Raw genomic sequence first — 122,094 nt, 5'->3', positions numbered from 1 at the left:
AAGGAGTGCCTGCAGGAGGTGACACCTTGGAGATCCCCGAGGAGGGAAGAAACCAGGAAGACTGGAATGCTAGAAGTGCTGAGGAGAAAAATGAGGCCAGCAGGGGGTCGTATGATACCACAGTGAAGCTACAGCTGCTCAGAGGCATGGGAGGCAGCCCTGGGCTCAGGCAGACACACATCAACTGATTTCAAGACAGCAATTCAGCTCCGAGGTCCTGGGTCTGATTTCTCAAGTGCTGTCCCTCTTCCTCCGTTGGCTTCTTCATGACATCTTGATCAAGACATCAGCCTGAGAAAAGAAATCAAGAAAAGGACTGGGAATACTATTAATTGTCGCTTTTCACTGTTCTCTGCAGTTTGTCTTTTAAAATCCAGGTGCACTGAATTGTCTTGTGACTTTTGTTCCTGTCAGGAGCCACACGTGAAATCCTGTCCACTCCCCCATGTACTGGAGTGGTGGACAGGGAACCTCTGGGTCTGGCAGAAATGCTCTGGGTGTAACTCGTCTGTGTGTGAAAATCAGCAGCTGGAAGTTCCTCAGCCTGGTTTGGCAGGAGGGGTGTGGAGGGCTGTCCATGATGAGCTGTTCTTTTCTCAGTCACGGAATGCTGTTACCTTACCTCCAGCTTGGACAGTGGTGCTTACAAAGAAGAGACCTTCGACCAAAGCCCCCAGCAAAAGCAATGCTGAGTAGATTGGTCCCTGCAGGCAACAGATGGCCTTGCTTCTAATGAGACTGGAACAAGACTTGGGGAATCTTATTTCATCTTTGCTGCATATATCTTATGTGATATCTGAGAGAATTTTCTATGCAAACTGAAGCCCTGAACTGTATGTCCTCTAGGTGATGTTTTCAGATTTAATCATTTGACTCAAAAAGAGCAAAACCATTTGTTTGTAAGGTCTTTGACTGGCTGCGTACTGGTAGACAATGAAAATTTAATGAGGTTTTTTGCAAATTTTAATGTGGAAACATGAAATTATTTCATTAAGAGAAACAATTTTCAGCACTACTGCAGAGAAATGCCACCTATCAAGACTGGAAACAGTCACTCTAAAGCAAATGCCAGCAAGACCTAATGTGACAGCAAAGAAAGAAAAAACAACCCAGACCATACATAAGTAAATAAATAAAAAGAATCATCACGGTTTGCTGTTCCCATAGCTCAGCTGCTTTAGAAATAAGAAAGAAGACTTTCTGAACCACAGCTCTCTAAGTACTCAAGTGTTGTGGTCAGGAAAAGCTCACTGTTATTGCTGAAGTATTGAGAAGTATGTAAAATCACAAAGAAGCAACTTCTGTTTCAGAAGGGAGGAAATGGCCATGGTCTAAAACTGTGTTATTGTATTGTTTCTATATTCTGAGCAGCTTGTCTTGCAGGCAGGACTTCAGCTATAGAGACACAGAAAATTCCAGGCACACTGGCAATGTTCCAGACCCACTAATAGCCCCCCTTAGTCATGAGCAGCAGCAACACATAGTAAATCATGCTGAGGACCAACAAAAGGTTTCTAACAGCTTTGTTAATGAGCTGGAGGTAAGAGCATGTCATTGACATCAGCAGATAATGTTAAATTTGGATCTGATGCAGGCAAAAATTGCTCCAAGACAAATGTGAAGATTAAAATGATCTGGGCAGAACTGACAGTAAATGAGTCCATTTCAGGAACTCCAGCTGTTGAAAAGAAGGTCAAAGATATTGCTCTAGGTTTCAGGTGCAGTCCAAACCGTGTGGTCTGTCTAGAGATCCAGAGGAACTTACCTCTTGTGAAAACAGAGGCCCAGCAGGTGTGTGTGACAGTGACATCATCTGCTGGCAAGTGACAGCTGGTACTGTCCCAGTGGCCTCAAACAGAGCTATTGATGGGAGAAGGTACAAAGAGAGAGAAAGAAACTAAATTAATCCAAATTAAAAGACTGTCTGACATGGTCTACTGCTGCAGTAAGATACTGCTAAGTAAACAAGGCACATGTTTGTTCCCAAGCTGTCTTGAGAATTTTGTGGAAAAATCCCTAGATGCAGAATTTCATGGGAGACTGAAACAGCAGAGGAATGAAATGGGTATGGATGTAGATGTGTGCTTTGTCAAAGACAAGGAGAATCAGAGTCTGCTGCTGGGATAAACCACAGAAGTGTCTTGTCCTTCCCACAGGGAAAGTTCTGTTGCTGAGGGAGAAACTCTGACTTTATGAAGGAGGAGTTATGAGTGGTGGTGTAGATAGGAGTGCAGCTGGGGTTTTGTATACAGCAAAACAGCCCTGGGTGGAGGCAGCCACATATGGCTCTTCCTCTGGGAGATCCACCAGTGACACCAGGGCCCAGTTTTTTGGACCAGGTTCATATTACTGAATTGCTTTAATCACACAATACGTAGCGGGGAACAAGGTTTATTATCTGTTTTTAAGGAACCCTGGCCTACCAAACTAATATTCAAGAAGCTTTCCTCAACTACCAAAAAAAAAAAAAAAAAAAAAAAAGGAAGAAAAAATTGCATGACTGTGAAAATGCATTCTTTTTATTTTCTTCCAAGTTCATTTTCAGCACTGAACTTGAACCGGACTCATCAAGACTAGGAAAAAAGGAAGATAAATCTGGACTGGGCCAAAAGAAACATAGTCCAAAGGAGCAAAGGTTTCAGTGTTGCATCTCAGAACCACTGACAGAGCTGTGTTGGTCATAGCCCCCAGTGACATGTCTTAAAATCTCAAATAAGTATCTGCATCAGGATTCTCCTAAGTGTGGTCCAGACCAAGTTTTGGTTTGCAAGTGAGGTGAAGTGTGATGTTTGAAGATAAAAGTGCCTGGTAAAATGCAGGAGTCTGGAAGGAGGTGAGTGAGGAGGAATTCAGAGGAATGGAGGAACCTTTAGAGGAGACTGATGCTTAAGGGCCATCACCTCAGTGAATAGAACAAACAGTTGCTTTTCTGATATTCCTTGGGGCAAAGGAAGGAGCTAATGTTACTTTTCCTAGAGTGTGAAGAGCTCCAGTTTCTATGTGTGTGTTTGTTTGGAAATATTTAAGACAAGGAAAAAATTGTTTCAGAAGATTAGTTTTTCCACTTTATAATATGGAGGCTATATATAAAGTATTTAATAATGTTTGGAACACCTTCAGAGCAAGCCATTTTGATATGTTCCACTGAAACTACTTTTCAATGGGAAAACAAATACATAAAGAAGAATAGAGGATGTTTTTCAAAGTCTCCAGAAGATGTTTTTGGCTTTAGTACACTTCCTTCCAAGCCCACTAAATACACTTTCCAAAAGTCAAAGCACTTCTTTTGCTGCAGCAGGCTAAATGAGTCCAGAAAAGCAGCCAGTCCTGAGTTCTCAGTGCCATTTCTGACCCTTTTACAATATTTTAGATATCTCAGATATTTCTTCTTCAAGCTTTCTGAAGGCAAAGACTGTTAAATCACATCTGTAAACTGAAGCATGGAGAATTCTTTACATGTGTAAAATTCCTTCTCATTATATAGAGAGAAACAGTTTACAGACTGCTCTAAGTACAAGGCAAATAATTCACCAGAACAACACGAGCCTCTTAGCCTTGATGATCTTGTTAGGCTACAAATGTCTGAATGGCTTGCCTGGTTTACTTAAAAGTGACTAAATTAAATGCTGTCTTTTGTTCATTAGCTGGGACATTTTTTCCTAAGCACTTTACTCTAATTCTGAAACATCTGCACATAAATGAGAAAAAGAAAAGAGGGCAAAACAGCATATAAAGGGGATTTAATTCTCTCTTAAACAGAAATGCAAATTAAGGAATTCTGGCTAGTCTGGGAGATCCCTACTCAGGGATGCTGGATATTGGATGGGAACAATATGAACATACATTTCTCAGAGCATTCATGTTACCCAGAGCTCCAAAACTGGGATTCATCCGTGGTCATATTCACAAGACATGATAAATTACTGTTCAATACTTACATTGGGAAATGTCAAGAGATCACACCAGAATCTATATTTCACTGGTCTAGACTGAATTTGCACTCATGAAGATGTTTGTCTGGAAGGTTACTATGCTCCCCAGAGCTTGAATTCCCCTGAGCTGTGCTTCAGATACATGAAGCATGCTGAGTTGCATACATCCATCAGCACAAGGGTTTCAGTGCCATCTGACATATTTTCAAACATATCAAGCTCCATGTATTCTTTGTGCACTCCTGCTGAGACTGCAAATCCCCAGATAAATGCCTGTACCACAACACTGAGGGGAAGGCTTTCATATTTTATTTCCTTCAGTGCTCACTGTGTCAGCACTGTACCCTGGCTGGAGGCAGTGGTTGCCTGGTCCGTGGTCTCTGCAGCTCAGCAATAGAAAATTTGGATCCAGGGAACAACCTAAGTGCTGTGTTGCAGCCATAGGGTGAACCTTACAAGGTTCTTTTCCTGGGCAGTTTCTCGTTTTCCACCTGGAAGTTTTGCTCAGGTGGCTTTTGCGAGCTCCACATAAGGTCCATGGATGTCCCGATGTCCCTGTGAGCAGGGAGGCTGGATCATGGTGTGCCTTCACAGGCTGCTCCATGGCACTGGAGTGCTCTGCTGCTGCAGGGCAGTCAGTGCAGATGTGCAGCACCATCCCATGGGATGTGCTTCCTGACAGCACAGCCAGGCCTGTGCTGGGGGGGCTGTGGCAGAGTGCCCTCCCTGCTGCTGCTGAGTGTCCCTGCTTTCCCAGGCACATGGTCCCACCTGCCAGCACTGACACCCATCGCAGGACCCCAGGCACACCAGGTTCTTGCATGCTCAGATGTTGAAAGATGTGTTTTTAGAGTTGCTAGCCATTTTTGTCTGAAGCATCTGCTCTACTGCATGCTTTCTTGCTGTCTCTTATTCTCTCAAAAAAGGAAGAAGGCAAGGTTGTGGGAGCCAAGTCTAATCCTGTTTACATGATGCTTTTAACTCCTGTATTACTAGTTCAAAGCATGTGTCCAAATTTAGAAGCAAGACTAATACAACCTCAGGCTTAGCACTCATCAGATCTCACTAATTAAGCATGTTCAGGCCTGGTCAGTACTAGATGGAAAGTTGTCAAAAAATTGTATGCCTTATCTAGGAGTGGTGTCAGAGGCTGCAGGTGATGCAATTCTGTCAGTAATCAGCCACTCTCCCAGCCACACTTAGCCTGGCAGTCCAGAACATCCGGAGCAAAGTTTGATTTCACTACAGGCATAGCACTTCACACCCATTTTTCCATGAGGAGAGAGACAACCAGCCTGATTTTGAAGACCAGCACAGAACTACTTGACATTTAAATCCTGAAATTCCTATTCAGAGAACAAAGAGGCACTTTGATGCTGCAGAACACGTGTGCTGGCCATTGGCATGGCGCTATCTCCTAGTGCCATCCCCTGAGTGTGTGTAATCAAAATGAGGGTGGTTTGGTCTGGAGTCCTGCAGGTGCTCATTTATCATCAGTAAAATACTAAACTTTTTCTTTTTGCTGGAGGAAGGATGTTGATTGAGTATCAAGTTCCAAAGAGGAGAACGAATCTCTCCTTTCCTTCATTCTTTGTCCTGCTTATCCATCTGATTTCTACATTCATCTGGCCATGCTGCTGTTATACACTTTTCACATACGAGTGAAACTCATTCAGTTTAAATGTCTATCATGGGACTTTGTAAGGCTTCAGTATCAACCAGATTTATCATTATATGCCTGAGAGCTGAGTGTAGCCCTAAAGAAGGCTTTGTAAAAGCCTAAGGATGGTCATTATGACACAAGTGTTTGTAATAAACCACTTTACATAGAAGACACAATTTTGCCAGTGGCAAATGCTCTACAACCTGAGAGCTACTAGATATACATGCAAAGCTTCACAGCAGACTTTCTCCTGCAAACTCTTTAACTCCACAGCTATATTGTAAAAACAAAGCTCAGCCCATAAGGTGACAGAAGTGCCCACAAGGTTCATCATATTTGCCACAAAACTCATGTGTGTTCCAAAGCAAGCTGGGATCAATACTTTGAAGTGATGGTGTCTTTCTGATTTCACATGAATTGTCAAGAAGAGATAGAAGATAAAAGGGCAATTTACAGATTTAAACATAAGGCAGATTCCTGCCTACAACATAGTACGATCTTTTAACTCTTTGTTTAGAAACATTCTCACATTCATCATGCATTTTGAAAGTGTAAACCAGCTTGGCCTTTCAATAGCCAGCAAACAGCAAAAAATACAAGTGAAAATCAAGGGTTTTTGCAAACAATGTCTAATTCTGTTTATACAATGCTGTCAGGTTTAGAAATACCACTGCTTCCCTTGCAGCCCATCTCTGTGGGATGCCACCAGCACCGTGGGATTCCCCCAGCTCCATGGAATGCCCCTGGCACCCTTTTGACCCACAGGAGGTGCACGCATGGAAAGGTCCCTGCGTCCCAGTCCTTGCCCAATCCCCTCACCCCTCAGGTGGACTCCCCTGGCCTCTCAAGCAGCCACACATGCTGTCTCCTTTTGTAGAGCCGTCAGTCAGGATAACGTCCTTGACCAGGCAAATCACAGCCACTTTTCAGCTGGAAACAATGCTGGAGCCACAACACGGCATTGTGCTCAAAGCGGATTACACAGGCAGGGCTGTCTGCCTGGCATGATATTATTATATCAATAGGACTTTTCTTTCTCCCGGAAAACGTAAGCTCTGTTATCTTCTAACAAAGAAACCCAATGCCAACCTGCTGCCAGTCGGCACATTTAGCACAACGCTGCTGCTTTTCTTGGAAAGCGCTAACAGCTATGGCTTTTTGTGACAAAAGAGTCAGGGGCTCCAAAGGGGAGAGAGGGGAGAACTTCATCAGTGGTCTAGATTCCTATTTTCAAATCTAGCAGTGAGCAAACCATAAAACGGAGGTCACACCATTAAAGCTCTGCCCTGATGCAAAATCCTGCTCCAATGCAAAGCCTCTGTGTGTCAGTGGAAAGCCCCCAGCAAGTGGGTGCATGCAGTGGAGACAGCCTGTGGATGGATGATGGGGTCATGTCCCTGTGGCATCTGGAGCTGATGGTGAGGCAGGAGGAGGAAGAGTAGGCCAGTGGAGGTAGCAGTGGAAAGGTGGCACTTGCCAAGAAAACCTTTTTCCTGTGTTTTTCACTGCTCCTGAATGATGTGGAGACTTCATCGCTGACCTATGAAGAGTCAGTGACAGCTGAAACATTCCCTCAGATCAGCTGATTCCTCTCAGTCCTTGGGTTTGTTACATTCAATGATTTCTGGATGCATTTTTCCCCTTAAGCAATTTTGCACCCCCATTGCCTTACACTCTGTGTTATCTCTGGCTCCAGCTGGGCTATTTATTTCTCATGATGTAATTCCAGTCAAGTTTCAGAGCACTTGATTCCTGTAAAGCAGCATTAAAAGGCTGTCACTGCTGTGCCCACTGATTGTGGATAAAAACAAACATTATTCCATCTGCCTACATCAATCTGTCATGTTCACCCATCTGTGGTTTTTGCCTTAAATTAACTTATCATTAGAATAAATCCCTTTCAAAAAAAAAGGGAAAGGAAAAGTAAGGCCATGTGTTGGGTTGAGTTTAGTTTAATTTGAGATGTCTGCTTGAAATCTACCAAAGGAAATTTGTGAATAGCATTCCCAGTCCATGCTGGGAAATATGCCTGTCTTCACATATACTGGACATGTCTGTTTGCAAAGAAGGGCTGGAAGACAAGCCAGATATGTGCCCAGTTATCACAGGAACATTGTCCAAGGTATGGTTTGGTCATATTTGTCTCTGTGCATGCCAAAAGGAACCCTACAAAATCTGTGCAGGGCTTTGGCACAAATCTAGCATTAAAAGGTGACCCAGTAGAAGACACCAGTTTACTGGTGCCTGTCAGCCTCTGTGAATACATAGGTTTGTGACGTAGAATCCATGCTCTTTAGCACAGGTTTTCCCCATCCTTCTCTATTGTTCATCTGTGGGTTGTATTTCCAGAGAATAATCTTCTTTCCAGTTTGAAATTATCTAATCCCAAATTGTTCCATCCCTGCTGGCTTGGCAATCATTCCAACTCCTTCATCAGCTTCAGTCTTCACTGCACTGCTTCTTGTACAAGATGAAATTCTTCCTAATTTAATGCTCAGTCTCCTTCTTCCCATAAGTATCTACCTGCCTGGGTCAGTATTTGAAGAGCTGCTTGTGCACCTTGCCTTGCAGCTGGGAAGGGGCTTGGAGCCCTCACACAAGCCAGAAGTCCTGGTTGCCTTGAGATGGAGCGTGTGTGGAATGCAAACGAGCAAAGCCACCCCAGTGGGTCCCCATTCCCTGCAGTGCCTGTAGCACCCTGAGGCACACACCACCTTCCACACAGGAAAAGGTGACCCAGAACTGGGTCAGAGATGCTGAATGTACACTGGAATAAATAAATCCCTGAGCCTCTGAACATGAATGAGCCAGTCAGCTGTTAGTTCATTACCACCTTAGTCATTACTTTGCAAATATTTGGACTTCTGCCAGAATTCATCAACATATTTCTGGATTCCAGGAGTGTCAGGAATTCATACCAGCTGTTCATTAGTCACTGCTAACCACTCAACTTACTCATGCTAGGGAATGTCGGTGTTTGCTTAGAGAATTAGAAACCATACTGGCTCATCCACAAGGCAATCCCACTCACAGGGTTCATTAGTGTAGCGTGCTAGTCAACTTTTGTAGGACATCCATAGGCGGAAAATTATTCGCCCAGACAGTCAGCTAATGTTTAAAAAAAATACCCCAAATGCTTCAGATTCATTTCCCAAAACTTCATACTCCCTGCTGCGTGACTGCCCTGAGTGGCTCTGACCAGGGGATCTACAGGGGGCTGGTGCTAGGCTTCTGCCTGTCACTTAATTGCTGCTCAAAGCTTTTTTGAGTGTCTGCTTGTCATTTCAGGGGTACTTCAGGCCTAAAGTCCACATTGCACAAGGCCCTGGAGCGGAGCCCAGAATCATCTCCTGCCTCACTGCACTGCTGCATGCAGCTCTGTCTCATGAGGTGACCAGACAGCCTCACTCAGGTCACTTGTCCCTCCTGGAGGTGAAGCTCAAACACTGAGGTGGCTCTGGGCAGGATCCAGCTGCTTCTCCATGAGGACGGGCTCCCCAGGGAAGTGTCACAGCACAAGTCTGACAGAGTTCAAGAAGCTTTTGGATAATGCTCTCAGGCATGTGGTGAGGCTCTTGGGGATGGTACTGCTCAGGGGCTGGAGTAGGTGGTCCTTGTGGGTCCCTTCCAGCTGGGCATATTCCGTGATTCTGTGGCTCCCATTTTATGGGAGCAGCCTCAAAGCTTACCATCACCCAGTGGTGGGGCCAGTGCTCTTTGAAAGGAGAAGGGAGAAGAGGTGAAGCAACATGATCAGAACAGGGTCCTCAGTTCACCACAGAAATACGTCCAAGTTCCCAGTGTGGGACTCAACGTGCAAGCTTTGCACAGACATATTTCTCAAAGACTTGCACACCCTGCAAGGCTTCTTTTGGAACTGAAGAGGTTGAAGCAGCTGCTCCTTTCATGATTTGGTCTGAAACAATTAAGTGGCAATATCTCAGTGACTCTGCTCCATGCAGCTTAGCCAAAGCTGCTGCCTGAGTGACAGAAGGGTGGGAATGTCAGCTCCCAGGGACACGGCCTCTCCCATCAGCTGGTCCTAGATGGGTTCCCTCATCAAAGACAGCCCTTTGCTGGCTGTGTTAAGTGCCAGCATCATCTTTCATCTGTTTGCTCCCTCAGGATGAAAGTGCACAGCCCTGGCTTACCAATGAGCACTGCCCAGGGGAATAAACCTTTAAAATGGGCATGGGGCCCAACTCAGCTTCCCTGCCTTTGCTCTGGACATCCTGGTGCCAGTGGAAGAGCATCTTCTGCCCTGGGCCTGCTAAGGATATGCAAGGAGAGTGACATTCAGGAGATCTCTTCATGTTAGGAGTATCTGCTCCAGCAGGCAGCATTACCCAGTTATGGTATTTGGGGCTGGATGATTGTAGGTGTTGCTCATTTACAAGAGATGGGTTTGGCTCTAAACCAAATGTTCCCAGAATGTAGAAGTCTTTCTCATAAACTCACTTATGTCCATCTTTGTTAAAAGTTCTCAAGTGGAAAATTACTGAGGAGAAACTAAATGGTGAATGTGGAGTCCAGTGTACCAAATATTTGTGCAGATGAAAGGAAATTGCCTCTATTACAGGGAGATAAAGAAGGTACAAACACAGAACTTAACTAAATGGTTGATTTTCTCCAGTTAGTCCAAAGGAAAGCTCTAATTTCCCTAGAAAGGACAAAAGAAAGAAAAAAGCACAGCCCAAGGGAAGGGAGGAAAAAAAGACATTAAAAAGCATAAGACTGTATTTCCCATTATGAAAGGGGCTTTTTGGAGACATAATGCTCAGACCTACATTATTACAAGATTTTTTGTGATTTATGACAAATCTTATAGCTGACAGAAAATACTTGACATAATTCAGTTAATATTACAAAAGGTCTTTGGAACAAGCTAGCACAAGCTTTAAACTTTCAACTTTGGATAAATTAAAATTCTTACACGAAGAGCCCATAAAGACAGCACGTGTCCCAGCAACACCATGAATGTTATGGTTGTTATGTGGACATACACAAAAGAGTTGCTGGGTTTGGGAGATTGTCCTTTAGTCTACTCTTTCAGAATAATCTTGAAAATTAACTGAGGGGAATAAACCCAAAATTTGTACGTATTCTTACTTTCAAAAATATAAGCAATTGTGGCTGCTCACTGAACACTAAAATCTGCAGTCAGACAATTCAGTGTCAATCCCACTGGACATTGCTTTTCTCAAAATACAGAGTTTCTGTGCGTAGGAGGCCACAAACAAACCCACACAGTTACTCACCAAACAAAAGCATTGTCCCAAGATAGAAAATATAGATTACTGTCCCTTTGCAACTGTGACCTGAGTCAGTGCTGGCTTTTCTCCAAGCTGTTTTGAACGTGTGCTTTTGGGTCGGTCCCTGTCTTCCTTGGCAGGCTGGGATAGTTTGATTACTTTCTTTATGTCTCTATTCCTGATCAACAAATATATTAAAAAAATGTGTTCCACATCTCCTTGTCTTTCAAAGAATAGTGAAGTTTGCTTGGATTTAGTGATGTGCTGCTGCAGCAATGAGGAACATACTGTATGTTGAATAAAGCAGGAGACTAAAATGAGTATTACTTTCTGTGAAACATTTTAGAACAGAATTTTTAGTGGAATGACTTTTAAAAAGTGGTTTCATAATAGTATAAAAATTCTTTTATTTAATCCCTGATAGAAAAACCCCAAGCCGCTTACATTTTTGCTTTTTTTCTTTTCTCTGGCCTTTCTACACTCGAAAGGAGAAATAAAGCCCACAGGGTAAGGGAGAAACTTCAGTTTAGATCAGCGAACATGAATGCAATACTGCTTTATACATTGGAGGATGGGCAGAGAAAGAAAGATTACCCCTGTAATTAATTTTAAACCATATCAAATCCCAGAACTTGTTCTGTATCCATCCAGTCTGGAAAGAGAATTCATGTCTTGAAATGTGCTTAGAAATCAGAAGTTGTTTTCTTAGTTAAGTAAGAGACATTTCAAACACATCAACAGGATTTTTATGGAACCAAATATCCCTTGTTAGCTGACCTCACTAGACACTTGTGCTTACATGGCAGACCTCTGCTAGATACACATATTGAGCTGGTGGCTTCATGCTTTTTTCCATTCCTACTTCTGTCCCTTGTTCTTCAGTCACTTTCTGAATGGCAGCTTGTTTTTCTTGGCTGCCTCTCAAGAACATCAGTCGACGTTGGATCAATGGATCTCATCTTCTTTGATTTCAAACCAATTTTAAACCTATTAAAAATCTGAGGCATTTGTCCTGTTGTGTTCCCACTCCTGCTTGGCCTCCAGAAGCTCAGATGTCTTACCTAGGCAAGGGCAGTAAGGTGCCAAAACACCTCCCAGTCTGTGGTGTGAGCTTTGTCCTGGCTGTCCCCTCTGTGGCAGGGCACGGTGCTGCAGTGCTCTGGTTACACAAGGATGCTGCAGCCCATGGCCTGACCCTGCCGTGGAAAAGGGACCTGGGGGCAGCCCATGTCCCTGCCAGTGTTCTCAGAAACCCTCTCCCCAAAGCAGCATTTTTCTGTGGTGCATTGGAGGTGGGTGGGATTCAGACCACAGATTCCAGATTTCAGACTGTAACCTTGTCCTGGCTTGTAAAATAAGCATGTATTCTATTTTGCCATCTGTTGGGGGTTAGGCAGTTTTTTCTTATCTCTTTCAGGAACAATGACACTGCCCGGAAGACAATGTCCTGCTAATGGGCTATATAATGTCCTGGCTTGTAAAATAAGCATGTATTCTTTTTTTGCCATCTGTTGGGGGTTGGGCAGTTTTTCTTATCTCTTTCAAGAACAATGACACTGCCAGGAAGACAATGTCCTGATGATGGGCTATTGAATTACTCACTGTGGCTGGTAAGATTAGTTACATCATCCCATTGGGAGATGCTCCACCCAGAGGGAGGAGCCAAGCATCCCTGCCACCATAAAACAAGCATTTCTGAGACCACAGACAGCCTTCTTCGCTGGATTTCCGAGAGGAATCAGGAACCAAGGCCCAGCTGCTCCTTCGCCGCATTTTCGGAAGGGATCTACACCCTTCTGCAGATCGCCGCTCCAGGAGGAGCAGCCACCATTTGGCTGGACTGCTATCAGCACCCTGACTTCTCAGGGTGCCAGGTTTTTCTCACTCTGCCAGTGGTTGTTTTGCTTGTGTTAAATTACATTGTTATTTAGTTGTTTTTTTTTTTTCTTCCAGTAAAGAACTGTTATTCCCGTTTCCCATATCTTTGCCTGAGAGCCTTTTTTTTTAATTCTGAAGTTGTGATAATTCGGAGGGAGGGGGTTTACCTTCTCCATTTCACAGGAGGCTTTTGCCTTCCTTCACAGGCTCCTGTCTTTTCAACCCAAGACAAACCTCCTGCAGACATTTCTGAGCCAGGGATCTGTAGTGGGGATTAGGATGTCCCTGACCTACAGAAGCAGTAGAAGTTCATTCCCACCACCCAGATCTGCAGTGGTCTCTTCAGGACATAAGGAAAATTTTGTTACCTCCTCAAATCCCCTTGCACTTGGAAAATCCTGCCCATGCCAATGATGAAGTGAAGCCCTGTTCTTCAGCCTGACTGTCAGTCTGTTTCCTTGCTGAACTGGGAGTTTGCATCCATGGCCCTGCCCAAGTCTCACAGTCACTCCAGCTGTTAGAAATGTCTAAATTTATCCTGTATGAAATGTAAGTGGCTTTGTATCAGCTCATATCTCTCCAGATGTTTCAGTGTCTCATCTGTCAGGAATGTATTTAAAATTTTGTCCAATGCCAAAATCACAAAGCTATAAAAATATTTCTATCCTAAATGACTCCTGAATCTTTCTGAAATTTCCTCTTAAGCCTTGCTTATCTCTCTTTATCCTTTTCCAGTGACTTCTTCTTTCAAACCATGGAGAATATTATCTCAGTCATAATTCAATCATTCAATGTCCCATCTCTGAGAATGGCCAAGATCTGGTGAAGAGCCAAGTAAGCTCAGAATGGAAAACTATGAAATTAAATTATTTGACCATAATTAGAGATATTCCCCAGAGTTTAGTGTCTGCCATGTGTCTTAAAAATGTTTTTGGTCCTGTCTATTGCTACAGACTCTTCATTCATATGCAGCTATGTACGTGTTTATTTGCTTCTCTTAAAAATCTTTGCTCTGCAGGGCAGCACATTCTGTTTTATGGTCTGTAAAGATATAGAAACTGGACATGGGAAAAGAAATCTTTCATACGTCTCACTCTTGCAGTGCTGTGATATCCTTGTATTATCCATTATTATGTTTTTAATGGAGTTGGAAATCCCCTAAACTTCTTTACTTTGTTCTTTAATTCAATATTTAATTTAATTTTTCCTGGCATTCAGTTATGATTTTCTTTTCTGTGCACAGCTGCACACTATACTGCCTTGAACAACCATACCATGATTCATTTACTATCAGGATTTCTCTCCAGTCCTTGTTCAGCCAGATGAGGCTTCACTGTCTGTGCTTCTAGCAGAGGTCTGTCCTCCCTCTTTGTTTCCTCCTGATGAATCCCATCAGCACATCAGCATCTTTCCAACAGTGGGGTTCCCAAGATGGTGAACAGACCTCTAGGCCCTTTCTAAGGAGTTTTTCTGTTTTCTGAAGAGGTCACAGGGCAAAAGGAACATTAATTCATTGCCTGGGTTATTGGAGGGCAGTCAGCCTAATCCCCCTTGCGTCACAAAACTCAAGCTAAAGGACTGGGGTTGACCACGGTTTAGTGGTGCCTAAATAAGTAGGAATGCAGTTTCCACTGGGACTGAAGCCATAAGCAGTCAGAAGTTTTGGAAATCAAAGTACCCTGTCATCTTCCTTTTAGGCATCCTGCCATCTTCTTGTCCACATTTTTTACTGAGTGAGCTGTCTGTGCACACTGTAAGGAGATGGAGAAAGCTGGGTGCCCAGGAATGGGACTACAGAGGTCAGGACATTGGAGGTCCAGGCTATGAGTAGGTAATTCATCATGCTGGATGGATGTCTATGTCAAATCAGCATCAACCATATCTGTCCAAGGGGTTTTCTTTGGCCTGTAATGTCCCTATCATGCATAAGGCTTACAAGACCCTAGTGGCCTGACCTGAAGGAGAGGTCACTCGTGTGATCCTGTAGGTGCCCCTGGGTGCTGCAGTGCTGCTGATGCTCACCTGGAGCAGAGCTCCTGTTTAGTGACTTCCTTCACTGAAGGAAATCCCATTCTCATGTGCCAGAACCACTCTGTAAATCCAACCAGTAAGCAAGATTGGAGATAAGTGGAGATTATCAGGGAATTTGTTGACAAACTGCACTTCTGCTCCTACAAAGCCAAGACTACTCCCATGTTTGTCTGTCAGAGATTTTATGGCCATGACAGTGGAAACATGCCACTGCACTGCTGGACTTTGCTGTTTTCAGATGCTAACACAATGGTCACTTTGTCACTGCAGTCACTGTGCTTGCCCTGGGAAGGAGGGGTTTCAAGGCTCTCAATGGACACTTTCTAAGAAGTCTAGACTTATTTTATAAAGGCAGGAAACACAAAGAGTGATTGTCTCATATTTTTTCATTCTGCAGATGACTTGGCTTTTTGGACTCCTGTTTTGTAGCACAAAAGGGTACTATAATGACCCGGAAGAGTGGACTCTGTCATGCTTAAGCATTTCCTTTATTGTCTAGTATTCTTTAGGGATAATTTCTTACACACAATCTTATACTAGTTTTGTAAAAAAAGATATCAGCAGAAGGGGAATGAGAGAAGTGGGTGGGTACGAATGACAGATCAGGGAAGGAAAGACAGACATCAGGTACAGGCCACAAGGGTAGGATTGGTTTTTTTAACAGGAGGGAATTAAAGGTCATGGTAGCAGGAAATAAAGGATGGATCTGAGCTGCAACATGGAAAAGCAGAGCAAATTTGAGACTCAAGAAGAACTTAGAGTAAGGAAGAAAACAACAAGATAAAGAAAGAAACAATAGGAGTGAAATCTCATTAATTTTATTTTCCAGCCTAAATAGAGTATTTTTTCTCCTTAAAGTATACAGTATGTGTTTCAACTGATAAATTCATGACAAGGAGCGAAAAACATCCCTGTCAAAGCTTTCATAGACTGAGAGGTACAGGTTGGAGTAGCAGAAAATATTTTTGGGTTAAGGACATAGGTTTAGCTATTACAAGAAACAATGATCTGGAAATGCTAGGATAAATCTTTTCATAATGTTCACAGCAATTTTTAGAACACGTTTGTGTTAGCAGCAAAAGTTTAAATTCAAGCAGCAATGGTATCAACACTGACTGATGCTGCTGTCATCCCAGTTGAAATGCCAGTGCATCCAGATGCATCAGTTCAAGCCCCTTCACTACCTGCAGACATTTAGACCTCTGAATCCTGCCACACTGCTTTGGGTCGTGGTGGGTGTTTTGGGATGTGCTGCTTTTCCTTGCTTCTGCTGACACTACTTCTTTGCAGACACATTCTCTTGGCACTTGGATGTGTGTCAGTGTAAAGGTGATTCATTCCTCCTGACGTGGTGCCCAGAGCAGCAGGTGATAAAGCCATCCTCTCTTGCACAATTGCTGTGCAGCAGCAGCCTGTGAAACTTGTTAAAGAAACCTAAATGAGCAAGAAAAAACACTGAGGGTAATTCAGCCTACAAGAGCTGGTTGGTTAGGATGTGTTCCCAAGAAGGAGGTTTAACCCTGCCCAGGACTCAAACCAATACTTTGCTGTTCATTAGTGAGGCCTTCTTTCACTCCTTTAGCTCCTTTGGGGGCTTGGCATTTCATCATTCTGAACATGGCAAATAGGAAAGTTTTCAGGCACTGTTGTCAATAACAACATCTAAGAAAAGTTGTTCAAAAAAATCAATGATGTTCAGAGTTTAATTTCAGGAATAAGAATATTATTAGTGTTGATTTACTGAGAAGTCTTCCAAAAAGAGAACAATCACATTTCTGATCAGGTGATGAACTGAAAAAATAGCTACTAATCCAGTCCTCAGTACTGATTTTGTTTGTCTTTAAAACTGTGCTTCCGTGGCCTAGAAATGTTACAGAGGCACCCAAGCTCTCCGTTGTTTCAGAGGCCCACCACTGAGACAGCTTGGAAATCCAGGAGGATTGACATCTAATGTGTGCAGGGAACTTCAGCAGCCTCAGTCTCCAATGAACAAGCTGAGTCTCCCCAGTGTAAGCATCAGAAGGAATCAAACTTTGAGGAGCAGCTGTGCCAGCTGACCCCAAGCAGCAATCCCATCTGACCAAGCAGAGATCCCATCTAACGCTTAACAGCAAACCTGGGCAGGGAACCAGGTCAAGAGCAACAGCAAAAAGAGAGAAAATCCCCTCATTCTCTGCATATCCTAGTCTAAGCATGCAAACTCCTCCAAAAATACTGTAAAAGAGTTCCAATTCCCCACTGAATTAGCATACTCATCTTATGAGCAAGATGGTCAGGGCTGTTGATAGAATGGTCTTATTCATACAAACTGAGCATCTGGCTGGTGTCTGTCCCTGTTTGTGAGCTTTTTTCTCCCCTTCCAAGCACAGTCACAGCACTGACTCATGGCACTTGAAGGAGTTGCCTGTTGGCCAGCAAAAGTGATTTTAAACCACCATATACCAAAGTTACCCTTCAGGAGTTTAAAGCAATCACCTGAGGAAGTCTTGCCTGCTGAAATGTTTTCCTAGGAGTGCACAAGCCTTTGCTAAAAGATGTAGATGAACAAATGGATCTGGAACAGCAGCCCCTTCCACTCCCCCTTACCTCCCAGGGCCCAAAGCCCACTTGCAGAAGTGCTTTGGGCATTTAAGGGCTCACAGCTCTATAGCAGCTGTATTTTCTGGTTTTCCTGTGAATTTACCAGATCAGCCAGTGAGAAGGGGCTGTGCAGACTGAAGCTGCCTCAACTTCGTCTTCTCTGAGAGTTCCCCCCAAAACTCTGGTACAGGTACACAGCTAACATGTCCTGGGGTAAAAATCTGTCACTTTGCTACTATCTAGTGAAAAATGTCTCTAGATCCCCATGTTCCTGCTGCATGTTGTGGGATCAGAGGCATACACACCAGGGCCTGGAAACCTGAGCTGCTTTGAGGGGGATGGAGAATCCCCAGAGGACTCTCTCCAAGATGATCAGCCTTTGTTCTGGCCATGCTGATATTTCACGTCTTCACTGCTGCCGGCAGCATGGTTTAAAGGTACCAAAGCTGGCTGTAAGCAAGAGCTTAATAGAGGCTAATTTAGCTTAATTGCTCTATTTTCAACCAGAGCAAAAGTCATGAGGCCCCTGGCATCTTTAACATATGCAGGAACAAGGCAGCTGGGAATAGTGTTACTTAGGCTGGTCCCCTGGCCATCTTCCCACTCTGTACGTGTTCTACGTCCAGACACACTGAACAACCAGGGCTGTTGTATTTAACTACCCATAAAAAAATGATGTTTAAAAGTTCCCTAGTGATCCAAGCTTGAAAGCAGCCAAAGGGTGACTGGAGTAAATGCACAAGTCACATGAATCCATAGCTCTGCTATGTTATGGTGCTACAACAGTACAGACACAGCACGTTCCACATTTATGGAGCTCTTTCTGTTTAAAAAGAGAAGTGCCCTTCCATTTCCACTTCCACTGAAGCTAATTCATTTGACTACATTATATACTCTGCTGGAAGCGTGTTAGACATACAGAAGTAATTCTCTTTTGAAGGTGTGTTTTCCACCAGCCAGCACTCTGATGCTCACACCCAGTAACCTGCATCATGAAGTCTGACTGCAATGAAAGTATCTATTTCTAGCATTAGATCTTTCCACTGCACCCCATGGTGCATGGCCAGTATTTTCCTCTGACCAGGATTGTGTCTTCCTTTGGTCATTCCTGATGTTCCTTTGTTTTCCAAAGAAAGGAGAGAAAACAGACCTTCTGCAACACACCTCTTTGTCAAGAAAGCTTTCCATCCGTGCAGGACAGGCATCATTCCTGTCATATTTGTATGGAGTCTCTGCTACACAGAGGGGGAAGGAGGAGGACAGGCAGCCATGTCCCTGCCCTGCCCAGCTGTGCTGTCACAGCTCAGGACTGTGGCTCCTTCCATCTTTGCCACTGGCTCATGGGTACAAACTCCCCATCGTTTCTGCATGGGGCTCTGCCTGCCTTTGGAGGCTGCACTGCATGTCCTGCAGCGAGCAGGGTGGCAGCCCTTGCACTGCTGCCCAGAGGGGACCAGTGCTCACAGTACCTCTTAGACCCCGGGAAGAACTTTTTATTCCAACAGCTCATTCAATCAAGTGAAATCATTTAACCAATGTTTTTTCACATGTTGTCTGACAGTCATTTCTGTTTCTTTTTCAATGGAGTCCAATGGGATCTTGAAACAGTAATGTGCTTTCTCTAAATGCTACCTGTATTACTATGTTCGATAAATGGTCATTATTTAAATTGATCTGGAATGCCTGAAGGGGGTGATTTAAAACCACCTAACCCTCTCTGTTTGCCATGAAACCACTGCCAAATGGTTATTTGAGCATTTCTAAACTGAGTTTGTCAGGTTTTCCTTGCTCATCCTGGTGATCAGGCAGACAGAGGCATGTTTTTCCCGTCTTGCTTTCTATTAATACCATCTTTCCTCCGCATGAGTAGTGATTGTAACTGAAGGCTATTAAACCTCATTTAATTCAAATGCAGCGCAGTTCTTGAACAGTCCCACTGGGCAAGCAGGTTCAGCAACAAGTCACTGTCCTGGAGGAAGCCCTGATCATCCAGTGCCTACTCCTGGCTCTCTTAGTTAGATTTTAAGCTGGTTTTCTAAATTAATTCTGTGTTTGCAACTGGAAATCCCTGCAGCTGTCTCTGCTGAATTACCTTTCTGTAAGGTGCAGTGCAATAGGCTTGTTCCTGCACTTCAGTACCAAATTCCCATTGACAAGGACACCAGGGAAGAGCTGGATGCTTTGAGAGTCCCCAGGATGCCTGGGTTGCTCAGCACCGTAGAGAAGGATCACAGAAGGATGATGCCCATAGTTTGAAGCAAAAAGGAAAGAGCAGATGCCAAAGAGGGTGGCATGGCCTCACTAACATCTGTATCCCATACATCCAATGTCCCACAAACGGGTGCCCCTGACAGATGTCCTGTTTGAGAGCTGGGAGCAAACACAGCTGTGTTGCCCTCCTTTTTCACTGGGAAATGCACAGAGGGAAGCACAGCATGATGGGTTCTGTGTCCACACACATAATAACACCCGCTGGCAGAGGACCCTCCCTCAGTCACCCTGAACCCCAGCTTTGGGGGTTTGGCTCACCTTACACCAGGGATGAGGTACAGCAATGCCAAGGGTCTTTCCCAGATCAGGAATTGAGAAACAGGCTGTGGTATTCCATGGCCAGCCAGGTGTTTCCTGGAGGTGAAAGATGTGCCAACTCTTACCCTTGAAGGCTTTCCAGCACAAGGCAAAGGTCCAGACCCAGTTGTGGCTTGGAAGGTAGTGGAGAGGTGACAGAATATTTCCTCAGCTAATCCTCTTTGCGCTGTATCACCAGCCCACTCCTCCAGCCCCTCATCCCACTGCTGTGGCTACGGCTGGCTGCTGGGCTCTCCTCTGGCACTCTGCTCCCAGCTTTGGGATTGAGTGCCAGGGCTGAAACAACGGCAGGGTGAGGGCCTGGGAGGGCTGTGCCCGTCTGGTCCCACCAGCAGCCCCATCGCCGCTGGCTCACCACCACAGCCACCTCTCACCACCACGGCCGCTCTCCCTGGCTGCCAGGAGTGTTTCTGCTGACTGGATGCTGAAGTTGGCAGAGGTGGCATTCAGGAAGCAGCCAGCAGGTTAATCCTCCTAATAATTTGTAGCCTGAAGGACACAGAGAGAACTGACATAGAAAGTGTTGATGCTGTGGGTTTCTATGGCATTTAAATTTCATCCTGGTCTTGATATTTGCATATCAATTACCCAGGAAAGAAGGGGAGGAGGAAGGGCAGAGGTTATGTGGGAGCTAAGAAAACACTGAGAGCAATAGTCCAGCAAGCACAGGTCTTATTGCAAAAAATTATGCTGACTGCCTACCAACACTTTTCTTTCTTTAGCAAGTCTTCCGCATCTCTTTCTGTCTTTTACTTTGCTTTTTTTCCTCCTGAATCGCCTGTAAATGGAGCATGGGCAGATTAGCTGGTTCCCCTTCATTCCTGCTTGTCCAAAATGGACAGTAAAAAGAGAAGGAGAGAGAAAAGGAAAAAAAAAAAAAAACCCAACCAAACTCAAAATGCCTGGAGCCATGGCTTGTGGATAAAAAACAGCTGCACATGAAAAACAATTGATGTGGGGTTTGAGCTATTATGGCTTGGAGAATGAAACACCAACTCGCCCTTCCAGAAAGATGGTAAAACCTTTAAAAAGTATTATTGAAAATAGGGTTTGAGGTTGGGTTTTCATAGCAGTGGATGTGGAGAATTTAATGCACTTGGATCCAGCCCTGTGCACTGCCAGGCAATTCCCTGCGGCAGTGGACTTGGGACTGACCTTTCTTCCTAAAACAAATCCCTGTCAGAAGGCATTTTGGTGCTGCTAGTCAGAGAAGTGTAGCAGCTATTGGACCTCCTGGACACCTGAAACAGCCTTAACCCTCTCTTCCCTCCCTTGAATCCCACAAGAGAACTGTGAGTAGAAGCAATTCCTGCTTTCATGACCAACACTTACTGGGGAGACCCATTCCCACACTAAAAGGACCAGTGCTGCACACAGAGTGACAAGGATTCAAATCTTTACCAGACTACACAGTAAACAGGTTTTTCTGTGATTAATGAACAGGTTTGGCATTATGTGCCAGGTGCAGAAGTCTTCTCAAGAGACTGTCATGGTCCCAGTTTTGCCCCCTCATATAATGTGAAGTGTAGTGAGTAACTCCAGAATTTCTTCTTCCTCTCTTTTTCAGGTTCCTGACTGACCCTTTGCATGGCAGAAATAGGGTGTTTTCCATCCACATTACATCTTCTATCTGAAGAATAGCACTATCACTGTATAATCCTTCTGTGACTTGACTTCCAATTACATTGAATACCATAAATCCCACTAAAGTTCTCCCATTCTTATATACACACTGGTCAAGCATGCAAAATACTTGGCTGCAAAAAGCTAAGTCAGTCACTGGCTAAAGGGCAAGGTAAGGGTACTTTGGCTCCCTCATTTTCTCCAGATGTTTATAGGGTGTTTTCATGTATCATAATTCAGCTTTAACAGGAATTTGCCTATCACAGAGCACGTGAACAGATTGCCCAGAGAGGCTTTGGAGTCGCCCTCATTGGAGATATTCAAGAACTGTCTGGACTCAATCCTGTGCAATCTGCTCTAGGATGACCCTGCTTGAGGGAGGGTGGACCATATGACCCACTGTGGTCCCTTCCAGTCTTACCCAGTCTGTGACTCTGTGACACTGTGAATATGGAGCTTTACTCAGTAATGTTTGCTCTGGGTTTTCCTTTGGTTTACTTTCCAACAGAAACTTGGGAATCAAGTTGTTTCAAAATCTCATGAGTCAGTGAAAGGTTTTGGTTGCACACTGGATGATGGTTGGAAGATTTTCAGTGATTTGCAAAAAAAAAAATTGAGAAGTACAAGAGTTAACAAGGTGTTTTAATAGGAAGGATTAAAGATGTAGTACCACAACAGAGTGGAGGGAAGTGACTTCAGACCCCATCCAAAATCCACTTATCAGCTGTCAACTTCCATTGACTTCCATGGGCTTTGAATCAAAACCATATTTTTTATTGAAACAAATTTCTGTTCCTTTCTACAAAGCTCTTCTAACATGTTTCAATGTGTGCATGGTACATCAGCCTCCATTCATGGCTAGAGGAGCGGATCATCTCCTAAAAATTACAACAGCCACAAGATCTGGATCAGCCAAATTTTCTCTGTAGGACTGCTAATTCAGTAGACCCTTCATAGAAACAGTAACATCACCAAATCCTGCACAGTAAAGGACCAGTTCTACTGCTGGGCAGAGTGAGATACATCCAGTCCTGCCCAGAGGACACTGAAAGGGCCCCTCTACGAGAACTAATTAACAAAAATAAGCATCTCTAGAGCTAAAACACATAGGTAATTGTTCAGCTGGGATTGCTGCCCTGCAGTTATACTGCTTGGCAGAGACTGCTCCAATCCAGCCTCTCATCTTCCCACCAAACTGTGATGCTCTGTTTGGGTAGCACCTCCACCCGTGCCCAGCACTGAGCAGGCCCTGCCCAGCTGCTGGAGGAGCAGTGAATGAACCAGCAGGCTCAAGCAGCACACGTCACACCACTTAAAATAGCCAGGCATGTCTGAAAGACTGCATCGACCCCAAGGGCCTCCAGTTAAACTGTAACAGGAGTTCTGCATACTTCCACAGATGCCAACAGAGAAAATGCTGATCTTTGAACAAGCCTCTAGTTAAAAATAAGTTTGATATTTTGAATTTTTGAGATTTTTTTAATGACAAAAGTCTAAACCAGGTGGCTCTAACTGGGTGAGGTATTTCTCCACCCCCTCCCTGCCATGGTCTGTTTCTAAATTTATCTTCGTACAGTGACTCAAAAGTGTTACTCCCAGCTCATCCTTACCCTTGGCAGGGTGCTTGGGGAGGACATCCACTGAGGATCATCTCTCCTCACACGATTCAGGGACCAGGATTTTGCACTGACAGATAAGGCCAAAAGGCTTCTGCTCCCACTCCCCAGGGACAGCATCATGCCTTTGGGGACCTCTGCCAAAGCAGCAGGCTCCTTCCTTCAGGTCACCTCCTCAGCATCTCTGAGAAGGCAGAGGCCATGCCCCCAGGCCTGTCATCCCTGATTATTTCCTTCACACTTACTGTGACACGTCTGTTGAGGGAACATCATTACTCTTTAAAGACTTCTTAAGTATAATTGAGAAATGCATACACCAGACAGGTGATCTTCACATTCTGAGCCTTTCCATCTACCTGTCTACCTACAGCCATACTGCAGGAATCATGGAATCACAGAATGGTTTGGGTTGGAAGGGGACAGATACCATCCAGCATCTGCCCACTGCCATGGGGAGGAACACCTTCCACAAGCCCAGGTTGTTCAAAGCTGTCCTGGCCTGGAACACTTCCAGCAATGGGGCATCCACAACTTCTCAGAGCCATTCTGTTCCAGCACCTCACCACCCTCACAGTGAAAGGTGATGATGAGCTATCAAATGACAGCTGTAAACAGCTCTTGCTCTTCTTTAACTAGTAGTACAGTATGAACCCAAAAGCTTATGATCCTGAAGAAATTTGGTGAGAGGTGTACATTGCAAATATGTGGTTTTTCTTCCTCTGGCAACTCAAGAGGCAACACCGACTGACAAAGGAAATAAAACTGTGCTGAAACACCTCTGTGCCCTTCTAACCTTCTGGTGAACTCCCAGCAGCCCTGTGAAGCAGCAGACAGCAACATCTGTCCTGGGAAGATGCCCACAGTTTGTGGCGATGCACAGCTCCCCAAGACGTATTCAGTGAGCCACTGGCTTGGGTGCATTCATGGCTGAGGTGTGTGCAGGTCCCATGCAGCCTCCAGGAGCCAGGAAAGGGGTGCAGGAAGATACGAGCTCCCCCTGGCCCAAGTTGCAGACTGTGAGGCCTCCAAGAAGTAAAACAAATTCCTCTAGGAAGAGCAGAGCTGATAGGCAAGAAAGTGCAGCTGAGTTATTTGGCTTAAGAGGACTGAGGCACATGAGGCAGGCAGCATCTAAAAGGAGTGGGATCATGCTATAAAGCTCTGCAATGTATAGATACCTAAGATGACTTTGGGATGCCATCTCTGAGGTTATCTGGAAATTGTCCTTTATTCTCTCCAGTTTTCTGTTCCATTAATCTGTTTCAGCAATATTCGACCTCCTGCCTCTGACAGTGCTGTGAGTTTGTCCTGAGCACACACTCTCTCCCTCTCCCATCCTCACAATTACACACCCACTGTGTAACCCCTCTCCTCATTTCCATTCACTGGGCACTGCTCTTCCCTCTTCCAAGTTAAGCCTGAGCCTGTTCACACTCTGTTTGCAGCTTGTGATAGCACCATTCACCTCCTTCAAAATGTTTTTTTCTGCAGTTTTTCAGTCCAGATTATTTCCTTCCCTCCTTATTCAGGGATTTCTGCAGAGCCACCCTCTGCTCCTGTCAGGTCTCATCTTCTGCCCTATCAAGGAAACTACTCCTGCTGCTTATGGACCTCAACCTGCTCTCTGCTCCTCATGCCAAATGGGTTGACACAGCAGCGTGAGCTCTTGCTCAGATCCACCCAGACTTATCACCCTACAGCAGACTTATCACCTGGCACTGTTGACGTAGAAGGATCTATGAGTTATGAGTTGCAATGGAGATAAATTCCCCACCTGTGGCTTGCACTTTTTATTTCCCAGCCCTGCAGAACTTGACTGCTCAACCTGTCTGCAACAACACAAACCCCTGTGTGATTCCTTGGCAATACATCACCGTTTTGAAAGATGCAAGGCAGAAAGCCCCTGGAACATCCTTTACCTCCACGGTCCCTGCTATAAGGAGGCTCTGACGTGTGGGAGCATCCCCCACCATGACAGTCAGGATGCAGGAAAAGCCCCTGAGTAGCTCACAAGGAGCCATGGGGACTCAACAGGTGCCTGGGGACTAGAAGTCCCTGTCTAGAAGCTCTCACCTGGAGGGCAGAGAAAATGACAGTGGCCAGGTGAGCAAAATGCTTCCCTGTGGCATGTAAGTCAGCACTGAAAAATTAGAAAGATGGCAAAGATCAACCTTCCTCTACCTTTTAAGGTAAAGACATAGAGATAGCACTGTCCAGCCAGATGATTGTGCACTAAATACTTCTCAGTGAGCATTTTGGTGATGATATAATCCTAGCAGCTTAAAATGTGCGTTTGAAATGCATTACAGGAGGCAGTGTGGTAGTCTTAAGATACTGTTATGCTGATTTTTAAATCGGAATTGTTCTTAAGCTGTCCAAGTTCAAAGTGCACAGAATGACATATTGTAGCATTTTGTAGCTCTTGCAACATGCTCGCCTCCCAGATTAGATTCAGGTAAGTAAAAAAAAAAAAGACTGCTCAGAAGTGCTCCACCCTTGATGGTCCTTCGCTGAGACCTAGAAAGGTAATGGTCGGGTGGCGAGCAGCAGATGTAACTGTGTCTTTTCCTATTTTCAGAGCTCAAAACTGCTGTTGCAGTAGGGTGACCAGTGCCATCGAACCCATCAGACCATATGGGAGCCAAGCCATAGATTGCCAATTCCCAGGAGTGAAGGGAAAACCTCTCACGTTTACGTGGCTCCATCGCTCAGTTACCCGAAGAGCGATAAAACAAGTAACGTCTTCAAAGCTGAGCGACCCGGGGTTACTTGTGGCAAACTAAGTCCCTCGTTTGAAACCGAGCTGGGCCGGAGGAAGGCTGCCCTTTGCAGCTTCACTTCCACCCTCTGTGCCCCGACAGCGCGCCCGGGCTCGGAAGCCGAAGCCCCCGGGCACTGGCTTGGGGCAGCCCCGGGGGATCGCGGATCTCTCTGTGTCTCCGGGCTCCAGCCCGCCCGCCTCGGGCTGCCGCGGCGGAACCGGCGCGGGGCGGGCGGTGCGTGTTTGTGTGTTTGTGCGTGTGTGCGTGTGTGTTTGTGTATGTGTGTTTGTGTGTTTGTGTGTGTGTGCGCGTGTGTGTGTGTATGTGTGTGTGCGTGTGTGTGTGTGTATGTATGTGTGTATGTATGTGTGTGTGTGTGTGTATGTATGTATGTGTGCGTGTGTGCGTGTGCGTGTGCGTGTGTGTGTGTGTGTGTGTGTATGTGTGTGTGTGTGTGTGTGTGTGTGTGTGTGTGTGTGTGTGTGTGTGTGTGTGCGGGCGGACGGGCTCTCTCCGCTGCAGTACCGCTCCCGGCCGCGCACCGGCACAGCCCCGCGGCCGGCGGCCGGGCGGAGGGCCGGGCCGGGCCGGGCGGCGCGGGGCGGGGCGGGGGCGGTGCGGGCGCTGCGCGGCGGGCGGCGGGCGGCGCGGGGCGGCGCGGGCGCGGCGGGCGGCGGAGCCGCGCGGGGCGCTGATGCCGCGCGGGGCCGGGCGCGCCGCGGGGCGGCGGGGCGCGCAGGGCGGGCGGCCACGGGGCGCTCGGCCATGGGGCGCGGGATGCGGCTGGCGCTGCTGCTGCTGCTGGGCGCCGCCGCCGCCGCTGCAGGTGGGTCGCGACCGGCCGCGCTCGGCGCTCTCCGTCCTCCGCGGGCGTGCGAGGTAGATACGCGCCGCGTGTGCGTGTGCGGGTACGCGCGTGTGCCGGAGCGTCCGCGCCCGTGTGCGCGGGGTGCGCGGGCGAGCGCACGCACCGGGAACCGCACGGGCGTGTGCGCACCGCGCTCACACCGTCGGTCCCTGTACGCACGTGTCCGCACACACGCGTCTAGGCACGCATGCATGTGCGCGCAGGCCGGGTGCGCGGGTGTCCGCACATGCGGTGCTGTCGGTACGCGGCGTGCGCGGGCGGGCGTGCAGAGGCAGGGGCCGGGATGCGCGTCCCCCCTGCCGCAGACAAAGAGGGGTCCGGCCGCGCCGCACCGCGCTGTGCTGCGCGGGGCCGCCCCTGCCCGCGGAGCCTCCGGCTGGGCTCGGGCCGGGGTTTCGGGGGTGCCGCGGGAGCGGGGCCCGGCTGCGGAGCGCTGCGGGTGGCAGTGGCGGGGCGCTGCGGGCTCCGCAGGCGCTGCGGGCGGCGGTGCCCCGAGACGTCGGGGTGCGGAGAGGGGCGGGCAGGGTTTCCAGAGCCCCTTCCCGCAGCGAAAACACTTCGCGCTCAGAGCTGCCCGCAGCGGGGTCCCGCAGCAGACACACTCGGGCATAAACAGTTTGCGTAACGCTTCCTCGGCCGGCTGCAAGCCGAGTGCCAAATTTCTTTTTTAAAAAGAAGAAAAAAAACTCTGATGGGAAACAAACATTTAAGCAGGCACAAGATATAAACGAAACATCACAAGGCATGTGTTGCTAAAATGCTTAAGCAGGAAGCATATGATTTTCCATGGATGTTTTCCCAGGTGAGTCATGGTACTTGCTGCACGCTCTTACTCATTACTGAAGATCCCAGTCCGGTGGCATGTACAGTAGATAGAATGGGAAGATTTAGTTGGGCAGATGCATTAAGTGCAATAGGGAAAAGCACCTTTTCCAGTGCTGTGGCAGACCGGTTGTGAACTTGTGACTGCCAGCATAGAAACCTCTATGCTCTCAGTTTGTCCTTTTACTGAATTGCTGTGGCAGCCAGTGTTGCACTAGAAAGCTGTCACTTTTCATAACATGAAGTGCCCTGCATCGGTCATGCAACTCTTTTCCAATTCAAGTGAAAACAAACACCCTTTCAAAGGGGGTTTCCTCTCCCCCCTTTCTGCCCCTGGGACCCATGTTCATGTGCCAGCAGCATTTCTCAAACCCTGCTGAAGCCAAGGTCCCTTGCCCCAGATCTGATCCCGGGTGAGGAAAGGATCCGTAATGCCCGAAGACAACTGCGGTCAGTGACCGTGCATGACCAGGGCTGGAGCATACCCCGAACTGGGAGCAATCAAATACTCGCAGCTCCCGGGGTCTGACATGGGATTTTGTAGCCAAGCTCTCGCAGCTGGGCTCAGGCAGAGCCTTGTCCCTGCCCTGGGGCCATCTACCACAGCCCTACCACCAACTGCAGTCACAGGGAAACCTCCCATTGACCAGGTCCTCCTCCACTGCATTCCTGGAGGCAGCAGTCTGGTGTGCAAAAAACAAAAGGACTTGATGAGCACAAACAGTGATCTCAACCTGTCTGATGGTGCTGACTGAGCCCTGCTCTTCCTACCGCTTCCCAAATCTGCTTTGCAATCCCACAACTGAGGGAACCGCAGTAAATGTTCATCTGTTTGTGTTGCGGCCAACTGCACTGTGTTACACGTAAGCCAAAGAATCCAGGAAAGCAGCCAAAGACATAAATTAGGCCAATACTGGCTAGCCTAACTGATAATATGATAATAGCACTCAACTTACCTACCCCTCAGGAGAGCTACGTAGGTTAGTTAATGTTTATACAGCGCTTTGGAAAGGATGTTCAGGAGTTGTAGGTGATATTACAGTGACCTTACAGTTCTATTTGTTTACTTTTCTGGAAAAATATATATTCTGCACAGTTACTATAGGTAATCTCCACCACAGCTTTACCAGCACACTGTAGGAAGCTAACTTGACTGAGCATTTCTTATTCACTAAAATTTTCCCAAGACTGCTTACCCAGTGAAATCCAGAGACTGGATTCAGAAGTGCCTTATACTGGGTGTGTAGCAAGCAGTGCTCCTCAGCTGTTCTGAGGAAATGCTATAGGAAATCCATATAGAACTTCTGTGGTAAAAATGGTTTTTATCCAGGGTGCTTCTTGAGGAGTGGGAGAAGTGGGGGTTGCTGTCAGGCTTGGAAGGCTTAGCACTGCTAGTGCATAACACAGCTTAATTGCAACTATGACACTAGGCAAAAGCTGAATAAGCCCCAGATAAAGGATTTATTGGATGCTAAACTGAAATGACCTTCAGACATAACAAAAATGCCAAGAAGAAGACATTAATTGGTGCACAAAGCTGACTGTGTATGACGGGCTTGGTGATAAAGAAGACATTATGCACCTCAGATGCTTTGACCTCCACACATATAAGTCAACAGAGATTTTTTTTATATTAAACAATTCCCCAAATACTGCTTTGACCTACTCTGAAATTTATTAATAAAAAAGTTGGAGAGCCCCTAATCAAGCATTGCTGCACCAAGAGTTACATTGATTACATGTGAGAGTTACATGGTTTAACATTAAAGCCCATGGTGATTTTATTTTTCTTTGACTCTGTAACTGTGGATTTTAAAATTGACAGGACTTCCAGAAAAGCTTGGACAAAAACCACAGAGCCTCAGCTGTGTGGCAGCTTGCCAGCATAATTTCAACCAAAACTTTTTTTTTCTTCCACTTACCAGCAACAGCCTTTCCAAACTTAAGCCATGCTACAATTAAACACTGGTGTCAGCAGCAGTTTCTGATTGTGGGAAAATTTGCGGCAGGGATGGAGTGGTGGGAAAGGGGGTGAAGACTTGAGGTCCTTGCTGGCAGGTGATGTTCCTGTGGGCTCTCACAGCCCCGACACCTGGTGTGCTGCACGGTGGGCTGGGTCACACAGTGCTGTTCCCCATGGCAGTGTCCTGGCCTCGTGGCAGCATGCTGCCTTGGCGGCGGCTTCCCTTTCTTCTGCTGTTCTCCACTTGCCCCGGGCCCCCGGATCCCTGTGGAGACCTCGGGGCAGGGGGAGCATGGCCCTGAAGCCTCAGGGCGGGAGGGGAGGGCGTACTCCTGTCCCTCTCTCTGCTGCCTGCTCTGCATCTCCTGATAGGTAGGAATCTTCCCAAGCGCAGGGAAACCCTGAAAGGTTTTGGGGTGGCTTTTTTTGCTTCCATAGACACACTGAGCTCCGCAGAGGGGAGAGCCGAGCGCCACACCGTCCCACGGCCCCCGCAGGGCCCGGTGGGTGCCATCGGCACACGGCTGCGGCGGGGCAGCATCCCGCCAGCCGCGGGCCGCCTCTGCTCGGACGGGCTGAGGCGCTGCCGCCTCAGGAGCCGCCTGCAGCCCCGCTCTCTGCCCCGCAGGTCTGGGCGGCGCGGCGGCAGCGAGCAGCCCCTGCGAGAAGGCCTGCAACCCTCGCATGGGCAACCTGGCGCACGGGCGGGCGCTGCGCACCGACACCTCCTGCGGCCGCCGCGCCGCCGAGCGCTTCTGCAGCTACAGCGAGGACGCGGAGCGGCGCTGCCGCCGGCCCCGCTGCGGGCGCTGCAGCGGCAGCCACGGCGGGCTGGCGCACCCCCCCGCCGCCATGGCCGACTCGCCGTTCCGCCGGCCCCGCACCTGGTGGCAGGCGGCCCAGGATGCCCCCCGGGAGACCATCCGCCTGGACCTGGAAACCGCCTTCTACTTCACTCACCTCATCATGGTCTTCAAGTCGCCCAGGCCGGCTGCCATGGTGCTGGAGCGCTCCCAGGACTTCGGCGAGACGTGGAAGCCTTACAAATACTTTGCTGCTAACTGTTCGGCCACCTTCGGGCTGGAGGATGATGTGAGGCAGAGAGGAGCCATTTGCACTTCCAGATATTCGAGCCCCTTCCCCTGCACTGGAGGAGAGGTAAGTGTGCCTGGGCTGGGACCAGGGAGCCGCTGCTCCAGCTCCCTTTCTCTCTGCACCGTGTTTACACTTCGTATTTCACTACACCGGCATCTCTTTTATTCAATTTCACAAGGTGAAGTAACGTAATTCATTCCTAGGTGATGTAGGCACCGCCCTGCCTCTTGCTTTGCTGCGTTCGCAGTCCCTCTCATTTCCAAAAAACTCCTTTCCTTCCACCCGGTGAACCCCGCTACACAACTGCAACCTGGGCACGTGCTGCTGATTCCTCAGGAGCGCCAAAGGGAAGGAACGTCGCTCTGGACAGCTTTCTCCAGATCTTGCAGTCCTGTGGTTTTAGGGTGATGCAAATCAGTCTGGCCAAAACGCAGCTATGTTAAAATGAATAATCACCAGACTGACTTTTAACAGTGACTGCCTTCGCTGAGAAGGAGGCACGTAACCAAAGTAGCTGCTACTCACCACACACTGAAGTATGGCTCCCATAAACAAGGTTAGCCAGGTAATTCTAAAACTAATACCTTGTCTTTTTCCCTGTGCACACAAATACACGTGAAATTCGGACGATTTTCAGTATCAGAAACAGCAGATAGCAAGTGATGCCTTTGCAGGCGCTACCAGTAGTACTCTCCCCAAGGTGCAGTTCCATCCCCCCGGGCTGGGATCTTCCCCTGGAGCCGCGGCCACGGGGCCGCCCTCCTGTGTCCCCCACTCGTGGGGACGTATCCCCGGTCACCAGCTCCGGACTTTAAAGGCTGCTCCCTCTAGTGGCCTAATTTATTGAACTTGCGTGAAAGCTTAATCAAACTTTAAATTTCTCTCTGGCCTAACACAGAGAAAAGATAAAATCTGGTTGGTGAATCAGGACATCACCTATGTCATTGCAGTTTCTGCTGAGAACTGGTTTTGAGGTGAAAGCCCGATCCTTGGAGACCAGCATTCATTGAGAAAAATCATGTATTCAGACCCCTTTGCAATCACTTGTGATCATCTCTAGCCATGCTCTGGCTAGGAAGGCACTCTCTGGGAGGTGCTTTTTCACTAAAGTGCATCTGTTAGCTGAGTCTCAGGAGGCAGCCAGTATCTTGCTGTGGGAGAAGCCACTCCATGCCCTCATCAGCTGAGAAACAAGGATCTCCAGACCTGTCAGACAGATCCAGGGTGACTATTCCATTACATTCTAAATCAAATGGTGAGAAAAAGTGCTGCCTTTCTTTTCTCGCCGTCCTTTGCTTGTGCTCCCAAAAAGCTGCCTAATCTTCCTTTCAGGGTGCAATATATAGAGGGGCTTACGAGAAAGGTGGAAAAAGACTTTTCAACATGGCCTTTTCTGATAGGACAAGGGGCAAGAGTTTTATACTGAAATCAATTTAGATGGGACATAAGACTTTTTTTGATTATAAGGGTCATGAGGTACTGAAACAGGTTGCCCAGAGAAGCTGTGGAAGGCTCATCCCTGGAAGTGTTCAAGGCCAGGTTGGATGGGACTTTGAGCAACCTGATCTACTGAAATACGTCCCTACCCATGGCAGGGATGTTGGACTCAATTCTTTGAAGGTCTTTTCCCAGCCAAATAATTCTGTGGTTCTGAATCAGGGCTAACTACAAAGTAACACCTACAAAAGAAAGGATGTATGTACACCACTGAGCATTTCTCAGTCCCTCTGTACTCGTGCCAGCCTCTGTGTCCCACCACCTGAATCATAAAGTTATGCCAGCCTGTGATGGATGGAGAAATCTACAGTTCTTAGGCCAGCCAGTGGGGTATATGACTTGCATGCTCCTTTTTTAGCTTTCCAGGGATTTTCACTCAGGACCAAGAAACCCAGGGCATCTTACAAGGCAGTATTTGCCTCACTGGTATTGGGTGCCCTGTTGCTGGCATCCTGGTGCACTTTTCATTGTGGTCACTGCACACCAGGATGGTGCTGTCCCTGCACACGGGATGGGAGCTCTGCCAGGAGAGAACCTGTACAAATCCCGACCTCAGGCTAGCTCCTCTCTGGGCTGGTGCAATCTGGGGACAGTACAATGAAGGTCTTGTGTGTAGAAACCAATGCCTGTCTCAAGAAGAAAAGTAATTTGGTGCTGTTTGGTGCATCTGCAGTAGCATGCTGCAAAGAGAGGCTATGTACTGAGCTTGCTCCTGTGGGACCTCTTCTTTTGGCATCCCTTTAGTCTGTGTTATTGCAAAGAAGCTATAAAAGTCAAGAGCATTTAATTGTTCCAAGATTTAAACAAATACTGCATCCAAGGGGCTGGAGCTTAGAAGATTTTGCTCACATGGTACACTTCAGTTTCCTGCACTTAACACCACTTTTTACCTGCAAAGTAATAGCAGCAGCTCTCCAGATGGCAAGCCTGCATGCTTAGCAAATATCACATTTAATTTATTACAGTGTGCTGCATTCCAGCAATTACTAGTAGCTGCCAATAGCAACATGTATCTGACCTGAAGAAACATCAGAATTTTTTGTTCTGTTTGGAGTTATGTTGTGCTTTACTCCCACTTTGGTAGCACCTAATTTCAGACATATGCAAACAGTAATTTCACTTGAAACAGTGGTTTCAAATATGCAGTCATCCAAAATGTCCATGTCTGAAGGGTATTGCTCATTACTCTGAAGGGTATTACTCATCTTCCTTAAAGCACAACTACAAATTCTGTGAGTGCCACTGGGTTTCTTTTGCAACTTTTTAGATTTGTTTTTTAACTGGGATATAACAACTGTAACCCATGATCCAAACCATGTGTCACGTTGTGTGCTGCTTTCTCACACTTCAGACATTTCAATGCCACATGTGCATTTCTGGGCACAGCATTAAGGGCTTGCAGGATTTTGCAGGATGTTGCAGGATGTTGGGGTCTCTCTGCATGGTGCTGGCAGCTCACTCACTGCTGTCTGTCCCCTTGGATGAGCAGTTTGTCTCACGTGATTCACCCCAAATGTCACTGGAGTTTGGCACAGAGACAGCAGCTTGTTGAGCTGGTGGCTTCTGGGTTTACCCTCTGTAAAGAACAGGCAGTGCTGATCCACCTGCATTTCTGCTGATTGTTATGGTGCCTACCAACCCTGACTCAAGGCAGAATCCCACAGTTCTGGGGCTTAGGGCCTGTTTTCAATATATCACCCGTCTTAATTTGGGTCAAAGGTGTATCTGCTTCACTTTTTATTAAAAAAGATCAGACTTCTTGCATTCTGCCCTCATCATCATGAGTCATTCCTTAGATGCCTGCTTCAACTCTTATGACAGAAATCCTCCCTCATTAGAATTTGCCATGATGTTGATCTTGAGGAGATTTATGATAGTGTAGAAAACAAGCTGCCAAGTCTCTAGGTTCATTTCAAAGACCCAGACCTCAGAAATGCTGAAATGGCTCTGGGAGATGCCTTTCATCCTTCTGTAGCAGTGTGACTCTGGGCTTGCCTATGCAGTGGTGGGACTGGGGTGCTGGAGAGCTCTGGGAGAGTGCTGCTTTTGGAAGGCTGCAGTCACCTCAGCTGGGTGCCACCTCAGCAGTGGGAGCCACACAAGGCAATTATGTCACACGCCATGCGTGGCACTTGGATGGTCTATTGATGGGTAGAATCACCCCATCAGGGGATTGCTAGGTCCCTGCTCTTCTTTGCTACCTGTCCCTAATGCTGCAAGTCCACCAGACTTGGCTACCTCTGATGTGGATGCAGTTCCAGCCTGAGGCAGCAAGAGATGGAGGATCAACAGCCCAGGGGTGGGAGTAGGAAGGAAAGGACAAATCTGGACAGAAGTGCCAAGCAAAGAGGTTGAAGGCTGTACTGATGTCAGGAGCACTGCGCTAAAATGCCCTGGGTTTGGTCTAAATAGTTTTCTTGGTGGAAGTAAGCCTGAGTTCACAGGTCAGCATGTGCCCAGACACCTCAGGGGCTCTGCTGAGCTGAGCCCCATGCCAGGGCAGCCTGGCTGCAGTCTGACCTCACGCAAGGAAGAACCACTGTTTCAGCAACCAGCAAAGTAGTCAGTGATTTCTCTGCAGCTACACAGAAGCCAAACAAACCAACGGAGCCTCTCCTCAGTAGGGAACAGAAAGGAGGCAGATGGTGGGTGCCCACCTCCTGCCCTGGCATCCCAACCTTGGTACAGCCAGCCTGGGTTTCCAGCAAGCTTCAAGCATCTGCCTGTTTGAGGAGTTGGATTTGCAACATTGTGAAGGGGACCCATTCCCATGTCAGGGAATAATTTCGGATCAGCTGCACGCAGAGAGGTCATTATAGACTTCCCCTATGTTTAATACAGTGAATGAATTGTTTCACAACAGCAGTTTGTTAAGCATAGGCAGAAACCTCATATACAGTTAGCCTTGTATCACCAGTGTTTTAAGAGAAAGGCTGTGGCCAAGTTTTAGCCTGAATCATACAAAAATGCTACAAATGCTGAGTATTTTCATTGTTTTTCAGGGTGTAACCCTTCAGCCACATTATTGCAAGGGAAATCAGAACTGGATCCACCAGCCAAACATAATCTGATCTCAGTAAACAAGATGCAGAAATAAACTCTTTCAGCTTCATGCTCAGACAGGAATACTAATTTTACTAGTATGCAAAAAAGGCTATCTTCCCTCCCATAGTTCAGATTATATTAATATTTCCTTTTCAACACACTAATCTTAAAATTATCCTTGGCTAGGGATCATTGTTGAGGGCTCAAGGGGCCCTTAGCAGATGTTAATTCTTTAACTGTGAGCGAGAGTGACTGTCCACTCTGCAATGCAATTATCTCATTTACTTTACATTCCCATCTGTGGTCAATTCAGATTAGCTCGCCTGAGTGTCCCCATTTAGACAAGCTCCAGGATAAAAGGGCTTACTGAAGCAGAGTCTCCTTGACAAGATTTTAGTAAATTAGTAACTTATTTTAGTGTTCATCTATGCAGAATACTGCTAATAAATCACTTGGAGACCTCAGCTATTGTTGCTGTTTGCTATTTATAGAAGAGGCATATTTGCAGTTTGACTATATTCCAGCAACAAATTCTAACATGCTTTTAACTTTTGAAGCATCACATTTCCACTGTTTTGCTGTGGGATGCGTGTCTTACTGAGCATTTTATTGATCTCGTGCCTTCCGTAGCGGAAAAACCTCCCTATGTTTTGCCTTTCTCTGTTACTGCATGCAGCCTGACTTCTTCCATGAGGATTTGGACACCAGTCCTACTGGTTTTACCTGAAATTAGCTGTGTAGAGCAGAAGTAAACTGTGTATTTCTACTCAGAAGTCTGACCATGACAGTGAGTGGTTGTAACACTCGCTGCTGAAACTAAGAGGAGGTAAAGACAGTCAGTAACTTTTATATTTGAGTCCTGATTTTGGGTTGTAGAAACTTCAGCCTGGTTGGCCTTTTTCACCTTGTAGGCCAGAAAAGGCTTGGTTTCCAAGCTTATCATTGTTGTCCTTAACTTAAACTACATTTTAATTGTGCTGAGGTTCTTCAAGGATCTTGTGGGTAACAGGAGATTTGAGTTCAGTCACTTGCAGGGCTCCACAAAGAACCTGGGCAAATATGCAAAAATAATCTCAAAACAGCCAGGGATGTCAACCCATTAGGCTGCAAACACCTTTTTAAATTGTCCTGTGCCACTGGCATCTGCACAGAGAGAAAGCAAAGGCCCAAACTGATGAGAAGGAAAGAGGAATCCTGGCAGGCGTTCAGCAGTGCTCAGGACATGTGAGGACACAGCTAGGGAAGTATGTTTTTAAGTCCCATCTCTACACTTTGTAGAACTTCGCTTTGTAGGAAAAACACTTCTTTAAGAGTGTCTTCCTGATCCTCCTATCTTTGGGAAAACAAACAAAATTGTTGGTCTGTTCAGAAATGCCATGTGCAAAGGAGAGTCTGTTCAGCTAGGCGTGGCTGGGGAGATGGCCAAATCTTGTCCAGCTGATTTATCATTAAATCCAGGAAGACATGGGAGCTGTTGTTTCACAAGCACAAGAATAATGATTCATAGGGGAATAGTCAATGAGATGAAGTAAATGAGGCTGGGCTGGAGTCAATAAAATTATCTAGGAGGCTTGAAATCTCAGGCTGTGGCATCTGGCAATAGCAGCACACTGGCAGGACACCATCTCACACCAGCCACCTTGCTGATGGCTGTGGTGAAGTGCATCTCTTGGTTTGGTCCTCAAGCTTTCCCTCCTGCATGGGAAAGCACTGTGCGGGGTTTCCAAGCTGGTGCAAGTTTCCAACAGGGGAGGAGGGGAGATTTTCCCTTTAAATAATGTGGCAGCAAAAAGCCAATCAGAGGAAAATGGGAAACTTTAGCTTAGTTTTCACCTGGTTGTGACAAATCCCACCCCCTCTCCCACTGGCCATCCTAGAGGAGTGGCATGTCTCCTTATGAGGCCTCCTGGATGCTCAGCATCTCTGAAGGACAAGGGCATGTGAAGAGCAACATGCTTCTCCAACCTGCCCCATGATCCTTTGCATGATTTCTCCCGTTACAAGTAGCCCATAGGATCGTCTCCTTTTCTTCCTGGATTTCCCAGTGCTTTGGCACTTGGGGTTGGATTGGCCAGGCCTTGATATGCAGCCGCCTCTGGGATGGAGCACAGCCAGTGTTTAACAGTGCATATCAGCAGTCCCCTACTTGGAACAGCAAGTTTCTAACAACTGCTTCTGGATCGACCTCCAATTATGGCTAAAACAAATTATTCTTTGGAGGCAGCTTGGCCAGTCTGTGAAAGGGGGGATATTGTAGGCTGCCAACAGCAGGAGGGAATGGGTCCCAGGGCTCCAGGAGACCCTTTCCAAACTTCTTATGTAGGATGTGGAGAGCACTGTACCCACAAAAAACAAGAGGAGTTTGGGTAGGCAGAATTTAATTCTCTAAATTGGCATCTGGCCTTGTTAGCGGGACTATTGCTTCCCTTGAGAAAAGTGCCACGGGATTTTAACGGTGCCTCCGGAGCCTCTCTTCAGGCACTGCACCCCACTGCTTCATTTCACAGTTCATTTTTGGCATGAAGAGAAGGCTAGCTCACTTATTCAGCTCCCAGTTCTCTGGCTGGAAAGTAGACTGCCATGTTTCTCATTGGGATTCCTGGATACAGATGGTTACATGGGAAGCATGTAACCTAAAGCAATGTATTGACATGTCTCAGAAGTTTTGGATCAAAAGCTCGTTTGAGATTAATTGCCACGCAACAGTGGGTGTCAGTGTGAGATACCCAGTCTAACATTCAAAATCCTACACAAATGGTGAAGTTCTCAAATTCTCCATGGGTAACATTTTACAGGAAGAAAAGAAGTTGATGTCCAGAGCCCAGTTTACTCGCTGCATAAGCTTTGAGTCTTTTATCACCAGTCTCTCTGCGGCATCCCTCATTCCAGTAATCAAAATCTATAGCTATGGCTTGAAAGAGGGGTGCTGCTTCTTGTGGCCTTTTTGACAGTGTGCAGTTACATATAATTCCAACAAGTGTTCTTTTTCCTAGAATTAAGTGTATCTCATGGTAGTTCAAGCAGACAGTCCTATAGACACAAAGCCTTTTCATTATAAACAAGAGCAGTTGAAAAATATTCATGGAATTGTGTTACTCACAGGCTGAAAGAAAATCCCCTTGATCCTTAGTACCACTGCAGTTACTGAAACACTAACCTGCTGCCTTTCAGGCTTTTGCAGTGGTGTGTTGTGCTCAGAAGCTGTCAAAGAGGTTATTCTGCAGCTCTGGGGAGTGAGCCAGCTTTTCTTACAGCCCTGCCAATGAAGAAGCAAGTCCAGTCCTTTGTCTGGCTCTTTGGAGGTAGCTCCAGGTTTTTTTTGGTCCTCCATATGCACAACAGGTACTGCCGGCCGGCCAAGGCTGAGAACATAAATCTTTTATGGGGATGGGGAAAGGAGGGGAATTGCTGGAGGGATGAGTATTTAAATACCATCTTTCTTGCTGATGGCTCAAAGGACTTCATATCATCAGCTGAGATGCGCTGGCGCATTTTCCTGACTGGGCCAGCACAGCCCTGGAAACAGTGATTCTAAAGATGAGAAAAAGCAATAATTTTATTAATTTTCCTTGATAGTCCATAGCCAATGATATCATGCATCTGGAGGGTTTTGTGAGCCAAGAAACTGAGTGTTTCTATCTGATGAGCGAAAGTAGTGGTTAAACAAAACAGAGCCATTGTGGAATAAATTATGAATTATTGGAGAACTATTAACTGGAGATGACAAAATCCAAGAGGTTTGAGCTGTAGTGAGATTTTCCTGATAAGAACATTACTTTTGTGATCATTGATTGCATGAAGACAGGAATGACCTAGTAGTGTTTCATTTTCATCTAATGAAATTGTGTAGTTGAATGTTGAAGAAAAGCTGAGAAGATGTCTCTCATCTGGCTGATTATTGTCAAAGATTTCAAGGATCCTGGAGAAATTCCAAGGGTCTTCCCTAGTTCTCCTTCTGCCTTTTCCAGCCCCTCACTGGTCAGCTGCCACATGTGAGTTGGAGCATTTCTTGGATAGGTTCTCACTTTTGAGAATGGCAGAAGAATGCTTTGAGATGCCCAAAAGACAAAAGTTACCTTGGTAAAAATTAAGGGATGATTATTTGAAATAGTTGGATTTTCCTCCTTGAAGTCTTTGTAAGATTGTATAATTTTTGGATGCTGAGGCAAGAGATTATTTGTCTTGATTTATGTGCTGTAAAAGGCTGCAGAAAGACTGGAGGCATGGGTCAAATTCTGTCTTATGTCAAATTATATGAAGGGTCCTTGTTAAGGCTGCTGCAGGAATGCCATTTCTCCAGCATCTCAAGGAGCTCAGGGACTGCTGGTGGTGGTACACAGTGGCTTACTGTCGTGGTTGCTCGGGGATGTGATTGAGTGCCAAACACTATGGCCTGCAAGATTGCAATGCCCACTGTGATGTTAGTGTCTTTGATGTTGGCAATGCAGGTTTTCCAACTTCTATTGCTGTTTCACCTCATCCAGGTGATGCTGAAGTGCACACCATGGGGCAGTCAGACCTCTCCACAAACACAAGAGGCTCTTCTTCCCTGCAGTCCACTTGGTCTGACAGACAGAAAAAACAAAGAAGTGTTTTAGAGGAGCTGGTGGGTAATACCTGCCCAGCTTAGGCTGATGAACTTTCCACACCATGTGATTTATTTGCAGCGTCTGCCAAAAGCAAATCTGTCTTTTTTTAGCCTAGGGTCATTGCAATGAACACAGCACAGGGATGCACATTGGCTTCTCTCCTAAAATCTTATTGCTCAGTGTGGTAATATATTAAATAAGCCTGTCTTGTCAGTAGGAAGTATCAGCACTGCAGCCCTATCAGCCTTCTCCACAGGAGTAGTAGTCCAGCAGGCTTAAATTTGTGAAGCAATGAGATTGTTTTCTTAAAACTTTCAGGAGCTTAACATTTAAGGTGTATCTCCAAAAGGTGGTTGAAGTTAGTGGTTTCAGAGTTTTTAGAGTGGACTGATGGACAGGGACATGGATACACATGGAGTGTATTGGCACAGGGCCCATTCCTGTAACAAAATATTCCTCTGCAGACACAGCCGTGCCCTCCAGGAAGAGCCAAGGTTAGCCTGGCAGACTTTGACCACACTGATGCAGAAAATCCCAGAAACTAAAATACTGACCATCAGGGTAAATGAGCACAGAGCTGCACCCTCAATACTGAAAGTGGGAGACAAAAGAAGATACCTGCAGAGTATATGTCTGTCTCAGAAGGTGTATGAGGACACAGAATCTGCTGGCTGTTGCCAGCACTAGGTCTGGTGTTTAGACTGTGCATCTGACAGCAGGTGTGCCTGAGCTGCTTCTGTTAAACAAACCAGGCAGCTCCTGTGTCTGAGGCTTCCCATTGTATTAAGAAAAAAAGATCCCCGAAGGTGTCAGGGCAAGTAGGACTGTCCACGTTCCCCAAAGGTACCAAATTAGATTCATTGCGCCAGCTTGAGTCTTGCACAGCAAACCTTGAAAATCAAACCATCCTCAAATGAACAGTAAGACAGGCTCACATCAGTCTTCCCTGCACGGGTTGTGGTGTGAGAAGTGTAATTACTCTTTTCTGGGAAGGCACAGGGGGACAGCTTTAGCTCCAAGGTTCCTCTGCAGCACTGAAGGTGACTAAGCAGGGATGTGGGAAAGAGGTGTGAGAATGCTCTCTTTGAAGGGGGAGCACCTCACTGGCATTGCATTTCTGCAGCTAAATTTACATCCAGCTCCATCAACCAGGCCTTTGTGGCTCTGATGAGCTTATTGCTTCTAGTACATTTCTTGGGTGGAAGCCGAAAGCAGACACTGTGGCAGGCTGACAGTTGGCACACATATCGTGTCATTATTAATATTTTTGGTTACACATTTCCACAAATGAAATTGCTCTGGGATCTTTCCATAATGTTTACCAAGAGAATTGACTACCTATAACTTTTCCATCTAGTGAGCAGGAAAGTGCCACAATAAAATATCCCTATTAAGCCTCTCTGAACAAGAACCAGCCAAGGCTGAAAGCAGTTGCCACCTTTGGGTAGTGCCTTCAGGAGAGTTCCTGGGCTCTTGGATGGCTGGGCTGGCTGGAGGGAGGCGCAGGGGGTGGGGTGCAGGCAGGCAGTGGCTGGGGGATGACAGAGGTGTACCATGCAGTGGATAGAGCATGGACTACCTCAGCTTGTGCCATCGTTTGAAGTGAAAGCCAAAACCTGTGAGCACAAGCAGATGTGAGGCAATGCTGGGCACACAGCTGGGAATCCCAGGGCCAGGATATCAGAGATAAGGGCTCACTTTCACCTCAACCCCAGCACCAGGCAAGTAGTGCCTAACCTCAGCTGCTTGTTGTGCTTGAGGTAAATTTTTTGGGAGGCAAAGGGCTGAGGTCCTGGGTGTGCTGGCAGAGCTCCACCACTGCATTTACTGCCTACATTTTCAGAGGCTTTCAGAGTCCAAGCACTAAATAAATCAGATCACTTCCAGTGACGTGGATATTCCACAGGGCCCCAGAATACAAGCCAATTAAGCACCTTTATTTAGTGTCTACATACCAAGAATCACTGCAGACTCCTAATGCAAACCTTAACTTTTCAGTTAAACACTTACTTAGACATCATACGCCCTTTTGTAAAGTGGTGCACATTCCTCATTTTTTTGCTGTCTATCTGGATAAGACAGCAAACTTTGCATTCTTTTTATTAATACTATTTTTTTCATTTGTTCCTGTAAAATGCATTGAAAGGGAAAAATCTACCAGCAAAAATCAAATAAATCAGTACTGAATTTATCTAATGCCCCTGAGCTAATTACATGAATCACTAATATGGATGTGTCATTGTTGTAGAGTAATTATAGATATATTTTCATGCATCGAGGTCAGACAATACAGGGTAGAGTTCATCAGTCTCTTTTAGAAAGAAACCACACATCTCTTCATGCAATGTTACCACCCTGGTTTTCATTTACAATCGAGTAAAAATGTGGTTATGTTTTTAATACTTGTTAATTGCTTTTATTTCTGCCGTATTCCTGTTTGTTGACTTGTTCCCATGAGTATATGCGTCTTGAATCTTCTATCCATTTGTTCTCCCTGTTTGTAATTTATTGATGTTGCCATGAACCGTCTCCTGCTGCCGTCCTGGCTGAGGCCAGGCTCTCAGTTGGAGGTTGGAGCATGGCACCTCTGTCCAGGTGCAGGGACCCAGGGAACAGGCACAAGCATGGCAGCTGCAAGACTCTGTGCAAAGCCTCTGTGCCTGTTTCTGAAGGTCTGTGAGGAAGAACCTTTTTGTGGATCACCCGTTCTCTTCAGTGTCACAGGCATTTGTACCCCCAGGGTCCCATTCCATTGCTCTGGACACTTGCATCTTGACGAAGGTCCAGGCCCTTGCAGCTGCACTCAGTGGAGGTGGGCCTGTGACTCATTGAGAAACCTTTGCTCTTGGCAAGTCTTTCATTGGTTTTCTTGACTTCAGCAGTCTATTTTGACTTCACAGTCTATTTTGTTGCAGTCAGAATCATTCATTAGCATTTTCCTTCCCACTGTGGAGATATATATAAAGATGTCCTTTTATTCCCTTTCACACATAAACATATTAGGGTACTTCTTGCAAAGGGACTTGATGTATTTATATATCAAGGTCATTGTGGTGCAAGTGGTTACTTGAGTGCACCACGTCCATGGCTGCTGCTTTATTTATATACAGGGCTACATTACTGCATCTGCAGAAGGGTGAGGAGCTCAGGCTTCTTCTGCCACTAGAACTTGTGAAATAATCAGCAGAGCAAGAGTTGCTCATGACAACCTATAAGCAAATCAAAACCCCGTGGGAATTTATTAGAGGCTGTCTATGTAATGATGTGACCAAACTGCAGACAGCTGCAGTGGTCTGGCTGAAGAAGAGAGTATTTTTACTCCATGGCATGTGCAAGGTGCTGTGGGACAGCTTATCCAGTTCTGCTCCCTTGGAGTGGAGTGCGCTTCCCTTGGGAGTGGAGTGGGCTTCCTCCTACCACCAACATGCATCGTACTAAGAGGGTCAGGTGAACCCAATCCTCCTGAGGCACAGCACTGACTTTCCTCACTCAGAGACTGCAGACTACAGCTCCTATTTGGCTGTGTAGAGAGACCACCACCATGCCAAAAAAAAAAAATCTCTGTGCAACTTTTAAATCACTCCTCAATTGATGTTCCTTCATGCAAAGGTTGCTTTTATAGCACATGGGATCCAATAGCATCATTCCACATGTCACAGAAGGATCATTACCCCAAGGACTAGTTATTTTGTTTCTTAGAAGTTCAATTTGCCTCCTGGTTTGTGACATGAGTTATTGCTAGATACTTAATTTTAAATGGAAGCTGAGATAAAGATTCAGTTCCTGGGATTGTATTTAAGAATAATTCCAAATATCATAAATGTTTTTGTGAGCTAGCAACCCGGGGAATGAAAACATCTTTCTGATAGAATATAATATGGATGTAAAGCACAGAAATACTGTGTTGCTTCAATGTCTTACTTCTAACTTGTTTTACAAAATATAATATTTTAATTAGTGCATACATTTCAGAGCTGCTGGTATAAAGATCAGGGGCTCCCACACTGTGCTATCCTACATGGGGCTATCATACTGCATAAGTCACATTGTCTGCCTAATGTTGTGATGCCAGGTTTTGATGTTTTGTTAGAAGGCCTTGTACACAGAGATGGAGACTTGAGTGGAAAGACAGAAGCCTGGTCACCCTGGGTGCTTACTGTTGAGGCTTGCTGCCTGCAGAGCGGCTGGGGACCACTGCCCAACAGAGTCCTGGCTGGACAGTGGCACCAGGGAGACAATGGGCTTGTAAAACCACATCATCAGATGCACACACATGTTGACAAAGTGTTCTCTTCCATTTTTCCTACACCCTTCCTCTACACTGCTAAAACTGAACAATATTTTGGTTTGAGGAGACCCCTGATTGCTGTAGCTGGGAGTTGTCAGAAGAACCAGAGGTGTGAAAACCATGGTTCATTAGTAGAGAGGATGCTGAAACCCTGTGCCCATCCTATTGGTGGGACAATTGCATGGAAAAGCGCAAGAAGAGGTAAAAGCAGGAAATCTGGGACTGCCTATGTGTGTGTGTGTGGCTGGGCTGCTGGAAAGCACAGGGGTGCAAAGCCATGATAGCTGTGTAAGACCAGTGTGGCCCCAGTGATGTGCAGACTCCTGAGACCAGCTGGGATAAATTATGTTAATGACTGAACAGGAAAGTCTTGCTGGGAAACACATCCTTATCCTTATTATGCAGTGTCTGAGGGCTTGTAGAATCCCAGCTGAATCTGCTGTGTCAGAGCAGAAGATTGCTATTTGTATAATGTCCTACATATTATAATGACCAGTTAGTATTTGGTTACAGGGGGGCTGCTGGGGTCTGGGATGGAGGCATGGGGATGTTTACTGTCCTGGCAGCACTGAGACCAGGCTCACTCTGTTACAGGGCTGCAGGGCACAGCCAGAGCAGCACAGGACAGCCAGCAGGGAGCAACTGAGAGCCCACAGCCCCTGGGAATTAGATAGAGTTCATGTTTAGCATCACTGTTTTCATGTAGCCATAAAAAGAAATGTTTGTAGCATTTTAGGGTCTGAGCAGGAATACTGACTCCCTTGAAATCAGCAGCATAACTCCCTCTGAATTCCACACAGAGAAGATTTAACTCTGTCAGTGCAGAGGCACTCAGGGTTATTGATTTCCTTGCTATGATTGTCTTTACTAGAACCACAAACATCAGTCACATGCATTAAACAGGGATAGATAAACAAGGAAAACTGAAAACATGAGAGGAAGGTCTGCAGCTCCATCTAGCATAAATTGTTCCCATTTATATAGTTTCTCCCCTGCTCTCATCTGAATTAGGACAAAGAAAGAATTCTCTGAGATGCAATTTATGTAATATCAAGAAACCCAAAATACTAGTTTTTACTGAAAGTTCTTCAACCAGCATTTTCTGTCATGTCCATTAAAAGGAAATCAATGTCTTCAGTTTGGATTTTTCCCAAGGATTTTCCCCTTCTGTACCTGAAAGCATCTTGTGTTCACAAAACCACTAGCAAGTAAATGTGATCAGAATGGCACTGATCTAAATTTGGGTAAATAACAAGCCTTGGGTTGAGGTGCAAGACTTGTTGTAATTGGGGTTCACTGGGATTTCTATTGATATCTGGTTTATATTTTTATTTTAGGAAAGAAGAAAAAACTCCGTATAGCTGTGAAAGAGAGGGGGGGAAAAGACCTCTTTTGAAGTGTGTTACTGTTTATTAATACCCGTCATCGGACTCAACATTTCTGCACAAGGAGCATGCTCACCAGCCTTGTCCTCTGACCACCCCTCCCAGTTAACCTTCTCCTTTAGCTGTGTCTTTCTGGCAGAAGATGCTCAGACACCTTTGGGAGGGAGTGTTTGCAGCAGGGCAGTGCAGAACTGCAGCCATGATGCGTTTGCCAGCATGCAATGCCCAGCTGCAGCACGGCCGAGCCCCGCTGTCACCAGCATGCTGGTGGCACCACCCACGCAAAAGCATGCTGCCACCATCCAGCTCCAAAACAAGGGCCAAATCTCCTTCCAGGCTGACACAAAGCTTCCTCTGGCTGGATTCAGGCAGCCCTGGAGAAAAGCCAGGCCTCAGCCAGGAGCAGTGCCAGCAGCAGTGGGGCTGATGGAGGCAGCAGCTGGTAGGCAAAGCCTGCGAGCAGGCCAGCTGGCAGTACTATGGTCATTATTTCCAGGATCTGTGGATCCTGGTCAAATAAAAGGGAAGCCTTCATCAGCTAAAGCATATCAGCTGCTTTCTGTGGAAGGCGTGGATTTAGGGGTAGGAGGCTGTGATCCCTGATAGCAGCAGCAGCAAGTTGATGCCCTGCCTCTCACTGGGCAGGAAACAATGGTCACCTCCTTGCTGCCTGCAAGAGGCTGGCCAGCAGTTTGGGTGGCATGGATGGTTTCAGTGGGGCAGCACTGTAGTTTAAGGAGAATTTAACTCAGTGCTGGGAGTAGTGCATGGAGCCATTCGGCTGCATTACACCCTCAAACACTCAAGTGATTTGATCAAATGTTGTTTATAATTATCATAGTTCATCAAGCTGTCGATGACTGTTCAGTGAAAAACTACTTAACTATTCAGAAAGTGTCACTGTAAGTTGAATGTTCCAATAGCTAATATGTGTTTTAGATATGTTGTTTAATGTCAGTGGTAGTCATATAAAGTATATGCTGTTTCTGATTCCTCATTGTAGGCAGCTAGACTAAAAACTTTAAAATAAGCCTTTTCAAGAAAATTGGCTATTTTTATCTAGTGCTCTCAATATTCAGCTTGAGCCAATATTTACCTATTCAATCAGACTGAAGTTAAAATAAATAATGGATGATAAGTATTTGTTTAAACTTTGGAAGCCCCCCTCTTTCCGCTCTTTCTTATCTCGGTTTGCTTGATTATCAGCTTGCTGTCACTAATTGCCACACCTAATCACTTTTCCACTAGGAAGCAGCCTGGGACTGATAGGAACCAAATATTTGGAAAAGTGAGCTATATTTGTTAAAAAATAGCTCATATTTCTCCATTCTCGGAGAGGGAATGTTAATGAAGAGTCCCCTACTTGCGCGTCACCCGGCAAGGTTCTGGTCCCTGTGCTGGGCCACACCACATTGCAGGGGCACCCACCTCTGATTTGAGTTAATGGCAAAATGTCACTTGACACCCATAAGGTCCTTACTTCTTGTGGAGAGCAACATAAGGGATCATGGGGCGGTCACCCTGTGGGCACTGATTTGGAGGTGGATTCACTGTAGAAGGGGAAGAGCATCATGAGAGCCTGGTGCACACTCCCAGAGAATGCTGTCATTGCCATTTCACCCACAGCCCGCCCTGGGGCTGGCTGACCCCCTCCTTTCTGCTTCACCCGCTGTGTTTCTCTGCCCAGGTGATCTTCCGAGCCCTGTCCCCTCCTTACGGCGCGGAGGACCCGTACAGCGCGGCGGCCCAGGCGCAGCTGAAGATCACCAACCTGCGGGTGCGGCTGCTGCAGCGGCAGGGCTGCCCCTGCCTGCCGGCCAGCCCGGCCCCACAGCCCCCTCCAGCCCTGCACTACGCCATCTACGACTTCATCGTGAAGGGCAGCTGCTTCTGCAATGGCCACGCTGACCACTGTGTCCCCGTCGCTGGATTCAGGCCCAGCAAGGCCGCTGGGGTTTTCCATGTGGTACGTACGCGCACCCAACAATGTCTGCACTGCAGGAAAGCAGAATTTTCAAAATAGTAAGGGACTGTATACAGTGTGGTGTAGGTCCATATCAGTATGCAATATTTGACATGGGATGCCCTGGACTCCAAGCACAGTGAGCAGAAGTGGTCTTTACAAAGGGAGTGGTCTCCATGTGGGGCTGAAGTTCCTTTGTGTCTTGGTGTGGGACTCTCATCCTTCAAAAGTGCTCCACAGTAATTTATTTATTTCAGGTAAATATTTAAAAATAATTAAATTGTTGACACCCACCTTTCCCCAAATACTAACTTGCAATAACACAATATCTAAAGGATAAAAAATGCAGGGCGTTTTGGTAACAAAGAAGGAGGAGAGCTTCTCTGAAGATACAAGGCATCATGTAACTACCGTTGCTTCTGGAGGATTCAAGGATATTGGGTTGAATGAAGGGGTAGAGATGGGTTTTGACTCTCCCTCACAGGCTTTCTATTGCACTTTGCAATACCTTTCTCTGGATAAAAGCTCTGTGCTCTGGTTTCAAGGGGATTCCCATCACAAGAGCTCTGAGCTCAAATTCCTAAGGAACCACCAAGACCTAAACTCCAGGGAAATAAGAGCCACTAACCCATAGGGCAGGTGATGGGCACAGCATTGGCCAACATGTTGGATGCCTGTGGCATGGCATGCCTGCACCCAGCCAGTCCAGGGACACTCACTGCCACCAGCTCATCTTATCCTTTCAGAGCTCATCCGGGCTGGCTCTGAAAACTCTGGCTTTGCTGGAGGAGGAGCAGTGGGGAAAGACAGAGCAGCCAAACATACTGTGCTGAATAATGTTAGACAGAGAAAGATAGATAATTAAAAAAAAATAAAGAGGGCAGTTAGTCTAGGTAAAGAGTCCAGCTCTTTGGGGAGCTCTCATTTCACCTAAATTAGTCTCAGACATGGAGCAGACAGCACGTTTCCCTTCTACTAGAGCTAGCCTTGCAACACCTTGAAAATATACCTGTTTGAAAGCATGCAGCTCTGTGATTGATAAGACTGTTTCAAGTAGCACTGCTCTGCTTTCCGCAGATGTCCCCTGAGTGAAAGTCCTTGAAAGAAGCTGTTTGCTCAGGATTTTTTTTGTGGGATACAATTGCATGGGAGCGTGCCCTGGAGCACCACTGAGAGTTGTAGCAGAGCCTGCAGCCAAACAGGGCTCCAGTATGGCTACAGGCTATGGCAACCACAGTGTGCAGGTAACAGGCAGGGCTGGGCCAAGGAAGCAAGTGCCAAAATCACACTGAAAACAGAGCAAGAAATAGCAACAAACCCCTGTGCTGGCCCCGAGGGGAAAATTCAACTCTGGTTATAAATGTTTATGTGGCAGGAGTCCCAAAGGTGACGTTTGTGCAGTGAGGCTGACTCATTTTGCTGTGTCATACTGTGTTTTACTTGCACCTCATCCTGCATGTCCCGTGAGGGGTGTGCCAGTGCAGGGGTGACATAGCCCCATGGTCTGCAGGGAGAGTCAAGGTGTGGTAAGAGCTTTCCTCTCCCAATACCACCTTTTCCATCATAGAGCTGGGGCAGTTTTGGCTGAGCCTAGTCCGTGCCAGGCTTCTGTGGCATGAGGCTACTGCTGTTTGGGGACTGCAGTGGCACTCACCTTGTGCAACCCAGCCTGGGGTTTGCCAGTGCATTGCACCAAGATTGGAAGAGAGAATTATTTCCAAGGTGATAGGAAGAATTCATCACACACGTGAATGAACAGAAGAAGGACGAAAGACTGCGATGTCTGTGGCTGTTTAGATGGTAGAAGTCAAAATACTTCTGAAAAGAGAGTAGGATTTCAAAGACGGGGCATTTTTATACATTTCAGCTGCAAAATTCACAGAAAATATAATTCTGAAGAATTATGACCAGTCAAGAGGTAGATGGAGACGTCAGTATAGTCTTCATGAACCTCTACCTACCAAGGGTTTTATCAGAACCATCAGTGTAAAACTGAGGACAACAAAAGCAGGGAAGCACAGTATCATGTCACAATATGATTATAACATCTGGCTCTCTTTTTATTCTTGTTTAGACAAGAGCACTCCTGAAGAGTATGCTCTAAGTTAGAGAGCTAACATCAAAATTTAAGCAAGTTTAAGATAATTTAATTAAAAAACCAAACTTTTCCAAAAAATCTGTGTGCAAGTTTTCTTAATCCCCAACTTGTTCTCAGCCTACAGGCAAAATCCTAACCACGGCCTCAGTTGCAGTCCCTGCTCGGTCAGCAAAAGACGCAGATGTGAAATACTTATTTTTCTCCTGGGCTGCTCTGGGTGGTGAGCTGGGGTATCCCAGCAGCACTGGGCACAGCTGCCAGGTCTCAGTCAGATCTCACAAAGTGACCAGAAGCATTTCAGCCACCTAACCCAGAGACCATCTGAGAAAAGAGCGTGGGTATGTAAGAATGCTGGGGGCTGCTGCTCTGGCAGGTTTGATACAGGATCCTGACCCAAGGGGCCAGGAAGGTCAGCCTGGGACATGGGCCCATCTTGCTGCCACAGGATTCCTCCCATTGGATGTATTTTTTTCTTGAGATCTTGGCAATTTTGTTGAGAAGGTGACGGTTTTGAAGGTAAATATTGTGAGTGGCTGAAGTGAGCCACAAATCCACCTGGCCATGAGAAAATACTTACCTGGGACACCCTCAGGGTGTGGGCTTGGGATGCAAACAGGGTGGCTTCATGAACAAAGAGGGGCTCCTTCCCTGGCAGAAGCAGCTCTAGCTTCATTTTCCGGGCTGGGGAAACCTCCATCTGCAATCTGAGTCAAGTCAAAGCAAAGTTCAACTTGACAGAGTCTGATAAGTGATTTGTTTCTGTGCTCTCATCACCGTCTAGCTGCAAAACTGTCCATGATGCTCCTCTCCTCCTGGCAATTCCCTCACTTACCCTTTCTCCTAAAAGAGAATGAAATTTGTGTAGGAAAACTCTGGTTTTGCTTGAGTGTCAGAAATGCCATGTCAGCCTTCAGGTGAATTCTGAATATACAGGTGGAACTTCTGCTCTAGCAGAAGGTATACTTCCATGAGCTCCCCAGAGAAGACCTGGCTGCCTAGGATGGCAAGGGCTGTTCCTCATGGGTAGTATGATCCTGTCCATCCCTTGTTGGACACTTGCGTGCAACAGGCAACTGTCAGGTTGATACAGATACACTTTCTCTTTTTCCTACCTCTCCCAAATTTATTCCAACGGTCACTACTCAAATCTCATCAGCAAAAGCCCAAGGCATACCCAGGAAAAGATAAGCATGTACAGACAGACCTCCTACCATACCATGCTAAGCAGCTGATCACTTCTTGAGCTGCATTACATGGCAAACCACAAATATGAGCAAACAAATGAATTGCCATAAATAGCAGATCCCTCCTGATCTTCAGTGGACATGAGAAAAATGTTTTTTTTTCTCTGATCTGTGGCACAGGAGCTTCTGACCCTTTGCCAGTACCTCTGCACATGGAGCCATTGCCCTGTGTGCTTGCATGCACTACATGCCTCTTACCAGCTAAAGCATCCCTGTGGCCTCCTTGCAGCAAGTGGCATGCAAGAGGAGAGGCAAGCATGGAGGCAAGCACAGAGATAAGTAGGACCTTGCAATTTAGGGCTTCAAAGTGGAGAAAGCAAACCCAGAGATACCTCACCTGGGCTCTGCAGCTCTGTCTCAAGGTGAGAGCTGGAGTTCATCCATCTCAGAGACTCCTTGGCCCTCCCTGAATGTGCACTCCTGCAGCTTAGCCAGCTGATCTCTCCAAGCTTCTTCCATAGTTATGAAGGTTGGGATCCTGGGTGAACAAGATACTCTGCTAAGGCACTTCTGTGTAGTCAGGCAGGGTGAATATTCCCCCCCACTTCGCATGTGGCCAACTCAGTGTCTGTTTTAAATTGTTATCATGCTACTGACATCAAAAGATGTTCAAGGTCTTCCAGAGCAACGCTGACAGAAGCCTATTGTACAAGGAATTAAAAAAACCCCTACTGCACAGCCCCCACACCCTGGACAAGAAGCTTTGTATTCTTTCACAAGAACAAGATAGGATATGAGAATTTTCTCATGCATAAATTTGGTTGTCTGGTGCTTTGGGAAAAGAATACCTCTCCATGTGCTGACAGCCATCAGTAGGAATTGGTTCTAAAACTGGCACAGCAGTTGAAGCACAACACAGTTTAAAAGCTATGGTTAGAGACTCAGTGTGAATGCTGCCATTTTCCTTTGGGCTAGAATCATGCCCATTTCCCATGAAAGCTAAAAAAAAAGAGAGAGAAAGAAAAAAATTACAGTTTTAGCAGTTCCAAAAAGGAAATTCTATTAAAAGCCATTGCCCCTCCCAGCTATTTAGACTGTTTACGCTATCAGGTCTTTGGGACATTGATTTTCTTTTAGTATACATTTGTGTTGGACTCCATATAGTGGGTGAATTCTTACAATATAAATCAATTCATAACAGGTGACTGAAAGCATTTTTCCCTCAGTGCAGCAGTCTTTGTCACTGCCTAACATTTTGGAACATGATAAATATGGGGAAAAGGATTTTATAGGATTCAACTAAAGAAAAAGCCCTACGTATTTGCAATCTGAAAGGAAGCGCTGGAAGGTTATAATTTGGCAACAAAAGACTCTGGAAGGAAGCATGCCCTAGCAACTGTCTTTGTATAGAGAAATCAGTCGCTCGTTTATCTTACAGAAGGCAACTTTTGTAACACTGTTTGCATTGTGCCCTCTAATGACTGACGTTGCGAAGGGGCTGTCAAGCTAAGAAGGGGAACAGTGTGAAAGTGAACTGGGATATAAAGACCCCATGACAAAATGAAAAATGTTATAGGAAGGCCTTGCTGCTTAAATGAGTCAGGAGCTGTGTGAATGCTTAAAGGAGTGAGACATAGTGGCAATTGTGTTTGTGTACTTAGTGATGCTCCATAATGACCCTAGTGGGTACGCCTTACAGCTAGCTGTAAGTTGAGGTGAATGAAAAGGGAAGAAAAGATGTGCTTTTCCCCCCTGTCAATGCACAGGGATCAGATTCTGCCTTCAGAAAGGTGCTGAGATGCTGGAGAAATGCTGAAGGCCAGGTATGTATTTTCCCATCTACCTTGTGTCCCAGCAGAGCTGCTGGGCTGGTTTCTCAGCCCTGTCTCCCAGCTGCTCTGTGGCATGACAGGGTATTTGCGTGGCAGAGCAGTCTTGCAAGTGGCCCTCCTACAGCTCCTACAGACATTAATTTTGCCCAGTGTAGACAGTCCGTTGGCTCTTTTCACCTGCTGCCTCTTCTCCTTGTGTTACCCCTTCTTGACCTTTCTCGTATTTCTAGCTCTCATAGTATTTCTTTATAACTAAAAAAAATACATGTCTACCTATGGGCTGCAAGAAAGGGCTTGCTAGTATCCACCTTTTTTGTTGTTTCCAATGCATAAAAATGTTTGCTGTCATGCTGGAATTATGTAAAAGAAAGAAGATATTTTCTTCAGTGGGATAAAGCTAGGTTGGAGAGATATTTTAATGCAGAGCTGTTTTGGCTGGTAGTAATTGTAATGCTGTTTTAAGAGAACAAATACATCAGCTTGAGGCAAGGTTTTTGAATCACTTAGGTCTGACTTTTCATTAAACTTCTGTGAAAAAGGAATATGGAAAAGAAGGCACTAACTAAGTGGTTGCTCTGAGAAGCAAGCTATTAAGGACTCTGTTTCCCTCTGCTCCCTTGCTTTGACTGTCCCTTTAGCTCTTTAGCTTCTTCCTGAGTCGGTCTGCACCCCACACTCTGCCTGGCTGAGAGGGCTTGAGGCCACCATGAAAGCTGAGGGGACCTTGGAGAGGCAAAGTTTGCTCAGCCCATTTAAGTAGCAGGGCTGTAAAGGCACGGCAGTGTCGGAATTGGGAAACCTGCTGCCTTTTCCAAAGCTTACTCCCAAAGATTGAGGTCTGGGTAGCTGCTTCTGATACAGAAGCAGGGTCAGCCAGGCCATTGCATCCCATGCCTCTGCAGGTGTTCACCCAAACATGAACCCCACTGAGATTACGAGTGCCCAGCCCTGCAGCAAGCAGAGCACACGGGAGTGCAAAGTGTGCATTGCAGGCTGGGCTGCTGAGCAGCCATGCCAGACCCTGCCCAGGTCAGCAGAGCGCATGTGGGATCCACAGGGGGGTCTGAGCTTGGGAGGGAGCAGCTGATGGAGGCAGGTGATGATAAACCCTGGGGAAAGGGAACTGCATTCTTGTCCTATGATAAGAATGGGGAACATGCTCCTCCTGGCCCAGCCTGACAGCACCCACTGAGTCAGGGGGGAGCCCAAGCCCACAGGCCTCTGTGCTGGTCCTATGCTTGCCTTTGTGCAGATGGCAGAATTGTGCCGTTCTGTTATTTTTTATGCTTTTCAGCCAGACCATTTGTTTCCTTTTGCCCAGGTGCATGGCACCTTTACAATCAATACCAGGAGTGCCATGCCATGCTCTGCCTCTGAGTCTATCTAGATAAACACCAGCTGCTTGATTTGCATCATCTCCAACTTGGCTCTTTTGCAGCTGTCCTTGCCACAGCATGAGAGACCACAAGCCTTCCATTGCTGCAACAGTTTTTTAATTATATACAACCTCTTTCCTTAGAGTTCACATACAGATTAATATTAATATGTTGGTGCAGAGCTATTCAGTGGTTTAGTTATTAGCTCTGCATGCCAAATTAATGGTGGGACAGCAAACTCTTTGCATACCCATCCTATTTTGTTTTATTTTCACCCACCTTCCTTTATTTCAGCAATGTTCTATTATACAGTACTTGGGCTTTCAGAAAATCCAAGCTCTTACTCTTTAGAACCATGAGTGCTCCTTGGTGGGACATTTTGCCTTGCTCTCTGCTGGTGTCTTGGGATGCTTAATCCTTTGAGGGTTTCTGAGGTGCTCCTGAGTTTTGGATGAATTTTTGGATTATTAATGCTGAGCAGCCTCTGGATGATTGATTGGACCCCCGCTGATTCTTTGTGTCTCTTTGGCAGGGAGCAGACTGAATTTGGAGGGTGAGACTACAGGCTGTGGGGGCAGAAAGGGAAAGCACACATCCCCACAGTAATCCCAAGTGTTCCCATGTCTGAGACAATTTCTGGTTGCAATTCTTCTCCCATGTCCTTCTCACTTTGGCATCATGATTGCAAAAGCACCAAAGGACTCCCTGATTTTGACCATGGCACCCTCTGACTCCTTCTGGTCACCTTTGCTTCTTGATCATGTGTGTCCTGTGTCTGGTGGGTCCCTCTACCCTTACAGCTGGGACAGTCCTGTGAGAAAGGATTTCTGGAGGATGTCTCTGGCCACAGATGTGGTTCAGCCTAGTACAACATGTCTAGCTCTAACCACTCAGTAGCCAAAGGGCTTACAAAAACTCCTACCAAAAGTGGCATCAAAGAGTTAGGACACCATCAAAGCCACCAGAAGATGACCAGTATAAGTTTAGTCATCTTCTGTTTCCATGCAGGTGTGTATGTTTTTAAATGTGTGTAAAGAGATTCTGTAACATTGGTTTGGGTGTGCACCTTGCCTAAAAAATATGAGACAAAAATTTATCAATGGGTGGTGATTTAGACATCTGAGAGCTTGAAGAACATTTTTTTGGTGGTAGCAAAAATTAAATTATGAAAACACGAGACACACTTTGAGAACTAATATACCCTCCACAAATTTCTTGTTTCTTTTCTATATTTACTTCTCATTCTTTTCAAATGTTAGCACACATTTAAGTTTACATCGATACAGTAAGCCAGGCAGACCAAGTAGTATCTGCAGTGAGACCAACTAATACCTGTGATGAGGCCAGATAGCACAGAAAACAACATTAGCTTAGTATTTTCACTTTAACTTATATGCTTGTGCATTCTGACTCAATCTGTACCTATCCACTGCTTACAAAGCCCAGTTGGTGTTCTGTATTTTTTGATGATCTGACATTTTAATAGGATGGGAATGAATTCAAGAAGTTTTTGAAAGATCTTGCTATTTTAATTTCTGCTTAAAAATCTTGGAAGGACTTTCCAGGTCAGTTTTGAAATTTTATCTGTACTGGTTACATTTGAGTCCTGTGAGACAGCAGCTGAAATCTATTCATTACAAAGGAATGAATCAGAAAGTCACCATAAGCCAGGAGTGTGTGTGGTGTGTGTGTGCGCACACCTATGCAATAAGCAGGAGCTGTTTACAACATGTTCAAGGTCCTCTTCTGTTTTGTTTACTGTTCAAGCTTTTCACGGGAACCTTTTTGTGTGGCAGTCTCGACAGCAAGTCATGCAGTTAGGAACAGCACACTTGTAAAACCACAAGTTAAAAACTCTGTGGAAGGCAGAATTTTCCAGTAGCAGTTAAAGCCATGCCCCAGCTCCAGACTGGATCACCAGGCACCCCAACCACCCTGTGCTCCCCTCTATGCCAAAACTGCCGGCAGCTGGTGCAGCTCTGTTGGTTTTATGGCCAGCCCGTGGCATGAGCACAGGGCCATGCTGGCAGCGCAGACTGCTCGATCACGAGCAGCAGGAGAAGCCAAACCCTGCATTTAAAAGCCAAATGTGGAGCAGAGTAAAGCTGCTAACACAGGCTCATATCAAAATAGCGACAGTAGGTAGCTATCTGCCATGCTCCATGGAAAAAGGCAGGGCCTTCAGTGTTGCCAGCAGAGCCATGCTGCTGCAGAGCTTGGTCTTGTTGCGCCCAGGCGCTGCCGGCCGCTCGTGCCCTCTGGCTACATCCTGTTTTCTTTGCACTTGCCAACAGGGTGAGTAATGCCAGCTGACTGACAGGGCAGCTGGCACCAAGTGTGCTGTGCTGGCTTTTCATCTCTAATTACCCCCTTACAGTGGGCTGTCTAGCTATTAAACTATCTGTCATGAACATGTCTGAGTATAGTCAGTCATGGGCCTTGTGCTATCCTTGATTCTTCCTTTGTGGGGCAAAAGTTCTGCCTAGGATGAGTAGATATTTATGTTTCAGGGCTTTGATTTTCTTTTTTCTCATACTTATTTGTGCTGGAGATAGTTGGGCACACAGAGCTAGGTGCTATTCCTGCCGTGCTGCAAAGGTGTATTCATGTGTATGAGTGAGAAAAAGAGAAAGGATTTACAGTGTTTCCCAAGAATTCTTTGAATCCTGGCATTTTTTAAATCTCTCCTGGAAATTCATGCTGCATCTGCAAATGGCTAAAGATGCTTCTAGATCTCCAAAAAAAAGAGTAAGATTATACAATACCATGGCATGCAGATCTACACATACTAACCTAACTGAAAGTGTAACTACAGACTATTTGCCCTTGGCTGAACTGGACACCATGCTATATCCCTCCGTCTAGTCAATGCAATAGCACGTGGCTGGCAAGCTATTTCCTGTGTGTGGGCATTGCCTGAGCCCCAGAGACTCTGGCCTTTGCTGTGGGTGATCCTTGCTCTCTTTCCCCTAGGTCCATGGGAAATGTATGTGCAAGCACAACACTGCAGGGTCCCACTGCCAGCACTGCGCCCCGCTCTACAACGACCAGCCTTGGCAGGCTGCCGACGGCAAAACCGGAGCCCCCAGGGAGTGTCAGTGTAAGTAGCCAGCTAGGAACAGTGTCTCCAGATCCTCTGCCAGAGTGAAATGCTTCCTCCATGAGGGCCTTTCTCCCGTGTGTCCGAGAGACAGCACATCCTGAGGCGGTGGGGAGGTGCTTTCCAAGCAGCTCAGTGAGTGAAGAGGCACTGCCACCCTCCTGCCCAGCACCTACCACGTGTTTGTGTGGCAAGGACAGCCCTGTTTGCACAGCCCCTCGCTTGGCAATCCTCATGAGACCATGATGTCTGTTGGTTTGGCCTTGCTCTGGGACCCAAGGGCAGCTCCTGGGGACAAGGTGTGCTGCTGTGGGCAGTCTGCAACCTACCAAGGTACCTTGGAGGTGACAAGGGACCAGATTTGTCCTCTCCATGGACACCTTTGCAGGAGGTATGACTTTCTCCTGCTGAGTGTGGGCTCTGCTCACCCCTGAGGGCAGGAGGAGCCATGGGCTCTGGAGGTTTGAAGATCAGTTCTGCAGTGCCAGAGAGGATGCTTAGGGTAAGTGCTAGAGGCAGGGGAATGCAGAGGTCATGGGGCCATCTGCTTCAGTAAGAGCAGCAGTCTAGCCAGAAGGGTGCCAAGGACTACCCACACCACCCCAGGAAGGCTTGCAGGCCTGCTGAGTGCCAGCCTGCCCTGGTTACAATGCTATCCATACATAAGTAACCATCAGCCTGCCTGTGTGGGCTATGGTCATGCTCACTGCAGTATGGATAATCCCTGAGGGAATGACAGTGAATTCTTACTTACACCAGCAGCATTGATGAGCAGGCATTGGAATAGGTCTCACTTGACCCTTGACTTCGGTCGTGTGGACATGCAGATTTCCTCTACTGCACAGGGTAAGGAGGATGCTTGTATTCTCTCACACACCTTTCCTCCACCTGCCTTTTTCCTCCATCAGCTGCAGGAAACATCCTAACAGCACCCTCATGGCAGATGTTGCATAGGCAGTGCTGATTTCTAAAGATGGGAGGGAAGGATCATTCCTCGGCAGGACCAGTGAATGTGGGTCTCTCTGTTCTGGCCTGACCACCTGTGGCTGTCCTGGTACTGGAAAACCTGTATTGGAAATAAGAGTTAAAGAAAATACTTTTTTATCTCCAGAGGTTGGGAAGTGTAGATGAAAATGTAGTGCTACTTCATGCATTCAAATGAATAACAAGTTCATAGGTCAAGTCCCCATTCCAAAACGTGGTTTGAGTTTTTGTATCTCTTTTCTATAAACCAGTATCTTTCACTGCCTTAATGAGTCTTTCTGTTCCCTTTGGCTTCACCCCAGCCTGCAAGTGCAATGGGCACGCTGACACTTGTCATTTTGACATGGATGCGTGGCTGGCGTCGGGCAATCGCAGTGGCGGCGTCTGTGACAACTGCCAGCACAACACGGAAGGGCAGCACTGCCAGCGCTGCAAGCTGGGCTTCTACCGCGACCTCAGGAAGCCCTTCTCTGCCCCAGACGCCTGCAAACGTAAGTCAGCGACCACGGACTAGTGAAGGGCTTCTCAAGTGGGAAAGGGTGAAATGAAAAGTGAGATCTTCTTGCCCCTCCTTGGAGCAATCTTCTTGCTTCAGTGAAGGACAGGGAGATTGTTGAATCCTCTTTGTGATACTACTTGCAAAAAGCAGTGGTGGTATTTGCAGGGTGAAAGTCTGCAGATGCTGTTGACAAATCTGTCCCGAGGATCCCTGTAGCCTGAGGGCAGGGGAAGAGAGATGATTCATTTACTTTCTCCTATTGCTATTTTTGGAAAGGAAAAGCTGCATCTTGTTTTCATGTTCTCCTTGTTTGGCGATTGTTGCAACCCCAGAATGGGGTTCCTCAGCCAGCAGGGGTGCAGCCGATAAATAGCATCGCCCACCAGTTCGTGTTCCCAGCAGCAGCAGGTGGGTATGGAAGGACAGACAGGAACACAAGGTAACTGATATTCCAGAAGGTAGGACACTGAGGAGGCAAGACTGAAAGCAATGATTCAGGCACATATGAAATTAAATCTTTCCCAAGCAAAGAAGCAATCCAAAAGCCACACTCCCCAGGAACCACTGTCAGGATGGTGACTCATCAGGGGGGACTCCAGATCCCCAAATTATGCTGAGAACATTATCCTGGTCAGCAAAATCCAGGGTGAAGGCATGCCCTCCTCTCTGAGCCTACAGCCACCCACTGGCTTCATCACATTTCTCCTTGCTGACTCACTTACTATGAGGGGGACCTGCACAAGTGACAGAAAGAAATCCAACTGACACCCTGCCTGTGTCTTTTGAGGAGACACTGAGCACGTCTCTCCTCTCAAGAAGAAGTACCTGCATGTAAAGGAAGAGGGAAGTACCTGAGCACATCTCTCTCCTCTTAAGAAGTACCTGCATGTAAAGGAAGAGCTCCCCTGTGGTGGGGAGCTGCACCCCAGGCTGGGAGGATGTGGGAGGTTTCAGTTGTTCATTGAGGTCTGTGGGGGAACAGCTGCTTTTGTCCTGCTCCCTTGCTGCATATAATCCTCATGAGATTCCTGGCAGCCCCAGCAGTCTGTTGCAGAGGTCCTCCTTTTCTCCACCTTTCACTCATTGCAAGGAGGGGCAGCAACAGCTGAACTGCCTGTTTTACAGCCGTAGCTCTCTTTATGGAAATGGAATTGACCACAGCTCATTGCTTGTGTAAATAATTACTTCACTGCCGTAGTATGTACACAATAATTTTTTTAAACAGTGAATTTAATGACTTTGAAATGTTTCATTACCTACTTGTATACATCAAAGTTGTAAGTCTCCTCTGTAACATCAGATACTTTCCCTCCTTAATTATAGCCAGAACTTAGGCAATGAACTTTTGTTTTGGAGTCTCATTAGGAAAAAAACAGGCTTAAGTCTTGCATTTACAGTCAGAGCAGAGGCTGTATGTTTTTTTCTAACTTGTGGATTCATCCTTGCTGATTAAAAAAAGAACAAATAGTATGAATTGACTGCTGATAGATAGTGCAGGAATGAAGACTGAAATAAATGCTGCGTGGGACCCTCAAGCTCTGAAACATCATTGCTCTGTGCTTCTGGTACCTTTGCTAGGGCTGTAATTCCTGATATTCTTTACATGCCAGCTCCGATCAGGGAAGATTATGCACTTTTCTGAGGCCACTGAAGACAAGTGAAGCTTTGGCCTGAGCTGAGTGTGGTTTTCTGGACACCTGAAGACACCACCCTTTACTTTGGAAGCAGTAAAAGTGGCTCTCTCTCCTTTGTCACCTCACTCAGTCCATTGAGGGAGGGGAGTTTCATGAGGGACTCATTGCAGGCTTGTCCTTGTGCCAGACTTCCCAGTCCATAATCTGTGAGTGTTTGCAGGGTCCAAGAAGTCAAATGGCAATTCCTGGGCTGGCCAGCACAGAGCCTCCTCCTTGCAAAGTCAAATGGAAACAAGAGGTCTCAGGACATATTGCTGCAAAGCAGCCCCAGCTCAAAGGGAGGGCTGCCAACCCTTCCCTGTGCACGTGCAATGGTGGAGTCAGGCAGTACATCACATCATTAACTATGTGTTAGCCAAATTCCAGGGTTCTTGATTAAAAAGTTTCTCCCCACCTTTATGAGCCAGAGGAAGTTGTGGATATTAGATGATTAGTAAGTATTTTTGTTAACATATGCAAGTGCTTGGTTCTCTTGGCTTTCTGCATTCAACTCTGAATCCCTGGCCCATGGAATTCCACTTTCCACATTAAAAAAATGTGCCTCCATTACTCTTTAAAGCAGCAACTCAGTTTTATGGACCACTAGACATTCATGAACTCCGGTATTTAAAAGCCAAAGATAACATATATTTAACAACTGAAAGATACTCCTGAGTATAGTGAGAAAAAGTTTACATTTATTTCCCTTCTGCAGAAGCACATCTACTTCATCATTCTTTCTTTTTCTGCATTTATGAATTGCAGAGCATGATACTCCCTCAAGTATCTGAGGAAGACAACTTTTCCTAGCACAAACTGAATCCCACAAATATAGGGATTATCTGAATGCTTTCTTTTCAGAGGCTCTGTTACTACAAACTCCCAGATGATTTCTCTCTGGGCTTTTCAAACTTTCACAAATGCACTCCTCCCTAAGACCCCTTCACCTCTTCCCTTCTGGTCTCCTGCTGCCAGGAATGTTCCCTGCACCCAGGGACTCAGCATCTCACAGGGGAGATGGCAGCTGCAGGGCTGTAGAAAATGACTAATGACTGTTAAATTGAATAATATAAGATCAATTACAGCCTATGCCTGGAACATTTCCAAGCACCATGCCATGGTCTGCAATAACAAGGGATGTGCGTGGAGCCCTATTATTCTTTCGTGGGAAGGCCGTGGCACTGCCTGCTTGTTTCTGGCTCAAGACACCATTATTGTTCAACCATTGAAAATTTAAAAATACCTAGGTCAAAGTAAATAAAGGAGTTGTTAAGCCATAATCTTTAAGGATACTTTAAAGATTCTTGTAGGTAAAGAGTGCATATAATATTTGCTCAGGAGTAGGAGTGTACCTGATAAAATGAAACATTCTGATGTTTAAAACACCAATCTGATGACTCTTTCCCTCTGTCATACCTATGAGTTCTTTTCTTTCCATCCTCAGGAGATTTTAAGCCTCAGTTACAGTACAATTGCAGACAATAAAATCGAGTTTTATAATTGCCAAGTTTATTTTGCTTTTCAGCTGTAGGCTTTTGAGGGTAAATATTTGTCATTTCCAAAGGTTAGCTGGTAGCCGAGGAAACCACGACAGTATCACCAGTCCAGCACAGGGAAATCCAGTTCTGGCATCCCACTCACTGATTTTCCATCCCAGTCAGCACATGCAATGCCAGGACAAGCAGCTGTTAATTCCTCTGTGCATGGAAGTCACATGCAGAATACTGCTATGTAGTACTGGCTGGTAAATTGGCATTTTTAGCAATGCTGCTTACAAATCAAAAAGAAAGGAAAATGATCAAGCTTGTGGTAGGTTTCTCCTGATCCAAGACTAGGGCCCAGCCATTCCTTCTCTCACAGGAGCTCCCTGGCTTGTGGAGACTCCCAGCCTCGCTGGTGAAATGGCCACAGCACGTGAGACAGGCACTGTGCAGAAGCCTCACACTGAGTCTTACACTCTGCACCTGTGTATCCACAATGGAATGCCATCCAACACTGTCTGTGGCTATTTTCTCTGCTGCTCAGCTGCTCCTCTCACCTTCCTAGATGTGGGACTCCTACTACCTGTTCTACAGTGAGGTGCAGATGATGTGGAAAGAGGAAAATGGGATCTAAAACCAACACAGCACAGCTGCCCATGAGCTACCAATAGCTCCAGCTTTCAAACATTGTAAAACTAGTCCTGCAATCTTTTTCTTCCTGCCTTTGCCATAGTATGGAAGCATTCCATCCTTTTCCCATGCATTTCTTTCAAATGTGGTATAACACGCTCACATCTGAGCTCTAGAGCCTCATTTCTGTGCTTGGTGCACAGCGATGGGCTTCACTTTGTCTGCATTGCTCAGTAAGTTCCCACTGCAGCCCATCACAAACATTTACTGTGTTGGAAATTTGCCACACAAACCATTCCGATTAATGCCCTTTAGTGTCATCTTGGGCCTTTACCCACAATCCAAGAGCAAAAACCTTCAATTTGCCAGCCACCATTGGAAAGAGGATTGACACCTTGGCTCAATGAGGGGCAGCCAGGAAGGATGGGATCCATGGAATTGGATATGGAGGCCTGTTAGAAATTACCAGCCCTCACACGCATCTCTTTGTGGCTTTTATTAAAAAGTATAGCCAACTACATTCTCATTTTTAGTTGTCTTTTTAATTACCTACGAGTTTGCTGCTCTTTTTCATAACAGCTTTTGTAAATTTCATATTCTTGCTTCACCATAGTGTTGCCACTGATGTTAAATTATATATTAGGGGGAAAAAAGTGTGTAAAAGAATTGTCTAAAACATAAAAGCTCCAACCTCAATAGGGCTGTATGTAAAATTCAGCTGAAACCTGACCAAAACAGGACAAAATCCCTGGCTGAGCAGTGGGTTTATCTCAATAACTGGAGGAGAATAGAAGAGCCTTAAGTGCCTAATATTTTCCCTGGAGGGCCTGAGGAATGCCAGAAATACCCTCCTCACCTAGTAGGGAAATAGAGCATTTGGCTGTATGTATCAGGTGTAAAACACTTCACAGACTTCAGGAGAAAGGTATGCAAGTCGCAGTGCACGCTGTTGAAAACTATGCTATTAAAGGTACCAGAGTTCACTGCCTGCAGCTACTTACGCAGTTTGTGGAGAGCCTTTCTAATCTTTTAATTTTATATAATTATATTTGTTTGCAAGTGGAAAGGGTGGGGAAAATTTGGGGATTACTTTGGCAAAGATGTTGGAATCATAGTCGCCTCTAAGTTAACTGCCAATATTAATCTATCTTTTAATATTTTGAAACTATACTCCAGGTATGTCAGATTCCTGAAACCACAAAAATGTTGTCAGAGCAAAATTAAATGTATGTGTGCAGCAATAAGTATTTTAAGAGAAAGAAATATGTTGCCTGTAATGGATTTCCTGCTCTATTGCCTTCAGAGTTGCAAAATAGAAAGATTGGTATTAGAATTTAGTAAAAATATTCCCTACAGGTATAATTTTCTCAGGAAACTCAACTTTATGTAAATGATGCTTTGGGCAAAGGCGTTTCAGCAGGGAATTTTTTGTTATAATGTCTAGGGCTTACTATACCATGTCCTGGTCAGAGAACCAAACCCTGAGGCAAGAAGAGCTCAAGTCACACAGTTACAGGTCCTGCAGGCCACAGCATCACCTGCTGACCTGGCCACATGGTCAGAGGTTTGGCTCATGCTTTTGATAACTGTATTTCTGTTCTTTGAAAACATTAACATCTTGGGGGGGGGGAATAGCCTTGTAACAGATGTAAATTATGTTTATGTAAAAAAAAAAAAACAAAACTAAGGAGTAGGTAAGGAAAACTTCACACCACCTGTTTTAGGGCATCTTTTCTGAGAACACATTATGTCCCAGCACAGTTCTAGTGCATTGTTCTGATGCAAGGGGCTGTGAGGGAGAAAAGAGAGCAGCTGGCATTTCTGATGTGCACTCTGCAATATGCAAAAGCCTGTCTCTGAGCTGTCAGTTTCCTCATTCTTTTTTCCTAATGTTTTTAATTGATGGTTTGAAAAATCAGACAGAGACAGAGGGGTACTTTTTGCTCAGCCTTCACTTTAATTAAAATTACTGTTCTGAGGGGTTTTTTAACCTCCTGAATGCAAGACAGTTGTTATTATTTTAAAAAGCAATTATGCTCTGATTCATTTTTGCAATGAAGCACCCGCAGCTGCTTAAACATCACAGTGAGGCAGGCACATCCCCGGCTACTCGGCCGGGTTAGAATCCAGATGCTGCAAGGAAAATAATAAAGGCCTGCTTGGCAAAGCATAACACGACACCAGGGTAGGTTAACTAATTAAAAACTAGCTCACAAAATGTAAAATTCTACACATTCCAAAGGGAGTCTCTGCTCAGATTTGTAGGGGTGAGGGATAAAAAAGGCCGGAGTGTCCCTCGGCAGAGAGGTGGTTTTGCAGGCATCTCCTGCACCTTTGTGACTCAGAGGTTGTGCACTCACAGATGCTCTGTCCCTCACGGTGTCCTTCCCCTGCAGCTTGCTCCTGCCACCCCATGGGATCGGCTGTGCTCCCCCTGGGCCCCCGCACCTTCTGTGACCCCAGCACCGGGGACTGTCCCTGCAAGCCCGGCGTGGCCGGGCCCCGCTGTGACCACTGCCTGCCCGGCTACTGGGGCTTCGGGGCCTACGGCTGCCGGCCCTGCGACTGCGCCCGCAGCTGCGACCCCCTCACTGGGGACTGCCTCAGCAGCAGGTGAGCTGGGGGGCTCACCAAACCTCTGCGATCTCAGCTCTATGTGCACATGGCAAGCAGGCTGAGAAGTATCCATTATGTCAAACACTTGGGGTTTGGTATGGGTTTGGTATGGCCAAGAAGTGGGGATGGAGTGGGAGCTGAGGTTGTGGTTCCCTTGGCACACCATGGCAGGGCTCCAGCGATGTTGGAATTTTTGCTCTCAGTGCTGGTGTTAATGTATTGGGTGTTTTCCATAACCTTCACAATTGTTTCCTCTCCGCAAGCAAAATGTGAGCCTCAGGGACGTCTGAGTGACACCGAAGGCTTAATTTTGCTGTTGTAACTCAGCTTATGTTGACTGTGGCTTGGAGTCAAGCTCTAACTTTTATAAAACAGCATATTTTAATAATACCCCACTCTCCAAATCTGACATGTAGCTTTTTTTACCAGACTGAAGATATTTGTGGTATATAAATCCATACAATGTATTTTAAACCCAAAATGGATCCATGATCCTCTCTGACAACACTCAACCTGTTCACCTTCCAAAACTGCCTCTTGCATTTACCATGATCAAGACACACAGTCACGTTGTGTCTGGAGGATGGGCTGCTAGTGGCCCTGCTTTCCACCGGCTCCTGGAAGGCTGACCATCTCCCTTTCCCTTCAACAGCTCAGATGTTTCCTGGCACAATGAAGCACCTCCTTTCCAGGCAGTGCTCAACGAGAGTGAGCCCACCTGGGGCTGGGAGGATGAGCAGGGCTTCTCGGCACTCCGGCACTCTGGTAGGACTGCGGCTTTGCACGTGTTCCACCTGCCCAATCCCTCCCACCAGCAGCCACTGCAGACCTGCACTGACTTGTAGTTAGCACCCTGGCAGTTGCAGGGGGGAATGGACATTCCCCCACTAACATGTGGAGGAATTTCTTTGTGGGCACCTCCTTCCCCTCCGAAAGCCAGAGGAGCCTTATGGCTCATCCCATCAATGCAAGGATGTGCAAACCCATTAGACAGATGCTCCCTGCTGAATGCCTGTACCCAGAACTTAGCTGTTGTGAGGCAAGAATTTGCCATCCCAGCTCTGAATTTCAAGGCTAAGTGCCCTCATGTTTTTCTTGACCATCATGTTTTAAAAGTATCTTTATATTCCCTCAAACTCAACAAACCAGCAACTTTATTTAAAGGGTAGGGTTTGCCACTTCACTGGCAGGCACTTAGGGGATTTCTAACTCAGAATTTATTTCCCCAATACCCACAACAATTTTGGCATCGCTTGCTGCTTATGATGTGATTTGAGATGGTCTAGCATGCAGCTGGAGAAGTTATTTCCCTCCAGTGTTCCCAGCCTGGGGGAGGTGGGTGCTGCCTGAAGGTTGGTGCAAGGCAGGCTGGCCCCGTGGGGCAGCATCAAGCTCTCCTCCCTTGCAGCTGCTGCATGCAAGCAGGCAAGCGTCATTTCCTTCATTTTCAGAGAGGGCCTTGATAACATCTCAAAGATACAATAATTGAGTTAATTGAGGGGAAAGCTCCATCATTTGTCTAGGCGACTTCATTTTAAACGTAAATAAGTATATCATGTTATTCTTTGTTCTAAGACCACGGAAGTCATTAATCTGCCTTAACCTCTGCAACATTTCCTTTTAAAATTTTGTCTGGTACATTACGGTGTGGAAAATACCACAGGGAAAGATACGCATGTTATTTGCATCCCAAGGCAAAATAATAAGGCCTTTGTTTTCCTTCTCTTCTAATTGTAAACAAGGAGTAATTGCCCTTGGACTAAGAGTCTGTATTCACTCTCCATCTGAAAACAGTTGCAAATTTTTTTCTTTTTTTGCATGAGGCTTGTGGGCCTCACTTGAAAAACCTCTGGCAGTTCCTGGGCTCTGCCTGCAAATGCTTCTGTCTTTGAAGCACAAATCACAGCCATTTGCTCCCTTCTTTTTCCCCAGGTAAATGCGAATGTAAAGAGCAAGTTTTAGGGAATCCCAAGGTCTTCTGCGGGATGAAGTACACCTATGGTGAGTTATGGGTGAGGGAGCTGTAAAGGGAGGTGCTGCAAGGCAGTGCAAAAGTGTACATAAAGCATGAGAGTTCCATGAGAGTTGCCCCATCCTGGCAAACCCACAGGATACTTAGGCTAAAGGCAGAACTTCAGCCAAAATGTACAGGTATCGTGTTTCCAAGTCAAGGTGGGTGAATCTTGTTCTGTTACTCACCTCTCTTACTATCAAAACATCCTTACAAAAGTCATGGGAGGATGAGAGCTGGAAAGGTCCCTGGGAGGTTGTCTAGGTCCAAGACAGACTATAAACAACTCTTACCCAAAATGGGTCACTGAAACACTGTCTGTAGACAAGATGCCCTAATCAGAGTCTAGAAATGACTGTATCTGAATGATACTGAATGTAAGGAGGGACTGTGATCTCCCCTCCACGGATAAAACAATTCCAGTAGCTACTGGGAATTCCCACTGTCAACAAAGTTCAGCTGTTGCAAGGGGATGATGTATATTGTCTATGTGTCTCTTGGATTTAAATGAATGAGAAGAAGCTCTTTGTTTCCCAAGACCTCTCTGGTGTGTGCCAATGAACTGCCTCCTTCACACTGTGGCAGAGCAAGGAATGCTCTGTGCAGCACTCCCTTCCTCCACAAGGAATCTCTTGCAGGGGTCTCTTGCACCTGTTTCATCTCACCCTGAAGTTGAAAATGCACAGAGAGCTAGCCCATACCTCTGCAGGCTACAGAGCAGCCCAGAAAGTGGAGTTCAAGGGGTTGCCAGTTGTTGAAATGTAGCCCTGGATTAGTGATATTAGGAAAAAATTTTATTCTGCTCTGTTTTGCTTCCCAGCCATGATAATAACTGTGTTTAATTTTGCAAAAGATAAGAAACTGATTAAAATAGAATGTCACAAAACCTCCAAGTTCATAAATCTTATCTAAAGTGCACTCAGGCTTCCCCCACTTTCATCAGTCAACATGTGAAGGTGTCAGCTAAACTACAGAGAGAGATGGATTAAGGGGCGCATCATGAGCTCCAGGAGGTCACACTGTGAGAGGCTGCCCTGAGCTTCCCAGCGTGAGTGCTGAATAAAACACCTCCAATATGGGGATGCCTACCAGTACAGGTCGGGTGGAGGAGCTGAGCCCTGAGCCTCCACCTCACAGGGGCTCAGCAGTGGGATGCCAGCTGGTGGAAATGTGGGTATGAGTGAGCTCAAAATGCTCCCTGATTTGCCCCAGTCCCCACCAATGTCTCGCTCTCCTCCACTGAATTTGGATTTGGCAGCTCTGCAAAGCAGCAGGACTGGCACCAGGGTGGGATGAGGCTAAAGCCAGCAAAGTCTCCAGGTCCATCCCTAAATCCTAATGATTTCCAAAAAAGGTGAGGAACAGAAAGGGTTTGCTGAACTCTGGGGGAAAATGGGACCTCACACTCTCAGGGCAGTTCCAGGGGCCATGGCCAAAACAACTGGCAGAATTTCTGCCCATGGGTGTGGGGATGTACGTGCTTCCCAGTAGCTGCTCTGATCCTGGGCTCCCCAGCAAGGAGCACTGGGCTAACTCCACTGTAAAAAAGCAGTTGTCCTCACTGTTTCACCCAGATACCAGCGCTAGACCAAAAAAAAAAGAAAAAAAGAGCCCTGCAAATAGTTTGTATATTCCTGGTTTTGAATTCCTGTGTTCCCAGTGATCAAGACAAAGATTTTGTCAGCTCATGACAAAGGCTCCCATGCAGAAGTCAGTGTGAAGATCAAGAAAGTCTTGAAGTCTACAAAGCTGAAGATCCTCCGGGGCAAGAGGACACTCTACCCAGAATCCTGGACTAACAGAGGCTGCACTTGTCCCATCCTCAATCCTGGTAAGTTTGACTCCCTTAACAGTACATCCCCACCACATATACAGAGATTTCATTCCTGCCCCTCTGTCCCCTCATACCAATGAGCTGGGATTGCAGCCCAGTGCTGATTAAAAATTATTGTCTGTTACATCACTTGGATTCCAACAGCAATCTCCATCAAATTGAAATTTCGTAGAGAAAAACTTCATCCTATAGGCTTTGAAACACACAGTTCTCTTTGCATAGCATAGTAACAGGCTTTCAGTTTTACCAGTATCTGCTCCCAGAGGAAGGGAGGTGCACATCACACCACAACAGCATGATGCATCTTTCAAAGCTAAAGCTAATTTGAATCCGTAGAAACATATGTAAATCTAATTTGAGTTGGGATACTTCACTGAAGTTCTAATCTAAACTCAAGGGCAGATTTCTCTTTGAAAGTAACACAAACTTAGATCAACAAGATTTGGAATAAATTTTCTTATGCAGTGAGGGGAGAGCTCCACAGTTTTTTTCCATCTTTCACTGAAATGGAGTATAAGCAACAGTGGCTAAACAGTGCATGCAGTCTCCACTATGGACAAGGACATGCAGGTTCAGGGGTTTCTTCCACAGAGCAAAACTAAACTCCATCTGACACACCTATCTTTACAACTCCAAGATAAATGAGCAGTTACCAACTAATTCAAATTAAGGGCTTTCTTTCCATGAGGTGTGTACACCACTGGGAAGTTGGCAATGGAAGCATTGGCGCGGGTGCTGAGACATCCCTTTCATGTGCAGCGCTAGGAGCTAGGGGGTCCGGGGCTGTCTGTGGGGCTGGGCTGTGCACAAAGGTTATTCACTGATGAGGTGTGAATAGCAGCCCTCTTTCATGTCCTCAGGAGTGACTGTCTGGTTTTGAAGGCAAGCTGCTGTGATAGCTCAGCTGTAGCTAGGAAGTCTTGTCAGGCCCAAAGGTCAGATGAATCAGCAGCATTAGGTAGGGCCCTACTGTTTAAGTGCAGCAAGACTTTGGATATTGCTAGAACACCATAAATCACTAATGAAATAGCCATAGCTGGTCTGTTTTTCCATATGCAATGAAAACTCAAGCAAGAAAGCCCAGATGCAGCTGCCTCAATATGAGCCAGAAGGAATGCAATGGAAGCTGTCCAAAACTGAGCCTGCAGGGCAGCCCCCACCTGACACCCAGCTTTGCCACTCGACTAACTTCAGAGGAGCTTCACTGATTTTCCCCAACAGATGAAAAGACAGCATTAATCACAGAATCAGTGGAGGCCTCTTAGACAACAGTAGAAAGGTGGAGATGCGACTGTCTTTCGTGACAGTCCAGGTGTCTGACACATCAGGTGTTAATCCCTTGTTACTTCCTTGCCAGCTCTCATGATTTACACTGCAAAGCTTGGTATTGTTTTGAAATGCAGCTGCTGGTCCCATGAGTATAAATTAGTCCCAGTCTTCATGTTGAAAAGAAGTTTGTTGCTAATAGGAAACTTGAAAACATCTGTTGAGTGAATCTTTAAGATTCAATTATGTCAAAGAGGGAAAAAAGGATCCCAGATCCTTTTCTCTCTAACATTTTTTTAAAATTCATTATTTTCTTTAGCTACAACATTCATTTCTGAGTGTCTTGCAATACAATATTAGCAGATTCAACTCTCTATCACAGTAAGAGCTTATGGCCTACAGGTGCATAAACCAAAACCAGCTGGATGAAAAGTCAAGCTGACATAAAACAATTTTCTGACATACAGCTATAATGGAAATCACATCTTCAAAAACATAGAGGAGATCAAAGATAAACGTAAAAGCAAGACAGATGTGTTTTTATACTATTTTATAGAAGTAAAGGGATACCAAAAGGAGAGTAGGCTCTTAAAGGCTCTGACAAGGCAAAAAAACCTGCAAATATTTATCAGTTGTCTGAGGGCTATTTTCAAATTAAAAACTTGCTCAAGTTCATACAAGGGGAACCCTTTCACCACCCTTGCACGCCTTCTGCTTCACACACATACAGAGAGGCAGATTGTGCTTCTGGGGGACACTGAGCTGAAAGATTTAAAGGTCTCACCTGTTTGCAAGGTAACAGGAGCCCATCCCTTCCATGGCTCTGCCAAGCACAGTCAGAGGCAGAGAGCAGCCTGCCAGGGAAACTGCACAGCCTCAAGTCCTGGCTTGTGGCATCTCAGTCATTTGACTCATTTTAGTTTTACGGTTCTGTAGCATCAGGTTGAAAATCTAGAAAGCCCTACACAGTCAGCAACCACAGCAATATTTGCTTGCTCTCTGAGTGTGTGTGATACATTTCTCTCTCAAGGGAAATAAATCCAGGAATCCTTGACAAGTGATATTTTTAACAGCAAGATTGACTTGGCCAAAATTAATGTCTTTTGAAGGGCAATGCTGCCATACACCTATCCTGTGTTTCCTTGGCAGAAGAGAGAATGTGTGTGTCCAAAAACTCAGATACAGCAGAAAGCAAACTGTATTGCTTGACCTTTAGCTTGGGAGGCACCCTTCTTTTATTCTGGACTGCAAAATGAAAACCCAAGACAACACAAGCTGCTGCCAGGATGGAGTGGGATGGCTGAGAGCACCGGGGAAGGTCCATCTCCCATGCCTGGTTTGCACCAGTGCATTGTGCTCCCCAAACTGGTGCAAGAAGGAGTGGGTACAGGAGGAGTCTAATGCTGGCTGTACCCTAAATGTGGTGCAGGGCATGCTTACCCTGACAGGAAGCTCCTCCTGCCATGAAAGGGATTGTACTCCTTATTATCCTCATTAATGGCACATTTGTGGCCCATTTAGGCTGTTTGGATCTGTGGCAGTGCTTCTTTAGCTAATTCAAGCCAAAGGTTTTGCTCTATCCCCTGGTTTAGCAGATGTTATTTGGTTCCAAGCAGTCTTTTGGGTGAAAGTCAAATGCAGACCTGGATGCCTGAGGAAAGACCTGCATCAGGGCACACACTCCAGCCCTGTCTGTTTCTGGACAACCAGACCCTGCTGTCATGTCTCTAAAACATCTGGCAGAGGCAGAAATTAGCAGTTCTTTTCAGTGTGACAGCCACTCCTTTAGGCTCTCTTAGGGTACTGCTGCCTGCACATTTAGTGTTGCCTCTCACTGGGGTCCGGCGTGCCTTTGCCTCCAAGGGGCCACTGGCTATCCTGAGCAAGATACCAAGCACTGGACCATCCTGCACTGTTCCATTCCTTAAGTTCACTGAACTGATTTCCAGGCCCAGATTTATTCAGGGAGAAGTGAGGCAGATGGCTGCCAAATGAAGGTAATAGCAGTTCCTAGAAGAGGTGTAAAAACTTGCAGTGCTGCTCCCAGAGTTCAGCTTTCATTTATATTTAGAAGCTCACAAAGTCACGTTTTGTGTACTGCATCTCTCTGGCACGGGTCATTTTGCCATAGATACAGACAGAGCTATAGATATACGGATATACATGAGAGTCAACATACATAAATATTTCCTTGTGTAAGTGCTTTTTTGCATGGGACTAGATATCCAGGCTGACTTGGCAGCTCAACAGGCCTCTTAAGCATGGTACTGTGCAGTTCCTGACTGTTTTGCTGGTTTGCAGGCTTGGAGTATCTTGTGGCAGGACACGAGGACGTGCGAACAGGCAGACTCATTGTCAACATGAAAAGTTTTGTCCATCAGTGGAAGTCGGCTCTCGGAAGAAAGGTCTTGGAGATTTTGAAAAGAGACTGCAACTAGAGGTGTGCAACTGCCTAGGGCATTTCTTTATGCACAAAATGCAACAGCCTCCACAAAGAGCAGACCTCTAGCATGAAAACTGGAATGTAAGAAAATAGTGCCAAAACATGTAGTGAGGCATTCAGAGTTGTAGGCTGTCTAATTTAACTCTTTCTGGCCAATGTTCTTTCACTTGCCTGTAGCTTCCTTATCAGGGCCTCACCCTGAGCCCTGCTCATTGTTATGTTGAGGGAAACAAAAGGAAGGGTGGTGGATGCTTGTCTCGCTCCAGTGCACTGTTGGAGCAGCTCCCATGAAGCCACTGATCACCCAAGACTAAATTGCCACCCTAGAAGAGCTACTGCTGAGAAGCAAAACACTGCCAGTGCCACTAGTGTGCATCCTGAGTGACTTCCAGGGGCTCCCAGAGGATGCTGTGGGGAAGGCAATGGGTAGGCGCTGCCACCAGCGTGGCAAGGAGAACCACTCTTTAGAAACACCCCCTTACAGGTTAGGACATGGCACCCACCAAAGAGAAGTGGGTGCCCCTTGCTTTTAACCTGTTTGTCCTGCTGAAGGTTTCAAGGGCTAGATTCTCTGCTGATGCTGCTGAGGAGAGAGCTGCTGGAGTGAATGGAATCCCTCTGCCTTGGCACAGGCGTGATGCAGGGCAGAGGCCAGCTCTCCACCCACTGCGTGGCTGCAGACAAGAGCCAGCTGCAGAGAGTGCAGTGGCTCTGAGCTTTTGTCCTTGAAGTGTTAAAAAATGAACCTAACCCTAGTGTAAATATTTCATTGTATAAAGCACTTTACTACCTGCCACTTCACGGTGCGGGAAGTCTAATTGTGTTGGGGAAAGAAGAATTTGAAGGTGGCACATGGTAAAAAAGTCCCTGAAACAGAAGCACTCCTGAGGACCCCCCGCAGTTGGACAGCGTTAACAGTATAAAGGGAATGGCCAGCCTGGCACTGGCCACTCAGAATATCTGAGGATGCAATCTGAAAGATAGAGTATTTGCACTGAAGTCCCAGCTTCAGACCAGCACTTGGACCCCGTGGGCAGGACTCCAGCAAGACTTTGCAAACAGAGTGGGGAGAAGAGACTTTGAGATAAAAATGCAATTGCTGGAGTAGAAAAACTCCGACTGCAGGAAAAGGAGTGGATGCAGAGAATGGAAAGGACTTGCATTCACATATCACAACCCAGCGATTCATGGTGGGCCTGGAGTTTATTTTATTTTCATGTTAGTATTTAAAACTGAACATTTTATTTGTTTTCTTTTGTGTTATTGTTTGCAATATATACAGCCATTATACTTCCTCATTAACACCAGTATGAAATATAGCACAGTTTACTGCAGTTTTCAGCACTAAAATATATCCTTTCTGTAAAGCATCCTTAAACCACATTGCATAGAGTGTATTTTGTTCATGAGTGTGAGGGGAAAGAAGACATACAACACCAGAAAAGTCACTAGTCTACCAATCCACTTTACGTATGTATTTTTCTTTCAAGGTCCTGTGGACTCACAAAAAAAAAGATGCTATTTTGGTAATTTGTTTTTGTATCTCATGTATGTAATAAATATAATATGATTTCAACATCTTCTCCTGTTACTGTTTATGCCAATGGCAGCAGGATCTCCATGCCTGAATGAAAGAGCACAAGCAAAGATTGCACTGGGTGAGGGGAAGCTGCTATGGGGGATATTTTCCTCTCTGGATTGGGGGGTAAAATGTAATGCATGGCAGAAAGCAAAGTAGCACGGATGGCTCACAAAAATCCCATTTCACCTCTTGTTTTGGGAGGTTTATGAGCTCTTCTTATAAGAAGGGGAATTGTACCTGAATATTTTCAAAGCCGGCCAGATCCTTGCCTCCACACACTCTTGAAGGCTGAGCTGCAGAGCAAGTACTTAAAAGGAGCAAGTCGGGGATGGCAGAAATGAGGTTTGTTCCCTACATTTGAAACTACTAAGGGGAAACAAAAGGCTGTGGGAAACAAGTGCTGTGGCAAAAGGTCTACAAAAACACTGCAGAGTGAAGTCAAGCATCAGAAATTAGTGGCCAGGGGGTCAAGAAATAATCCACAGTGTGGGCAGCACCTCCCCAGGTGGGTGGTTAATCAGTGACTGCAGCAGCACCCATCTCCCTGGTGGAGGAGAGGGCAGGGACAGGCTCCCCTGGGGAGGCACTCAGACACCAAGAGCCTCCAATAGCTCTGTTTGGATTTAAAACTGTGTGTTTACCTGCTTGACACATTTTTAGCTTCATTTTATTTTAATACCACTACAAATACCTTTGCAATAGCTAGGTGATTCATGTGACCTTGTGAAAACTGGAGGGTGTGATTCCAATGTCCCAGCCTGCTCAAGCACTGTAGGAAATCAGGATGGCTTTGTCAGCAGTGCTGCTCACAGTGTCTTGTCTGACTCCTGTCCTAGCCTTGGAGCTGGGCACTGGTGGTTTCATGGAGGAAAGGGGTTAACTTCTGAGGGACAAATCTGCCCATGCCATTTCTGTCAGGAAATTGTGGCTGGAAGAAGTGTCCCATTACCAAAAGCAAGTGAGCTGCATATCAAAGAATCACAGAATCAGTTGGGATGGAAAAGACTTCTGACATCATTGAATTCAAGCTTTGATCAATCACTGCCTGATCAGCTAGACCATGGCACTAAGTGCCATGTCCAAATGTTTCTTGAACACCTCCAGGGATGGTGATTCCACCAGCTCCCTGGGCCGCCCATTACAGTGTTTAACATCCTTCCTGTGAAGGAATTCTTCCTGATGTCCAACCTGAACCTCCCCTGGCACAGCTCGAGACTCTGTCCTCTTGTCTTGTCTCCTTTCAGGTGATTGTAGAGAGATAGGTCTCCCCTGAGTGTCCTTCTCTCCAGGCTGAACAATCCAAGTTCCCTCAGCCATTTGTCACAGCTCTTACCCTCTAGACCTTTTCTGTCCCTCTTTTCATATGAGATCACCACATGGCCAGCCAGGCCCTCCTGAGCAAGAAAAGCTTCTTTGGACACTATGTCTTTGCAGCTCAGTGAGTTAATGGAAGCAGCCTGCTTGGTTTATCTGTTTACTCCCTCTGTGATGTGTGTGAGAAGAGGATGTCTGTCTCTGCCCACCTGAAGAGTAGAGGTGTTGCTTGATGATTCCAGAGGTAGCAATGCCTTGACCAGTCCTTCTGGGTGACAAAAATCAGTGACAGGAAAACCAACCCAGTCATAATCAAAGTTGGCAACAGCACCACAGAAGGGTCTTTTCTTCCAGAACTGCCCCACTGATCCAGGCAAAGCTGAGGCCAGGCTGCCCTTTCTGGATTGTGCTGCTTCTGTCTAGAGGTGAGTGCTGGATTTTCAGGAACCAGAGATGGGAATTTCCACAGCTCTCCCTAGAGCATCCTCATGCTGTCCTTATGCCTCACCTGCACCTAAAGAACAAGGATCTCCCTGCTGCTGAAGGAAGCATGGTGGAGCCTTCCTTTTTCCAAGGCAGGAGGCCAGATGTAAGCAGCAGCCAGGGATCAGTGGTGGGGGCTGGGGCTGCCTGCCAGAGCCCCGTGCTCCTGGTTGTCTGTCAGCACTGCAGGAGTGCGTGGTGTTGGTAACCTGGGCTTGGCTGGAGGCAAGGCAGGTGTGTTGGAAATTGCTGCCAGCACAGCACTGACCTTGCTCTCCACAGCAATACAGCCCCTCCAGCACAGCAACACCTGACCCAAACCTGTACTCCCCCAAGGCACTCACAGGACACCTCTTTTGCTCTTTCTGGTGGACATGAGCACTCCACTCTCTGGCACATGAGCAGGTGCTTTGGCACAGAGAAGGGAACACCTGGCTCCAGCTAGTTTTCAATGCCTCCTTGCACTCTCCAAGGTAAATCCTGTGCCAAAACGATTGTCAGGAACAGGCACTAAGCTGCTATGGCTTTCTCCACTGACCTCTGCCACCACTACTCCCTGTGGAAGAAAGAATAAGCCACACAGATCTGTCCATTAGTTTTCCCTAACATGAAGCTGGGTTCTTGGAGGAGGCTGTACTCAGAGACATCCCACATCCTCCCTGAGAGGTGGCCTTACACCAGCACCTGGAAGCAGGGTGAGTCTCCCCAGCTGTGCAGGGCCTTTGTGATGGGTAACTCTGCCCAGCCCGTTCATCAGGAAGCAGGAGGTGATTAGTGAAGCATCTGCTTTTATCCAGTTAAAGACCATTTTTCTCTGGATCACCTCAACAGACACTAACCATACGTACAGGCTCTGGGTGCAAGGAGGGCCAGCAGAGAAGCCACCTGCAGGCCCAGCCACATCCATCCCTGCAGCAGCAGCTGGCCACGGGTCCCCAGCAGCATGGCCCCCTCCCCTAGGAAGTGCTACTGATGGGAGCCCCCTCATCCCAGACCAAGCCCTGCTGGGCTACAGAAGTGCTGTGCCCTCCTGCCATGGTGAGAGGCTGGAGAGGACTCAGGGCTGTGCTGCCTGCGTGTGCTCAGGGCCACCCAGTCAGTGATTGCTTGCCCCTGAGGAATGCAATCTCCCAGTTACAGTGGAAAATTACAGGCGTGTTTAATATAGTTGCTCCAGCAGGCTAAGTCTTCTGGGATATGACCATGTTGCTGAAAATGACTGAACATCTGGGACTACAGGCCTGCCTAAATGGAAATCTGGGCTGGTATGGGTAAACATAGCCATTCAGGAACAAATAGCTGCAGTGTATTTTTTTTTTTAATCTTTATTTTTAGTTATTGTATTGACTTCAATATCAACACAGGATAGAATAAACATCTCAAAAATGTCTGGTGGCTGCTGCCTCAGCATCCACAGGAGCCCTCTCTGATAAGGCTGGAGGGGATCAGCTGTCTGTGGACTTTCTGGGCTGATGTGTTGATTTTTTGATGATGGTGTTTCCAAAGCATGCTCTTACCAAGGGGTCAAAGCTTCTTGCTGCTCTTTTCCCACAGTTCAGCACAGAAACTCCATGAATGCCTTGTATTGCTTCAAGAGAAGGCAGTGATGCCCCAGCAAGCCTCAAAGGCTGGGAAATACACTATATATGGGAAACTTTTAGGCATATTGAAAATGTTAGCATGGCCAAGAGGCCAAAGTGCTGCAGCATGCATTGGGAGAGCCACTCTGTGTGTCTAGCTCACCTCCTCACTTCTCCATAACTCTTAGGGGTCCTTTGAGCAAAAATAATGCTGGGTTGTTTACAATACATGTGATGTATCACTGGTGTGATGCACTCATGGCTACACTTAAGCCCAGGCAAGTCCTGTAGCCCAGAAAAATGTCATCATGCCCAAGCTTTGTTGCAATGCCTTGTGCAGTTCTAGGTATCTCCAAGTACTACCTGGACACTTTCTCAGCTGTAGAAGATATGTAAAAAAAGTTTGCCAGGCTACTAAAGGTCTAGGGGGCTGTAGGCGTGGATGAAAATGTGTGTATGTGCATCCCCATGCTCACTTCTTCATTCCCAGATGGTGCTTACTCTGCTCAGCTATCTGAGCTCCCCCTGACCAGGCAGGTTGCTCATACTGACTGCATTTCTGTCTTTGACCTCTTGTCTCAGATTTATACATAGAAATTAAGCACAGTTATTTAGCACAGGACATGGCTTTTAAGCCATCTGGAAATGAGGGCTGGAGAAAGGTCCTCAGAACTGTATGAAAATTGCTGATAAGAATAAAGTTGCTTCCTAAAGCAAACATTAGTGAAATTTCCCTGAACTGACTTTCTAGGGACATGGATATGCACCCCTTCCAGCAGGTGCAAAATGTAGCCCAGCTCCAGGTTCAGGACACATGCTGAGGTACACAAGCAGGTGAAAAAAGATCAAAACCAACCACCTGTTCAGCTGGAATTAACCTGGAGGAAAGGACATTCCTCACTGCAATTCCTGTGGCAGATTCACACACAATCTCTACCTGGATCAGTAGGAGATATTTCTCACATTATTACCTTAAGATATATATGTTTAAAAAATATGTTTGCTCTGTCTCTGCTGTTCATCAGAGCTTTCCTTGATTTGCATCAGGTGCAACTCACATCTGGACCTCAAGCATTTGTGAAGCCTCTGTGTGGTCAAATCTGCTGCACAATCTCTGCTTGGACTTTATCTCAGTAACACCTGTTACTCAGAGATCAGAAAATATTATTTCAGATACACAACCAAGGAGATATTCACCTCACCTAACGTGAGGTGCTGGTGGCAGATGGTGGTCAGGACAGGATCCCCCAATCCCCCCAGGGGTGCAGAAAAGACCCAGGAGTACCCTAAGGGGTCATTAGAGCTGCCCAGCTGCCCCACAGGGGCAGGGGAGGGGGCGGAAAGATGCACAGGTACTTGTGCAAGTTGAGGAGCATCAGCAAGGTGCTCTTGGCATAGAAGCAGAGGATTAAACTTAATGCTTAAGGGAAGTTAAACAGAACAGGGGTGCAAGCAGGGACACTGTTACCTCTGCAGCTGTGGGCACATAAAGTGACAAGGGACCCCAGCCACAGGAGACAAGGAAGCCTCAGCATTTGCCTCTTGCTGGGCATGCTGCCTGGACCTGATCAGCCTCTTACCTTAGAGTGCTACAAGAACAGGCCATTCCTTGACCTGCAGAGCAGGTCCTCGAAAAGGCCCCCAGAGCTGCAGGTGTGACTGGAACAGGGAGGCCGAATCAAGGGAGTCTGAACCTGGCCATGGCAACAAACGCAGCCCGCAGTTGCCTAAGGGAGTTGAAAATGCTCATGTGGAGCTGTGTGTGCAAAATAAACATGCCCAGAGCCACTCTGCAATGCAAGCAACCCCCCGCCATCAAACACCTCTGACGCACCTCTGACATTTTGGGAGGGATGCTGCCCCAGGCTGGGTTTTCAGGAGGGATGGGGTGGTGCAGGGCTGTGCCAAGAGCCAGGCTGACAGCTCAGCGGCACAGATTCTCACCTTGCAGTGCCTGGGGAAGTTCCAGAAAACTGTGTCATTTATTCCCATGTCTGTACCTCCACAGAGGCAGCACATCCTGCCCCGTGACTTGGCCCTGGCCGCAGCCAACATCTACAAAGGCAGGAGGAAAAAAACAACAACAAGAAAACAGAAGCCAAGTTATGCAGCAGAGGGGGGATAAAAATATTTCCCGGGTCGCGGCGGGTGACCGGCAGAAACCCCGAAGGAAAGGCGCAGTCAATACAAAGCCCGGCGCCCGGACAAAGAGCCCGGCCCGAGGCTCCGGGAGCAGCCCGGCAGCGCTCCAGGGACCAGGGACGGCGGCGGTGCCCGCGGGACGGGCCAGCACTCGCAGTCCTGCTCGGGGACATAAACAGGACGCCCCACCTCCGGCAGATAGCGATCAGCTGGACAAGGCAGAAGAGGGAAGAGGCCCCGCTGCGCCCCGGTCACCTGTGAAATGACAAAGCATTATCGCAAATGACACAGTGCGAGCGGTGCTCAGAGCTCCCACCCCGACCGCGAGAGGAGGGGACGATCCGTGCGGCTCTTGCTCCCTCGCCTGTGCTCCGTGCTGCTGCCTATTCAACACACTAAAAGCAGTAACGACTGAATTCTTCTGAGCAAAAAGCACTTACAATTGGATAATTGCCACTGAGCATCAGTAGGTGGGTTGCCGAAAGCCTGAAAGAAACCATGAGATTTTTTTTTTCCACCCACGGCACTATTATGAAGCTGACAAGGTCCTGCTCTCTGCAATTCCTATTAATTTTACTGCCTGACCTTCAAGATTTATGACAGCTTTGTCTGACATTCACGGGGCAGACAGGTATTGTTAACCCAGGTAGCAGCCACGGGTTGTTCTCCACAAATGACTGCACTCCAGTCAGCTTTGGAAAACTCCCTGCTTTTGTACAGGGAAATACTAAGTAAATGAGAATCACTTTAAATTCCAGTCTCCCTTTCCACCCTCAGGGAAACACAACACATGCCAGAGAACAGAAATCACTGCTCATCCTGTATTCAAACAACAGGCAAGCTTAAATCCATAGAAATCCTTGAATACCCAGCAGATGATGACATACACTGAAGCCATACTATACCTGTCATTTAAACCCTCTGTGACTTGAAAAAATCAAATACACTGCAGTTATACCAGCCAGGGACAAAGAAGGAGTGACCAGCTAGTCATTCTTTTCCTTCCAGGACTCTGATTTCTCTAACCAAGTCTTTTTTTATCCTCTATGTAACATCCAAAATAGAGAGAAATCAAAAAGAACTAAAATAGCAACAGCACAACTAAAAAACACCATGAGGAGTTCCTGTTCACAAGGCTATCTGGCATTCATCTGGGGCTGTTGACATATTTAATAGCCATCCGGTCTCTGCCAGCTGGATGCCAGCTTCAAACTCGAACCCACGACTGTGATAACTTCATGTTACAATTCAGGCACTGTTATTTTCCCTGCAGTGTGCTAGCAGCACAGCTTCTTCTGAGGAACAGCTTGTCTGAAGGCATCCTGAAAAATAGACCTACATGGGTAATCTTCCCCCACCTGGGGAAGCAAGGATTTTGCTTCCATGTTATGTTAAGGAAGGATTTTTTCTGAGTGAATTGTAGCAAAGAAAGCTTATTGCTTTGCTGTCAAAGGAATATGTGTGTTACCATCATTTTAGTACAATTTCTGTAATGTTATGAATGTTTCTTAATTAAACTGAAGAAACATTTTCATTTTAATTATTTCTAGCCCATGGAGATACATGTCCTCCCAATTCCCCCTCCCAGGCTGGTGCAGAATTGCAGTCTGTTGGTGGATGCTGGTGCTGGGTTATAGTAAGTGCTGTCCTAAGAAGTTTTCTCCCAAAAGACTGCAGTGTCTGAGGGATCCAGGGAAACCAGAGTTTCTGTCCCCTTTGTCTTCTTTGGAGGATTTTGTTTTCCTTCCCTGGCATTACTGGGGAGCAGCATGGAGCTGGGCCTTCACGGCTGGCAGTGCTCCCATGGTAAGACCACCACACTTCCCACTTTCCACAGTCCTGACAGAGTCTTTGCAGCCCATCCCCTCTACCAGCAGGCCACTGTCAAGCAGCAGATGTCACAGGGTGGAGGCAGAACCCACTGTCTGGCTGCAGGAACCCCAGTGCTAGGGAACACGCTAGCTCACAGCCTGCTGGTGACAGCTTGGCTGCCATGGAACAAGCCTGCTGAGAACCAGTAATATATGGCACTTCAAACTCTGTGGTTTGTATCCACCCACCTTGACATCCCTGGAAGTGTTCAAGGCCAAGCTGGATGTAGCAGGTGTAGTGGGATGTGGCCCTGCTCGTGGCCGGGGGGTTGCAACCAAATTATACTTAAGGTCCCCAAACCATTGTGTGATTCTGTTTTCCAGCACACATGAAAGCTGTCACAAAACATAAAGTATGAATTTGGAGCCCACCAAAGGCCACTTCTTGTAGGCTTGGGGCAGGGGAGGATCCCTCCCTGAGCATGCAGACATCTGGGAGCCAGTAAGGGTCACCTACTGCGAGCCAGAGGTGCTACACACCTCACTTTCTGCAACCAAGTGGGTTTATCCTAATGGCTCACCAAGTGGGTTTATCAATGGCCCACAAGCTGCTAAGCACTACTACTTCCACTGCAATTTTCTCCCTGCCACTCACTGATTAAACCCTATTTTAATAATAAGCCATGAAGATTACTGACTCATGCTTTCTCTTAAGGAAATGGTCAATTGGTCAATTATATTAAGCATCCTAAAACTAAAAAAAAAAAAAAAAATAAATATTCCTGTTAAGGGATCCACTTTTTTGCCCTTTATAAACTGAGAAACAACCTTCAGGTATCAGTTCCCAGCCAACACAACATTTGCATGTGTTATAATTAGATTTTGGTTTTGTTGCTGCTCAAGGCAGTTACGGTGCTTTCCATGGCAAACCCACTTGAGCTGTGGGACTTGGCCAGTGATTCTGACCTTTTGTCAGCAATGAAATAAGAGTTATTTTTGAGAGAGCTGGTGCCTCCACATGCTTCTTTTCCCTTGATGCTGCCATGCATCCATGATAACTTTATTAAGCAGAGAGGGAAATAATAACAGTGATATATTGTAGCATATACTGGGAAGGATTTTTTTTAAATGCAAATAATACACAATAAAATCCATTTTGACTCTGTATCACATCGTGTGACAAGAGAGTGAACAAACAGAGATAGCTACTGTTCTGAGCAAACAGACACAAAATAACACAGTTAATAAATTTTTTCCTTGACTTTGCCTCCCTCGCATTCACAGCCTTGGAGCCCTGCAGTATTTTTAGCTGCTGATACACTGCCTGCTGTGCTCGGTGTGACAGTGAACTGCAGATCCCTGTGCTGTGCCTGTCCCTCCAACCCTCCCTGCCCTGGCAAGGTCCTTCACAGTGAACTGCAGATCCCTGTGCTGTGCCTGTCCCTCCAACCCTCCCTGCCCTGGCAAGGTCCTTCACAGTGAACTGCAGATCCCTGTGCTGTGCCTGTCCCTCCAACCCTCCCTGCCCTGGCAAGGTCCTTCACAGTGAACTGCAGATCCCTGTGCTGTGCCTGTCCCTCCAACCCTTGCTGCCCTGGCAAGGTCCTTCCTGGCACTGGCTTCTGCCACATCCTTCACGCAGGAGCAGCACAGGGGGGCCCTTAGGGCTGCTTTTCTCCCACATTCACATCAGTTCAGCACACATTTCGGGGCAGCCTTGCGTGGGCAGCAGCCGTGCTGGGGGAACATCCCTGCAGGCTGCAGGGCTGCCATGGCTTCTGAGTACAAGGGCAGTACTGGTGCTGAGGGTGAGCACAGGGAGCTTCTCCAAACAAGAAAATGCATGAAATAGAGACAAGCAAAGAAATAAAGTGACAATAATGCCCAAATGGAACCTAGATGGCTGCTGCAGGCAGAAATGTCCCCACTATGCATAAGTACCATGTATGAGCACTGTAAGCTTTTTTAAAGAGAGCATCTAAAAATATCCTTTTACAAGGAGAAATAGCAAACATTATTTGGTGGCAAGGAAGAATCTGCATGAAGACATCAAGTATGGCAAAAAAGTGGGCAAAAAAGACAATCACTCAAAATAATAATAACCACCTCTTGGTAATCAAGAGCTTGAAAGAGCTGAATATCTGTAAGTCTTGGGTTTTTTTTCAATACAAATCATCCAGGCACATTACAAAATACTGAAAGCTTGCAGTTCTTGCACTTTCATTAGCAGATATTGGGATGCATGTTGGGGAATCTCTGAGCAGCAATCTCAGCTGGTGTGCTCAAAGACTGGCCTTTTTTCCAGCTATACCTCTTGGTTTAGTAAAAAGTGTCCCTCCTTGATGAGTACCTTCTTTCACCTCTTCCCTTACACCATCGCAGACACAAGGCTGATTTGAGAAGGGCAAAAGGTTGGTGTGGGGCTTGGAACACAAACCCTATGAGGAATGACTGAGAGAGCTGGGGTTGTTTAGCCTGGAGAAAAGGAGACTCAGAGGTGACCTTATTGCTCTCTACAACTCCCTGAAAGGTGGTTGTAACCATGTGGGGGTGGGTCTCTTCCTCCCAGCAGCACTGACAGAACCAGAGGACTCAAGTCTCTGAGCCAAGGGAAATACAGGTTGGATATTGGGCAAAAGTTTTATACAGAGAGAGTGATAAAGTACTGGAATGATCTTCCCAGGGAAGTGGTGGAGTCACCATCCTTGGATATGCCTTAAAAAAGACTGGATGTGGCACTTGGTGCCATGGTCTAGTTGAGGTGTTAGGGCTGAGTTGGACTCCATGATGTTGAATGTCTCTTCCAGCCTAGTGATTCTGTGTGACAGCACTCCAAACATCAGCTCCATAAAGGCAGAGATGTTTTTGTGCCCACCAACGCCTGACCCCACTTGGGCCAGGGGCTGGCTCCTGCCCACAGCCAGCCAGGCGCCAGCTGGGAGCAATCGGGAATGGCTCCTGGCTGGCACCTGGCCGGCCTCGCTCCGGGCAGCCGAGGGCAGAGCTCAGCTCCTCGGGAAGGTCTGCAGGGCAAATTGCACCACACTACCTGGCACTCTGCGGGAGGCATGGATGTGCAGCCACGGGCTTGCAATTTACATTTAAAGAATTAATAAAAATTCCAGGCTAGAGAGCTTCTGTGGAGTTTATAACCTTGACATTTTTTTTATCACCCCCTGCCTTGTTTCTTTTCCCCTTTTTAACCAAACCAACCCATACAAATTAGTATTTGAAAGTATGCAATTAGCAAGCTGCTTCTGCAGCTATGCAGTTCTCCTGCCACCCAGTTTCCCAATGGGGGGAAATCAACAATAAAGAACAAAGAAAAGAATTTGCTGCCTCATATTAATGACTGCTGTTTGAGGACAGCATTTGTATTTTAAATGAATAGCTTGCTGAGGACAAAAAGGTCAGAACTGCATTTTATGGTAGCGATAGAATAGCAGGAGGACAGAAGAAAGGGGAAAGCTGCGAGCAGACAGGCGGAACACCACGCTCTGCTTGCTGGAGAGGCTGGGATCAGCGCCCGGCCACGCTGGGGCCACGCGTTCAGGAGTCAAAATATGGGCACGGTGCTGCAAGGTGGTGAGGACAGCAGTGGGACAGGAGAACACACATCCCAGCCAGCTCAGTGAAGTTTAAGGACACAGCATGGTTCAGGCATACAGCTCAGCCCAGTGATCCCCCCAAAATCCTTCCCTTCTGCAAAGCCATATGGATTTATCTCCTTGCAAAAGGATTTTTTTTTCATTAACTCTGAGGCTCTGACTTTGCATTGTGCCTCAAGACGCTGCCTATGGATACACAACAAGACCCTGCCAACATCCAGTAAGAAAACCTGTGCCTTTGTGTCGAGTGCAGCTACCTGGAAATGTGCCCTTTGGTACCTTAAAATCTTCAAATTGCCTGAAATTAAATCTAAATTGAGAAACCCAAATGAAACCTGATGTTGATTCAAGTATACTTCAGAACTCCAACCCTTATCCATAGGTATTGATCAGTTCTCAGTTCTTCCTGAGAACTGAGCCTGCTGGTTCTCTGAGGCTTCAGGAAAAGGTGAGTTAGTATGGGACTATTTTAACTAATGATATGCAATCAGAATGAAATAATCACACCACAACTGATGACAAAGCTGGCCAGAAAGAAACACTAAGTCACCCAGGGAACCCTGAGATGGACACTCCACTGGGGTATTCCCTGAGCAGCCAACTTACAGACAACTTGTGCAAAGTTGTTGAGAGCAGTAAGAAGCTCCTCCAAGCACAAGGGCTTGTGCCACTAACCTTTCCTGGTGTGAGGCAGCCCACAGTCCCACTGGGCCACAGGCACTGACTGGACCCCTGCATGCTGTCTGGGATGTATGGCTCCCTGCCAGAGCCCTGGCTGAGAGGTGCCACACTTGGCACCCACAGGACACTTGCCTTTCCTTTGCCCAGGAACATCCCCAGCCTCCTGGGCAGCCTCCCTGCTGCTTTGAACTGTGGCACTGTGACTGCACAGCTCTAGCAAAGACCTAACAGTGAAATCATATCAGAGAGAGGGCAAAATCTGGTACCTTGCCTCCACTATCCCTTATTTCAAGAGGTTTTTTTTCCTGGTGCTCTACAGTGCTCTCTTCTCCTTGGGGTCACTCCTGTTGCTGCCATTGCCTCCTGCTCCCTGCATAACTCCTGGGTGCTTTAGCAGGAGCCCACAGTAGTCAGCCTGGTCCTGGAGTGTTTGCACCCATTTAGGGCCCTCCTCAAAGGAAAGATGGACCTCTTGCCTCAGCCTCATGGCTGCTCTGACTCCAGAGCAAAGCTTTTGAGCAAGAAGTAGGGTATGTTAAAGCTGAGTGACTGCTGAGCTCTCTTATTGACTATAATAGGACAGTGAATAACTTTTCATTGAGTGCATGTTTCTGGCAGTGTAACAAGCCCTTACCTGCAATGGTGTGTGAAGCACAAATAGCCTAAGGGCATCACACCTGAAGGAAAAATTCCAGGCCCTTCAATAGTGTATTAACATTTTTAGCATACATTCAAAATGTTTAGTGCAGTAGGAAAAACATGTGTTCTAGTCTCTGGTGCATTGGTAGGCCCTAAAAATAGAAGGAGGCTGCAGTTCTCCAGCAGTGACTTCATGGCATGCATCCTTCTTTTAAAGATCCAAACCAGGAGGGAAATCAGAAAATGAGTTGGAAAGCAATGATGGCTGCACAAAAAATGCACTTTTTGAACCAGAGTAGTTAGGAATGTGCTCCTGGAAAGAGTGACTGTAAATCTGTGAGCCAGATAAAACTGATCCTCTGCCTCCCTGACTCCCTTACCCATGATTTTCCACAGCAGCTCAGAGATGCCTGAGATTTACTGAATTGCCCAGCAGCTCAGAGATGCCTGAAAATCACTCTTGGCCTTTCCCCAGAGACTTTGACTAGGAAAAGAAGCAGGTAAAAATGTATATCTTTAAATAGGTGTTCCCATGGTACAGGTTAGGCCTTATGTTGATTAGAGCTCACAAAAAAACCCATTCCAGGCAAGAAGGGGTGGGAAAAGGTGTTATTTCAGGAATCATCACCCAGTAGGATTGGCAGGCTGTTAATTGAGCACTTTTGTCTGTTATGGAGTTGGAGAGGTGCTGGTGTTGGACAGGACGCAGCAGTAGCAAAGGCTTTACTGATTTGTCCTCCCACAGCAGCACCCAAGGCACTGCATGGAGCCCTGGCTGAAGAATCCACAGCGACAGTGGCCGAGCATGACTGGGGCACGTTGCTCTGGGCTTCTGCATGGCACCAAATGCACCTGCAAGAGCAGCTAAAAGGTTGTCACAGCTTCATCAGGGTTTGCTGAAGGACCCCAGGTGCTGGTGGGGCTGGTGAGAGCTGGCCATGACCCTGGGGCAGGGTTTCCACAGCACTTCCAGCTGCTGAACCACTACTGAGAGTAGGTGTCACCCTGACATGCAGCACTCCTCTCTCAGTTCTGCCACAGGCTTCTGGAGGCAAAGAAGATATTTTGGCCTCAACTTCTAATTCTTCTTATCTTAAAAATCCAGTTTGTTTTTGGCTTACAGGTATCAATGGGAGAAAGGTGCATAGACACATAAAAACAACCTCAGAGATGCACATTGCAAAAATTATTTAGGTTTTTGCCATTTTTCAATGCTTGTACCGAGGTTTCACCAAGCTACAGTCCGAAATTCTGGTCTGCCTGGAAATATTCCACATAAACTGTACCAAAGTTCAGCAAAACAAACTTGCCTGGCACAAGCAAAGGACTAGGAGCAGGAATTCTTGAAAAAATGCTAATAATGTCAAACTATTTTTCCCTTAGCTGGGAAATCATTCTGCTTGAAATAGAACAGGCAGGAAGATGACAGAATTTTTATAGCGGTCCCTGAGCCACAGAACATGAGCAAATTTTTTTTCTGTTTGGGATGGCTTAGAAAACACTTTCAGCCCTCTTGTGTAGATGAGTTTTCCATTTAGTGGAAGGGAAAATAGCAATATTACTAGCCTCTGCTTGCTCTGCCAGCCTCTGTACTCCATAGAGATGGAGACACAGAATGTGCATCCATTTTCCTTCACATTGCATTAATGTGAATGAAACACATTCGCAGTATGTAAATAGAGGACTTAGCACAGCAACCCTGTTTGCATGAATAAGTCTTTTAAGCTCCTCTGCCCTTTCTGCCCCATGGCTGCATAGATAAATAAAGGCCTTATTATATTTGTGGTGGCTAAAATTAAGGGTTTATGCTAAACAAAGTAAACTACACACTTGCCCTCTATCACCTGCTTGCTTCTCCTTAAATCCCTCTGCTTAGATTCGGTTAACTTGGTGGGAGAACACTCTTCCAGGAGAGTGTTAAAGCTGGAGGTGTGCTGACAATGGTGGGGTCTTTGCCAGATATGAGGCCCAAACGCCAACAACTGATAAGCTGCATTCCCCATGTTTATATAAATAGAGAGTAGTTTATCCACATTATTTTTATAGTTACTGAGATGTTGTTAAAAGGGAGAGAGAATCCATGACAAATTTTCAGACTTGAAAGCCCATCTGGTTTCAATGTGGTCATTTGGGACATAATTGTCTGGGGAGTAATCTGGAAGAGGATGAACCAGCCACCCCTTGTCAATTATGTATCTATCCATTCTTACTAGAATGCATCCATCCAGGTGACAGCTGACATGTTTTTTTGGAAACAAAAAAAGAAAAGAGAGGGTGAGGAAAGACTATTCCACCCAACACTGCATCCCACATGTGTCTGCATTCCCCTCAAGGTATCATCCCAGTCTTGTCCACAGCCAACTGGAGCACTGTATTGTGCATCTCCACCTTTCCCAGAGCCCTCCCAAGCTCCTGCAGCCACATCAGAACTTTCCTTCTCTCCAGGTGTCCCCACTTCTCCTCGTTCAGGTCCCAGCCATCACTCACCCCTCTCCTCTAAGCCACTTTAGCCCTCCTAGCCTCTCTTCCAGTCCTGTTCCCCAGGTGTTTGGGGAGCATGGCCCTTGTCCCCTCACTCCTTTGTTCTCCCATAACACTGTTCCTGCCACAGCTGGTGGAGTCACCTGGTTCATCCCTTGGTGGGCTCTCAGATCCTGTGTGGGTGGGTGAAATCCCAGGCTATGGGACCACGCATCATCCAGGCAGCTCCACAAGACCATGGTATGGAGTCAAAGTTTCTAGGGGATGCAGAAAGTCCCAAATTGCTAAAACTTACAGACATGAGAGACCTTTCCTACCACTTGCCCTGACTTCTCCACCACAGCCTTACTCCTTTGTGTTATGACAGTCCTCTCCTCAGGAAAGCACGTTGCTTTCTTTTAAGGTGTGGGAGAAATTGCAGCGTCTGTACCTCCAACCCTGTGCCTTCAATCACCTGTTGAAGGAGCAAAAATTAGAGGCTGAAGGTCACAAAAAAAAATGGTGCTGGGAATTGGTAGGATGAACATTTTCAGGATCCTTCAGAAATCCTCTGAGAAACATGTAGCTTCCCTGGGATGCTTCAACTGTTACTCTTCAAAGAGAGAAATCTAACAACTAAAGCAAGCTCTTGGTGTTTTCTGCAGAGGGGAGGTACCACCCCTGGGTGGTAATCAGCATCTTTCTCTCCTTACTCCTGGTGCCTTTCAGCTTAGTGCCTGCTCCCAGCAAATCCTCCCACCTGGCAAACCTGTGGGTTTGCAGACTCAGAGCAACTACTATTTACTGCTCACACCTGGCTCATATCACACTCCTCCTCACAGAAATAGCCCTGTAGCCACAAGCTTTGCTGTGTCTTCAAGGTGCTCAGGTCCCCATCAGACCAGGGTGTGCAGCACAAAATAAAATTCACTCCATTCTTTATCATTCCAGTAATTCCTCAGGGAAAGAGAGCCATCTCAATGTGTGGGCAGCCAAAGAGCCAGCACTAAGACTGGCTGAAAGGACTTCATCTTTTCCACACTTGCTGTCCTTGCAGCAGAAATATTCCTGCTGTGCTAATGGGATTAAAAAGATGGGTACCCAGGCACTAAGAATTAAGAGAATTTGAGTTCAAAACACCACTGAGTTTTCTTTTGAAATGGCCATGTAAACTCACAAATTATTAGCATATAGAGATCAAAACTTCCACATTAGTAAACACAAAAATGGACTTGGCACTTTATCTTAAACTAAAATGTTATGAATGTAGTTTATTTGTAGGCCAAGGCATTATGGTAACAGAAGAGAAACTTTTAGGGCAGGCAGTTATCTGGCATAATAATTCTGTCTTTACTCATTAACAAACATCAGCAAATGCTTGCTGTAGACAATATTGGGAAGTGTCGGGTACAGTGGCGTCTTTGTGAATGAATCGTCTTTCTCTGAGAACTAGACCGCCGATAATTAATTATCTCAATGTCTTTGATCTATTTACTTTGCACATATTTCATCTGTTTTGGTTTGTTACTTGCATTTCAATGACCTCTCACATTACGGAGCAATTCCTTCTGTTGGGAAAATTGCCTTTCCCTTTCCCATGGGAGCACAGCAGTGCACTAACTGCTTCTCAGAGATGACAGGTCCATTTTTTACTTCTGTGAGGATGACTGCACTAATTTAAGGAATCTGCCCATATACAGCTGAGGAGTTCACTTTGCTCCTATGAAGCCTATGTGTGCATTTATAGCAAACTGCAAACTCTCTTTGGACTGTGAAGCTGTTTGCCTGTTCCCTCAGTTTTAAAGTTTAAATGTAACAGAAATGGCAAAGGATCACTTTCATTAAAGATCTGTCTCCTACTCATAAAAAGTAAGATCATCTCTATTTCTATCTACTAGTTAAACACTTTATTTTATTTAACACAATAATTACAGTGAGATAGGGTGTGTATTGATTTACCATAGAATTTCCCAGGAGCAGTTTCATTAAGCATTACATGTTGTGAACTTCAGTTTAAAAAAAAACTGGCTTGCTTGCTTGTTTGCTTAGCATATCCATGAAATTTGTGTGGGACTTTTTTTCAGATTATTTGGATTGGATTATCTTGGGGAGTTTCCAATTCCTTCCTCCCACAGGCTGTTATTCCTGACTATCTGGTGTTTCACTTCTAACAATTTATGCTGTGCATTATATGCTATAGTAAAAGAAGACCTGAGGAGGAACTCCCCAACAAAATAGCAAATATTTTATATCCTTTTGGTTTCCACTCTTGAAAAACAACATTGAAAAATGCACAGCAAGCAACTTTAACTGGAACTACTGAAATCAAATCAGAGTTAATTTTGCATCCAAAAACTATGGCCGAGTCCAGTTGTAGTTTGCTATAACCTTGCCCATTCCCATACATAACCAATACTTCATTTCAGACAAAATTAATTCTTGGTTAATCTATACTGGACAGATTAAGCTCAAGACAAGAACAGTGTATTACCAGAAGACAAGTTATGTCACCTCATCACTGCAGGAGAGGGACAGCAGGGGTCTGCCAAGGACATTGGAGTGCAATTCACACCCTGTGTCTGAAGGCCAGGGATTCAATCTCCCACCCTTGAATGCAGCTTGCTTCTGTGCTCCAGCATCACACTGCCACCAGCCCTCTCTGGTGTTTGCCTCCCTTCATGTTTTTTTCTTGCAGGAAGGGCAAATTTGATTGGTTTTGCCTTGCAGGGTGATACTAAGGCATAAACAACATTTGCTCTCTTTTAGGTTTTTATTGACTGAACAGCTGCCCTTGAGCCGCACCATGAAGGAAATTCATTTGCTTGAGCTAACAAAGTGTAAAATGTATTGGACAAAGAGTGTAGCAAAAGGATGTTTTAACAAAAGATGTTCGCACTTGCTTTGAACTACCATGATGCCCAGAGAGAGGAAGGAAGACGAGGTGGCATCCCACTAGCTCTCCCAGCTCCGGCCCTGAGGTGCTTGCAGCCAGACTTGGGGTTGTCCCATCTGCCACTGCTCCACTAGTCCCTCAGCAGTACCTTGAGAGGCAGCAGCCACTGCAGCTTTAATCCTCTTTTCCTGCACTTTTTGTGCCAGGGAGTGGCCAACAACAGCAACCACGGGCTGGAATGCCAGTGCATTATATATCTGACATGGAAGAGTGGTGCTGGCAGCATTTTAAGGCGCTCTGCAAGAGGCAGTCTTTGAACGACGCTGTGGGAAGTATCCTGCCTCCATTCATCGGGGCTTATGCTTAGGGGACACAAGTGCCTTGCCCAGAACCACAGAAAGATAAGCAGGGACTTAAAGAGGATGAGATTTTGTCTTCCAGACCCCAGCAATCAGACTAGCAGCAGGCAACCTTTCGAAGTCCTGTACCATGCTGGCATTTTCAACATTAGAGATTATGTGCACTGGGAGAAACTCGGCAGGAACTAGGAGGGTCATGGCTGCCAGTCCCCTTTTGGCAGGACCTAGCCTTCTCAACAAAGCCCCTCATAAACACTTCTCTAAAGATGCCATAGTGCCCCATCCCTGTCTTGCAGTTACTCTGCTCTTTCACCATGGGCATGTGCTGCCATGTTTTACTGCCCACATTAGACCACATGGTTTTTCCACTGGAAGGAAAATTCAAAACCTGTGTTCCTAGTAGGAGAATACAGCTGTGCAAAGAGGAAATCTCATTCCCCTGACCCCTGAGTCCAGGACTCAGACAACATTTTATGTCTCTTCCAGGAAAACAGAAATTTTTGTGTTTACTGCAAATGCTTCCTTTAACACTCATTCTATGTCACCACGGATTTTTCAAAAATCCCTTCTAAAGTTTAATATAAGACTTCGGCTTGACACAAGTCATTAAATCCTATCAGTCTTCCTTTTTTTTAGGAAGAAAAACTCAGGTCCTTGCAAGGTAACTTGCTTATGTGGCTATCTCAGACTGCCCTCTTATGGCAAAATTTAAAACTGTAAGTTTTCTTAGGCTTTTCAAAGGTCTTGCAAGTTCAGTTACTGAAAAGTCTGGTCTTAAAAATTACTGAACAATGAGAGGTCCTGTCACCGAGTGATCCTGCCAGTCCCAAGCCCTGCCAATCCCCTGATCAGCAGCTTGGCCACACCTGGTACCCTTGTGTTTGCCCATCCTTTCCCCTCTGGCAGAAGTATGCCCAGCTGGTGCATGTGTTCAGGACGTTTTCTCGCACACTTGTGCTTGACAGACACATACACACTGCTCTTCACATACATTAGGGATGAAAGTCTGTCTTTCATGCAGGATGAAGGTTCTCACTGTTCTCCAAATCCCTACAAACTGGAGGATTTTCTCAAACCCAGGGCCAGCTGTGACAAGGTTTTGCTGAACCATAGGTGAGCTCTGCCATGCCGCAGACAGCTCCAGCAAACCAGGACAGCAGAATTATTGGCCACCAAAGTGATCCTAAAGGCCACCTCAGCTGGCTGGGGACAAATGTGTGAATGTGGCAGGGTGGAAATGAGCAAGCAGGCAGGGTGATCTGCAGCCTCCACCACAGCTCTTCGAGGCTGCTCCTCCTCAGGGAACTCGTCTTGCCCCACACACGGCGGCCTCCTCTGTGCGAGAAGAAAGACACACACAAAGGAGTTTCTCGCCATTTTAGAGCAAGGGTGGAGAGGAATTGACCTAATCCGTGCATTCATGTCATCCCTTCACTGTACAAATGCCTTACAAACCAGCAGTCACTAGCCCCAAACAGGCAGTCTCCACGAAGGGCGGAGAGCGCGCTTTCCCGCGCCCTGGGCCCTCACGGCGGTCGCTGCCCGGGCGCTCGGGGCCCGGCCGTGCGGCAATGCCCGCGCTCAGCCGCGGCTCTCGCCGCTGCTCGGCGGGGCTGGGGCGCCGCAGCGTGCCCCGGCTCTTCCCCATCCGCCCAGCAGGGGCCAGCAGGAGAGTGTCCCACCCCAGCCGCTCGGCGCAGCCCGCAGGCACGGCGGGGCACCCACCCGGTGTAAACACACCGAAGGTAGCAGAAAGTCGTCTGTACGCGTGAGGGCAAGGAACTGATAGCTCAGGTGACATTTTGGTAGCAAGGTCTGGCCCAGGAAGGAAGTGAAAAAACCCGCTCTGCTCCCAAGTATTGTCAGCTTGAGCCACTACTGCTTTCTTCTAGGACAGTGCCCTGTAGCTGTGTGACAGGAAAAACACCAAGGATGTCACCTGCGGTGTAGACACCCTTGCCAATTGCTCAAATTCCCAGGCAGAGAAAGGAAACTATAATGGCAACATTGCTTGTTCTAACAGTGACCTGGAGAAAAACTCTCATTTCCAACCATGCAAAACCAGAGATTATTTAATCCACAGACCTATTTACATTCTCCATCCAGCAGCAGTGTGTCTGAGGTACAGCCCGCTCCTGATGGTGACAACTTACAGGCTGGGGAAGGGACATAGATCACCTGTATGACCACACTGTCCTCTGGAAGGAGTTATTTCCTCTTACAGCTGATTTATAGACAGCGAGGTAAGGGGAGTACAGGAACAGATACTTGACTCATCAACATTTCTTTCAGTCCCATTTGGCTTCCAGCTCTCAGTGTATGCTACCTTGCCTGAAGTTATGAAGCCTCAATGTGATCTCTTTCATTTAGATATTCAATCTGGAAAATCAATACCCTGTGCTTTTGATTGCAAAACCAGGAGTCACACCTGGTTAATACATTACAGTCCTGCATGGACTGAGAAGGAAGCCCGTTTATAACCACAAAACAGCAATTTCAAAACTTTTCTAGGAATTTGACTTGAGAAACAGTTATATTGTATGAATGTCAGCAAAATACCTTCCCTCAAAATTAGAAGAGTATAAACGAGAAAGCACTGAGTTGCCAGAAGACCAAAATTCAATGCATGAAACCAGTGAGGAAGTAAAATAAATAAAGATCTGGTTCCTTTCTAATGAGCAGGTGCCCCTGCTGTGAAAATTTTCCTCCAGGAGACACTCGCTTGCCTGTGAATTCAGCTTGGGAAATGGGGCTGCACTCCTGGTAGTGACTTAGAATAAGTAATTTCTCTCCCTCAGCCATCTGCTTTCCTGTGTATTAAGTGGAGATGATCATCATTACATTTACTGCCTTCTCCATCTTGGATGATGGACTGCATGAGCCTGAGGATTTTTACAGGCTCCATTGCACTTGTACAGGGAATGTAACATTCGAGGCTCTGCTTTCCAGGCTGCCAGCTTCGGTCCATGAAGCCCAGACCGCAGTCCCCCAAACAGGAGTAGGTTTGAACATGACAAAGGATGGCTGTGTTGGTGCCAAAAGACACTCTGCATAGTCCTTAGGTTCCCTTTCCAGCTGTTTCCTCCAGAGCCACAGTGAGTGGAGCTTGTTTCCTGGTTCTTGTCCTCAGGCACCCCGAGATGCCACAAACCCTGATGTTTGCACACAGGACCCAAACACATTTTTGCCCCAGGCCCTGAGCCAGGCACCCTTCCCAGGCCATGACTGCCTCAGTGAACCTTTAAAAAAGCTCCCTACTGCCCTTGGGATCTTACAGGCTGAGGCACACACTCTGTGTTTTAGTTTTTCCTCTGTAGAGGGCATACAGCATCCCACACCTCCTGCTTCTTCAGAGAGGGAGAGGAAGCTGTGCACGAGGTGTCCTGGGTAAAGAAAGTTTTTAAAAGGGTCTTTAAATCATCAAAACTATTGAATATGTGACCTGATTCCTTTGACTACATAATTCCTTTACCTCCATTCTCTCCCAGTAATAAAGTGGGTATGGTGAAAGCATGAAAACTCCATGCAAAATTCTTAAATTGAGGACAGGCCAACTCAGTGCAGTGCAATTGCCCCTTGTAGTGAGGATGAGGAGCTCTTTGCTCCAGATTAACTTCTCATCTGGACCAGCTAGGTCCAAACCTGTCTTTGGCCAGCCTCACCCAGCAAGGCTTGGGTTTAATCAACTTTCTCACACATGCTGACGTCCAAGACATCTGAATCATGAGAGGTTGTGACATCTCCAAGTGAAAACATATCAAAAAGACAGCATCCTCAGCATCCTTTCCCATGAGGTGGGAGTAAATCCTCTCCTTAAGCTCTCCCAGAGGAGGCTGTACAGATCTGGCCCTGGGGCTTATGTACCAGGGAGTAGCAGACATATCTGTTAGTTTATAACCAAATGAAAGCAAAGCCTGGATTTACTGAAAAATGTTGGTCAGTGTTTAACAAAATTGCAAGGAAAAAATAACTGAGATTTTTTTTTTAAATAGCTCTGTTAACTGAGGACATTGGTAAAAATGGGCATTTTCTGCAGCCTCAGCGACTGCTTTGTTTTCCCTACAACAGTCTGGAGGTCCTGCTGGTTTTACCTTTTGTTTCAAATGACAATTTGAACGCTCTTCACTGTGGTTGCAATCCTTCTGACCACAAACTACCTACAGCAGTCACCACTGGAAAGCCCCAGTCCTTATCACCAGTGACCACACCATTTAAGGCCTGGACATTGCAAATTGCTGCACAGCAGCAGTCTGGCAAGTCCATGTGGTGTCCCTTGTGTCATGTCCAAGTCACCACAGCATCTATAATTAGAGCAGGACATGCCTGTGGCATTGTGGTGAATGCTATCAACAACTTCCTTTCTGCTGCTACTTGCAAGAGGTTGCTGCTGACATACCCAAGGATTTACGAGCCTAGCTGAGATGCAAGAGCAGTCTTATTTTCTCCATCTTTCTTCCTATTTCCCTGTCTATAGTGATTTCTATTTCCCTTGCTTCTGATTTGCCCTAAGTGCCTCAGTGGAGGGACCATCTCTTCATCCTGCTGTAGCAGCATCTGTGACTGTGATGCTCCAGTCACACTGTGAGGCTGGACACAGTGGCAAGATATCAGTTCTGTGTCAGTGACAAGCATTCTGCCCGTGATTCTGGAGAACAAGCATTCTCCAACACAAAAAAGACGTTTGAAATAGGGTTCATGAGGTGTATAGGAGAGCCCAGCTCAGTGCTGTATTCCCAGGTCAGTGTATGCTCCAAGGAGAGGCCTACCAAAAAGATTAATTGTGGTGAAAAGCCTGGGAAGTCAGAAAGATTGCTTTGAAATCTAGTCAGTTCTAAAAAATCAAAGTGGTTTCTAAAGTCATGCCTGCCAAATGCCCTTTGCAACAAGCAGTGATTTCACAATCTTGTTCTCCCATTTTATTGCATTGTTTTTTCACCTTTATTTCATAAAAGGCTCACTTGTGTGGTGGGGCCCCACCACACCAAAATCCCCAAAAAGCCAGAGAAAGGATACAGTCAGTAAGTCCACAAGGTTGTTGAGGGTTTGAAGCAAACAAACAGGAAAGACATTTCCTTGAATTGCTTCAGGCTCTAGTACACTGAGGAGGTAGCTTTGCCCATATTAGGTGAAATTTTTTTCAGAAGTGGGTTTTTTACTGTAATTTCTTAAAGAGACAGCTTGAACTTCTCACTGCCCACAAAGAGCACAACTAAGTCTGCAGCAATTCCTGGTTCCTGATTAATCTGGCAGTAGAACCACAAAAATTACATCATCTCCTCCTCTACGTAAACCAAAGCGTCACATCTGTTTTGTAACTGCAGTTGCAACTTTTATGAAACTTTGCCACAACAGCACTGGGTGACTGTGCAGTAAACTGTGCTAAATGTCAGCACTGGATAAGTAGAAGTTGTCATAATCCTAGGTTAGGCTCAAAAGTCAATGCTTTCTTTTTACTTTTTTCCCTGCAAGCAACAAAAAGTGGACGAAAGAGAAGACTCCAAAAAGTTTACAAAAACTGAAACATAAATGTAAATTATGCTATTGTCATTATTATTAAAATAGCATCAGGCATGATGTTTTTTAAAAAAAATAAGTTGTTACAGGAAGGAAGAAGTGTGCCTTCATGAACAGAACAGTGGGAGCAGGCATTACAGTCAGGGGCTACCCTAGGAGCTGTGGGAGCACCCCTGCTCCTGGGTCTGGGTACCCTTCCCTTTCCCTTCTCTTGCTCACAGCCAAGGTTTGGGTGAGCACAGGCTGATTTCAGAGCTCCTTCCATGGGGAAGCCCAGCCTTCACTCTGCTTTCCTGGCCTCTCCCCATCATCAGGGGAGGGAACTTCCATCCTCTGAGAAAACATCAATCATTTTCCCCCATGTTTCCAGATGTTCATTATTTTTCTTTCTTCTTTATGTAAGGGCTTTCTGAAAGACACCTCAAGGTTTGGCAAGCCAGCTGTCACCCAGAAGAAATTACTGATACTTAACCCCATGCAGGTGAAGCAGCCCAAGAAGCGTGACAAATACAGTAAATTAATATCATACACTTCCTCTCCTACCCCCTGTGTCTGTATCATCCATTTAAATGCAGTCTCTTCACTGTAGGAACTTCCTCTTGCTATGCATTCTTACCATGCCTAAAGGAGCAGGATGCTGCTATCAGTCTGTCATCTAATGGGACACAAACATGTAAGCACTGATCTTCCATCCAAACCTGTGAAAGTTTCCAAATACACAAATACCATGGGAAAATAAATATATGAAGCATAGATCATCCTTCAAGACCAGCTTTGTAGTTCTTGCAGATCCTCAAACTCCCACTGGAGTCAGGGGAAATTTTGTAAGCACAAAGAGTGAATGCTGCATTCTTTGCTGTGTGATGGGTTCCTGTGAGGCAGCTGCTGGCTCTCCACCTCCAGTGTTAGGCAGTAACAGAAGAGAAACCAAACAAAATGCAGTCTAAGCCGCTGGAAATGCACAAGTAGATATAAAGAGCTGGGGTGGAAGAAGTAATTCTTTTTTCTGTGCCTCTGTAACGTTTTATGGTCTTTATTTCTCCCACAGAGGGGTTTCTAGGTAAGAGTTATCTCAGCCATGACACATTTGGATTATTTGAAAGTCTGCTGATATTTCTATACAAAACTGTTTAATTGTTGTGACTAGGAATCTGAAATTTCCTGGGCTTTTTTTTTTCTGCTTTTTTTTTTCTTTCTACTACAAGGGCTTTTTCCTGCCCTAAAGCCCTCGTTTATACATGCATGAGGAGCAATGTCTGGCAGAGAATTGACTGATCACACTGCAAACATGTCACCAGGTTTCCATTGGTTTATTTGGGGGGACTGTAGCTGTGTCAGTGGCAGATCTCTTGCTGTCTCACATGGGCAGGGTTTTTGTCTGACACTATTGTGGGAAGGGGACCAGGGGAACCAGAGGGCCCCCATTTACCCCCTAATCCACCCGACGGCAAATTCGTTATTTCCTGGTCTCTCCTTATCTCCATCATCCTCTTCATATGCTTGTCTCACCACCTCTAAATTGTGGATTACTAAAAGCAAACATTTAAACGGCTGTTCTGGCAGGAAACAGGCAGCAAAATGACAACAAATTTTAGGTTTACAGGTAGTTATCAAAAAGCAACTGCTTTTACAGCAAAACTGCCCTTATTTTATGTGCCACTTTCACATTCTGGTTTTGCTTCCTCTCTGTAATTTAGTCAGCAGGGGAGAGACATATAAATTTCCTGTGCATGCTGCTAGAAGTTTTTGCCCTCAAAAGCTCAGATCAGCAGGTAGCAAGCTGGGGGCTACTCGGGATCCACACCACAGCAGCAAAATCAGCGCCGGCATCTGTAGGAAGCAATGAAAGAGTATTAACTTGGTAGAGGTGTGATTTAGGAAATCTCTCGTTGTCACATACCTGAGAAGATAACAACCATAAGACCGACAATAAAAAACGTGATAACAGCAATAGTGTTGTCTTTACATTTCAAGTTAAAAAAAAAAAAATTAAAGCCCAAAACAATCTTTCATTGTTTCTCAGGACTGGTCTCTTGCTAGTTGAAATAAAGTACTGGAGCAATATACTGTTCTCTAGGGGTTAATGTTACATTAATCAGAACTGACAAGCATGAAAATCATTCTTTGTTGTCTTTAAATTGCTAATTTAAGATTGAAATCTAAAACGCTTGAGCACTGATCGTTAACACTGACGCTCAAACAAAACCCAAGTAAAATCTTCTCTCCTATGGGCCACTAAACAATTGTTTTACATTTGGTTGAGAAAGCAAATGCAAAGTCTGTAACTAAATCCTAATGTATCGTTTAAGTGTTTCAATTCACAGGCTTTCTTTGGCTAAACTTCAACGAATTGTACTACAGTTTAATTGAAAAGCAGCATTTGCAGAGGCATTTACATCTGAAGGCAGAAATAGTGGCATTGCACCGTGTGGTGCAGTGGCAGCAAGAATTCCCCCAAATCTAATTTTTACAGGTATTTTTTTTTTTCGGTTGCAGAGGTATTGCAAAGAACTGTTTCTCAATTGAGATACTGAGCAAAGTCTGAGACACTTAGTAACAAGAAGCTTATTTAATAAGCTCATTAAGGTTTTAGAAACGTATTAAAGGGTACAGTCCGACCTCAGTGCAATGGAGACGGATACCAGATAAAATCAAGGGGAATAACACACCATCAACCCTACAGCTACAAAAGTAACAACAACAACAAAAATAGTACGTAGCAGCAAAACAAATACACAAGCATGTCCTTCTGCTTCTTTAATTGAATGGCTGTGTTTGGCCCCTAACAGGCTGTGTTAGGGGCCAAATCGAGTCCAGTTTCTTTTGCCAGTTTGAATATTTGCAGGTTCAGATCTATTTGCAGACACAGCTCCCACCGCAGCCCTTGGATATACACATTCACCGCTGAAATAAGCTACGCTGAATCTCCAGGCTGGTTGAAGGAAACTCTCTGGCCTGAAACCATTTAAGTCCAAACCCACCACTGCATCTGTTTTGACCTGTTCCCTGGTGATGAGGAGGGCGGAATAAAGACATCTGTGAGAGAGTCACCCTCTGTGTGACTGTACGGATGCTCCAATGGAGGATGAGAGCAGGAGAAGGGCTGGGGGGAAAAGCAAGCTGTGCCCTCAGTCTCTCTGAGGAGCCAGTGAGCTACAGTAGCTGTGATAGCCAGCATCCAGAGTGAAGAATGTCACATTTATCACATCTGAGCACTTCGCCTTTCTTTGCAATTACAGTAAAGCAGGCTTGAGCTATGCAGACATACTTCCCACATCCATTGACCTCGATGGGAGATCCATAGCAAATCTTAGGGCAGAACCTGCTACACAAAAGGCGTGTTAAAGACAGAAGCACTGTCATGCAGAACAAGCTCTTAGAGTAGAAGAAAAGGACTCAGCATTTGGCCAAGGAGAGGGGTCATGCACTGAGGGTGCTTTGTATTCTGGGAAGAACGTGGGACGATGGCTCTCCAGGCTCGTGGGGAGCAAAAGCAGAGGAATATAGAATTCAGGGAAAGCGAAAATACAAGAGATTCTGAGCACTCTCTCATCTGGCAGCCAAATAGACAATATGAAGGTTTCTGCAGAGGACAGCACCTATCTTTCCTTCTTATCGATATGAGTGCAACATTGTCTTTGAATCAATAATTAATTGGAGCAACATTCCTTTGTTTGTTAACCCCATCATCACAAAGAAATCTGCTGTCTGGACTCAAAGTCGGTTCAAATCTCTGTATAACTAAATGAGATATCCATCATGTGGTATGCTCCTAGAGCAGACTCAGTGGAGCAGGTGAAGAAAATATTGACAAAGGTGTGTTCACCAGTATACTTTGGATTTGTAGTCTTAAGGGACAACTCCTGAGTCTGAAAATTAAAAATGTTTCACCCTGTACACTTGTTTTTACAGAAAGTAGTGGGAAGATTTGATTTTTATAATTCTGCTCCATTAAATTCTACCTCTTGACACTTCCAGTGCATTTTAACTGTTTTCTATGAAAGATTGGCAGAAAGAGGACCTGTCTGATTACTTTTAGTAACAATATTTGTGTTAGAGTTGGAACTAGGAAGCTCACCAGCAGTGCAAGGAGAACAAGCCAAATAGTTAATAATGAAAAGAAACTTTAGAGTTTCAGACCTTTCAATTAAAATCAACAGCACATGCCTAAACAACTGTTTGCTAAATGCTCATTTCTATTTCAAACTCTTTAAAAATGAGAAATATTAAGAAAAAAAACCAAAAACAAACAAACAAACAAACAAAAAAACTACGCTAAAAAGTCATTAAGTATCTTCTTGTACTTTACATTGTTAATAGGCCTTCAAAGCCCCGGGTCCAAATGCTTTTATACTGTTTAACCATTTTACCCACGGGGATAGGTTTGACTGCATTTGTCTGGCAAAGCCAGTGTGAAGAAGTAAAGGGAAATCAAATGGGAGGAAGAAGGATTGAATAAGTATGGCCTTGAATAACCTTGACAATGACACTTTTCACTCAAATCAGTATTAAAGTTATTATTTTCTATTTTCTTTATACTTATGAAGGAAAGTATAAAAAATCTTGGAAAATTTTCTAGTGATTCATAACGTCATACATACACTTCACAACTTTTGTTTTGCTTTTAAATCTGAAGATTATTTGAAAACTCAGGAATAATCACAAACTTACACCCCATTTTTGAAAAATGCATCTTTGCAAAATACATTCGTGTTTGGACCCAGCTGAAGTTTGATGAAACGAGCAGGAGTGGGATCCAGTACTCTAGCAGGCACCCAAACACAGGTATCCCTACACAGGCTAATGCAGGGCTCAATTGCCTAAGGATAAGTAAGGCACTGTCACCCCTGAGGCACCTGGCTTGGGGACAGGTGCCCAGGCCCACCAGCCGCTCCAGGAAAATTTGGTTCTTCTCAGATTCTCCCTCATGCTTGTCAGCCTCTAAGAATGCCTTTGGTGCCCAGAGGCGTCTACAGAGCCTGTACTTAAGCAACCAAACATGTCTGCATTCCTGCTACAGGCAGTGGAGGTCCAAGGCTTTATTCAGTTGCCTACAAGTTGGCATCTAAAGCAGTGTAAGAACTCCTAAGGTTCTGAGACACCTGCCCAGAGCCAGCAGATATGGCACAGGACGTTTGGGAACTGATGTGTTTCCAGAACGATACCCACAGACCAGGAAGGACATCCCCCAGCCTCTCAAGTGGCACTTGATGGCACAGAATTAAATGAGTTCTTTGTGAGTGGATTCAAAGGAGATTGTATTCTAGAGATTCATTGAACCAACCACCAGCTCCCTGCTCAGGATTGGCCTAAGTAGAGCTGCAGTGCTCAGTTCAGCACCAGTACATTTGAGAAGTCACAGGCTGGCCCCTCTTGTCTCCAGCTGCTGCTCCAGAAGGGCATTACAGTCCTGCAGGTCACATCCCAGGTGGGCCAGCCCTGCTTGAACATCTCACACCGCAGAAGTACCTCAGATATATCCTACATAAGTTCCCCCACCCACCACCCCTAGCCCTACTGGGAATTAAAACATTTAGTTCATTTGTAGAAACCAACATGAGTCTTCATCTTGAACTGAACTGAAGCAGCACAAAAGCTTCACAGGCGCTGGAGAAAATCCTGCTATTTTCAGGGTTACATGCAGAATTTCTCTTTGAGCCCTGAATCTGTTTATAGATAAACTGAAGGGGCTTTTTTGTATCAATAAACATGGCAACACAACAAACTCCCACTGCAGGCGTTGCATGAAGGTAAGCATGCAAATGTTCCCAAAAGAGGCAAATACTGGTGCATGCGTGTATCGAGCTTTTAGATACGTTTTCCAAGATTCACCTTCTTTTGCACTGTTTTAAAATGCTCCCTCTGTTAAAAAAAAAAAAAAAAAAAAAAAAAAAAAAAAAAAAAAAAAAAAGGTTTTCTATCTATCATGAAGGGCTGAACTAGAAAGCACCGAGCTGCTCATATTAACATATGTAAATTTGTGATTTATAATCATTTCCCTATTGCCACCTATTTTCTGTGCCTCAGACATGCAATTAACTCCATGTAGTTAGATCTGCCAACATCTACACAGGATATGACTGTATTGTTGTAAAAGCTACAGAACAAATTTTCTGATCACCAAGATTGCCTTCAGCTTCAGGGAAGCCAGCTGGCTCTACAGGAGGAGAAATTTCCTATAGGAGCAGCTTGACCTCAAGGCAGTTCCTGGTGCAAGCAGTGCGGTGCAGGCAGAGTGAAACCAGAGCAGTGAGCTCACATCCGAGCCCCCTGGTGCCGGGACAACATCGTACCCTGCAAGCACAGGGACATCCATGAGCACCACTCCTAACTGGGGAGCTGCAAACAAGTAAAGTGCTCACACCGGCAAGAGCAAAAGATGACTCCATGTTTGTTTAAAGCTTGCTTTCCTTTCTTTATCTTTACCTAAGATTTTATCTCTTTCCCTTTTCACCGGTTTTGAGCATTCAAAGCCTAAAAACAGACCCAAGCCTAGTGGAGAAAAAGACACCTGGTATCACATCAATTCTCTTTTCAGATAGACCCAGGAGACTTGGTTAGCCTACCACTTAGTTGTTCTTGAGTATCAAAAGCTATTACTATATTTTGGCAAATATAATTACATTTATATTTGCCAAAAATTTGATATTTTAAACATTAGCAAAAGTTTAGATGCCTCACTTGGAATAATAGCTTATGATTCTCCCTTCTGTCAAATGCACAAAGCAAATCTTTTTTCAGCTGTATTAATGCAATAGTTGTATATAATTCTAGCAACCATTTAAAAACACATTAAAACTGTTTGCTATATTGGAACATTTTAACATTTAGTCAGAGGTGGTGTTTCAGTTAGAGGTGATTTTCCCCTCCAGAGAATATTTTCACACATCATAGGAGGTTACTTACTGCTTATAGGAATTTATTACATTTGCTTGCCTCTTGACAACATATTCTGTATCTGTCATCCATTTTTATAAATGCCCAATGAATTTTAAATTAAACTACATTTGGGAAATAAATTTCAGTCTGTCTCAATAAATCATAACATTCTAGCTATAATGTCTGGATGGTGGAAATTACTTGAGTCTAAGTAATGTCCCTAAGGCTCAGGAATTCTCTGATCAGCCTTGAATGTTTTTAAGGTGGATGTTATCTAGAAGAATAAATACAAGACTCAGAGAAAGGTTAAAGGAAGGTGAAAAATTTTAAGTGGGATGTCACTAAAGGCACACAGGAAGCAGAGCAGCTAAGGTGAGAGCAGCACATAGCAATTCAGTGATTTACTTGTTATGCCAAAGCCAAATCCCTGCTCCAAATCAATGTTTTGCAATGGATTAGCCAATGTGGCAGGAATAGAGATTGAAGTCTGCCTTAAACCAGTAAGGATATGAAACGTGCTTAGTGAATATCAGCTGAAATGTCCATTAACACAGGGAAGCCACACACGAACATGAAAATTTAAAAAAAATCCCAAAACTAACTTTATTCTATGTTAAATCAGATATGTGCAGGGACAGCAGAGACATGGCAAACCTCTGTTATCACTGGAACAGGCTTTGGATGTATAGGCACTATTTGATGAAAGGGAAAGGAGTGTTATAGAGATGATAAGACTACAAAATTTAAAATTGACATAAATAAAAAAAAATTATTGAGGATCATAATCACTTTGGGAATAGCTGCTTAAAGTGGCAATTTAGGATATAAAGGGAGCTGGTGACAAGGCCTCAGGCTGCGTCTGAGTGAGCCAGGAGTGGGGGGTGAGTATGTGCATAGCTGAGAGCCACCACTTCTCATTTGCATTGCTGGCCTCAGCCTTCCTGTGAGCAGCGCAGATCAAAGCATCCTCAGGATGCTTAGGAAGAACAGGATTTGGGATTCTTTCTCAGTGCCCTGGACGGTAATACCCTGCTCCTCACCTATCCTTCATTCACCCGAAAAACACGGACAAGCCCTGCAAGGTGTGCAGAGGCATCAGGGACTTGGGCTCCCCCTCTAGAGGCTCCCGGAGCGGAGGAGCCCTGGTGAGAGCAGCCTGCAAAGGCAGCTGGAGAGGTGGCTTTAGGGATGCCGAGTCAGCCTGGTCTGGACAGCAGATCCAACATCCACTTAACCAGCACAGGCGTGCACACAGAACCGGATTGAGATCCTGTGACAGTGAGAAGAGTGCAATAGGAGTCCAGCAAGAAAAAGCATGGAAGGATTAGTTTGCCAATCTTGACTCAAGAAGAAACTGCTGGTGTTAATGACGAAGATAGGAACTTGACAAAATAGTTATTTGAAAACTGTTAAAGTTATCTTGAAACACCTCATAGGGATCTGCAAATATGTGGAATTACGAAGCATGAACAATTCCCATAAATATTTTGATTAGGCTACAGTATTTCTCACTTTAAAGTTTGAAGCTTGAAACAGATTTGAAGCCTGGTGGGTTTTTCTGTATACATTTTTAATGGGCTTCTGAAAGCACCACGATAAAGTGACCCTGCAGACAATGGAACTGTGCCTCTTGGCCACATCCTGCTAATACCATCTCAGCAGCCTCATCAGAAACAGAAAGAATGGGAATGCACTACTGGAGCAGAATTGAGGCAACCAGGGCCCAAAGATTTAAACATTTAAACTGAAACACATTTTCTCTGATGACACAACTAGAAACATAGAAACAGATGTGCGAGATTTTGATGCTGTCATGAAAACATCCCAATGCATAACGGATCCAAAACAAGAAGAGGGGGTGGGTCTGAAATGCTCACACTCTGCATCAAACCACGGCTTGTTTACTGTGACTAAGCAGCAACTCACACACATCACAACTACGTTTTGCAATGGCCAGAAGCACCGTGCCAGTCTGACTTTCTGAGCAGGTTCACGTAAACCACAAGCCAGCCTGCTTCAGCACGGACGCAGAAAGTGATGCTGGCCAGTCAGGTGTGGGGTTTTCCCCAGATTCCTCTTGCCCCATCACATCCTGCCCGTACACAGGGCAGAGCAGAAGGCATGCACAAGTGTAAATGAATTCAGCGCTGGCAGAACTGGAAAGCAGCTGAAAACAGTTGGCTACACTTCAGAAACTCTAATTCTAAAAGTATCAGTGTAAAGAGGTGTCAAATTTAAAAACCAGGACATCTGCAGGACGTTAGTTTACAAGTCTTTGCCAATTTAAGTTCCTGTAATGAAACCTGAGACTGAAAATGTACTCAATACACGGGTAACAAGGACCTGATAAGAGACAGGATTTTTTAATCACGTGAGCTGCCTCGCAGAAGTTTCCACAAACAACATGCACAGAGATATGATATGAGGGAGTTCCATGGGCTGAGATCTCCGAGACGGTGTGTGACTGTCGCGTCCAGGCAGTGCCCAGGCCAGAGACGGCTCCTGGTGGCACCTGCGAGCCGGGGAGCGCTCAGCCCACGGAGCTCCCGCTGTGCTCGGACAAGGATGAAGCCACCGGTGACAAATCAGGGGTGAAAATGTAGGAAGTCAATCTGGACACCCACTCCTGGGGGGCCTAAGGGTGACCCCGCTTCTCCCGGGCCGGGTACAGACCCCCTTGGGGACAAACAGGTGCCCCGCGGGCGCGGCCCGGGCCAGCGGCAGCTCCCGGCGCCTCGGGAACTGGCCCCCGGCGCTTCCCACCGGGCTTCCCGCGTCCGGCCCCGCGGGACCGGCCCGCTCGGCCCGGCGCGGGGGGGAGGCCGGGGGGAGGTGGGAGGAGACGTGGGAAGGACTTCGGTTGCCACTACAAATCTGGTGACAGACGCGCCGCCGGCACATGGCGATGGGCAGGTGGGTGCGGGGCGGCGGCAGGGCGCGGGGCGGCCGCGGGGGTGCGGCTGGTGGGCGAGAACGGGGGTGTTGGCGGCGCTCCCCCGCCACGGCCGCGCGTTTCCCCGGGGCCGCCCGCCGCGCTCCCCGCCCGGGCCGGGTGTGGGGCGGGCGGGGGCGGCCCCGCGCGGCACTGACGTCGCGGAGGGGCCGCTCCGAGGCGGCGGCGGCGGCGGCTCGGGGCGCCCAAGATGGCGGCGGGTGAAGGGTGCGTGCGGGACCGGCGGGCGGGAGCGGCAGCGGCGCGGCGGCGCTGCCAGCCCGCCCGGGGCCGGCCTGCGGGGAGCAGGTGCCCGGCGGAGGGGAGCGCGGGGCGGGAGACACCGGCGCCTTTTCCTCGGGGAGGGGCGGCAGCGGCGGCGCGGTGTTTGCGGAGGGCCACCTGAGGAGGAGGTGCTCGTTGTCGCGGGGGCGAGCCGGGCACGGGGCCGGGGGAGCGGGACCCTGGGACCGGCCAGCCCCGCCGGGCAGCAGGGGCTCTGCCGCCTGCCCGCCGCGCTCGGTGCGCGGCGGGGACCCCCTGCGTGGGGCCCGCTGTCCTACGCGTCCCTGAGGGGCCGGGAGGACGTGGAGGTGAGGGAGAGCGCGGGGAGGAGCGCAGGGCGGCGGCGAGCGGGGCCCGCTGCTCTCGGCTCCTGCCTGCGGTGGCCAGAGGCGAGGTCGCGCCATGTCGCGGAGCGCCGGGCAGCGCCGGACCCTGTGCGGCCACCGAGCCCTGGGCCAGCCCTGCAGGGGCTGTCAGAGCTGTCAGAGATGCTCGTTTTTCTAAACGAGATGAACTGTCAGGTGTAATTTCGGATGAGTAAGAAGTGCCGTGTTTTTGGTGCCTGGGTGAAAGTGCTTCAATCTGTGTTGTTTGTTTATCGTCAAGTCGGCACTGCAGGAAACGCGCGGTTATTGGCAGTAGTAGACGTCGAATGTAAAGCTGTACCGCTGTCTGTGGTGTCCTGGGGTAAATGGCCACTTCTAGGCAGCGCACTGGGTGTACATTCTTTAGCTGGTAAAAAAAAAAGGGCAAAAAGAGTTAAATGGCACGGCTCCAAGGAAGGGAGACTGGGGGGTTTCTTGTCAAAGGCTGTTCTGTTAGAAATCGGAAATAATTCACAAAATTTCTTTTTGAAGTGCTGCTTTGATTTCAAGTCTAAATTGTTACGCCTGCAGGACTGCACTGCAGCTGGAAGTTATGCACAGAAGTGTTTCGTTGAGTTGTTTTCTTAAAGAAAACTTGTTTAAAAAAGCAGTAAAGCAGTACAGCTGCCTTCTAGTTACTGAAGTTGTTATCTAAAACTTTGAGTTGTTTAAGTACCCATGATTCCTGTGTTTTCAGATATTCAGCAGGTATTCTGAACCTGATGAGAATCAGTTGGTAAACAGTCATCTGATTTAAAAGCCAGAATATAAATGAGGCTCAAGAGCACACACACGTGTGTATACAATTGTAAAATTCTGTACTGCATTTCTCGTCTAATGTTGGAGATTTCTCATTTATGTGTCAGGCAATTAATTACACAAGTAGTGACTGAGGGTAAAATACAGCCTTTCATTTATAGTTATATTTTAAAAATTTAGCCGTGAAAATCACCCTTAAATTGTTAAAATCTTGTTTTGGTTTGGTTTGTTTTTTTTTTTTTTTCCCATGGAGCAGAAATGGAAGAAAACCATCAATTTTCATGACTTCTAGGTTGGTTTTGGCATCAAGTGCCTTTTCAGCTCATTAATTACTCAAAAATGTACATTTTGCCAGCCTTTCTTGAGTGGAACAAAAGGAATTAATGTGTCAGTAAGGTTGAAATATGGTACAATAAAAAAAAATCCTTTTCTATATATCTTTGTTTCTAGCTTGTGAAACTTTGGTGCAAGAAGAAACTTCTGTGTATCTCTCTGTTTCCAGACAACTTAATGCTTTCAATGGTACTATTCTGTATGCTAGTAGTTGTTATTTTGCTTACTGCTTCAGCTCAGGTCTGTGGTAAGAACACAGAGGGGGGCTTGATCTCTGAAGTGCTGGTCAACTAATTCAAAGTTTCTTTTGTGTGTGTGCACAGAACTGAACCTCAGGAGAGAAGAATGCAGAAACTAGGGCTGAATAACTTCCTTTAGGGAACTTTAACATCGGAGCATTAGATTGCACTATTTTATTCCAGCTGCACTTTTCAGGTGTTTGAGTTTGCAGTATTTTTCCTGTTTCTTCCATCATTGTCACTTCTCTCCTGTTTTTTACCCTGAGATCTTTTGCCAAGTTTTGGTTCTAAGGTACAGTTTTTAAATGTTGTGGGTTGATGCACTCTCAGTACTTCAAACATTCATTATGTCACTGTGCTGTTTGACATCCTTCTGAAGTTTTCTTGGTCTCACTTCTATACTCTAAGCTTTTTTGCAGTGTTTTCAGATATTGCTGTCTTTTTGACCAAACTGCATTTTGATTTCTTCACTTTTTATTTCAAAGAAAGACTTCTCCCATGCTAAGAGGTTTCCTCCCCCTCCCCCTTCCACCCTGTCTTTTTTTTTCCAGCACATCGACGTAGGTGGGAAAATGTCATGCTGGCTTGGTTGCTGGTGGGGGAGCTGGGGCTTTAGGTTTTTCCCTTCGAGGTGCTGATCTTGCGCTTTCGTAGAATTGTGCTGCTTTTGCATGAGGAGCTTGGCTGTGCAGTCCTGATTTACACAGTGGCTGTCCACAAATCAGTGGACTGTTTTTGTCCTCAGTCTGATATCTGCTTATACTGAGGCATGTAAGCAGTTTTAGTCTTGAGAATGTTTTTAAAAGTGTGAAAAAAATAATCTGCTGATATAGTATTAAAGGGAAGGAAAAATAAGGCACAGGGTTTACGCAGTGACTTTAACAAACCCAGAAGGAGTTGACCCCTCAGATTGCTCTGACTGACAGCATTGCTGTGGGTGACAACCCTGAGGGGAGGCAGGGTTTAGTCTTCTTTTCTGGTCTGCTGGAAAGGACTGTTACTAACATGTTCTGCCATAGAATCTATATATGTTAGCCCAAAACCACAAAGATAAGTCTTGTCCCTTAGAATTCTCTATACCATATTTAATTATTGTAGCATACTTTACATACATATTACTATCCTGAATTTTATCAGTGTTACAAAAGTTCCACTTTGCTGTGGAAAAGATGTTGTCAGACTAGAAGATATGAGACAATGCTGATGGTCTTATTTATAAAGACAATACAAAAAGCAAACTTACTGTGCACAATTATTCGTAAAAGAATCTAATTAGCAGCCTGCAGATAAGATTGCCTTTTAGAAGGAATGAATCTTATGGGTGCAAACAAGATGAAAGAGTTAAGCAAGCCCTAACTTTTGTGATCTGTTGACCATAGCACGCAAGAGATCTCCACCTCCCCTGATACACTGTGGCTGGTACTTGATCTGGGAGCTGCTGGATGGCTCCCCAGAGGTAGTGGTGCCTGAAATTCTTTGGTGCAGTCAGTATGGACTGGAAACAACACTTAGCCAGAATGAGTGAGAAATTAATAGGGGCATGCAAAACTGTGTACAGTGTTTCAGTTTCTTTACAGCTTGTTCAAGCTTTTCTTCATTACAAAATAAATTCTATACAACACATGCGATGCTGGGTGCTGTTTATGTGCTCAGAGACTTATTACAGCTCTTATGTTGGTATCTGTATTGTAACATTTTAAAAGGCACTAGCCATTGGCCAATTAACCAAACAAAGCCATTTTTGGTTGAATCTTTTAACGACAGTTTTTATCAAAGTACCAGATGAAATTTAGAGCTTCTTTTCTAGCCATCTGCAACCTTTTACTTGTTTCCCTTCCTTAGGGTGTCATGTTGTTGTACATTAGTATTCCCTCTACACTAAACATCTGTTCTATATTAAGAAACCTATTAAGTTTTTCAGAACTGTAGAAATTGATAAATATTAGCATATTTAAGGCTAGCAGCTGGAATACAGGTTTTTTTTTTGGTTCTATCTAGCGTTGTGTAAATCACTCAGTATTTTTTATAGTATAGTTTATTCACCTGTAAAGCATAGAATCCAGGACCTGTATACTGTACAGCCTAAGCTGGGTCCAGAGCATGTATTTGTAATGGCAAACTCATTTCACTTGGCCTAGACTGAATATTTGACAAAGCCTTGAACTCCTCAGGTGAATTAATTGTTTCATCTGGCAGGCACTGTGCATAACGGTACTGGTGCTTTGTGCTCTTTGGCACTTCTGGTCAGCAATGTGGTGGGCACAAATACCCCAGATCAAATGGAATAATTTCCTGATGCATCATAGCACTGTTACAATTTATCTCTAGATCGTATATCTTAACAAGATAGTCAAAATGGTAAAAACAAGAATGAATCACTGTCTCTTTAATTTTTTGCTAATCAGAGACTGGTTTGGGAAAATGCACCTTATAGAAGGAAGCGAAAACAGAAGCTTTGAACAAATACATGCAACCATAAAAACTTAATAAAGGATATAAGCCACTGCTAGCCAGATTTTTAAATGAACTTTTGGAGAGCTGGATTAGAAAGTTTGTATAAAGTTTGTGGTAATTGATGTAGATACCTTCTGGTATTTCTGTCTTAAGAAATCAAGTTCTGCTTTGCTAAGTTACTATTTCAGAAGTGTTAGGATGATGTGTTAAAATGTAGATATTTAAGATACTTTATTATAGAAATAGTATAATGGAGTTGACTGAGCACAGAGGAGCAGTGATTTAATTAGAGGTGTGAATTAATTTAGGGTTTGAGTTGTATAAAGCCTCATTTGTCTGAACTGTTGGCACTGTGTAAACATAATAAATTCAAGTGAACTTTGCACTTCTGCACCTGTATGCTTAGGGGTAGAATTAATAGGAGAATTTTGGAATCTCAGAGTGCTTTGAGTTGCAAGAGCCCATAAAGATCCTGTAGTCCAATCCCCTGCTGTGCAGAGGGACACCTCCAATTAGATCCATGTGTTTAAAGTCCAATCCCACCCGGCTCTGAACAGTTCTAGGGATGGGGGCATCCGCAGCTTCTCTGAACGGCCTTTTCCACTCTAAGTGGGAACTCTGTAACAGCATCTTTTAACAAATCAGTGCCTTAATAAAAAAAACCAAACCGGGCCTAAAGTGTAGCTAGTATGTTTCAGTCCTGAGCCACAAAGCACTGGGAATATAAACAGTGGTGTGCTGCAATTTAGTGTGGAAGTGGAACTGCTGTTGAAGGGGTTGAGAATGTGTGTGGCTCCACGTGATTGATTTCTTTCACGTGTTTGGTGGGACTCAGCTGGGTGATGGCAGTGATCTTCATCTTAATATGGATTTGGTACACTGACTCCTGTAAAAGGGATACGGTTGTGTATTTATGAACTAAAACTTTCTTTTTTTTTTTAGTTGCAGATTGAAATATCATGGGCAGAAAATAGTTTGGATGATGTCTTTTGCCAGCATATTTCTGCAATTTCAGTTTTAACAATGGATAAATGTAAGCACGTAGGACGTCTGCGACTGGCCCAAGATCACTCCATTCTCAACCCTCAGAAATGGCATTGCATGGACTGCAATACCACGGAATCCGTGTGGGCGTGCCTCAGCTGCTCGCACGTGGCGTGTGGGAGGTACATCGAAGAGCATGCACTAAAGCACTTTCAGGAGAGCAGCCACCCCCTGGCGTTGGAAGTCAACGAGCTCTATGTTTTCTGCTATCTCTGCGACGATTACGTTCTCAACGACAACGCGACCGGCGACTTAAAGCTCTTGCGGAGTACGTTAAGTGCAATCAAGAGTCAGAACTATGAGTGCACTACTCGAAGTGGGAGGACCTTGCGTTCGATGGGTACCAGTGATGATTCCTACCTTGCGCACGGGGGTGCCCAAGCCACGCTTCGGAATGAAGACAGGATGTTCACGGCTCTCTGGCACCGACGGCGTGCAGTCCTTGGCAAAGTATTCAGATCGTGGCTTGAGTTGACACCTACTGGAAAAAGGATTTTGGAAGAAGAAAGACGTCAAGAAGAAGAAGAGCTAAAAAAGGACGAAGCTAGGAAGAGAAGACAAGAACGAAAGCGTGAGTTGAAAGCAGAGATGGAAAAGATGCCTCCAAGAAAGAGCAGTCGTTTACAAAATCAGATTAGAACGTCCTCAAAACCAGAGCCCTGCCCTCAAAAAACATCACAAAACATGGAATTTTTGGCAGAGTTGAAAGAAACATATACCTCAGAAGAACTGAGATTGAAAAAAATAAGTGACTCTCCAATTAAACGAAGGCCTACAGTGACTCCTGGAGTAACAGGACTGAGAAACCTGGGAAACACATGCTATATGAATTCTGTCCTGCAGGTATTAAGTCACTTACTTATTTTTCGAGAATGCTTTTTAAAGCTTGATCTCAACCAAACTCAGGAACTGCTGGCAACAGCAACCAATGGTAAAACAAGATCTTCATCTAAACACCTGTCAATAGCTGCCTCAACATTACACGTGAATGAGAACCAAGACAAAGTAAAGGGATCATATTCTGTGAGGCGCCCTAGCTTATCCTCTGGATTAAGTGGAGGAGCATCAAAAAGTATGGAACTTATTCAGCCCAGGGAGCCCAGCTCAAAGCATATTTCTCTCTGTCATGAGTTGCATACTCTGTTCCAGGTTATGTGGTCTGGCAAATGGGCACTGGTGTCTCCTTTTGCCATGCTTCATTCTGTGTGGAGACTAATTCCAGCCTTCAGAGGGTATGCCCAACAAGATGCTCAGGAATTTCTCTGTGAACTTTTGGATAAAGTACAGCAGGAACTGGAGACTACAGGGACCAGATATCCAGCTCTCATCCCTGCTTCTCAAAGAAAACTTATAAAGCAGGTTTTGAATGTGGTTAACAACATTTTTCATGGACAGTTATTGAGTCAGGTATGTTTTATGCTTACTTTTTATAAGGTGTTTAATGATTTATATCTGGATTTACTCTGGCCAGTCAGGGATGGACCTACTTCACAGGTTTATACATTTATAACTGTTGAGGGGGGATGGTGAGGATATATTACACAGTTTCAGAAGAAATATTACACAGTTTGAATAGAAGCTGCCCTGTAGCCCTCCCGCTACCAAAAACTAGGCCGTTCAAACCCAATACACTTGTTAATCATAAAAATCTCACATTTGTCATTTTAAAACACACCTTTCCACCTACTGAGAAATACTTGTATTTGCTGTTAAGCACCAACTCATTTGAAGGAATGAAGAATTTACAATTCCAAGTATCTGGCTTATCACTAGTGCTACTAGATAAAAGGTGTTAAGGAAGGTTAATCTAGTGTAAGTAGAAACTGATTAGGTAATGGATGTCAAACAGGATATCATTTCACTAAAGAGCTTGAATTTGAGATTGATTACCAGTGAGTAATTGCATGTCATGATTTTATGTACAGAAATACTAATACTTCTTTTCTATTGCAATACAAAGATACAGAAGGCTCTGTCGACACAGGAACCAAATTTGTGGGGTGGAGGCAGTGGTGGTTCTCCTTCTTTCTGCATGACTCCTTTTTTTTTTCCTACTTCTCAGCTCCTTGTTAAGTATTTCAGTGTGTTCACTGCTATTATGCATATCCTAACAGTGTGTATAAATGTCTGACTACTGACAGAACAAACAAATGCTTGTTTCTGTTGAATTAATCTAAAAACTAACCACATTGCAGCAGGAACAGAAGTTGGGAAATTCCTGGCTCCTGGAATGGATCTGTAGTATACATGAACATGTTAACTGAGGGAGTGTGGAAGCATTTGATGAATATTGTGTGTAAACAAAAAGCTTAACACCAAAATGTCTGCTCCTGGTATTCTGACTATTTGATTGATGGTTTAATGTTTTAATATGTAAAACTGGAAATCCCAAGTGGTTTTTGTCTAAGGTAGGATTGTTTACTTCTACAATCCCTGTAAGCTTCATAGGAAGGTAACAAAGTTGTTTGCAGCATATGTCAGTCATTTTAGGTTTTGTGAAACTACTGGAAACTGTTAGATCTATCAATAAAACTGGATCACCAGCTATCTTCTGCCTGGCCCAGAGTACAAGCACTTCTGTGGCATACTTCCTTTCCTTGGGTACTAGATATCTTGTATCAGTGTTGCACAACTGGAAGTGTTTAGTATATTACGTCATTTAAGAGTTTTTTGTTTGAAAATTCCATTCCTTTCCAAAATAGCAATTTTGCCGGCAAAATAAGGTTATTCTTTTAGGAATAGTGACAAGGTTTTCTTGTGTTGCAAACCTCCTTACAGGATTCATTGCTTTAGTAAGAATTTTCAAGGCTCTAAAGACACAGCATCATTTCAATAATAACTGCTTTCACATATTTTTAGCTTTAGGAGAGGTTTGTGACTAGAAACTCTCCCACCCTCCTGAGACCAGGAGAGGAGTTATGAGAATTCACTAATGTGTAAACAAACAAAACCAATACAAAATAAAGAAAAACTCCTCACTTCCACATTATTGAGTAAACCAGAAAGGGAATTGGGCACTTTTGAGGTATCCTCTGACATCTGTGACTACAGCTCTTACTGCAGCTGCTCCATGTCTGTGTGCAGAATACAGCCCTGATCAACTCAAGAATGCCTGAAGTGAGAGGAGCAAGAAAAAGAGTATTGAGGCTGTTATCCAGTAATTTCTCCCTGGCTCATTAGGCAGTTCCCACAGACTGTTCAACACTTTTCTCCTCCCAGTGTTTCCTTTGACTTTTGCCACTCCTTTTTTTTTTAGTTTAGTCTTCACTTGTGGTTTTGAACATGATAAATATTACAAGGAAAAGGTAAGCCCTGAAGGTTTAAATTCCTTCCTTGTAAAATACATTCAGGTCATCTTAATGATTTAGTCCCTGATGTTTGCACATGGAAAGATGAACTCTAAAAACTGTGTTAGGCAATTATTTTCCTTTCCTCAGTAAGATTCCTACATCATGATTTCACTAGGCGTTTGTCAGAACTGCTTTAATGAAGTTAACAGAAAAGGCAAGAAAACACCCATGCAGGGCTGGAAAAAACTCTCAAACTTCTTGCTATGTCATTGCATCTTGAACAGTGTTAGCTCTTAAAAGCAATTTGTGTATGTTTAGTCCTTACAGGCTTAACTTTATCTGCCTACAAGATAAAGTAATACTGTGATAAACATAGTAACAAAAATAAATATGTAATACTGTGATAGTATTACAGTTTCTGTCTAGAAGATAATTGGAGCTGTTCCCAGCTGCTCTTATTAAAAATAAGATGGGATTTTATTTTAGTGTGTTAAGTTACATCTTCCTTCATTGAAAAAGGGGAATTGGGAAGCATGTTTCTGTGTGCAGTTGCCTTCCATTTTAGAACCCCTAAAACATTACTATACTTACTGGCCCTTTGTACAGAAAATATAAGCTCAAGATACTTGATTCTGTGGAATAGTCAAGTGCCATGAAGTCAATCTTCCTGACCTTCAAACCTCAGGAATACCATGAACTACTCTTGATAAGGAACACAGAGGATCCCTTACAGTGCTGATAAGCTCTGTGTTTACTTAGGTATCACATTACTTTCACATGTGCAGCTCAACTTTTCCCCCTTGTTCTAGTTCTAATTTAACTTAAAGGGAAGTCATAATCCTGAGTTTGCCATCAGTCTGTTGCTATTGAAGTGTTGCCTGGTTCAGCACTAAGTGAATTTAGGATCTAAGATTAAGAAAGCAGATAATTGAATGTTTGAGAATCTTGTGCAGATTACTTTTTGATAGCTAGAAAAAGTTTTGGGTGATGTCAAAAGAATTGAACATTTTATATGAGGTAATTGTATATATGTTGCTATTTTCTCAGTGGATTTAAAGTAAGTTTTCTTAATTTGCTGCTTGAAATATTTTACTATTTTATGGAGTACTAGACTAGGTAATGGGTAACTCCAAGAATAGCATGAGCAAATTGCCTCTGGGTTTTTTTTTTATTTTATGTTTATTCTAATACCTGTCTTAGGATTTGAACTTTTTACTTTGCAGTACTGTGAAACTGCAATACCTGGTACGTCTAAGAGAAGTAAAGATCTGCATTGTAGCTGCAAAACCCTTCCCCTCTGCTCTATCTTCATGTGCTAGTCTTCCTGCAGTGATTGGAGAAAGTGGCTCATACCTCTCAAACCCACTGGGACTCTGAGGAGATCCCAGAATGTCTATTCAAACCCTAGTTGTTTTCAATCCCTCAGTGCTTACATTCTTGTGCAAGGTACTTATTGTCTTCTGTCCTCAGTGCTTCAGTGGGAAAGGAGAAACTGCTGTGCTGTGAACTCGTGGCAGTGGTAAACCGACCCACAGTGGCTCACAGATCTCTAAAGTCCACTTCAAGAGCTCAAGTATGATAGCTGTTGTCTCAAGAGTTTTTTGGCTTGTGTTTTTTTAAATGGTACCAACTAAATAGCACAGTATGCAACAATTTTAAAGTATCTTTATTTCAACTTTGTCCATATTAAGCAAGGAAGGGGACAGGTGTGTTTCTAAAAACCCAGAAACTGAAATAACAAATTTTATTGTGTGCCACATGTACTCAGAAATCATATGAACAGAAATTCTTGTACAAGGATAAAATCCACCTTGAGCTTCCTTCTCTGGGCTGAACAGTCCCAGCTCTCTCAGCATTTCTTCATATGTCAGATATATCCAAGGCTTTTCATCATCTTCCTGGCCCTTTGGTGGAGTCAGTCCAGCATATCCATGTCTCCCCTTTTTTCTGGGCACTGGGCCCAGCACTTCAGCTGTGTGGGAGCTGAGGAGAGGGCAGGGATCACCTGCCTGGACCTGCTGGTGCTGCTGTGCCAAATGCAGCTCCAGAGGCTGTTGGCCCCCTTTGCCATAAGGGCACGTCTCTGGCTCCTGCACAGCTTCTCCCCCAGGTCCTCCTCTTCCCACCCAGCCTGGTCTGGTGCTGGGGTGATTCCTGCCCAGGAGCAGGATGTGGTGTTCCCTTTTGTAGAGCTGCATAACAGCCCTGTCCTGTGGCAGTGCCCCCAGCCAGCCTTACAGCCACTCCTCCTGCTTCGTGTCATCTGCAGACTTCTCAGAGTTCAGAAAAATTGGCTCCAATATTTTTTATACCAATCAATGCCTGGTAGGCTGGTAGCTTAAAACTTCCTAAGCAGTTTGATTACTTCCTGGTCATTTTTAAGATGGAATCTGAGCAAAATGCTTCCCCCTGCTCCTGCTCAGCACAGCAGAATAACAGTGTGCAGTGATCAGAGAAATGAATAGGCCAGGTCTCAAGGAGTGAAGTAGGTTTTAACCAGTGTAGTGTATAAACTATTCTTAAAGCATATTTCAGGACAGATTTTCTGAGGAAAGGGGAAATGTGATTTTTGAGTTGTCTGAAAGCCTTCAGTTTTGGGTAGCATGCTGTGAGTTAGAGTTTGGGAGAGAGTGCTGAGGGTGATCTGTGTGCTGCTGGGTATTAAGTCTCCCACTGAATAGACTGTTAGAGAGACAGAACTTGAGGCAAGTAATGGGACAATTTGCACTTAAACCAGCTGATGTCATGTATACTGATATCTATATTTTGTTGTTAGTCTTTGTGCTTTTATGTTTAGTGTGACCTACAAAATTATTGTCAAGTTGTTTTCCAACTAGATTAAAGTAACATTTTAAATTAATCTGTAAGAGGTCATTGAATCAGACACTACAGTTACCTGTGGTTACGCTTTATGTTATTCTGCTAAATAGATAGAGGTCATTTTGAGGATACTGTATGCTTATCACTACAAAGTTCAGTTGGGTTTTTTTTTAATGCTGACTGTCATATTGGATTCTGCATTTTAGCTGTATTCCAGAGATTCCCTTCAGTTACTTTCCTGTGCAAAAATTGAGTTACTAATCATTATATATATGTCTCATCTAGTGAAAGCACAAAAATGGGACTGGCTATTTTACTCTTCTTAAAAACGACAAAGAAAAAAAAGAGTTGGGGCAGAGGTGGTTAAGAGTTTTCTTTCTTCTATGCAAGTGCAGAAGGCATAGGCAAAACAGTTGATGATGAAGTTGGCTTTTTCTGCAGCAATATGTTAACTATTTTCTTTGGCTGCATTTCCACTGAATGCCATCCAGGGCAGTGGCTGTCTGTCACGTTATTGTGGCCACAGTGATGCTTGTCTGAGTAGTCTCCGTGCTTAGCTTGAATCAAGCAATTGGATCCAGCTCTTTTCAGTCTGGCCTTTGGCCCATGATTGAATACTAAGCTTTAACCAAACAATTGTATTTAGTACCCGTGTTTCAAGGCATGAGAGGGTGGTCAGGGCAGAACATAAGGTAGAGATTTCAGACTAGTTAAAATCTGTAATTTACTTTGCTTTAGCATGAACTTTTCATTTGTTTTTCTATAAAAGACAGCATTACAGCTTCTTATAATAGCATTTCTGAATTATAATGGGAAGGTGGAATCAAAACTCTGAATTTATAAGGTATAATCATAAAGACAGACATCACTGACCAGATTGCTAGAGTATACTCACTTCCCTATTACTGTTGTGTGTACTTGTACTATACAAAGTTACACTGGACAAATGCATAAAGTTTTCGCCCTTTGAGTTCATGTTTGGGGTTCATTTTATGTTTTATAAAATCTCAACCAGCTTTTGAACAGTTTTTACAATTTCTGCCCCTCTCATGGAGAAAGAAAATCTGGGTTGCACTGTGTGAGTGATAATGGAGTTTGAGATAAAGGAGTCCCATTTAGAACAGAAAGAAGAGTGATGGGAATGTCACGAAGCCAATGCCAATGGACAGGCCACTGCAGATGAATTCCACAGGAGGCTGGCAATCCTCCTGCTTTTTGAGTAAGCCAGTTGGCAAGCACAGGCCTGGCTAAGAAAAACACTTCCAGCCTTGTTGCAGCCGTGCTTGGCTGTCCTTGTCCAGGAGCAGCAGTGCTGATGGGGTGGGCTCGCTTGCCTGGGTGTGCCGGGTTACCGCGCTGTTGGCAGCTACAGAAATCCCAGAGTTTAGCTCTGCTGCAGCGAGGACTGCCTTGCAATTGAGAAAATCAGTGCAGCTGTGTAGCAGCACAGGGTTTTGTCCCCACAAATCAGCTTTGCTCACAGCTGCATGACGAGATGAGAAGCAGATTTATTACATCTGTTTGTGTTCTTCAGGTTTTTTGACTGGCAAAAATTGGAAGCTGGGTCTATTATTTATGTCTTTTTCTCTGGGAAAACAGGTACTCATTAGCTAGTTGGGAAAGAAGATCTGAACCTAGATTATTAATATAATACACTAAATTTAAAACCTCAGAATGTGTTAAAATTATCTTTATTGAAGTCACGTGTGTTCTGCATCCTGAGCTCCTTAATCTTAAGTGTGCATTCATGCACAACTAATTGTTACATAACTCATCAATTAAATAAACTTTTGGCCCAACAAAATTACCCATTTGTGCAGCAGAAATTTATTAGTCATTCTGGGCTTAAGCTGGAGTGTGATTGAACTGTGGCCAAACATACCATTTTGTCTCCTATGTCTAGATTTCAGCTCTGAATTACTAATAACTTGTGGCTTTGAAACGTTGCCAGATGTTAGCACTTGCAAAAGACGCTCCTGACAGTGTAAATTAAAACAGAAGAATCTCCTCTTTTCTGCCGTGTAAGTCTGAAGTTTTGTTTTCTAAGAACAAGGCAGTGGCATAAAGCTATTAACTTAAAGTGAATAGCTTTCCTAACTGCACTGCTGAATGCTCATGCTGGGACACAAATCCACATGTGCACAGGTGTGTCTCTAAAAATCCAGAAACTGAAATGGTGGCTAATGCAGAGATGGAGTTTAAGCTGTTGCAGTTACAAGAACACTTAGGAGGAAGATACCATGAGGTGACAGATAGGTCCTTATACAAATGATCATGAAATACCAAAGCAGGGTGAATAACTACCTAACAGCAAACCTTCAGAGGAAACAAAGGAGCATCTGAACAAAACCAAATGTACTTTCACGTTTGTGTAGGCTTACTAACCAAACTGAAGGGAACTGCACCAAATTTATGTAGAACAGCAGCAGTACAAAGGGGTCCCTGTGAAATAACAATTTTTGCATGTCACATGAATTTTCATTCCTTTATTACCATGTCTTTATGTTAGTTGTTCCGAACAACTTGTGGTATTTTCCTAAACAGGAAGCATGCAACACCTAATGTGTTGTCTTTCCAGCTTAGAAGAGCTACTGCTTTTAACTTATTTTCCTAAGAATTGAATGTTATAATAAATTACTTGTCTCCTGCCTGTAGTATCTGCATTTTCCAGGTTGACTCACTTCACTTCTTTACATTTATTTATGTTGTCTTACTGCTTGTCCTTTCCCTAGTGTGACGATGGATCCACTTACTGAAAGAAGAAATAAATTATTTTTACCTGTTAATTTTTCTTTGAAGAAGTGTGCTTCCTAATCCAGGCTTCCCTGGAAGACTTACAAAGTAAGAAGGATATGACTTTAAAATCCCCAGCTGTTCCTTTTCCAATTTTTTTTTTGTGTGTCTATGTGGTTTTGATTAATTTTGATTTATTTTTAAATTAACCTATATTATAATTTCTCATGTAAATTTTCCTTTTTGAGAAAAGACTCCTGAGACTTCACCAGCTGCTTTCTTTTGGACAGTCCCAGACAAAACATTTTGACACTGTTTTTGTTTCTCAGTAAAACATAAGAACACTTGTTTGTGATAACAGTTTTGGACATGCTGCTTCACAGAAAAGAAATTAGGTGTATCATCTCTGTTGTTAAATGACTTTGTC

At 45.5% G+C, this 122,094-nt stretch overlaps 2 protein-coding genes and 1 long non-coding RNA gene across 6 annotated transcripts in view; 2 read left to right on the top strand and 1 right to left on the bottom strand.

Annotated features, from left to right (window-relative positions):
• Positions 1–26,599: 26,599 nt before the first annotated feature.
• On the top strand, positions 26,600–74,044 carry NTN4 (netrin 4). 2 transcript variants are annotated; one of them, XM_064419768.1, is made up of 10 exons: positions 26,600–26,752; positions 30,208–30,737; positions 47,166–47,444; positions 56,905–57,031; positions 58,318–58,506; positions 64,695–64,911; positions 65,567–65,679; positions 66,847–66,915; positions 68,586–68,756; positions 72,327–74,044. In XM_064419768.1, exons 1-10 carry the CDS (start codon positions 26,692–26,694, stop codon positions 72,461–72,463), a joined length of 1,893 nt encoding a protein of 630 aa, XP_064275838.1. In that variant the 5' UTR covers positions 26,600–26,691; the 3' UTR covers positions 72,464–74,044. The 2 variants fall into 2 exon arrangements, with proteins under 2 accessions (XP_064275838.1, XP_064275839.1); XM_064419769.1 differs by lacking the exon at positions 26,600–26,752 and adding an exon at positions 26,777–27,596.
• LOC135300385 (uncharacterized) lies at positions 41,585–51,716 on the bottom strand. Of its 2 annotated transcripts, none has more exons than XR_010362274.1 (4): positions 51,572–51,716; positions 51,121–51,261; positions 50,117–50,379; positions 41,585–42,751 (listed from the first exon to the last, which is right to left on the bottom strand). It is a non-coding gene; the product is annotated as an uncharacterized LOC135300385 (long non-coding RNA). The 2 variants fall into 2 exon arrangements; XR_010362273.1 differs by having other exon boundaries at positions 50,117–50,243.
• Positions 74,045–107,246: 33,202 nt separating the features above from the next.
• Positions 107,247–122,094, top strand: part of USP44 (ubiquitin specific peptidase 44) — an 18,559-nt gene continuing 3,711 nt past the window's right edge. The window contains exons 1-2 of one of the 2 annotated variants that reach the window (XM_064419765.1): positions 107,247–107,326; positions 112,723–114,231. In XM_064419765.1, the coding sequence (XP_064275835.1) occupies positions 112,804–114,231 (1,428 nt within the window). In that variant the 5' untranslated portion in view covers positions 107,247–107,326; positions 112,723–112,803. Of the gene's footprint in view, positions 107,327–107,428; positions 107,574–112,722; positions 114,232–122,094 lie in introns of those variants that run through there. The other variant, XM_064419764.1, reaches the window with a different exon arrangement.

Source organism: Passer domesticus, chromosome 5 (assembly GCF_036417665.1).
Source record: "Passer domesticus isolate bPasDom1 chromosome 5, bPasDom1.hap1, whole genome shotgun sequence".
Lineage (NCBI taxonomy): Eukaryota > Metazoa > Chordata > Aves > Passeriformes > Passeridae > Passer > Passer domesticus.
The sequence above is the reverse complement of the archived record's forward strand: the minus strand, read 5'-3'. Positions and strand labels throughout refer to the sequence as shown.

Bases quoted from the DNA above. Each gene is read 5' to 3' on its own strand.
- NTN4 (XM_064419768.1), top strand. From the start codon at position 26,692: ATGGGGCGCGGGATGCGGCTGGCGCTGCTGCTGCTGCTGGGCGCCGCC. The intron at 47,445-56,904 runs GTACGTACGCGC...TCTTTCCCCTAG, and splicing joins CCGCTGGGGTTTTCCATGTG to GTCCATGGGAAATGTATGTG. The intron at 66,916-68,585 runs GTGAGTTATGGG...CTGTGTTCCCAG, and splicing joins CGGGATGAAGTACACCTATG to TGATCAAGACAAAGATTTTG.